This window comes from Prionailurus bengalensis, chromosome C1, assembly GCF_016509475.1.
Source record: "Prionailurus bengalensis isolate Pbe53 chromosome C1, Fcat_Pben_1.1_paternal_pri, whole genome shotgun sequence".
NCBI lineage: Eukaryota > Metazoa > Chordata > Mammalia > Carnivora > Felidae > Prionailurus > Prionailurus bengalensis.
Genome location: NC_057345.1, coordinates 14,937,570 through 15,061,134, shown reverse-complemented (window position 1 = coordinate 15,061,134; position 123,565 = coordinate 14,937,570). Strand labels below are relative to the sequence as shown.

At 49.6% G+C, this 123,565-nt stretch overlaps 4 protein-coding genes, 1 non-coding gene and 1 pseudogene across 6 annotated transcripts; 1 reads left to right on the top strand and 5 right to left on the bottom strand.

Annotated features, from left to right (window-relative positions):
* The first annotated feature begins 2,030 nt into the window (after positions 1–2,030).
* Positions 2,031–9,774, top strand: DDOST (dolichyl-diphosphooligosaccharide--protein glycosyltransferase non-catalytic subunit). The gene is made up of 11 exons (XM_043573947.1): positions 2,031–2,372; positions 2,582–2,692; positions 5,934–6,020; positions 6,813–6,916; positions 7,051–7,145; positions 7,428–7,521; positions 7,788–7,936; positions 8,303–8,450; positions 8,922–9,042; positions 9,150–9,256; positions 9,348–9,774. Exons 1-11 carry the CDS (start codon positions 2,216–2,218, stop codon positions 9,495–9,497), a joined length of 1,323 nt encoding a protein of 440 aa, XP_043429882.1. The 5' UTR covers positions 2,031–2,215; the 3' UTR covers positions 9,498–9,774.
* On the bottom strand, positions 3,500–30,421 carry PINK1 (PTEN induced kinase 1). 2 transcript variants are annotated; one of them, XM_043573946.1, is made up of 8 exons: positions 29,925–30,396; positions 19,296–19,574; positions 17,602–17,702; positions 14,531–14,713; positions 13,844–14,007; positions 12,776–12,903; positions 12,245–12,481; positions 3,500–3,961 (listed from the first exon to the last, which is right to left on the bottom strand). In XM_043573946.1, exons 1-8 carry the CDS (start codon positions 30,318–30,320, stop codon positions 3,914–3,916), a joined length of 1,536 nt encoding a protein of 511 aa, XP_043429881.1. In that variant the 5' UTR covers positions 30,321–30,396; the 3' UTR covers positions 3,500–3,913. The 2 variants fall into 2 exon arrangements, with proteins under 2 accessions (XP_043429881.1, XP_043429880.1); XM_043573945.1 differs by lacking the exon at positions 3,500–3,961 and adding an exon at positions 10,163–11,527 and having other exon boundaries at positions 29,925–30,421.
* A 3,359-nt stretch (positions 30,422–33,780) lies between these two features.
* TRNAE-CUC lies at positions 33,781–33,853 on the bottom strand. The gene has a single exon. It is a non-coding gene; the product is annotated as a tRNA-Glu (tRNA).
* Positions 33,854–42,615: 8,762 nt separating this feature from the next.
* On the bottom strand, positions 42,616–63,893 carry CDA (cytidine deaminase). Its single transcript, XM_043573944.1, has 4 exons — positions 63,682–63,893; positions 52,131–52,242; positions 46,797–46,854; positions 42,616–43,149 (listed from the first exon to the last, which is right to left on the bottom strand). Exons 1-4 carry the CDS (start codon positions 63,833–63,835, stop codon positions 43,033–43,035), a joined length of 441 nt encoding a protein of 146 aa, XP_043429879.1. The 5' UTR covers positions 63,836–63,893; the 3' UTR covers positions 42,616–43,032.
* A 3,849-nt stretch (positions 63,894–67,742) lies between these two features.
* LOC122479557 lies at positions 67,743–68,200 on the bottom strand (annotated as a pseudogene).
* Positions 68,201–96,021: 27,821 nt separating this feature from the next.
* Positions 96,022–98,940, bottom strand: FAM43B (family with sequence similarity 43 member B). Its single transcript, XM_043573943.1, has one exon. It carries the CDS (start codon positions 98,086–98,088, stop codon positions 97,111–97,113), a length of 978 nt encoding a protein of 325 aa, XP_043429878.1. The 5' UTR covers positions 98,089–98,940; the 3' UTR covers positions 96,022–97,110.
* Between the last annotated feature and the right edge of the window lie 24,625 nt (positions 98,941–123,565).

Sequence of the window (123,565 nt, the reverse complement as noted above, 5' to 3'; positions counted from 1 at the left end):
TTAACCAACTGAGCCACCCAGGTGCCCCTGGAGCAGGGTTTCTTAACTACCTGATGCCTTTAAAACAAACGGGCTCCAGGGCTTCTGCAACTCCCCGCACTCATGACTACAAGCACGTTTTTCTGGGGGAGAGCATCCGAACTGTCATTAGAGTCTCAGAGGATCCGTGACTCGGGAGAGCAGAGACCTTGTTTTGGAAACCAGAGGTGGTGTCTTGCCGAAACCCAGAAGAAGGCCACGTTTTGACAGTCCTCGGGGGCTGTGCTGGAACCAGATGCCCTGACATGGCCAGAAATGAACCCAGGCCGCCCCAGTGGCTGAGGATACACCCCTCCCTTTGCTCGCTGTATCCCAGGCCTGCCCTGCGGGAGGGCCCCACAATCTCAGGGAAGAGTCTTGGCTTTGGGTTGAAGATGGGCCTCACTGCACTCTGGGCCCCACCTGTGAGAGGGGGAACACCTGCCTCCCAGGGGTATCGTGAAGGTTAAATGAGATCACGTGTGATGTTCCCGGTACATAGCAGGTGCTCTGCGTTAGTCCCCCTCGTTCCTTCTCCTCCATATTTTGCATTAATTAGTGTGGTGGGTCCCACAAGCCACGTGCCTGGGCGAAGGAGCTCGTGCCCTGGAGAAGCTGGGGTGGAAGGTGCTCTGGTAACCGGAGATGAGTTTAACCAGAGGCAGGCTGCAGTACACCATCGAGAGGAAGAAAGGTCAGGGCTTTATGGGGGAAAAAGCGTCCTTGTGAAGGGTGGAGCTACCATAAAAGACGCAGAAGATCCTGGGAGGCTTAAGAAGGGAATGGCCGGGGTGGGAGTGGTTGCCGTGTGCGCAAAGGCGAGTGGGGAAGCTGAGTGTGTTAAAGGTTGGAGACTTACCGCATGGATAGTCCTGAGCAGAGCCGGAGAAGGAGGTTGCTGAGTTCAGTTTCAGTGGACACCTGAGCGTGAGGAGCCCTGGGTGACCCTGAGCAGTGGGACTCCTAAGCCACCTACAGGCATCATCAGGTCTGAGTTCAAGGTGAACGGATGTGGCATTGTATGCAGAAGGGTAGGAGGGCTGGGCTGGGACGCCCAGGGTGGGGGTGAGACTTAACTCTCAGTGGAACCAGCGGAGATGGAGAGGAGGTAGATTCAGTTAAGGAGATGGAGGGAGGGAGGTTCTGACTTTTGCCCCCACATTCTTTTGGGTGGGCAAGTGTGAAAGGTCAGAAAAGAACAGCTGCCTTCTGTCTCCACCATCGCTATTTGCCCCAGGATTGTGGTTGGGACCCAGCCTTGGAGCTGCTTTTACTTAGACCCGTGGTGGGGCTGAGGTGAGCCAGGTGCCCCCCATCAATTTAGAAGCTAGCATTACTGAGGGGAGGCTGAGCCACACTCGGCACGAAGTGCTTCAAAACCTGCCCCTGAGCTCCCACGAGCTCAGCTTTTCCAAAGGCACGCAGGTAAGTGGGAGGGCTGAGCCTCGCTATTATTTCTATTTCCAGCCTAGGAAAGTAGCCCGGAGAGAAGTGAAATGCCCCAGCAGCAGGGGTAGTGAGAGGCGGAGCTGAGAAATGAACCCAGCTACAGCGTTTTCATCGGGAAGCCAGTTCGCCAGCTGCCTCCAGCATGGGCCACCAGGCCTGGTAGGTCAGGCCCGTACCCAGGCCGCTGGGTCCATTAGTGACAGGAGATTCAAAGTATCCTAGCCCTGATCTTAGTTTTCCAACCCTTTCCTCCCTGGAGATAGAGATGGGGCCTGGTTTCTAGTCCCGAGTCTGTCCTGGGCCAGTGAGGACACGGCCAGGGAGCACCGAGGAGGTGGTTCCAAATGGCCACAACCTCTCCAGGTCCCGTAAGGGACAAGACCGCCTGATGAGGAGGCGGGATCTGGGCTCCCGGCGGGTGTCCGGCCTGGGCGGAGCCTAAGGGCGCTCGGCCTTGTTGATTGGCTGCGGTCGCAGAGCTGTCTTTCTAGGATTGAGCCTTTTCCTTTGGGGGGGCGGAACCTCACGCCCCTTCCACCAATAGGATTCAGAGAGTCCGCCTCCAACCGGGGCACTTCCGGTGGTGCTAACCCGCTCTTCTCCCGCGCAGCAGCGGCTCGGAACCCCCCGGCCACAGCCTACCCGGATCGTTTCCAGATGTTACTCTAAGTCCACGAACTGCGATTGGGCAGCGTAGACGGGGCACTTCCGGTGCCCGGGTGCCTGGGTTCTCGGCAGGAAGCGCAAAATGGAGCCCGGCGCCGCGGCCCGCGCTTGGTCTCTCCTGTGGCTGCTGCTGCTGCCCTTGCTTGGCCCGGTCTGCGCTAGCGGTCCCCGCACCTTAGTGCTGCTGGACAACCTCAACCTGCGGGAGACGCACTCGCTTTTCTTCCGAAGCCTGAAGGGTGAGACCGGGACCCGAGGGGGCGGTGGGGGGCAGTCGGGTTGGAAAGGCTCCCGAGCCCGAGGGCAGCGACCACCCTCCCTCCTACTGGTTTTCCACGAGGGAGCTGCGAGCTCTGGCCTCTCGCTTGCGGGGGCGGGCGTGACCCTTGCAGTGGTGGTTTCCCCTGGCGTGCCGTCTGCCTCAGCGCCCTGTTTTCTTCTCGTCCAGACAGGGCTTTTGAACTCACGTTCAAGACCGCAGATGACCCCAGCCTGTCCCTCATTAAGTACGGGGAGTTCCTCTATGACAATCTCATCATCTTCTCCCCTTCGGTGGAAGGTAAGTGCTGCGCGTCGCTCCCAGAACTGGACTTCAAGGCCCACGATCGATCGCTTTCTTCTGGGTCTTGTGCATTTTCTGGGTCATGGCATGGGTCATCAGCCCTGGCACTGCTGCTGCCAGGGAGGAGGAAAACGTTCACTTCTAACCTGGGCCCGGGAGGGAACATCCTTTCTTAAAGACACAGCTGAGGGTTGTGGGGTCAAGTGTTGCACAGACCATGGAACAGCAGGCCCTGCTACTCTGGGAAGGGGTTTCCCTATAAAAGGCCTGATAGAAAGATGGAGAGCCCCCCCCCCCCCCCCCAGCCTGGGTTGGCCTGTGTGGATAGGGGAAGTGGCATGCTATTAATATAGTTTGCCTACAGAAGCCTCCTGATGGTTGATTCTATGAATTCAGAAGGATTCAGTTTCAGAGTTGGAAAAGAACATGAGCCATAATCTAGCCCAACCCCCTATTTGAGGCTGGCTGGGTATGTGCAGGGCCTAGTGGAGGGCTGGTTGTGGAACAGAATGCATATCTTCACTGGATTATCCAACTGATATTTCGGTATTCCTGTGACAGCCTACAAGTTGTGCTCAGATGGATGGGGATGTCAGGAGAAGGAAGGAAGCTGTGGGTCAGACAGGTGGGGGAGAGGCTGAGCTAGGCTCTCGCTTTGGGAAGGTCAGAGAGCCTAAACAGTGTTTCTCAAATCTTAGTCATTTCCGTACCGCCTTCCTGATTTTTACTGTATTCCATATCACCTGTTAATAATTACCTAACGCTTTCGTTAGATTGACCCCTTAAAAAAAGAAAAAAACAACAGACTGTAACATCATTTAAAAAGGAAGCTAGTAGTGAACTCAATATCACTACTAAAAATGGAAAGCCAGGATCCTTACCTTTCAGTGGAAGGAACAATAAAGGCAATTAGCAAATGTTAAAGAAGTGTTAAGATCAGTATCAAACTAAGATATTCTCTTTGATGGAGCAAGCTTAGAAAATCGTTGGAAAGGCAAGAAGTCTCTCTGAGATTTAGTGTTGTTTAATGCCCTGCCCCACATCAGGGTAAGCCCCACAGGCTTACGCGTGCTGGTGGAGGCAGGGGGGTTCGGTGTAAGAGTTTGGCCCTGGCTCTGAGGGCCCTTCTGTGGTACTGTGATCTCCGTTAGCCCTCTCGGGTGTGAGAACTCTGGCGTCCTTCTCCGTGTATCCCTGGGTTCCTCACCAGCTCGGGGATTAGGAGGCTCTCAAGTCACATGCAGTGATGGTCACGGAAGAATGATCCTGAAAAAACAGGGTTCTATTTTATAGATGGGCACATGAGCTCAGGAAGGCAGAATTGCCTAGATTCAAGCCCAGGTATCTCTGTCTTACAGTCTGGGTTCTTTCCTCTTTAGAAGGATTTCTCAACGGTGGCACTTCTTGACATTTTGGACTGGATAATTCTTTGTAGTAGGGGGCTGTCTTGTGCACTGTCAGATGCTTAGCAGCATCTCCAGACATGGCCCTTCAGGGCAAAATTGCCCCTGGTTGGGAACCACTGTCTACCGTATTCCACCAGGAGCTGCTTTTGAAATTGTCTAAGACTCTGCCTGGCCTCTCTGTAGGCCTCTCTGTGGGTGGGTGGATAGATGGCTTTCTGGATGTAGGTAAAGTCCGCAGATACAAGATGTTCTGTCTGTGCCTGAAGGTGAGGGAAGTTGCTTTTTTGTCTTTCTCTCAAAATTACCTCTCAGAAAAGAGGGCCTTTCTCACAGTTGCATCTTCACAAAGTCCTATTACGGACTCATTTCCGACTGCCTAATGGGTGTGTAATGGACAGACTTCCGTATCCAGTCTCCGCACATGGCCCTTCCATCCTTCCAGTTGCTTGGGCCAGAGATCTTGGGGTTGTCCTTAGCACCCCTCTCTCTCTCACCCCATATCTGGCCTGTCACAGGCCCTGCTGACTGTGCCTTCAGGAGTGCCAGCCCACCCCGTCTCCCACCTCCCTCGCCCCTCCTTCCCCCCTCCCTTTCTTCTCTCCCCCCCCCCCCCCCCCCCCCCCCCCCCCCCCCCCCCCCCCCCCCCCCCCGTTCCTCACTGCCCCGATTATCACGGTGGCCTTCTGATCCACTGCTGTGCTTCCACCCTAGTCCCCTGTACCCGATTCTCCACCCAGCTGCCAGAATTGTTCTTTAAAACTGTAGATCCAGCGGCTCGTCTTTATGGCCAACCTCACGGGGCCTGTAAAGCCCCGTGAGCTGCCCCTCCTGCTTCAGCCTGGCCACGTGTGCTTTTGCTCCCCCCTCCCTACTCCGGCTCGGCCACACTGGGCTCCTTGCTGGGACAGGCTCACCTGCCTTGGGGAACTCGTACCTGTCATCCTTAATGCCCCCCGTGCTGCCTGGGTCACTCTCACACCTCAGATGCTACTTGCCCAGGTCTTCCCTGACCGACCTTTATATAATAGCTCCCCCCTCCCACCTTTGTCCCTTTTTTGCCTTCTCTGCATGCACTACATGAATTCCTGAGCATTCCCTCCATTACTTTATGTTGAACCTCAGGGTGTACTTTGGGGAAGACTCTTGGTCCAGTTCTGGATGCTTGTGATAGTCACCTGACCGGACTGACTGACAAAACAAAGATCATCTCATAAGTACAAATGTTGGAAGTTGAGCCTTTTTGGTGATCGCTTTAATTAAAAGCAGTCTACAAACTGGTTCTGTCTCTCATGGATCTAAATCTGTAGGGTTAACAGGAAAAAAACCGTGTGTGTTGGCGAATGAGTACTTGTGACCGTGTCATCCTCAGACCCAGGGGCGCTCTGTCTCAGACAGTTGAGACGGAAGTGAGATTGATAGGCTCTGGAAAATTGTGTTAGCCCAAAGTGACTCTGGCGAAGACAGAGATACTCACGTGAAAGGTGCAGGTGAGGAGTTTGAATGAAGTTGTATCATGAAATGTAGCTGAGAAAACGCAGCACTTCTAAACATATTTTGAACGTGACTCGAAATGTATGTAAGTAACTTGACATCTATAATTGGTAGGTGTTTATCTATATCGTCCATACTTCTGTAAGTTAAAAGTTTATGAATTCAAATTGTTACTGTTGGATCTTCACTTTGGGAAGACGGGCATCGGTGGTAAATGTCCCTCTCGTTCTGGGCCTCCAGAGGGCTGTTCTGGGATGGACTGTGGCTGGTCTGTGGGCCACTCTCCCCCGCCCAAATGTCAGAGGAGCCGCCTGGGTCACCGAGTCTGGTGCTTCTTTCAGATTTCGGAGGCAACATCAACGTGGAGACCATCAGTACCTTTATTGACGGTGGAGGCAGTGTCCTGGTAGCTGCCAGCTCAGACATTGGTAAGTCTGACCTGCGAAGGTCTGGTGCTTTCCAGCGTTTCTCCAGGAAGCTTGGCAAGCTTTACAAATGGAAGTTGCCAGATTGGTGTTCACTGGGTGGGCCTGGTCAGGGAGCGAGGGAAGTACAGAGCCATTCACCTCCTCCTGTCACCAGGACCAGGGACATGTGGGGCCTTTTATGGGCTGGGAACCCTGTTTTTTCCCAGTTTGGTTTTTTCCCTTTGTTTTTGTTTGTGTTGGTGGGCCTTCCCTTACAGAAAGAAAAGATGGGGCTGGCTACTTGGGCAGAACCCAGAGTAATTTGACAGATTGTTTTTTTGTTGTTGTTCCCTATTTTGGAAATTTTCAAACATACGTGGAAGTAGGGAGAGAGCAGTATTCTGGAGCCTGCGTGCGTATCCCGCAGCGTTGGTTGGTGTCAGCACCCGGCCAGTCTCGCTTTGTTTTTCCCAGTGTTGACAGACTGGGGTGATGAGGAGAAGTCCCGTGAAGCCAGGCTCATTCAGGTCAAGTCTGCCTGAGGTTATGATTTTGCCTCAGTGGGGGGTTTTGTGTATTTGTGGGCAGAGGACCAGGTGGTTCTCCGTGTTACTGATTCAGGTTCTGACCCCTGGAGGCAGAAAACCGTGCTATTGTCCAGCTGTCCAGTTGGGGCTGAGCACGGCCTAGGGAAGTGGCAGGGCCTAAGGGTGACTGGGAGAGGGTGAGTCACCAGGAGGCCAGGGAAGCGACACTGCTTGGCCCAGGGCCCACCTGTAAGGGTTAAACCAGGCATTTCTTGGGTCTTTGCAGGTGACCCTCTTCGAGAGCTGGGCAGTGAGTGTGGGATCGAGTTCGACGAGGAGAAAACAGCTGTCATTGACCATCACAACTACGACATCTCAGACCTTGGCCAGGTAATCGGGCCCGTTACCTTCCAGGTTTGGGGCCCTTCCACCAGGGCTCAGCCTGGAAACCGAGAGGGAGTAGGAAGGGAGTCCCTGGCGTGGAGGCGCCTTTTCCTGACCCCCATCTCCCTCTGTTGCCGCAGCACACGCTCATTGTGGCTGACCCCGAGAACCTGCTGAAGGCCCCAACCATTGTTGGGAGATCATCTCTGAACCCCGTCCTCTTTCGAGGTGTTGGGTGAGTGAGCAGGCCCAGGGCGCTAGAAACCTGGGGAGGATGGGAAACTAACCCACCCTTGATGGTTTAGGGGGTTCTATCCCTGGAGGAGAGGGGAGAGATTAATTTAGGACACTCAGAGTCAGACTTCGTTGTTGCAGCAAGAGGAAAGCTAGCGGCGTAGCAGGCGTGCGACTGCTGAGAAAGCAGGACTCGTCCCTGTGAAGAAGTGACCCTTCGGGACCCAGGTCCTTGAGCTCAGTTCTCAGGGTCCCTGTGGGGTGTTCTCCTTTCCTTCTGTAGGATGGTGGCCGATCCTGACAATCCTTTGGTGTTGGACATCCTGACGGGCTCCTCCACGTCTTACTCCTTCTTCCCGGATAAACCTATCACCCAGGTGAGGGGCCGTTGCAGCCTTGAGGCCTCCGGGCCCCGGGCCCAGCGGCGAGGCCCTTTATGTGAAGACGAGCAGGAGTAAGAGGAGAGCACACGGGGCGGAGGCTGGTGAAGGAGAGGTTGCTGGGAGCAGTAAGGGGCAGAGGCGCCGGGGCCTCCGGTGCCGCCCTCAGGTTGATGTCCGGCCTGCTGTCCTCTTGCCCCAGAGGCCCAGCTGCCTGTCCTTTCCCCGGGCTCTCCTGGATGACAGCCCTCTGTTGTTCCCAGTACCCCCACGCGGTGGGGAAGAACACCCTGCTCATTGCTGGGCTCCAGGCCAGGAACAACGCCCGGGTCGTCTTCAGCGGCTCCCTGGACTTCTTCAGCGATGCCTTCTTCAACTCGGCGGTGCAGAAGGCGGCGCCCGGCTCCCAGAGGTGGGTGCTGGCGGGCTCGGGGGCGTGTGGTCTGGTGCTGGGGAGGAAGGAGCCTTCCAGCTGGAAGCGTCGGAGGCCAGGTGTCTTTGGGTTGAAGACTTCGTTGCTGTGTTGGTACCCTGGACTTTTCAAGGTGGCAGCGGCTTACCCGGAGATGTTTCAGCGAGTGTGTTTGTTGTGAAGGTGACCCCACAGCAACACCACCTGACCTCTTTTCCCCGTTCCTTGAAGCAGGATACCTAGATACGTATGGTCTCCAGGCAGAAGCTAGTTTTAGGCAGTTTGTCTCCATGGATCGTGACGGTCAGGCATCGCTGCAAAGAAGTCGGTTCTGGGCCCCTAGCCTCCTGTTTGCCCCTTCTGCAGGTATTCCCAGACGGGCAACTACGAGCTAGCTGTGGCCCTCTCCCGCTGGGTGTTCAAGGAGGAGGGTGTCCTCCGTGTGGGGCCCGTGTCCCACCATCGGGTGGGTGAGACCGCCCCACCCAACGCCTACACCGTCACCGACCTAGTGGTAAGAGCATCTTGGAGCAGGAGGGACCCCTGTGGTTTGGGCCAGGTTGCTTTAGCTCAGAAGCGTTTATTGAATATTTAGCGGCCTAAATAAGGACAAATAATCTTTACTCCTAAGAAAGCGTAGGTGCAGAGGGCCCGGTGCACAAGCCAGTGTCTAAAGGGGCGTGAAGAGGTGTGGGTTTGTCGTGGAGGTGTAGAAGCGGGAGGGCTCTGCTGCTGCGTTCTGCTGGTTGGGGGGAGAGGGCTGGAGACTGCAGCGAAGGTGGCGGCAGGGCTCCCTGACGGTGCCCGGCCCGTCTGCGAGTGGGGCAGTCTGGGTGCAGACGTTGGTGGTCCAGGGCCGAGGTGGAGAGGGGCGTTAGCGGGCTGGGGAGCGGGGGCTCACCCGGGGGTTCCTGCCGGGTCCACGAGGGACTCGGTGCTGCTCCGAGGGTGGTGACTCCCCCGGCCGACCGGCCTGTCGTCTCAGGAGTACAGCATCGTGATTGAGCAGCTCTCAAATGGCAGATGGGTCCCCTTTGATGGTGATGACATCCAGCTAGAGTTTGTCCGCATCGATCCTTTCGTGAGGACCTTCTTGAAGAAGAAAGGCAAGTAATGCTCTCACGGGGGACACCGGCAGGATGACAGTCCCGCGGTGCTCGCTCTTGTGAGGCTGACGGAGACACCCCTCTGGTGGTCTCGGCTCCCCCCACAGGTGGCAAATACAGCGTCCAGTTCAAGTTGCCCGATGTGTATGGAGTGTTCCAGTTTAAAGTGGATTACAACCGGCTAGGCTACACCCACTTGCACTCTTCCACTCAGGTGAGCCAAAGTCACGGTCCCCTTTTCGGCCGGAGTGGGCCTCGCCTGGGCTGCTGAGTGGCCGGGGCCTGTCCCCTCTGTCGTGTTGCAGGTGTCGGTGAGGCCGCTCCAACACACGCAGTACGAGCGCTTCATCCCCTCGGCCTACCCGTATTACGCCAGCGCCTTCTCCATGATGCTGGGGCTCTTTATCTTCAGCACGGTCTTCTTGCACATGAAGGAGAAGGAGAAGTCCGACTGAGGCGGCCGAGCCCTGGGACTCCTCAAAACATGCCGATGGGGGTTACATAGGGTTGGGTTGTCTTTATGGTGGTGTGTGTGTTTCACTTGTTTGTTTGTTTTTTTAAGCTGTGGGACAGTGGCAGAGTCTCACCTCAGTGGGAGACGCAGCACTGAGTACCAAGGGGGTGGGGGTGGGGGGATGATTTTTATGTTGAGTTTTTCCACCTAATGCTAAGTGGTATTTTCCATGTGTGGTCACTCTCATTTCTAAGATAAAAAGAAACCTTGCCCTCCAACTTGATGTGGCTCCCGTGTGCTTTGCCGTGGTGGGGATGCTGTTCAGCCACGAGACACAAAATAGTAAGTGGCCTCTAAGTGTCGCCAACCGTATTTTCCTTAAGTGTGAAATCACGACACTTCCTCACTTCTTGGGGGAGAAGAGAAGGTTAATAACGCACTGAGGCCGGTGGGGAAATTGGGGTAACAGTGCTTGACTTAATAGAATTACAGAATTGCTTCTTTGAAAGGAACTAAAATATACGTTCACCCTGCTTTAGGCAGTAGCTGTAGTCCTGAAAAGCAGGTGTAAAATCACGTGAAATCCCTTCCTCATTGTTCTCTTTATTATGGTGTAAAGATCACTCTTAAAAGCCACGTATTCAATTCAAAGCAAATAACATCTTCTGCAGTTGAAAACGTGCATTTAATTCTTCACGATTTCTGTAAGAAATGCTGGTCAAAAGGCAGATTAGCAATAAAACACTACACGGTTAACTTCCATTTCTTCATTACTTCTAGCTCCACTAGACTCGATTTAAGTAGCTGGAGGAGCTCAGTGGAAATGCTTCCGCAGACACACCCCAGAGCTTTCCAGAATGCTTGACTGAAGTGCAGAGGCTTCCTACTTCTCAGGCCTCACTGGATGTTTTCATTCTGACACCCGCATATACCGACCGGGCAGATGTCTGCCTTAGCTCAGGAAGCACACAGGCTGATTCATGGCTGCCACTTTCAAACAAGCCGCAGTCCCTTCCTGGAGTCATGCTCTGCCACCAACAGGCAGGGCCTTGCTGGGCCCTCTGGAAGGTGAGGGGGGAGGCACACGTCTGGGCCTCACTCGGCCTCACCTCCAGACCTAACAGACCAGCTCAGCCACCGGCTTCACAGAGGTCCGTGAGGGCCTTTGGTCAGCAGGTAACACCTCACTCCCCCTCATTTGCTGCAGAGAATGCATGCCTCTGGCTGTGCGCTCCGGTCTTCTCACCTTCTGTTAGCATTTACACACGAGGGGCCTTGTGATTAATCAGGGTGTCTTTTTAGAATTAGGCCTTTTGAATTCATCTAGACCAGGGGTTGGCAAACTCTGACTTGTGGGCCAGTCTGGCCTGCTGCCTGTTTTTCGGGTTTTCAAATAGTTGGAAAAAATTAAAATATGAGTTACCCGTGAAATTCAAATTTCGGTGTATTTACATATTTAAGACTGCTTCTGCGCTACGAGACAGTCCGTTTGCCAGCTCCTGGACGCTGCCCGTGAGAACGTCAGACCACACAGGTTATGTGAGGCACCTAAGATGGCACGGCTAGGGTGAGTTAGTAGCTACGGACTGAACTTGGACGTGAGCTAGCTGTTCCTTCCATTTGCCAAACCAGAGGCCTTCTCCGGGGCTGACCAGCCCTCCCTACGCCATCTGTTCTGCTCCCGCCCTCACTCCTGGGAGCTCTGCCCATTCACAGACCATCACCACACGGATGCTGCTAAGTTCTTTTAGTAATTCAGCTACAGCAGGGCCCTTATGGGGCTGCTCTCCAGGAGCAGAGGAGCAGGGCTGCCTGGCACAGCGTTTCATACTCCAGGTTGGCCAGAAATAACATCTTCATCTTTGTCTCCACGCAGCTCTTCTCCGTGAGCCTGTTGGCCAGTAAAGTGGCAGCGGACTGTTGGAGGAGCCAGCCGACCATCTTATCTAGTTTCAGATTCTTCAGGGCCAGGGTGTGTTCCCCCCAGAGGCTTAAATGAAGCACATTAGCAGCCACTCGGGCAGACGGTCTCTGCAACAGGCAGGGAAGCGGAAGCTTAGAACATGTGGCTGGCAAAGCATGTGGCCCCAAACCCGATCCGTTAATGAATCCTCATTTCAGGGTCTTCCCTTCTCCGGCCCCAAATTCTTGTCCACCCCTATGTCTCTCCTTCCTACAACACCCTTCGCTCTCCTGACACACGCTGGCTGCTCGCCCTCCATGCTGCAGGCTTTTCCAGGTGCACAAAGGTGCCGCAGGCCACATGTGTTGTGGAAATAGTCTCCCTGTCAAGGAAGGGCCACGAGCCGCCTTAGACCTCTCCTCACTTAGTAACTGGTGGCACTGAGCACATGCTGTGCGGTGGCAGGGAGGCGGGAGGACAGGGGTTTGAACAGTGTCTGCCTTTGTGCTCTTCCCTAGGCATGCTGCCTGGCCTGGGCCTGGGCAGGTCCAGATCTGCTCTTGGGCGAGGCCTCACCTCTGTTTCATTAGATGTCGGCTGTTCCTAGAAGCTACAACTCTGTTAAACACTTCTTAAAAATGCATCTTCCCTCTAAGTAACTGAAGCCACTGAAGCCAAGACAAGTTGCGTTGCTGGAACTGTAAGCTGGTGGCTATCTCCCCTACTCCTATTTATACTAAGTTTGTTCTCCTGTACAAACTTGGTGACTCTAGTCTTGCCCAAACCTGGTCTTTACTCTGGAACATGAACTTTCACACAACTGCAAGACCTGGGGACAGCCTCACCTTGCTGGCCTCTCGCTGGAGCAGTGACCTCACCAATTGTCTTGCTTCTAGAGGCACTGACCTGGGCAGTGCGGGCAGCTGAGCCTCCTGGTAACTGCGGCTTTCAAGGTGGGCCCTGCCCTGGCCGTAAAAGGGATTAGAGAGCCCGAAGATTTCATAGGCGAGTGCACCCACTGCCCAGGCATCGGCTTTGCCGTAGTCAATCACTGCTCTGGGGCCCGGGCAGGCTGTGGACACCTGTTAGGAAAGCAATGAGTGAGCTTCACGCTGCTGGCACCTAGAACGCATTCATGTTCCGGCACAGCATCTGACTCCTGGGCTGATCGGAACTCTGTCCCAAGAACCCAGAATTTGAGCTGTGGCTAGGACCCACGAGAATCTACTCAGGTTGCAGGGGACTTGTGCCAAATTAAGGGTCAGAAAAGATGGAGGTGTTGAGTAAATAATGAGGAAGTCAGTCTTGTCCCCTCAGTGGAAGCACGGTGGAGAAGTATGTTTGCTGATGGCACAAGACCTGCTCAGCGGACTCACCTCAGGAGCCATCAGGCAGCCGTTTCCGCCCCGGTCCACATACCAGCTGGTGAAAGGCAGCTGCAGGCCAATGCGCTCATCAGCCAGGCAGCAACCAAAATCTGTGATCACCAACCAGGGGCAGCCATCTGGGGAAGGGACAGGCAGAGGTAAGTGGCCCCTCCGAGAGGCCTTCCTATGATCCCTACCATGGCCACCGTCAAGACATGGGTGAGAGAGGTTTACAAGGACTCCATGTTGGTCCAGGAGCGCAGGCTGGCCAGCCTGGATGGCTACCCTGTCCCCAGAGAGCTCAACGGGAGGGCCAGCTAAGTGAGCACGGAAATGCCTCCAGGAAATCAAAGCCCCCAAACAAAGAACTGGATAAAAGCTTGGCTCAATCTAAGCAAGTAATCGGAGCTAGCCCAGGACTGAAGGAGCTGCTCATGGTTTACTCAGCAGATGGTGCTGGGCTCAGATGATCTCTAAGAGCTCTTACCACCCCAAGAATCTGATCTGAACTTGAAACCCCAAATCCAAACCCAAGAAACCGGTCCATTAGGATTTAGTTGTCTGTAAAAGTATTCACGCAGACTTCCTTTAAAAACCTAGTTCCTCTAGCAATTTAATTGCCTCTTATTTTCAATCTAGTTCAAAACTTAGCAGACATACAGATCTCCTTTAAAACAGCCCAGGTAAGGGGCCATCTAGCCTCTACTTCAGTGCCTCCAGCGTGGGGAACTCGGGATCCCCAGGGGCAGCTGGGCTTATCTTTGGACAGCTCTCACTGTCTGAAAATGCTTTTTTCTACTGAGCTACAGTCTACCTCTCTTTTACTTTAAGAGAACTTCTGCCACCGAGTCTTGTGTTCTGTAAGTGGGCCACAGAAAGGAATCATTCCACAAGCCCTACAAAGAGAACAAAGGCCTCCATTTTGAAGGAGAGATTGCTCCCCTCTTGTGCATGGAGTGAAATTAAGACAACGTGTAACAGAACATACAAAGTCAAAAAGGACCTGAAGGGTCCTTAAATGTTTGCAGACATGAGTCTGGGTGCCCCGGATGGCTGTGAGGTAGGGCAGGGACCCACCTGCGTCCAGCTCCACGAGAATGTTGTCAGATTTCAAGTCTCTGTGTGCGACGCCCTGTTGAACCAGATGATCCACCCCCTCCAGGAGCTGCAGGATCATCACGGTGGCGAGGCGGGGGCTCGGGGTGTTCATACGAAGGTACTGGCGCAGGGTGCAGGGGTAGCTGGTGGAGAGGGTGACAGGGCCTCTGGCTATCACACATCATTGGTCCCCAGCATCTTACTTACGATTAGGATGACGATGCTTCCTCATTGTGGAGTTTCTTAATCTTTTCTCCCTCAAGTATCCTTTCTGTTCCCACCCATTACCCTGAATTAGGAAGTGAGAGCTCGGGCCCCATGTGATGAAAGTAATGGAGCAGACACTCTTTCCTTAAAATGCCCATTACAGCAATGCCAGTAGGTACAGAGAGCAAGGAGAGAGAACTTTCTGTGTTAAGACACACACAACTGGTAGGGCAAGCCGTAGAGAAGGAGCAAGAATCAAATGTACTAAAAACACAAGGTGAAAACTATGTTCTAAGTGAAGACGAAGTTCTATTTTCATGAAAAATCATCCTAAAGGGACGCTGCTCTCTAGGGCAGTCTGCCCTCACCGTGGCCTTGCCCTACAGAAGGACGAGGTGCCTCCTCCCTGCCACCCCGGGGGCTGCAGGTGCACAGGGCCAGGGGCCGCCTCCTACTTACTTCTTCATAACGAGGAAGAGCGTCCGCCCGTGGCCCAGGCCTTCGGGGTGAAGACGTGGCGGCAGCACATCAGGGTAGTCGACCAGGGCCCCTGGCAGCAGTGGTACAGAAGAGGTGAAGGCACGGAAGACCCGGATGATGTTGGGGTGAGGGGCCAGTTGCTTGGGACTTCCCTTGGACTTTCTAGTTCAGCCAAATGAGACCAACGGAAAGATAATTATACCACGATAAATACTGACATTTAATCACCCATTTTAATCAAACACTTAGTACAGATCTGCTTTGTGTCAGGTGCAGAGCCTGGTGTTAGAGTGAAAAAACAAACCCATAAAGATGACTAATCACATTTGAGGACTCCGCTGGCCCATCCATCTGTCCATCCATCCATCCCATGCTGCAGAATACAGTGGTCAAGAGACTCTGGAATCTGACTCTGGTTTGAGTTCCAGGTCGGCCACTGTAAGCCCTTGGTTAGGTTACTTCTCTGCGCTCAGTCTCAACTGCCAAAGGGAATAGGGTAGTAACACACCTTGTAAGGTTGTTAATACTTACAAAGGACCCAGAATCTCTATGATCGCAAGGTGTTTTTTTTTTTCAATGTTTATTTCAGAGAGAGAAGGAGACACAGAATCCAAAGCAGGCTCAAGACTCTGAGCTGTCAGCACACACCCCGATGCAGGCCTCCAACTCGTGAACTGCGAGATCATGACCTGAGCCAAAGTCAGATGCTCAACTGACTGAGCCACCCAGACGCCCCTATGATTGCCAAGTTCTAACCCTTAACATGGAGTATGAGCTCAATAAACCTTGGTTGAATAAATGAATCGGCACAGATGCAGGTTGTAGTACAGCCATCACTTGCCTGCCCAGACCTCCTCCTCAGGGATCCCCACACCCACAGGCCTGCTGGCGCACAGTGGCCATGTTCTGGATGGTGGGAGTCGGCCTGCTATGTATCAGCCCCACCCCTCAGGCACTACTGACTGGGTGGGCACCTGACCTAAGGGCAAGGAGCCTGCAGTCACATCGGAGACCCAAAACGGTTGGTGGGAAAAGGGAAGGGGGCTGGTTAGATTCTCTCTTGGAGGAACATTAATGAAAAAACATGGTGGTAATCTAGCAGTCAGCAATGGAACTGACGGTGGAAGGTGCCGGCCAAAAGTCACCCATGTGATCAAAGGCACACAGGAACAGAAGAGCTATGGGGGAAGAAAGAAGGACACCGGGTGAGAGAGTTCAGAGTGGAGGAGAAACCCAAAAACACGAAGACAACACTGAGGGAGCAAGATGGCCACCCCCGTCCGAAGATCCGCCTCAGTTCCCGAGCTTTGTAGAGCCAGTCCACAGGTGGCCTCCTACTGCTCTCGCTCTCCAGTCCATCTGAGTGCACCCCTGCGTGCAATCAAGGGAGTTAAAGTGTTCCTAGCCTTGGGGCACTGGAGCTAGTAATAGAATCAGGAGGATCACAGTTCAGGGTCGTCTGTGCCACAGTGGGAAAGCTCGGCTCGGTTGCCATGGGAGCCTGGGGATGAGCGTGTCCGTGTAAGGTATGTGTGTGTGGAGACCTGGAGTGGGACAGGAGGCTGTGGGGAGGGCAGCCCAAGTACAGCTAACTGCAACGTAGGAAGACAGGCAAGGAGGAGTGCGGTGCATTTGGAGGCGGGCCTTATGGATTCAATATGGTGGAGCACAGAGTGTAAGCATGGGGGGGGGGGGGGGGGAGAAGTGGGAGGAGCAGATCACAAAGGTCTGAGCCTGAGGTCCCTAGATGAGCAGAGGCTAGGTAGAAACAGAAATGCTCTCAGGGACTGAGACCGTTCCTCCTGAGTCACTGATGCCATATTCATGGAATCATCCAATGGACATTTACTGAGCTGCAAGGGTACACAGCAAACAAAACAGAAAAGCCCTGCCCTCAAGAGCTTCTAGGACAGCGGGAGAGAGAATAGACAGACATCTGTGATTTAAGGTCAAATGGGGATAAATGCCGTGAAGACAAATTAAAGCAGGGTAAGGGACTGGTGAGAGACAAGGACCACTTCAGATGGGAGGTCTGGGCGGCCCCTCCACCACAGAGGCATTGGTGCTCACACGAGCTACCCGACAGCATGTCAGCAGGCTGAGGTGAACACAGAAAGCCGCCTGAAGACAGCTGTACCCCTCAGAAAGCAGCAGACATGCAGATACCCACTTTTCCCTACGAAGGACTAAGCAGAGGAGGACGATACTAAGAACCCCCAGTCATGGGGAGCCTTCCAAACCACAGAAGGGGCTTTCCATGCGTCTTCTCAAGTCCCTGTGTCTACCTTCCCGTTTCTGACAGCACTGGGTCTAGAAACTAACCCTCCAGTAAGTTGCCAAATGCAGCCCCTGCTGGCGGTCCACAATCGTGAAGTGACCACACGTGTCTCCGTCACCCGCTCAGCGTCGGTCCTCCCCACCGCACATCTGGCGCTTACAAAGCACGAGGAGCATGGGCTGCCGTCCACCCCTTCTCTCTGTGGAGGAGGCCTCTCTGCCTTCCCTCCTGCCCAGGTGGTGCCTCCTCATCCTTCCAAAGGCAGCACTGATGGTCGCTTCAAGAGGCCCATCCGTTCGCGCTCCCCCAGCGCCTGAGCACACACGGCCGTAGGTAGCGCTTACCTCCCCGGCCTCTGCTCCCACCTTGTCCGGCTCCTCTGTCACACACAGAGGTGGAGAGGGGACCAAGCCCCCCACCTTTTAATCTCTTGGCATTGCCGCCGTTAGTGGAATGAGTGCTGCCTCTGCTGGGGATGGAGTTCAGCGACAGGGAGGCGGCATTCCACCCGGGCATTGCTTAAGAGCAATCAGATCAACGTTCCAACATTCTGAATTGGGCATTTTTGGATGGCCTTCTCTGGGAGATCTTCAGTTGGGGTCAGATGATCTGCAATCCTCTCCAAGGGAAATTATCCAGCAACTACAAATCCATCATTCGCCGCATCATTCAGTGAGCATTTAGGATCGACATGACGCCACACGGAGGACACAGGGGAGGATTCTGCTCTCGCGTGACTCACAACCAGTTCCGTGGGCAGAGGGGTGCGTACCTGTAAGTGACTGCTCCGTACTCCCCGGCCAAGGCCACTCGACTAGCTGGGACTAGCTCCTGGCTCATTGTGTTCAAGATGGCTTCACTGGAAGAGCCTGCCTGGAACACAATCATGAATTCAGGGTTACGTGGACTAGAGCAAGTCCGAGTCTTCCTTGTAATCTGGACCAGACAGCTACTGCCTAGAATTTTTTTAAAAAAATCTTAAAGTAATCTCTATACCCAACGTGGGGCTTGAACACACAACTCCAAGATCAAGAGTCACATGCTCCACAACCGAGCCAGCCAGGTGCCTCTAGAATTGGTTTTGACATTCAAGATAGGGGCAAGCCAAGCCTAGTCTCTCCTGAGAGGGAAGAGATACTGTCCCCCACCACCTCCCAGGGGGCTGCCACACCCCACCTCAATCTCTGGGCAGCTCAGGTGCCCAGGGCAGGAAGGGATGGCAAGATGGTCACGGTCAGGGATCTTTCTCACTGCCATCAATGCCTCCAGTCCCCACCAGGCTCAAAACTGGCCACTGGAACACGAAGACTCCCCCTGGCAGGCTGCCTTCAGCAGACAGGCAGAGCTGGACAAACTCGCCCTGGATAAAGTGGTGCTGAATCACAGGACAGCCCTCCCCACCCCTCCAGTAGAAAGAGCCAAACTCGAGGAAAAACACCCTATTTCCTCGTTTCATTATGAATGGCACTCACGCCCTGTGGAACCTGTTAGGAACCCTACAGGAATTAAGTCTTTTAGCTTTTGTGAGCACAGTAGGTGCCATGCCCATCAGTGGAGGTTTGATGCCAACACTGGATGTTTCCCAGGCCAAGCACTTGGCTACTTGTTAGCTATTAGCCAGCTGGGAAGGGCAATAGTCTAATAACCTTCATCCCCCAGATCAAAACAAGAAACTGCGTTCGTGGGGCACGTGGCTGGCTCAGTCAGTGGAGCGTGCAACTCTGGATCTCGGGGTTGTTGAATTCAAGCCCCACGTTGGATGTGAAGATTACTTGAAAATAAAATCTTTAAAAAAGAAAGAAAGAAACTGCATTCTTTAATGTCCAGCATGAGCTGTGTCCCATTCTTAGGCTTGGACGGATGCTCTGGGAAGGAGAAAGAACATTAGGTCTTAATTAATTTTCTAAACCCATCTATATAGTGAAAAGGGAAAGAAATTAGACAGAAATCTGTTTTTGTGGAGGGAAAAAACTCAATTTCCCAAAGCTTTGCGTCCTTCCAGAGTTGAGGGCAGGGAGGTGACAAGCAAGCCTGTGATCTGGAGATGAGGCTAAAGGGGGAGTCTGGAGGACAGGCGTGTGGCCTCTCCTCTCGAGTGAGGCAGGTCAGGGGAAAGAGGGAGGGTGGCGGTAAACTGCGCACCTGAATCCAGCTAATGGACCAGTACTGACAAATGAGAACCCAGGTGCTCAGGCCCTTGCCACCCGTGTGTGGTGCACAGACCAGAAGCACGGGCATCACCAGGGACCTTGTGAGAAAGGCAGCATCCCAGCCCCGACCCCAGACCAGCTGACCAGAATCTGCCTTTTAACCCGATCCCCAGGCGATTCGCCGACTGTCACAATTTGAGGCGCCTGTACTGTGGAGACTCCACCCGTCTACTTCCCGGTAAAGGGCACTATCGGGTCCACCAAGACTGGCGTTTTGAGAAACGCCCAACCCAAAGGCGAAAGGCCCCCTCCTCACCGAGATGTTCCACATCATCTTGATGGCTAAGGGAAAGCCAGGGGCCCGGGAAGCCGGCTCCTCTTCCTGGGGAGCGGTATCTGGGCCTCTGCCAGGAAGCCCGATGCTCCTTGCCACCTCCAGGCTCTGGGGCAGCACAGGCACGGTGGCTTCGTACACAGCTGCGCTGCAACCCTTGCCAATGGGCTGTCCTATCACATACTCCTCCAGCCGGAAGCCCTGCCAGCATCGGGTGTCCAGTGGGTCCGGGAGCAGCTTGTTTTTCTGGGTGAAAATTGCCTGTGAGGAACAAAACAGGCGCGATGAGCCAAGGTGCCTAATAAAGCTCAAGTAAAGGGAAGTCGGGGGAGTGGGGGAGAGGCAGAGCCAGGCAAGGTCTTCACCGACAGGATCGAGAGCTAATAAAAGCACAACCAAACTGTGTTTTACTGCTCATCCTGGGCTCAAGCCACCTACCTTTCTCTCCCGTTATTCGGAAGAACGTTTTCTCAAACTCTGTACCTTCGCTGCAAACAGAGACGGCCCAACACAGAACACTTACTAGTTAAGAGGCCAAAACTTCTAAATTCTGCAGCTGGCACACCTTGCCTGTTGAGCTCCCGGCACAATCTCAGAGGCTTCTGATCTCAGAGACCACTCTCTGTCGTGCAAGGACCCTGGCAGGCAGCTGCCACTGGGTGGTTGTCGGGAGCTGTGGACAGGCAGCTCTCCTTCGGTCTTCAGAGGAATCCGAGGGTGGTGTTTGGGCAAGTCTGTGTCTGCTACTAATGCCGTCCCAAAGGGTTTTGGAGGCTTTGTACGGGCTGCCAGCCCGGCGGCCGGATCTGCCCGATTGTTCCCCCTGGGCAATCAAACAGTCTGATTTCTGGTGTCCTGGGCCGTGGGCACCAGCTACCTCCTTGGGTTCCAACACGGCTCTAATAATCCTAAACTGCCTGAAGTCTACCTCAAGTGTGCAGTTTGCAGGGCTTCAGGAGAAAGGGCAGTGTTAGGGAATGGGAATAGGAGAAAATTGGAAACCTTAGTTTGGAGAATCATAACCAGACACTGGAGGAAATCGGAATTCACAATCCAGCCCAGTTTAAGAGGCAAACAACAAACATCCAAACACAGTTAATCTAACGTCCACAAAGGTGATTTTTTTTCCTAAAATCACCCCCACTTCCACCAAAGATAACCAAATTAAGACTCCAGCTTTAACAACGTTGACCTAATTATTTCCATGAGCGCTGAAAGAGTGACTAGCCATATAGAGTTTGCCTTTTTTTTTTTTTTTTTTAATCTGCTTTGCTGGAACTTCTCAAAGAATTTCAGACTGAACTTTTAATAGCCTCTCAGGGCTAAGAAGCCAAGCCAATTACTTGCCATCAGACTCTGTCTGCAATACCTATAGATTCGGGTAAGTTCCTCTCTTCTTGAGGTCCCTAAAATATCCTGAGGTTCCTGCACCTGCCAGAAAATGACCTGCTGGGAACCCTGTAAGCAAGTACAAAGCTGATTTTTCCAAGGCACTTCATTGGCTCCAAGATGTCAGCCTTAGTTCCTTAAAGCTGTCTGCTCATATCTGAGTCAATGCACGTCTCCCTCAAATATGATAGTCCAGTCAAAGCCCTGATAATATAACCAATGTTTCCAAATGTGTCCTGTCCTAAGAACAGATTCTTACTGAACGTATACAAATACATACATTGCCATGAAAATATAAGAATACTCACTGAGAGTTTCCGAATCTGGAGGGATCAGGTGGGGAGAAAAAGATAAATGTATCATGTTTGTTTACAAAGGGATTATTCTACCAAATTTCTGCAACTCATAATAGCTTAAGAGAAAAACACTTTCCTTAAATCTGGAAGAGCAAACATTAGAGAACCAGCAGCGTTTCAATCAAGAGTAATTATCTTCCTCAATTCATTCAGTCCCATGTTACTAATTCTTGCTCTGTTTGAATGGTTTTCCTGTTAGTTCCAGAAGTTCTTACTCAGTTTGGCTTTATCATCTTGCTGGTATGAGAGACCCGTATTTGTCAAAAGTCCTTCCCATGAATCTCCTTAAGCTGAAACCCATCTGTAATAGCATCAGAGTAAAACAATAACTATAAATGACAGAAAACTAAAAAAATGGCCATGGTTTTTCTGTGACCAATAATTCAATAATTGGTCAATAATTGGAATTACAAATGATGACATTACCCCAGGACATATCAAAACCTTAGGAATTTTATACAGTTTCTGGAAGAGTTATAGCATCTACTCATACAATCTAAGGTTTATCTTCACTTATTTGTCAGTGCTTCCCATGTAATTTGACATACCAAATAAGCCTAATTAGTAAAAAAAAAAAAAAAAAAAAGATTTCATTTAGAAGTTGAATCTTGGGAAGTTGGTCAGAAATATCAGAAGGCTTTACTTACTATTTTTTTTTAAGTTTATTTATTTGATAGAGCGTGAGCACGAGCGGGGGAAGGACAGAGAGAGGGGGGGACAGAGAATCCCAAACAGGCTCCCAGTGTGGGGCTTGAACTCTCCAACTGTGAGATCATGACTGAGCTAAAATCCAGAGTCAGACGTATAACTGTAACCACCTGAGCCACCCAGGCACCCCAGTATTTATGTTTGAGAGAGAGGGAGAGAGTGCATGAACTCTCGAGTGGGGGAGGGGCAGAGAGAGAGAGGGGGACCTGAGACTCTGAAGCAGGTGCTGATCTGTCAGTGCAAAGCCTGACGTGGGGCTCAAACCATGAGATCATGACCTGAGCCCACGTTGGATGCTCAACCAACTGAGCCACCCAGACGCCCCAGAAAACTGTCGTTTGTAACAGGAAAACCAAATTCTAATCTTATATTAATGTACTTCTGATAGCAAAACTCATTCATTCCAACAAGGCGAATTTTTGAAAAATGGTATGTAGTCCCTCCTTTGTCCCTCCCTGTCACTGCCCATGTTGACATACACTTACTGAGACGGGGCCATCCAGGGTGCTGCATGGAGCTGAGTCCTTGTGCTGGGATGTGCTGACCAGAACCCCCATCAGGAATGAAGGACCCTCAGCTGGTGGGCATGCTGCTAATGGTTCTTAGCTCTCAGGGCTCACGAGGGAGGGCGTTGACTGAAGACACCTGCCTTGTCCAGGCCATGCCCTCTTCCCAGGCGGTCTCATCTAATGGCCATTCAGTACAAGTGTATGAAAGTCCAGCCCTCTGCCCCAGTTTAGGCTGGTTCTAAAGAGGAACCCAACTTCTGGAAACTCCTCAGAGAGTCAGCTGAGGCTTCTGTTGAGGTTGTGTCACTGCTCAACCTCTGCCTGATCCTGTTCTCTCAACCAGCCTTCTCTTCCCCAGGTGTCGACCACTCCCTAAAAAACTTCTTTATGGACTCATCTCCATAATCTTAGTCCCGACCGTGCACAAAATTCCTTTCCAAAGATTTCCTTCTCACAAATCTTCTACAACTTCTTAAAATCAGGTTTTGTCCTAAGTTTTCCTTCTTTAAATAACCAGTCTCAATTCCCTTGCATACAGAGTTGTTTCCCTTAATAGAAGCCAAAAAGAAACCCATGTTAGTTCTCAGTGATTATGTTTAGATTACCAAAACACTTATAACATGAACCTATTGACTTGCAGTAAACACAGGCAGAACAAACAACAGTTGTACCTCCTACATCTACTATTGAAAACTTTAAAAACACGTCCATTTTAATTAAACCAACAACCCTGAATTAGCTTTAATATTGAATATTTTCCCAACTCACATGAACTTAAAAGTGTTTTTCTCAGTTTTGGAATGCCTAATTCTTACAAGCACTTGCCTTTAAACCAACTACATTGACCTCTTTGTCAAATTAATTTTAGTAGCACCATCCACAGGTAGAGAAAAAAATCTCACATTTACAACACACATGGACACACATACAGATACACAAGCAGGATGCAAACAAAATCTGGGCCACCTGGGTGGCTCAGTCAGTTGAGTGTCCAACTCTTGATTTTGGCTCAGGTCATGATCTCACAGTCGAGCTCTGAGCTGAGCATGGAGCCTGCTTGGGATATTCTCTCTGTCTGTCTGTCCGTCTGTCTGTCTGTCTCTTTCTCTCTCTCTCCTCCCACCCCCTTAAAATAAATAAGTAAACATTAAAAAAAAAAGATGCAAACAAAATCTTAAAGGCCCAGTTTCCAAATATATCATAATTTATGGATCCACTGATTGGTCATTTTTCTCCAGTCTAATGAATACTGTGGGAAAGCAGTGTTGCAAAGCAAGAACTGCCCAATTTTGGAGAATACAGACCAAAGGGCTGCATTCGGGGATCAAATTCACTTTCCATTTTCCGATCAGAATACGGCTGGTTTTGTCCAAATATACCAAAAGCTGCAGCAACAAACAAACCAAATGAAGCACTGAGTGCCTCTGGGAGCACTGGTTCCTGCCCCAAAGCCAAGGCTTCGTTGTCTGACCCAAACAGCTTCCTAGTCAACTTTCAGACCAGGGGGCGCAGAGATCCACACCAAAGCCCCCTGTTTGGAGGCACCCAGTGGGAAGAGGAAATGCGCTCACGTGCCCTTGCATGTCAAGTACTCATCAAGAGGCTTGTCCACCCGAAGCCGAAAACCATTTCCTCGCTGCAAAAGTTAAATTGGGTCCCCAAGGCTGGCAGTGCCCAGTTGGGGTTGGGCTCTGGGGACAGTCCCTAGGACAAAGAGCCTAGGCAGTCGCTTGGACTGGTCACCACACTCCCAGAACCGGCTGGGGGCTGAGGAACCACAGGCAGAGAGCTCCCGTTGGCTCACAGCAAAATCAGTCACTGAGACAGTGGATGCACAGCAAGTCAAGGGTTTTCTCAAGAGGCCACCTAAGTCTGAGACGAGAACCCAAGCCTCAAATCCAGCTATCCAGAGGAAGAGAGTCAGGGATATTTAAAGACCAGCGGAGGGGCGCCTGGGTGGCTCAGTCGGGTAAGCATCCAACTCTTGACTTTGGCTCAGGTCATGATCTCACAGTTCGTGGGATCGAGCCCCATGTCAGGCTCTGTGGTGACAGCACAGAGCCTGCTTGGGATTCTCTCTCTCCCTCTGTCCCTCCCCTGTAAGCGTGCTCTCACTCAAAGCAAATAAACATTTAAAAATAATAAAGGCAAGTGGAAAAGGTCTGGGTAAAAGGTTGCTGTTGTGTTTATTAGTCCCATTAACCCTCTGGTTACCAGTGTCACATTCACACATCACTCTTCTGTTCAAACACCTAACAGCTTACTCAGCACCTTGGCTGGGTGTTTCCTATTTGTGAAAACTTTCACAGGACTCATCTGCCCACAAGCGCCTTTCATAGGCCTCTCTCTGGACCTGATTCCATTGTGTTGTTCCACCTTGTTTATTTAGCCCGACTCATCCATCAAGTCCCAACTGGAGCTCCTCCGTCTTCGATAACCAGCCTGGACATCTAGCCTGCAGCAACCTGTCCTTCTGGAGGATTCCTACAACGCTTCGTATCTATAAACTAATTCATGATAACTTTTAACTTAAGGAAGAAAGGAAGGAAGGAAAGAAGGGAAGAAGAAACATAGAAAAGAAAGACGATCTCACTGTGCCAACTGGTTTCTAAACTCCATAGAGCAGAACCAATGTTCTGTAATCTTTTATCAACCAGGGCTTTAAGAATGAGACTCACAAGAAGTTACAACAAAAACCCAAAAAACTACAAAGTGTCCTCTGTCCCTTCAGTTGCCTCCCATGGTGACATCTTATAAAGCAGCGAAACAATATCAAAACTGGGAACGTGAATTGGTGCAGTGCTATCAACTAGACCACAGACCTTACTCAGTTTTTACCATCTTTTAAAACCTGCATTCATTCGTGAGTGTGCAGCTCTATGCAAGTTTTTGAGCAGGTGAAGTTTAATATAAAGAATTATTGACTTGGGGCACCTGGGTGGCTCAGTCAGTTAAGCGTCCAACTTCGGCTCAGGTCATGATCGCGTAGCTGTGGGTTCGAGCCCCACATTGGGCTCTGTGCTGACAGCTCGGAGCCTGGAGCCTGCTTCCAATTCTGTGTCTCCCTGTGTCTCTCTGCCCCTTCCCCACTCACACACTCTCTCTCTCAAAATAAATAAACATTAAAAAAATTATATAAAAAAAAGGATTACTGACTTTAACAGCAAATTGAAATAACAAGGGATTCACTGATAAGGTGCCTTGGTATTTACTGGAAATCCCCTTTCTGTGGTGGAGACTCATTCTCAGGGAGGTGGCTCGGTGGAGGCACTCCTCTCCGAAACTGCCTGGGGGCTGGGGGCGCCAGGCGAAGCAGCTGAGCGCCTGACACCTCGGGAGTCACCTGCTGGGGTGGCCCCGCGCAATGCAGGTAACGAGGAGCCGGCAAAGCAAGCACCCCCTCAGGGAACCAGCAAGCCGAAGCCTTTCCTCCTGTAATCCCTCTGGTGCCCTCTACTGACAAATCATGTCACACACCTAGCAAAGGAAAACAAGTTCAAAGGCCCAGGTCAATTCTCGCAGAGCAACAAGCCGAATTGGAGCTGAGTCAATAAATCGATAAGTGGGAACACCATGGAACTTGGGGCGTTACCGGCATTCAGTGAATCGGGCTGCTACAGCGTGCGGTGAGCTGAGCAGTCTCACACAGGAAAGAACCATCCCCGTAATGGTGCCAGTAGCACCCCTGTATCAGCCAGGGTCCCGGCAGGAGACAGTAGCACACTCAAACAAGGACGGATACTCTGAGAAGAGTCTCTTGACATGGTTGTGGACAGGTGCGGGGAAACCGGCGGGGAGCACAGATCCCTGGGGCTGCTTACCTCCCCCAGGTCTGGAGAGGCAGGAGGCTCGTGAGACCCAGGAGAGAAGCATGGTGGAAAGAGCTGCCTGCCAGGATGACCGGAGCTGTGATCTTTCAGCACAGGGTGCAGCCGGCCACAGGCCCTGAGATGGGGAATTAATACCCCAAACCCCCGCTCTCCCCTCTGGCCTGCTGGTGCCACAACCCACATCCCACTCCAGCCTCCATGTCGAGTGAGCCCAGATGGAAGCCAGGAGTTTGGAGAGCCATCGGACTCTCCACCGGGCCCCGCTGAGGTCTGGCTTGATGGGGAGGGGGTCGAGGGCTGGGCGGGGATGGGGCTGGCTGTGTCCGGACGCTGCTCCTCCAGCCCCAACCTGAGTCCTGTGCCCAGTCAGCCCCCAGAACCTCATATTTGGACAGCACTTCCTCCAACAAGTTCCAGTGAGGGCCGGGTTGGACACAGCAGGGAGGTCTGAGACGTCCAGGCCCTGGTAGCTGATGGCACAGCCACTGGCATGGCAGCCTCTACAGGCAACACCTGAAACTCCAAGACCTCAAGAGAGAAATGGCCACGTTTGTTTGACCATATCCACTCCTTGTCCTGAAACGTGGCAGCGCCCCCTGCATCAGGACGAAATGGGCACCTTCCAAGTATGCTCCTTGATGCAGGTGAAGGGTCCAGTTTTCTGAGGCACCTTCAACACCTGCTGTCGGGACAGGTGTTCTCGCAGAGCCTCCACGTCATACAAGCGGTCAGCCAGGAACTGGAGCAGCGGCCTTTCCTTCTTCTGATTGCCCTCCAGGGCCACCGCCCTGCTCAGGCCACAGATGCCCCCAGGACTCCCATGACAGACCGGGGCCGCCAGGTGCAGGGACTCTTAAAGCCCCCAAACTCTTCCTTCAGTCTCCCTCCAGTCTTCTCTTAGCCTGCTCCAATTCTGCCCTGGGCGCCGCCACCGCGCCGGGATGAGGTCAGCTCTACGCAGTTTTATTCCACGTACAGATTCGTGCAGTCACCACCACGATCAAGACTCAGAACTGTGCCATCACTGAAGAACCTCTTTGTGCTACCTTTTTGTATCTGCACCTCCCCTCACCACCCCTGTCCTCTGGCAACCACTGATCTGTTCCCCATCTCTATAGTTTTGTCACTTTAAGAACATTATGTAAATGGGAGCGCCTGGGTGGCTCAGTCGGTTGAGCGTCCGACTTCAGCTCAGGTCATGATCTCACGGTCCATGAGTTCAAGCCCCACGATGGACTCTGTGCTGACAGCTTGGAGCCTGGAGCCTGCTTCAGATTCCATGTCTCCCTCTCTCTCTGCCCCTCCCCTGCTCATGCTCTGTCTCTGTCTCAAAAATAAATAAAAACACTAAAAAAAAAAAAAAAAGGAATGTTATATAAATGGAGTCACACAGTATATACCCCTTTGGGACCTTTTTCACTAGGCATAATATCCTTGAGGTTGTTACCTGTATCAATAGTTGATGCCTGGTTATTGCTTAATGTTCACCGTATGGCTGTACCAGAGTTTAACAATTCACCTGCCGAAGGATGTGCGGGTTGTTTTTAATATTTTGCTACTGTGAATAATGCTGCTATGACTATTTACTATTTAAATCATTTTTAAATGTACAGTTCCATGGCACTAAGCACATTCACCTGGTTGTGCCACCATCACCATCATCCATCACCACGATTCTCTTCATCTGGCAAAACTGAAGCTCTATCTACACTTAACATTAACTTCCCATTCCCTCCTCCCTCCAGTCCCTGGTAGCCACCATTCCATTTTCTGTCTCTGTGAATTGACTAAGTATTTCATATGAGTGGAATCATACAATATCTGTCCTGTTGTGTGTGTGTTTTTAAAGTAGGCTTCATACCCAACCAGGGGCTTGAACTCACGACCCTGAGATCAAGACCTGACATCAAGAGTTGGATCTTGTTGGGGGGGGGGGAGGGGCGCCTGGGTGGAAGTTGGTTGAGCATGTGACTCTTGATTTCGGCTTACGTCATGATCCGAGGGTCGTGGGATGGAGCCCCACGTCGGGCTCTGTGCTGAGTGTGGAGACTGCTTAAGATTCTTTTTCTTTTCTTTCTTTCCCTTTCTTTCTCTTTTCTTTTGTTTTCTTTCTTTCCTTCCTTCCCCTCTCTCTCTCTGCTCCTCTCCCCCACAAGCACTCTCTCTCTCTGAGAGAAAAACAAAGGTCGGACTCTCGGGGTGTCTGGCTGGCTCCGTCGGTAGAGCATGTGACTCCTGATATCGGGGGTTGTAGGACTGAGCCCCACATTGGGTGTAGAGATTACTTAAAAAAAAATCTGAAAACGAAGAGTCCAACCCCTAAGCGACAGAGACTCCTAGGCATCCCAACACCTATCCTTTTGTAATTGGCTTATTTCACTTAGCATAATGTTCTCAAGTTCCATGCATGTTCTACCGCGCGTCAGAATTTCTTTTCAAGGCTGAATAATACTCCACTGTATTTAGATACCACACTTTGTTTATCCATTCATCCATCCATGGATATGTGGGCTGCTTCCGTCTTCTGACTATTGTGAACAACACTGCTGTGAACATGGGTGTACAAACATCTGCTCAAGTCTCTGCTGTCAGTTCTTTTGGGCACATACCCAGAAGAGGAACTGCTGAATCAAATGAGAAATCTATTTGTAATTGTTTGGGAACTGCCATACTGTTTTCCACATCTACATCTCCTGCTGACAAGGACAGCAGCTGGGGACTAGGCCAGACATCACCTGTCACCCAAACTGGCCAGAACTCAAACATGAGACACTCTGGTGATGGATGAGTCAGGAGAACTGGAACAAGGGCTGGAAACCAGAAAACACGGCAGACATTGCTCAGTCCTTGACCAGCTGTGTCCCTGGGCAGGTCACACGACCTTCCCTGACCTCCACCCTAAGCTGTACAATGCAGGCACTGTAGTAACGCAGTGAGTGGTTTCAAATCCCAGGAAGAAGACTGAACCCCCCTGGAAGAAATGGGAATTCGGCCAGTGGATGGCCTTCAGACTTGAACCACAACAATGGCTCTTCCTGGGTCTCCCGCCTACCTAACTGCCCCACAGATTCTGGATTTGCCAGCCTCCGGAATTGCAGAGACAACTCCTTAAAACAAATCTGTTTATAAACACATGCTATTGGTTCTGTCTCTCTGCAGATGCCTAATACAGATTTTGGTTGAACAGAAACACAGATCTCTGAGCTATTTTAAGCATTTGAAAAGCTCAACTCCCACCCCCACCCCCACCCCCTATTCAGTGGCTCCTGATAAATTTACACAGGTTAACTAAAAACTGTTAGGTCCTGTTTTCTACCGCTGTTCATAGTTTTTACTTTGGCTTCAGCTATGTCACTAACTTGGCTAAACTGTGGAGGCTTAGGTTAAAGGCACAGGCCTTGGAGAGTCAGACTTGGGGTACTGGCCTCTATTAGCTGTGTGCCTTTGAGCAAATTACTCCACCTCTCTGAGTACTTTTCCCCATCCATAAACTGAGGATGACAGCTACCTCAAGAACAGAAGTGCTATGATTTAACTGTCATTACATTTTAGAAAATTAAACACAGAGCCATTAGCCCTGGTGCAGCGGGAGCTATAATTAGCAGCATAACGACGAAAAGGTGCTGTTTGAGGAAGGGAAAATGTGAGGTGCTGGCTCCATATCAGGAGATCAGTATCACCGCAAATGAACCTTCACTGGTCATTTCCAACGAATTTCCAGCTCTGACAGAGGTAGAGCTTGACCTGCCAGCAGCAGGTGATCCCAGCCCCGCCCCTCACCCCGCCCCCACATTAGCCCCGCCCCCGGCCGGCGCCCACCTGGATCTCCTGACAGGCCGACGCCGCCCGCCGGCCCTCCGCCTGCTTCTCCTCGATGAGGCCCAGGCCCAGACCGAAGGCCAGAAACACGGCCCGGCCGCAAGGGCCCGCGCCACCCCGGGCCCGCACCGCGAACTGCCGCTGGAGCCGCGCCGCCAGCCCGACCACCGACTGGCGGAAGAAGCGGTAGCGGTCGGGCAGCCCGAGCCCGAGCCTGCGCGGCTCCGCGCCGGGTCCCGCGGTCTGACCCCGGCGTTCTCCGCGGCCCCATCCCGCCGCGGGGCCCGGCCGCTCGGGCCGTCCCCAGCCATAGGCCGGGCCAGGCTTGGCCGTGAAACGCAGCAGTAGCGCTCGACCCAGCTGTAGGCCCCGGCCCAGCGCCTGTCGCACCGCCATGGCGGCACCGCGACCCGGTCCCCCGGCCGCAGGCCTCCGGGACGCCGCGCACCACAACAAACTTCAGGGACGGCGCCTCTACGCAGGCGCAGGCGCCGAGGGGCGGGGCGGGGCGGGGCGGGGCCGCCCCTCTAGCGGTTCCCCGGCTGGGCGCGAGAGGGCGCCGTGTGCGCACCTGCGCGACGGGTAGTTTCTCTCTCTTGCGCACTTTGAACCCGGCGTGGAGGGATTAAGCGTTAGGGAAATTCTGAGTGTGAACATCGCTGGTCCTGGGCCAAATCGAGGAACCGATAAAGGAAACTAATATTTATTGACTATCACCCGCTGCGCCAGACTCTTTACATCTGTTAATTTATTTAATTTCCGCACAAAGATAGGAATGTCATTTTTACAGATAAGGAAACAGGCATTGAAAGGGCAGTGACTGGGACACCTGGGTGGCTCAGTCGTTGAGTGTCCGACATCAGCTTAGGTCATGATCTCACAGTTTGTGAGTTGGAGCTGGGGTCAGGCTCTGTGCTGGGCGCCTGGAGCCTGCTTCGGATACTGTGCCTCCCTCTCTCTCTCTTCCTCCTCCACTCGTGTTCTGCCTCTCTCTCTCTCTCAAAAGTAAATAAAACATTAAAAAAAAAATAAGAAAGGGCAGTGACTGAGGTCCCATTCGTTGTCAGAGCTGAGATTAAAGTTCATGTTGCCCTGATTTTTGGGTCCTTGCCCACCCCACCACTCATGCCCTTAGGCTCCTCTCTACAAGCCCACAGTCCTGGTAGCTTCCTAGGACTCTCCAAGAGAATTCCCACCCAAAGGCTACATTTTTCAGATGAGTAAACTGAGGCCCCAAGACATGGAACAACTTGCCCAAAGTCACAGTGGCAGAGTCCTGTTCCCCAAATCCACTGTTAGGAATGGCTGATAAAGGGATTTGTTCTGAGTGACTTTTTTTCTTCCCTTTTCTTGGCTTTTTTTAATGGGAAATTTCAAGCATACACAAAAAATAGAATAATATGGTGAACCCCATATCACCAATTACCAACAAATAGCCATTTTTAAAATCCATTACACCTTCCTACTAACCCTCCTGCCCATTACTTGAAAGTAAATCCCAAACGTTACATTATTTCACTTATAAATACTTTAGTATCTGTCTCTAAGAGATAAGAATTCTTTTTAGGGGCGCCTAGGTGGCTCAGTCGGTTGAGCGTCCGACTTTGGCTCAGGTCGTGATCTCACAGCTCGTGATTTTGAGCCCCGCGTCAGGCTCTGTGCTGACAGCTCAGAGCCTGGAGCCCGCTTTGGATTCTGTGTCTCTGTCTCTCTCTGCCCCTCCCCTGCTTATGCTCTGTCTCTCTCAAAAATAAATAAACATTAAAAAAAAAAAAAAAGAGGTCCTGGAAGGTATGTAAAATGTTTGGGGGAGTATGGCCATGTATCTCTGTGTGACGGGGTGAGCTTCCAGGCAGAGACATTTGTCTAGCTTGAGATTGCCTGAGTAAATAGGCACAGCCTAATCCATTTATTTCAGGGCTCCCTTGGGTCCTTCGGGACAGCCCTGGTTCCACGCTGTGGAGTAAGTAGGAATAGCAGGCTAGCGTGTAAAAATAAGGCAACTGCAAAATGCTTCATTTTGAAGCATTTTGAATTGGTGAATTTAAACATGTTGAAACTAATACATACATTGAATGGAGACCCAGTACTTTCACTCCTGGGTATAGACCTACAGGAATGCATATGTATTTCCCCAAGAATGTTTGTAGTGGCGCTATTCCATGACGATGGAAACAACTCAAATGGCCGTCTATAGTAAGTGGGCTGGATCAGTTGTATATTCACCCAATGGACTACTAAACAGCCATAAAAGTATGTACAGCTAAATGCAAACCGCAGGGATGTATTTTATAAATATACTGACCGGTAAGGAAAGCGAACATAAAAAGGAATAAATATTTTGTAATTCCATCTGCACAAAGTTCAAGGGCAGATGAAACTAATCTACAGTGTTAGAGGTCAGGATGGCAGTTGTCCTTGGGAGGTTGTTACCAGAAGCAGATTCAAGAAGGATTTGGGGGGCTAGTGACATTCTTCTTCTTGCTCTGGGTATGTTCATTTGATGAAAATTCATCAAGGGGCAGCTGGGTGGCTCAGCAGGTTAAGCATCCGACTTCAGCTCAGGTCATGATCTTGCAGTTTGTGAGTTCGAGCCCCGTGTCAGGCTCTGTGCTGATAGCTCAGAGCCTGGAGCCTGCTTCAGATTCTGTGTTTCCCTCTCTCTCTGCCCCTCGTCCACTCATACTCTCTCTCTCTCTCTCTCTCTCTCTCAAAAATAAATAAAACATTTAAAAAATAAAAAAAAAAGAAAATTCATCAAGATGTACACTTTGGTTTGTGCAATTTTCTGGGTGTAATATTTCAGTAAATATTTTACATAATCTTGACATAATGAAAACTTTTTTGAAAAGTTTGGTCTAACTCATTCATGGTCTCAAAGTTTTAAGAAAATGAACTTATTTTGAATAGTGCATTAAAGTTCACAAAGTTTACTCAACTGTCTTTGAACTTAGTGGTTTCAAACAACAATTCTATTTTAATAATGAACTTTGTTGTATCATAAACCTAGAGTTGAACTTTGCTCTGCCATAGTAGCTCATCTGAGTCAGCCTATTTCTGAAATAGAGGATAGGACTTACCATTGTTTAGGGCCAGCCAACATTAAAGAGCTGCTGTTTTTTTTTTTAATGAGATTTTATTTTATTTATTTATTTACTTACCTATCTATCTATTTATTTATAATCTGTTTAAAAAATTTTATTCGGGGGTGCCTGTTTAAAAAATTTTATTCGGTCAGTTGAACGTCTGACTTCAGCTCAGGTCATGATCTCACTGCTCATAGTTCTGTGCTGACAGCTCACAGCTCGGAGCCTGGAGCCTGCTTCAGATTCTTTCTCCATCTCTCTGCCCCTCCCCCACTCGCACTCTCTCTCTTGCAAATATAAACAAACATGAAAAAATTTTTTAAAAATAAAATGCTTAGGGGCGCCTGGGTGGCGCAGTCGGCTAAGCGTCCAACTTCAGCCAGGTCACGATCTCATGGTCGGTGAGTTCGAGCCCCGCGTCGGGCTCTGGGCTGATGGCTCAGAGCCTGGAGCCTGTTTCCGATTCTGTGTCTCCCTCTCTCTCTGCCCCTCCCCCGTTCATGCTCTGTCTCTCTCTGTCCCAAAAATAAATAAACGTTGAAAAAAAAATTAAAAAAAAAATAAAATGCTTATTCATTTTTGAGACAGAGAGAGAGAGAGAGACTGAGAGAGGGGAACAGAGGATCTAAAGCGGGCTCTGTGCTGACAGCAGAGAGCCCGATGCGGGGCTCAAACTCACAAACCATGAGATCATGACCTGAACTGAAGTCTGACACTTAATTGACTGAGCCACTCAGGTGCCCCAAAATTTTATTTTTAGGTACTCTCTGTACCCAACATGGGGCTTGAACTCACAACCATGAGATCGAGAGTCTCATGCTCTACCACCTGAGCTAGCCAGGCACCCCGGGAGCATCTTCACTTTGATTCTCCTGATGATGGTAGGGTGGGAAAGGCAGGATACCAAGAGAAAGCAAGCAAAAGATTTCACATCCCTTTATTCCACCTTAAATATGAAGTCAAGGGATGTGTAGGTTCTAGAGGGAGTCTTCAATCATCTGAAGAGTTCTGGCCACCAGGCTTGCTTGGCCATGGGGTGGACCCGTGGCTAGGAACAGGTAGTCACCTGTTTCAGCAGTGTGTGTGTGTGTGTGTGTGTATGTGTGTGTGTGCGTGTGTGCGTTCTGATCTCTTTTATTGGGAGAAATTGCAGGATGCTGGCGATATCTCATCATATTTATTTGGGAGACACATACATTGATAAATAGATGAGTTTCTTGCCAATTTATTTATAGGTGCACATAGAAATCAGATAGTGTCTTAAATTTTTTTGACGGATCTCAGATAATTTTAAAGTACAATTTTTTAATTTTTTAATTTTTTCAATGTTTATTTTTGAGAAAGAGATAGAATACGAGTGGGGGAGGGGCAGAGAGAGAGAAGGAGACACAGAATCTGAAGCAGGCTCCAGGCTCCGAGCTGTCAGCACAGAGCCTGTTGTGGGGCTTGAACCCACTAACCATGAGATCATGACTTGAGCCAAAGTCAGATGTTTAATTGACTAGCTACCCAGGCACCCATAAATTGTAATTTTAAATGCTCCATTGAAGTTGTCCTTTGGAGAAAGCTAAGGAAGAGAAGGTTGGAGAAATTTCACACACCAGTAATCTCAGGCTCATCCACGGAAGCTTAGGTGGGGCAAAGGTCTCATTTAAAGTTCAAATCTAGGAGCACCTGAGTGGGTCAGTCAGTTAAGCATCGGACTTCAGCTCAGGTCATGATCTCACAGTCTGAGAGTTCAAGCCCTGCATCAGACTCTCCACTGACAGTGCAGAGCATGCTTCGGATCCTCTCTCTCCCTCTCTCTCTGCCCCTCCCCTGCTTGCTTGCTCTCTCTCAAAAATAAATAAACATTAAAAAAAAAAAGTAGTTCAATTCTCAGTTGGTTAAGCATCTGACTCTTGATTTCGGCTCAGGTCATGATCTCATGGTTCAATAGTTTAAGCCCTGCACCAAGCCTGCTTGGGATTCGCTCTCTCCTGTCTCTCTCTGCCACTCCCAGCTTGTACTCTCTCTCTTTCAAAATGAATAAATAAACTTACAACAATAAAGATTAAATCTAGGAGTGCCTGGGTGGCTCAGTCAGTTAAGCCTCTGACTATTGATTTTGGCTGGGGTCATGATCTGTCAGTTCATGAGATCAAGCCCCCACATCGGGCTCTGCTTGGGATTCTCTCTTTCTCCCTCTCTCTACCTCTCCCTCCCCAACCCATTTCAAAAATAAATAAATAAACATTAACAAAATAAATTTCAAATCTAGCCATCCGCTGTGTGTCATTATCATGACAGCACTTCTCTGTAATGTTTACGGAGAAGGGATAAGAGGTTCTCTGAGAGATTTAACATTTTAACCACAAGGGTTTTCTTTACTCTCCTAAGAATGTAACCTTTTACCATAAGGCTTGTGATGATTACACAGCTTGTAAGATGTATTCACTACGAGCCATTGTATTGATGTTTTTGAGTTAAAGAGGGCATTTGTTATCAGCCTTCGGTTTTGTTCCCCTAAGCTGCAAATAACCTCACCAACCCTCATGCTTAACCCACCCACCTGCAGACACAAAATCTCCAGGATCATGTTAATTAACCCTCCACTGTAGGCTGTGCAGTTTCATGTTCAACAGAAAATGGTTCACGTCTCCTGTAAAAAACAAAACAAAACACTAAGTTTCTTCTGACAGGTCTGAACCAAGCACAGCACAAAGCTTGATTCTTCAGCAGACCTCTGTATGGCAAGGGCAAGCAAGTGGATTTTTTTGAGACGCTTCTAGCAGAAATCGTAGGGGTTCTGTGTTTTCCATTCTCAGGGCAGAGATACAGCCTCAGGCGGCAGGGACAGCTGCTGCCTTTCTTAGCGATCGTGGCCCTGATTCCACTTGTCCCGTCTGTCTTCCTGAGAAGGAAAAGTCTTCCTACAGTGGTACGGAGTCTCAGGTCTCAGGGCATCCTCTGGATGTTCTCCCTTAACATCTTCTGTCTCTCTCTCTCTCTTTTTTAAATGTTTATTTTTGAGAGAGTGTGAGCAGGGGAGGGGCAGAGAGCGGGACAGAGGATCCAAATCAGGCTCTGCGCTGCCAGCACAGAGCCTGACATGGGGCTCGATCCCATGAACCATGAGATCATGGCCTGAGCTGAAGTCGGATGCTCAACTGACTGAGCCACCCAGGCGCCCCAACATCTTCTGTCTCTTTAGTGCTACCCCAAGAAAGTGAAGTCGGGGGTATGGAATGTGGTTTTCTGCCAGGATATCTGTTTATACTGCAGACTTAATGTTCTACACAAGAGTTTCATTCATCCCTAGAACATTTCTTCTTTTATTTATTTTCTAAATTTTTAAACGTTTATTCATTTTTGAGAGATAGAGACAGAGCGTGAGTGGGGGAAGGTCAGAGAGAGAGAGGGAGACACAGAATCCGAAGCAGGCTCCAGGCTCTGAGCTATCAGCATAGAACCGGACGTGGGGCTTGAACTCACTGACCGGCGAGATCATGACCTGAGCCGAAGTCGGACGCTTAACTGACTGAGCCAACCAGGCATCCCGCTAGAACAGTTATTAAATATCAACTATGTACCAGGCAGGTTTTGCTATGCACAGCCATGGGAATTCAAGGAAAATGAAGGGAGTCCTTGGACAGGTCCCAGGACTCTTCTCTGTTATATGCTCTGCTCTGAGGGCATCCCTCTGTCTTCATTGTACCCTTTTCCTCCAGGCGACAAGACTGTGTAATTTTGGGAAAGTACGTACTATTTCCAAGAAGCATCATTTAACCTTCCCCAAAGGACTCGAGGGAAAAAGCTGATGCTGATGGAAAAAGACGGAAAAAGACAAGACTTAAAAACAAAAATAAAGAGAACTAACTGTTGAGGGATGTTTGACCTTCCCTGGTGGATGGCATCTTTTGGCAGTATTTCAGTGCTCTTTTTTCTCCTCCTGGCAGGAGACAAATTTTCCCAGAGCAGCAACATCCTTTATCCACAGACCGTGTCACAAATGCTATCTCTAAATTGCCAGCAGAGGTGGAGGAGTTTTGGCCGAAACTGTTGACAGAGCAAAGCTGCTATTAGATCAAAATCCGGCCATGCGAAATTCCTGGGCTGCAGTTTGGGGAGGTTCGAGCCAGGCAGCAGTGGGGAGAGAGAGAGAGAGAGGAAGAGAGAGAGAGTTTTCACTGGGAAGAAGGGTATCTGTTTCACCCAGCCAAGATGGAGGAAAGCATAGTGGTGGCCGATTGGGGAGATGTTGTGTTGCTGAGAAATTCAGATCATCTGCGGCTCAGGCCGTCCCATGAATTTGCTGCCCTGCAGTGATTACTCAAAGTAAAAACATGGCCATGTCACTTTCTGTTACTGTCCTTCACGGGCTCTTTGCCCTTGCCCTCTGCCCATCCACAACCCACCCCCCTGCCCCAAAGCCCAAGCTCCTTAGTCTGGCACAAGAGGTTATTCACTACTTGGCCCTGGCATTTTTCTTGCTGTCTCCCTGCCCTGCCCTTTATGGTTACTTGCTGTTGCCCCAAGCATCATGCCGGTTCCTCTGTCTTCATTTACCTCTTTGAAAGAATCCCTACTTATAGTTGAGGTCACCTTGTCCAGGAAGACTTCTTTGACCTCTCCTAGACTGGGCTAGATGCCTCCTCTCTGTCTCCTCTTCTAAATTGTTAGTTCTCTTAGGACAGGGATTGTGATTTTGAAACAGGTCCCTAGCACCCAGCATGGGGCCTGCTGGATCTCTAGCCCTTGCCTGAGAGCCATCGGGGAACACAAGCCCTCTGTGGGCAGCCTCATACCCAAGGGGGAGGAGAGGGGAAAGGGTTGCGCTATCCTTTTAAATTCCCAACCACTGGACTCACTCCTGGGAAGGAGGGAGGGGGTGGAGAGGAGCCAGAAGGAAGCCATGGGAGTGACAAATAGCTCCCCCTTCCCCCAACAGGATCGACTGCTGCATCTGCTGTAGCATTTACACTACATGATTGCTGACTGAATTTCTTTTCTGTGGCTTGTTTACATTCTTTCTGTTTTTTTTTTAATATTTATTTTTATTTATTTTTGAGAGAGAGAGAGAGAGAGAGAGAGAAGGAGAGTGAGATCATAAGTGGGGGAGGGTCAGAGAGAGAGGGAGATAAAGAATCCCAAGCAGGCTCTGCACTGTCAGCACAGAGCCCGATGTGGGGCTCGATCCCACAAACCGTGAGATCATGACCTGAGCCGAGATCAAGAGTCAGATGCGAAACTGACTGAGCCACCCAGGTGCCCCATCTTTCTATTTTTTTTTTTTTTTAATTTTAATTTTGGGACAGAGAGAGACAGAGCATGAGCGGGGGAGGGGCAGAGAGAGAGGGAGACACAGGCTCCAGGCTCCAAGCCATCAGCCCAGAGCCCGACGCGGGGCTCGAACTCACGGACCGCGAGATCGTGACCTGGCTGAAGTCGGACGCTTAACCGACTGCGCCACCCAGGCGCCCCTCTATTTTTTTTTAAAGTAAAGATTCTTTTAAATAAAAGTAATATGAATATATGGGTTAGAAAATACTAATGGTATATGTGGATAGGCTCGTCATGAAAAACAACAATCTTCTGTTCCAACTCCCTGTAAGCCCAGAGGCAATGACACTTTACTCTTTTAGTATTTCTCTTATAGTTTTCTTCAGGTCTCTAATGTCGCCTGCTTCAGAAGACTGAGCTATTTAAAGCACAAAGCTGACCATGTCATTGCCTGAAACTGACAGTTACTTTTCACAATAAGGTCAACCCCTTACCAGGGCCAGGCCTGCTCTCTCTGACCCTCAGCCATTCTTACCTGTGTCTTTCTTTTCTTTTCCTTCTCCTTGGGCAGCTTCAGTGTTTACACCTTTAGAGTGACCATGCCTTTGTGTTGTCCCCTCCTCTTGACTGTGGGCTAGACCTTAGCGGCTTGCTCTGAGGGAATAGAACTTGGCAAAAGTGATGAGATGTCCATCTCCATGGTTGGGTTACAAAAAGACTGGCTTCTGTCTTGCTTGCTCTCTGCTGCTCTCTTGCTTGCCTCTGTGGGAAGCCAGCTGCTGTGTCCTAATCTGCCCTGTGGGGAGGCCCATGTAGCAAGGAACCAAATAGCAACAGCAATGGCCCACAGGAACTGGATCCTGTCAACAACCTTGCAAGCGAGCTTTGAAGTGCACCATTTCCCAGTCAAGCCTTCGAGTGAGATCGCAGCCCCGGATGACATCTTAAGCACAGTCTGGTATGAGACCTTGTGAGCCAGATGACCCAGCTCTGCCCAGATTCGTGGCCTGAAGAAACTGTGAAATAATAAATTTTTGTTGTCCTAAGCTGAGAATATTTTTGGCATCATTTGTTACACAACAATAGGTTAAGTGATGTAATCGTTATGCCATATTATTTTCTGTTCAGTTATTAAGCTTTTAACCCCCTCCTCCTAATTTTCCCTTATCCTACCCCTCAAAAACAATGTTAACAGACTGGATGTTCCTTCCATGCTTGTTTCTGTGCTCCTGTAATCATGCACAAAATATTAAGCGTGTGTGAGAGACTTACTAGGCCATTCCATTATTTATTCTTGAATAGCACTTTGTAGCCTCACTTCTTTAAAAAAAATTTTTTTTTAACATTTATTTATTTTTGAGACAAAGAGAGACAGAGCATGAACGGGGGAGGGTCAGAGAGAGGGAGACACAGAATCTGAAACAGGATCCAGGTTCTGAGCTGTCAGCACAGAGCCCGACGCAGGGCTTGAACTCACAGACTGTGAGATCATGACCTGAGCCGAAGTCGGATGCTTAACCGACTGAGCCACCCAGGCACCCCCGTAGCCTCACTTCTAACATAGGCACCCAAAGTACCCCTGGTGCCCATCAATTATAGTCATGCTCTCCTCCCTACTAAAAGGAAATCCTAAAGAACCTTATATTTTACATAAGCAATTAGCAACAGCTGGCAAGAGAAGCAGAAATATACATGCTTCTGTTTCTATTTTTTTCCCTGGGAATCTGGGACTCCGCTTCAGAGTCCTAAAAAACACAGACAGCTCCGAATAACAGAGCACGTGCTGCTCTGAAATTGCAGGCGCTCAGAACAGGGGACATAAAATTAAAGCCCTTTTATTTTTTATTTTTTTTTAATTTTTTTTTTCAACGTTTATTTATTTTTGGGACAGAGAGAGACAGAGCATGAGCGGGGGAGGGGCAGAGAGAGAGGGAGACACAGGCTCCAGGCTCCAAGCCATCAGCCCAGAGCCCGACGCGGGGCTCGAACTCACGGACCGCGAGATCGTGACCTGGCTGAAGTCGGACGCTCAACCGACTGCGCCACCCAGGCGCCCCAAAAGCCCTTTGATTTTAAACAAACATCCCAGCTTCTCTCTAGCCAAATAAGTGCTGTTTTTCCAAGCGGACATCGTTCAAATAATTCTGGAATCTTTCTTTGAGGGTTGCCTTCCCCAGTCTGTTTGCACAAAGTGTAAGGGTACTGGGCTTGAGTGCCTCAGGTGGTCCTCAGTCTTTGCCCCTCCTCAAGCTCCGCTCCCTAACCGGATGACCCTTCTTGTGATCTGGCTGCAACATCCTTCCTCAGGGCTGCCTTCCCATTCTCAGGCAAGCTCCACTCAGAGCACCACTCTGAGTCTTTCCACCACTCCAGAGTCTTTCCCTCGGTGATATTCATCATAAAGTACTATAACCGAGAGCTCCGTGCGGGCAGGGATTTTTTTTTTTTCTTATTCATTGCTGCGTCCCCAGGATCTCACCCCAGCCCTAGAACACAGTAGGCATCTGATCAATAACTGTTAAAGGAATGGATTGGCTTGTTGGTACCAATCAAATCCATTTTCAAAGGACCAACATTTGTCACCCTTAATAAAAGTAATGGCTGATTTATTAAAAGAACTTCTTGAGGGTCCACCACTGGGCTCATGATTTCATTCCATCTGCACAGTGACTCCATTATCCCCATTTTATAGATGAGGAAATCGAGTCTCAGAGTAATGAAATAACTTGCCCAAGGCCACACAGTTTGGAGGCTAACTCCAAAGTTGAAACCCATTGTGCTCTCTCATTTTTTTCTTATTACATTTTTTTTAATGCTTTGGAAATTAAAAAAATTCAGATATGTACAAAGGAAAAAAAATCACAAATCTGGATTCCCATTGACCAGAATTTGAACTGACGTCAACATCTTGGTATATTTTCTTCCAATTTTCTTTTTTTCTTTCTCCATCCCCCTTTGTTGAGAACATTCAGAAGACCGTGCTTAGGACCCCAACAACCATTCCTCAAGAAAGGCAGGGTAGAGTTTTGTGCCATGCAGCAATGCTGGAATTACCTTCCTGCCTCTCAAGATGGCGGCAGGTAGGTCTGGGTGCGTTGTGAAAAAGCCAGACAGCAACACCTGCAGGTGCTCCAGAAATGAGTAGAAAGAACTCATGGGGAAGGGGTGACTTACCTGTCCACTTCCTGTGACCCTGGCAATTTGCTTGCCTAGGAAAGAGGAAATCAATGCTCTATTCTTACCAGCCAGTGAGGCTGGTCCCAAGGCCAACTTCCGGGAAGGTTACCCAGAGCCATCAGCCCCCTTTAGAGGGCCAGCCTGGCTCCTTCCCTTATTCAGTCCTCACCTTCCTAACTGTGTGTGTTCACAAGAGAAAGAGAGAGACGCAATTGATAACCAATAGATCAATAAGAGTCCCCTCCTGACCCTCCTCACACCCCAGAAGGCAGCATGGCACCTCCACCGTGCCCACCTTGCACTCGGTATCCGCCTGGATCACAGTTTATATTTCCGTGCCTTTGACCTGTTTACACCTCTCTTCCTGTCAGACCGGGAGTTAGCTCAAGGGCAGAGACTGCTTCTTATATATCTTTCTCTCTGCAGTATTTGCCATATAAAGGGTATAAATAGAGGCAGCCAAATACCAGCCATGGGAGAACGGAAAAAACACTTGGACTCAGACAGACCTGATTTCAAATTCCAGCTTTGCCACAAATTAGCTGTGTGACTTTGGGCGAGTGGCTTTACCTCTCTGAGCTCCGATTTGCTCATGGATAAAGTGAGGACATAGACTTTAAGTTCGACGAGTGAGGACTAAATGGGTTCATAGATGTTACAGGACCTGGATTCGGGCCTGAGCTTTGCTACAGCCCTGGGGTAAGTCAGTCAACCTCTCTCAAGTCCAGTGCCCTTGTCTATAAGAAGCGGGGGTGGGGGGTACCCACCTCACCGAGCTGCTGAGCACTTTAAATAAAAAAGAGAATCCATGTGATAGTACCACACAGTAGGTCTTCAGAGATACATTTTTACCCTGTCTAGACAAACTCATGCCTTTCTCTTTATACTTTGGAATCTCTCAGCTACAACCATGCAGGTGGATGGCATCCGATGCCCGGAGAGCCCAAAACAAATTCTAGAAATGGCCACTGGCATTTTGGCCCAGCCCAGCGGGGCCTCCCATCTGGGGGAGCAAGAGCCTACAAACTCAGCTCTCCACACCAAAGGGTGCACGGTTCCACGGTGCCCATTTCCTCTCCCAGCAGAAAACATCCAGGCGTTTCTATAAAGACAAATCGCACTGTCGTCCTAAGAGTTGTGAACAATGATAGAGACAGAGCAAAACATGCACTCCCGAATCGGGATGTTCCGTGATGTCTATAATTAGAAAAGTCACTCAGAACAGGATGGGACCTTGGGAAGGCTGACTGGGAAGAGGCCCAGACTTGGCTGGAATTTTAAAGAGGGACCAGAGGAAAGGAAGGAAGGGATGGGTGGTCCCGTCCCGGAGAGGACAAGGTGGGTTGCAAGGAGGGACGTTGGCCCAGGATGGAATGAAACACTTTATCGGTTCAGGTGAAGACCGTCATGCTTGAGTGTAATTTGGAAAAAGCCTTGTCTGCCCAGCCCCCGGAAGGGCTGGGGCCCATTTGGCCGATGTCCCCAGGCCTGTGCGAACATCTTCATCAAGTTCTCCGGGCGGCTGTCTCCTCAAGCACACGTGAAAACCCAGGCTCTTCCAGGTGGTGGGTGTTTTCCGACCTTCACTGGATCTTCTGCGGGCCCAAGGACCCGAAGGGGGCAGGTAGCAGCTCCAGGACTGTCCTGACAACATATGTGCCATCCGGCTTGGTCATGTAGACAGCCCAGTTGGTGCCAAACTGGAAAAGAGGCAAAGCCAGCGTGAGGGAGGCAGCGTGACCGAGGGGCTGGGACTGACCTGGATTGGAGTCTGGCTCCACCTCTGTCTAACGTTCCTCTCTGTGCCTCAGTTTTCCTGGCCCAGTGAGCCCGAGGAAGGAGCCACCAAGAGAATGTCTGTCGAGCAGTTAGTAGAAGTGCTCGGCACCTTGCTGAAGGGCAACGAGTGATCTGTTCTATGATGAGAGACCCACCCAGGGCTTCAGAGGAACAATATCTAACCCCCAGGGCCAGACCTGCACCTGCTGTGACAAACAACAGCTAAGATCTGCTTCCTTAAAGCACCTTCTCTTCACAAGCACGAGCAGATGCCTGCCTGCCTCACCACACACCAGATATTGCCCACGTGTGATTTCGCTCTCTGCCCTTGGAGGTAGGTGTTATTTTTTTTTTTCCTTAAAGTTTATTTATTTATTTTTGAGAGGGAGAGAAAGTGCAAGTGGGGGAGGGGCAGAGAGCGAGAGAGAGAGAGGGAAAGACGCGGGGCTCGAACCCACGAACTGTGAGATCATGACCTGAGCAGAAGTCAGAAGCTTAAACGACCGGGTTACCCAGGCGCCCCTGGGTAGCTGCTATTACGATTTCCATTTTAGGCTTAGCAGGGCAAAACCAGTAAAGCAAAAATTTTAACCCAAATCTGTCCCCCCACCCCTGGTCTCTCCCACTCCCAGGAGCTACCACCTGCTTGCTGTTTGATCTTGGGCAAATGATTAAACTCCCTGGGGCTCCGTGTCTTGATCTGTGAAATGACTTTGAGAACCGAGGATCGTTATCAGGCAGGAAGACGGCTGTGTGTGATGCAGAGCCCCGAAGTTGGTCTCAACAAACTGGGGCTCAGCCTGGCTGTCGTGTTACCATGGGTGGAAGGCACCTGTACACGGTGCCCAGCACACAGTAGGTGCTCAGTTAATGGAAGCCGTTCTTACTGGTTACTTGGCTGTTCGTGACCGCTCAGCTCTGCAGCTCTACTGTGCTTCTGTCCGAACCACTACATCATTTCCAGGCACATCAGTCTTCGGCGTTTTGTTTTTGTATGTTCGTTTATTCATTTTGACAGAGCGAGCGAGCAGGGGAGGGGTGGAGAGAGAGGGAGACAGAGAATCCCAAGCAGGCTCCGCACTGTCAGCACACAGCCTGACGCAGGGCCCAAACCCACAAAATTGCGGGATCACGGGCTGAGTCGAAACCCAGAGTTGGACACTTAACTGACTGAGCCATCCAGGTACCCCTGGATTTTCTTTTTTTTTTTTTTTTAAATTAATGCTTTAAAGAAGGCGATTTTTCTGCTTGGCAGGTTCTGCCTGAGGATACAGATGAAAGCCGAGCAGTGCGACTCTAAGCGCCAGGTCCCCGGCCCCCGAGCTTCCTCTCTTGTTACTTGCAATTTGGTTTCAGTTTTGCCTCTCCCTCCTTTTGGGTTTTTCATCCGCCTTCTCTGGTTTGCCAACATCTATTCTGTCTGGAGAAAACAGCAATGAGCTATTGGACCAAGCTGGGGCCTCGGGAGCCAGGGGGATGGCATCCTGATGTGGTTTCCTTCCATGGCCTTGGACATGACAAGGTGCTGGGCAGCCATTTCTGCCCCTCTATCCGCCCCCCTGCCCCCAATATGGCGATGACGTCCATATTGTGAACTCAGTGGCTTTATGGTGGCATTTTCAGCTGAATTTGGGAAGGGAGTTCTGCTAACCGTGTCTGGTTGGCAGGCCTGGCAAGAAGCAGAAAGAAAATGGAGATATTTGCATTGTTCGACACATGCTCTGAAAGCCCAAGGCACAAAGGCAAATGAAAGGGGTTGTTACCCCCTCTCTCCCCACCCCCACCTCCCCAGAATTAAACAACTCCAAAGCAGAAGCCCCTGTGAAACAAGCACCATGACATCTCCTCTGTGGCTGAAAAGAATTTGTCTCGTCATAGAACCATAAAGGCAGGGAGGCGGCTGTGAGGAGCATGGACCTTGCGGTCAGCCAGAACTGGCCATGAATGCCAGCTTACCACCATCTGGCTGTGTGTCCTTCAGCAGGTCATTTTACTCCTCTCAGAAGTGGGGGTAACCACCCACACTTCTCTCATAGGCTGGGGTGGAGATTAAGTGAGATGCTGTATTTAGAAGGACCGATGATGTCACATGGAGGCTCACAAGCCTGTGGGATTCTCCAAGACGGTGGCTTTAACCTTTTGGGACTCTGGGGGACACAGACCTCTTTGAGAGTGTGTGAAAGCTGACAACCCACCCCTCCCCAAAATGTACACACATAAAAAACTTCCACTGAGTCAAGAATAAGAACTCATTGAATCCGTTTTGTTTTGTTTTGTTTTGTTTTGAGAGGGAAGGAGGGCAGGCAGGGGAGGGTCAGAGGGAGAGAGAGACAGAGGATCTTAAAGCAGCCTCCATGCCCAGCTCGGGGCCAGACGTGGGGCTTGATCTCATGAACTGTGAGATCATGACCTGAGCCCAAATCAAGAGTCAGACGCTTAACCAACTGAGCCAGCCTGGCTCTCATTGAATCTACTTTTCACCATTTTTAAGGGTACAATTCAGTTCCCTTTGCTCTTGGAATACAATATCCCCTCTGTCCCGTGGCCTATAAGGCCCTGCCCCGTCACCCCTACCCTTTACTTGCCGCGTTCTAGCCTCTTTAGCCCTCTTCCAACTTAATCAAACTCACCAAATGTATGAGCATTAAACTTGCTGGTTCCTTTGCCTGGAAATCTCCTCCTGTGGACCTTTGTCTGCCTCGTTCTTTATTATTTATCTCTCTGCTCAAATGTCATGATCTCATGGTTTGTGAGTTCAAGCCCTGCAGTGGGCTCTCTTCTGTCATTGCAGAGCCTACTTTGGATCCTCTGCCTCCCTCTCTCTCTGCCCCTCCCCTGCTCACACACACACACACACACACACACACACACACACACACACACACCACACACACACACACACACACACACACACTCTCTCTCTCTCTCTCTCTCAAAAATTAATTAAAAACATTAAAAAAAAAATAAAGTAGTTGTTGGCAAACTATTTTTCCCTAAAGGGTCAGACAGGAAACATTTTAGGTTCGGCAGCCCACAGGGTTTTGTCAGAACTGTTGAGCTCTGCTGTTGCAGGGCCAAAGCAGCTACAGACAAAATATGAAGAAGTGGGCGTGGCTGTGTGCCAATAAAACTTTATTTACAAAAGTAAGGGGTGGGGGGCTGGATTTGTCCTGGGCCAATGTTTGTTGATCTCTGACTCCTTTTTCTGCATTCTCTTCTCCACAGCCCTCATCCTTCTCAGAAACTCTGTTTATGTTGCTCCTTATTTGTTGTCTGTCTGCCTCCTGCACTAGACTGGACTATGACGGCAAGGCCTGGCTTGTATTTTCACTGCTGTCTCCCCAGAGCTCGGTCAGGCCTAGCACACAGTAGATACTGACTCAAGTAGCTACTGGATGAAAGAATAATTTCCAGTGATTCACGCAGGCTTGGGACAGCTTAGATGTCGGCCAGCAGGGCAAACAGGACAGCAGCTGTGTGACCTGGCTGGCAGCCTGGCTTTGCTCCCACGGCCTAGAAAGGCAGGGAGGCACCTAGTTTATATTTCCCAGCAAAGAAAGGTGTTTACCTCTCTCATGACTTGCCTACAGGCTCCGCATGGTGAGATAAAATCATCCTGGAGGTCACTGTGGGAAAAAGAGAATCCAACATGGGTCAATCTCTCCTGAGGCATGAGGACAATTACTGAAATGCAGGCCCTGAGTTCTGACCTGAAGAAGTCAACCCCCGCCAAGCAGTTTCTGATTCACAGACGCATGGTGTCGCAGAGGCTCAGGAGAAACACCAGGTGGCTTTCCACACCTCCAAGGGGGCAAGGCCACGGGCAGGCCCGTTGTTTTCATTAGCGCGTTTGGAAAATGTTTAGTGGGCACTTGCTGTCGCCCACACTCCAGAAACACGAGGGTGAAGAAGAACTGGTCTCTGGGCTTCAGGAGATCGCTCAGCCCGGTGGACAAATAGATAACTAAATGAGTTACCGTTTTAAGCAAAATGCAATAAGAATGCACAGTGAGAGGAGACAATCCCTGCCTGAGGAACAACAGAGAATATTGTGGAGGAGATGGCGTTCGGTGCGGTCCTTGGAGGAAATGCAAAGTTCATAAATCACTGTTAGTGAGCACCTACTGTGTGCCAAGATCTGTGCCAGGCACTCGATATCCATTTCTTTGAATTCCCAGGACAACCTGAGTGTCAGAAGGACCATTTTACCTGCAAGAAAACAGGTTCAGTGAAACTAAGTAACTAACAGAGGTGGTACTCTGAAGGCCCGCGTTTTTCTGTGCTGCAGGCAAAGGAAATAGTATACGCAAAGGCCCTGTGGCATGAAAAAAACGGTGTGAGTCAAAAGAGAAAAACGGGTTCCTTCGCCTCTCAGAATCGAGGCACCTACAGGCAGTCCTCCAGCTCTGAGCAGGACGAAGGGTGAACTGAACAGTAGGAACCGCCAAGCCTGCCGGAGGACCAGAGGTTACGCCAGCAGCCACCATCGTCCCTGCTCTTCTAGACGCACAGCTCTGTGAGATCTCTGCAAGAACACTGGGCTTAAATTTTAGTTTTTGGTCAGCTCCTCCTTTCGCTAACCGTGTGTGACTTGAACCAAGTCGTTTTTACCCACCCAACGTGCATTTCTTGGCTTGTAAAACAAGAGAAATCATGTCACCTACTTCCCAGGAATGCTAGAAGATAAAATGAAATAAAGGGCAGAAAGCACTCTGTAAACTTTAGAGTGTTCTGCTTCCTTTACACATATAAGCTCTGTCTGAATTTCAGTGCCTTATGATATACAGATTTATTATATATAACTTATATACCATAACTTAAAATTACATATATTAACAATGATTATCCTTTTACTTGATATGTGCCTAGAATGTCCCAGGCATCCAGCGAAACACTGAAATGCAGGATCCCATTTTATTTTTTTTTAAGTTATTATTATTACTTTGTAACTTATTTTGGGAGAAACCAAGACAGCATGAGTGGGGGAGGGTCAGAGAGGGAGAAGAGAGAGAGGACAGAGAATCCCAAGCAGGCTCCGCATCACCAGGGCAGCACCCGATGTGGGGCTTGAACTCATGAAACCACGAGATCGTGACCTGAGCCCAAACCAAGAGTCGGGCGCTTAACGCCCTGACCCGCCCAGACGCCCCCATTACCTCGTTTTAATCGACAAATATTTATTGGCGCTTCGTACCAGGCACTATCAGGGCTGGGGATACAGCAATGAGCAAAATAGACAAAACTCGTTGCACTCAGGAGATTTTCACTAGTGAGAGGAGCCAGACCACAAACCAACCAACCATGTGTCAAGTGGATATGGCCATAGCTGGCATGAACTGCATAAAGCAGCTGAGGGAGGAGAGAGTGATGGGTTGTTATTTTATCCTCATGATGACTCGCTGTCGTATGTGGGATTCCAGTCAAAGAAAGGTTCTGCTCCATGGAAAGGTGGGTCCCCTCTGAGCATGCTCCCAGCTTCAGAACAAAAGCCCACGGGGACGTGAGAGGGTGGGGACCCCTGCCCAGGATGCACACATAGCCAAAGTAACCCTTGTGATTGCCAGGCTCCGGCTCGGGTTTCCATAGGATCTTTGGAGGCTAGACTCTGTGTTATTTTGTTTTACTTCTTTCCACACAGACTGACCATGCCAGACAGGCACGGGAAAGGAAACAAAGACCAATCGGAGAATCTCTGCCTTCAGGGGTCTAGTACTGTCTGGGAGGGGAGATAAAGTCTGCATGTTAGTACTATGACACAGGCAGGCTGCGTGGGAGAGGTGCTCTGAGTGAAATTCAACCTCCCTTCCGTGGCCGCTAAGGCCCTATATAATCTGGCCCCTGCCAAGCTCACCACTTCCTTTCTCAATCTTGTGACATGCGTGGCCAGCTTCCCAAAGAACATTTCCCTGGAAAAAGTGACCTGTATTAGGGTCTTCAAGGGGGTGGGGTGAACATGCATTCCAGTGGGAAGTTGAATTTGGCTTAGGCTTCAACCACCAAAAGTCACAAGATATGGCTTCCAGGCAGCGTAGCTCTGAGAGCTGAGAGAGAGCCTGACCACGACACTGGCTTACCCTTACCTCACACTGCACTTCTCTGTGCCGGGCACTGTGCTGAGGACCTTAGGTCCATCGACTCATTTAATCCCCTAACAACCCCATAAGGTAGGAACTGTGTAGATACTTTTATTGTCCTCACGTTATAGATGGTGAAAGATGACATGACCTGCCCAAGGTCACAGAGCTACTAAGTGGCAGAACCAGGATTTGAACCCAGGATCTGTGGACCCTGCCTTTGGTAGTCTTCAGCTTGCAAAAGTAGTTAAGGATAAGGTTAAAACAATAGTTTTCTTTTTATTTATTTATTTTTTGAGAGAGAGAGAGAGAGAGAGAGAGAGAGAAAGAGAGCGAGCCAGAGCATGAGCGGGGGAGGAGCAGAGAGAGGGAGGCACAGAATCGGAAGCAGGCTCCAGGCTCTGAGCTGTCAGCACAGAGCCGGATGCGGGGCTCGAACCCACAAATGGTGAGATCATGACCTGAGCCGAAGTCAGGCGCTTAACCACCTGAGCCGCCCAGGCGTCCCTAAAACAATAGTTTTAATCTGTTGCCTACTCTGGGCCAAGACCTTTACAGAAATCACTTCCCGCATCCTCACAATAGCCCAGTGGGTCAGCATTCCTCTCCTCCTTTCTACAGATGAAAAGCTGAGCTCAGATCCTCAGCGGAGGACAACTGCGGGCAACAGCGGAGCAGGATGTGAAACCAGGTCTTCCTAACCTTGGAGCCAGGGTTTTTAATCATTACTCAACATTCCCTCTTAGAGTAAGAATCAAAAGGCTGAAGGAAGACGCATCCCAGAACGTACTGGGTGCAGCAGGACGCCTACCACCTCTCCTGCCCTGTGCTGTGCTGGGCTTGACAGTTTCCCTGCTTTGTGCTGATTCTGGTCACGCGCTGAGGCCATCCTTATCAGACGCGATGGGCCGGAAACCTCTCGGCTTTGATGGCTATGCTGGGGCCCCCATGGGACAAGCTTAACTCCCCATTAGCAAAAGCCCAGCCTGGGCCCCACACTCTGCATTCTGGAGATCTCGAAGGGGCTCTCTGAAACCGTTCACACCCGTCAGTGTTAACGAGGGAGCTGGCACTCTCCACTCATCTTGTAAACCCCACGCTCTCAATTTAACAAGTCATTAGTGCAATAATGACTACATTTCTGGCTCCGGGATGCTGGTGCAGGCTGAATCCCTGGAGCAGAGCAGTTGGGTGGCTAGAAAAATGCAGGTTTTATGTAAATAAGGAGATTTGCTAATCATCGCTAGCGATGCCCAGTCCTTTTAAAAAGTAGATAATGACCAGGAGAAGGAGCGTTTCATTTAGAACATTCTACACAGAGCAAGGCCACCGTGCCATTATCCTTTTGTTGACTTTGGCCTCTTTTTCACCCAGAATATCATTATTTTCTTGGATCAGGTTTGGAATTGAGTTACTCTGCCCTCCCCCCTTTTAAATAAAGCGCAATCCACATCCTGAGCTCTGCTCATCTGCACAAAATGTTCCCAGCATGGCCTCATTTATTCCTCCCAAAGCCGAAGGGAAGCCAGGACAGACCTTGGTGACAGGGAGGGCTCTGGGAAGCCGGGACCGACCTTCTCCCTAAGTGCACCTTGCCTTCAGTTACTCAGGAAAATCACCTTCAATAACCTGGTCCGCCTCGGGACCAGACTGAGACAAAGCTATGAAGAAACGGGAGCTTGTTTCTGTCACACGGCCCCTGCTGGCCTTGCGCTGGGTCCCTGCATTTCTGGAGCCTTGCATTTCTGCCAGCAAGGCCCTCTAGCGCCACCCCAATGAAGAGGTGCTTCACTCCTAGTACGTAACCCGTGCACCTGGATGTCCTGAAAACCAATACTTGGTCAGTCATGCACCCACTTTCTGGGTGGATGAAACATTTCCCGTGGCATTTTCCTTGCACCGTTAGTTTGCTAAGAAAACTCTCTCACAGTGCAAAGGTACACGCAAGAGCAACTCACTACTAAATCGGGAGCGCAACAGGGTCAAATTAGTAAAAGAGCCCACTCGCATGCTCAAATCCTGAAGCCACTGAGTCTGGGTCCAGGGCCAACAAGAACTCAACGAGCATCCTGTGAGGGTCTGCACATGGGAACTTGGATATTTATGTTTGGGGCATGTAGAGAGAGTAGGTTAATGCTATTATTGTTCAGCCAGGACCTGGGCTGGACTCTGATTAGTGTGTGAACTGTAACCCGGGTTTACCTGGCTGTCACCCCACCAGCTTGCGTTGGTAGCCTGGTTCTTGGCACTTAGAGGTGGGCAATGCCAAGGGCAGTAGTCAGCTCTCACAGCGAAGGATCCAGGGGCAGCTCAAAGAGAGCAGGGAAGAGTGTTTGATTTCCTGGCACAGCATGGTGCCGTGGAATGAGCCCAGAGTGAGACTCCAGAGATGTAGTTTGGTCTCAGCTTTGCCACGAATTCCCAGGAAAGTTGCTCAACCTCTCTGGGCCTCAGTTTCTTCATCTGTAAAATGGGGGTAGTGGCCAGGGGGTCTATACCAAGTGATTTTCAGGTCCCTCTGGCTTTAGGCTTCTGTTGTATCTTGTCGGCGTTCTGTTGTCTGTACTGTCACTAGAGCAAAAACCCCACCTGCCCTTGAGTTAGAGGTGCCTCGGTTGTTTACCTGCTCTGTAGGCTCACTGAGGGCAGAGTCCATTTTTGACTTAACTCTTTATCCTCGGCACTCTGTCAAGCCCGACGGTGCCTGGCACGCAGGAAGTACAGAATACATGTGTTGGATGAATGAACGGATGAATGACACATGTGTGGTGAATGATGGTGGAATAGATGGATGAATACAGCAGCAGCCTGCCTTTCCCACCACTTACCTAGAGATAGCAATTGCCCTGAACTCTCTGTGCCCTTCTGAGATAGCCTTCTGGATGGCGGTTCGCTCCGCACAGACGCCCATTGGGTAGCAGACGTTTTCAATGTTGCACCCTGAGAAGAGAGGAGGGAACCAATGACACTTCCAGAAGAACTACTTCCCATGGCAGGTGTTGAGTAAGAGGCTTACCCCATTCCAACGCAGGGAGGGACCTGTTACTCAGAGTGGGCAGTTTGACAGGAAGTGCTGGGACACTGGTGCCATGGCCCTTCCCAGAACACCCACCCTTGTCACTCACCCAATGCCTCCGTCTTGAAGCACAGCCCGGGAGCAGGGGCAGCAGAGCCAAGCAGATGAACCTAGCCCCATCGCCCCAGCAAACGTCAAGGCCAAGGGAGATACTGAGCCTTAAGATGAGCAGAGCCCCCAGCCCCAGATCTAAGAGACAGAAGGTTCAACGATTGGGCCTGCGCAAAATTTGCAAAATTTTCGGTGCTGTTGACCAGCTATCAGAGTTCAACCTAGTTCCCCGTGAATTGTGTTGCAAAACGAACTGTCAAAACCAACAAACTAACAAATAAGGAACTCCCAAGCTTTGCAAAAGGTGTCTGTGATTGCACAAGCCTTAGGGCAATCCCAGCCCTCCAATGGGAGGCATGCTGCTAAGGTAGCAGAGTTCACAGCAAGGGATTTCTCCCCAGTGTCCCTTTCAGGAGCGTTCCTGGGGGACAAGGGGCAAAGCCTATTCCCAATGACATAAAACATTGGCATACTCAGATTGGCTGACTAACAAACTCCCCATTTTCAGGGAGGTAAGGCTGTGAACAAATGCCCACAGAAGCTGGGCTTCCTCCTGACTATTGAGATGTGCTCTTTATAGCTTGCCTTTCTCTCTGAGGCAGAGATATTGTTCCCCAGGATGTATTTTCTTCTTCCTTTAAGTAATACGAGTGACCCCCTATTCCAATATGGCTGCTCACATGGCCACTCAGCTACAGAACATATTTCCTAGACTCCTCTGCAGCATGGTATGGCTACGTGACTAAGTTGTGGTCAATGGCATGTGGCCCACAGTGAGGTGGGAAACTTCTGGATCACATTTTTTGTAAAGAGGTTGATTGATTGCCCTTTACTTCCTTTCTTTTACCCTCTACAGGCTGGGATGAGGTGGGACAGCTCTGACCATGTGGTTTATGATCATAGGGATGGAGAAGCCACAAGAGAGAAGGCACTAGGGACCCTGGTCCAACTCATGGATAGAGCAGAGTTGAGATGCCTATTTGTCCTGGCACAACTGCCTACTCTGAGTTGTTATGTGAGAGAAGAGAATTCCGCCATGTTGGACTCACTGTATTTGGGGATTTTTGTTATAGCAGCTTTACCTAGATCTAACTGATAGACAAATTTGGACTCAGAGTGAGATGTGGCTTTAATAAAAAACATCTAAAACACATGGACTTGGGCAATACAGATGTGGCAAGATGGAGAGCTGTTGGCTTTGTTACTCTGTGGCAGATGATTTGATAAAGCCCCACCCTGCAATAACCTGGAGGGCAGATTATGTTACTCATTGCCTACCAATGGGATCTTTCTACCTGACAAAGGGAACAGCCCTGTGGCAAAGAGCTGATGAAGGGTGTCACCTTCTCAGTCTATTGTTTCAAGGCTTAAGGCAGTCACCATCAAAAGGACCCAGGGATGGGCCAGGCAGGGAAGCCAGTCAGTAAAAAAAAAAAAGGGGAGTTGGCAGGTTTAAGAACTATGCCGAGAAAGGATCTTTGGGTGTGGTACTCCAGTTCAGAAATGACTGGAAGCAAACAGACCAGAAGGTTTCTAAGTTTTAGATAGAATTGGCTAGCCAGAGAAGCCAAAAGTCTGCCCTGTTAAACCCTGTGATCGTTCAGTCCCTAAAGAAACTCCTGGGTCCCCCAAACCCTACCATCAGAAGTGAGCTGACAGAGCTGTGTGCCCCCAAGGAGGTCACTCTCTCCAAAACCCACTTCAGATGTGTGGCCAATGACAGGATGATCAGGGAAGAAGCTCCCAGAGGGCAGAGCCTGGGTCCCCAGTGGCAGGGACAAGGGGTTGCCGCCAGGGCAGAAAGGGAAGGCAGAGTGCATGCCAGGGTGGGGAGTCTTCTCACAAGAACTGCCTGGCAAGTTTGATAACTACACAGACTGGTGGCCACCGTGTGTGCCCTGTTCTTCTCCTTTTCCTGCTGGGAAAGTTGGTGACTATTACTCTGTCCTACTCTTTCCTGTTCCCACTCCACACTGAATATTGTGGGAGTGTGAAGTGAGGTGTGGGTGATTACTTTTTAGTTTTGGGGCCAGTAGGCCAGCGGGGCCACATCTACACCTGAGGAAGGAGACCGCTCCGCCCCGAGATCCTGCTCTTAGAGCTGGATGCAGTGACTGAGTGGGACTTTGGGCTGCCTCCCTTAGGAAGGTGGTAAGTGGGTCCTACGTGTGAAAGGATGTACACAGATACTTACAGGCCACAGCCAGTTCTGTGGCAAAGACTGTTCCCAAGGTTCGCTCTCCCACTAGAAGCCACTGGAGTTGACTGGGGCACATGACTACCCAGCCGGCGACCACATTTCCCGGCCTCCCTGGCAACTTCGTGTAGCCTTGTAGTTTTAGCCAACAAGATATGAATGGCAGTAACGGGTACAACTTCCAGATGACATTTTTGTGGGGACAATGCTTGCTCCCCCGCTTCATCTTTCCCTTTCCCACGCTCTGGAACATGGATGTGCCAGTTTTGAACACGTGGATGTGGACACCATCTAAGGATGGCAGGACATCAAGACAGAAGGAATTTGATCGCCTGAACAACTGTGTGGAACACAGCAGAGCAGAACAGTCCGTATGCCCAGCACTGCAGCCCACCCCCTGGCCTGTTAGATGAAAGAAGTTAGGCAGCCATCCTGTTCCAGTCACTGTGTATATTTTGTTTCATCACCTGCGACTGTTCCTTACCTATGGCACTCCCTTTTTCTAAGTGATTATGCAGGATTTTGTTTCTCCTGAATTCACCAAATTTGGAAATTGTTTGGTCCTTATCTCCTCATATATTTTGCCCACAGAATTTTCTGTCCTTGCATTATTTACATGGATGTTCTTTGGAGGGGTTCGATTAATCATTTGCTCCATTAAACATCATCATGGTTCTCAGGATCGCAGGTATTCATGTCCAACTGATGGCGAGGAATGGATGTCACTAGAGGGCCTGCCCCACCCTGCCATCCCCTGGGCTGGGTACCTCTGCTGCAAGTGTCTTGCTAGGACAGGATAAATGTGTTCACTAACAGTGGCACATGGACTGGCTGTGGGGTGTTAGGTGGGAACAGGTTTGGAATTCCACTTTTGGGAAGAAGGACGGGTGTCCCTACTGGGCACCAGAGGGTAGATGACAGCGAGCATCTATTGTTTCCGCAATGTAGCACCTTTCTCCTTCCCCGCCCCAGGGGAACGACCCTCACCTATGTTCTCAACGCGTCTTACAGATGGGAGCGTCCATCTTTTTCTCGCGTGACTTTTTTTTATTGGTCTAAGGTTGCGTGCCTGACCCGCGCTGGGCCAATCAGAGTTGAGCACCAAACTCACTGGGCCAATCAGAGCCGGGCACCTTACCCACACTGAGCCAGTCAGAATTCTCTGTGCCGGAACTTCCGTTTCTCTCGCAGACCGAGTGGGCTTGAGACCTGCTCGTGGCCTGGTTTCCATTCATTATGGAGACCATTAGGAGACAATGAAATGGACACACTAAAGAATGGATGAAAGATGAGATGAGAGAGACTGGAAAAGGGTCTGGCTTGGCGCAGTTGCCCCCGAAGGCCCGGCTACGCGCCAGCTCTTCCCCAACTTTTAGGAGCCAATACTCCCTCCTTTGGTCTAAACTAGTTAGCGGGCGGGTCTGTTGTTTACAACCACACAGATGTCAGTTAATACAGTTGGGAGACGGGACCAAGAGCGATCAGGGAGTTGCAACCCTGAAAGTAATGATTGAGACATTTATTGAACGCCACATGTTTTTGACTTCCACCAAGCTCTGTTCACGTTCCTATATGAGTCACGATAGCCGGGATAACCGGCCCTCTCTCAGGGTCAACGGAAGTTAAATGAATAAATGAATACGCCTCTTTTGCTCCCCACCGAGTCTCCCCGGCCAGGTTCCTTGATGCCTGCCTGAAATGACTTCCTTTAAACATGCCCTTGCCTGCCCTGGCCCACTGTTGCTGACTTTGGCCTGGCTGCATTTGACTTCTGCCTCTCCCAGAGTAAGATCCTTGCTAACTTTGTCCCGCCACTTCATTCCCTGTCTTGGCAACCATCCCAGCCCTGCCTTGTCCCTCAGCGACACTTTCCCTGTTAAGCGAGATTCACATAAATCTTGGGTTTCACAGAAGGCTAGTCCCTCAGGACAACTGCCTGTGGCTGCATTTGAAATTCAGAGTGGCCTCATCGAGAGAAATTTCCCTTAACTGTGTGTAAAAATTTCAAAGGGCCAGAGCCCACTCACCCACCCCACTGCCCAAACAGAGCTTTGCAGAAAGAGCCCCTGTGTTCTCTTCGGCCCCTGGGACCCTTTGCCCCACTGGCCCTGAGAATTTGGGCAAGAGACTAAAACCGCCTCAAGACTCAGTATCCTCATTTGTAAAATGAAAGCGATGGCGCCTTCCTCGGAGAACTCGCGCGAGGAGGAGTTGAGACCACCCACGTAAGGCAATTAGCACAAAGCGTGGCGGCGCAGACTGAGCGCTCGGCAGTGGCCCAGCTGCTGCTATTAATGGCGCAAAAGTCCAGCTTTTTGGACTTTCTAGGCCTGTGTGGCTGAGCTTCTACTCCTGCTGGATAAGGTGTGACAGTGGCCCTGCCTCTGTCCTTCAGGCACTTTGAAATCCTTTCCACGACGACAAGGTCCTACCTAATCTGGTGCCAACCTGCCTACCTCCTAGACTTCATCTCCTTTTGCCCTTGAGGCCTGCCGGCCTTCCAGCTGTTCTCCAAGGATGCCAAGCGCCCTCCTGAAACATGGCATTTGCTCCGGCTGTTCCCACTGCCTGGAACTCTTTTCCCCTACATGCCTATGGGTCACCCTGCTCCTGTCTCTGCTCAAATGTCCCCTCTTCAGAGAGGCCTGCCATGGTCATCCTGTCTCAGAGTGCCTCCTCCCTTCATGGCCTCCTACCCTCTCGGTCCATTTCTCCTGCTTTAATTTCATCACAGCCCTTGACACTTTCCTGAAATAAACGTCTTTATTGTCTAATTCTGAGGTCACAGTGTAAACCTCCTGAGGGCGGGGGCTCCTGGGTGCAGAATGCCCAGGGCCTGGAACAATGAGGCTCGTGAGACTCTCTCCGCACTTCAATGACTGTGATTTCCCACTGGGGTGCTAGACCTCTAAGGTGCAAAGTTCTAATTTCATGTGGGGCCTCCAGCAAGCTCAAGTGGAGTTTCCTCCTCTTGTTCAAAAAGAGAAAAAGAAAAAATGGGAAGAAAGGCCTCGGCCGTGTACTCTGATCAAGAAAGGCCAGACAGGTTCGTTTTGCTTCCCTCGCGCAGAAAACAGGCTGTCGTCTAGCCAGGCAAAGCAACGCCACTGCCAGTGTGGCCTTCACTTACTCTGAAACACACGTGCGAGATGGGCTGGTATGATGCCAAGTTAGGAATCCACAATTGTAAGATTGGACCAAATAACACCAGGGTGATAGGGCTGTCATTACTGCTTTCTTTTCTTTTCTTTCATTGTTTTTCTTTTATCTGCCTGGCACTCTGTGGAACACTTCTATCTGTATCGTGTCGTTGACCCTTTTAACAACCCTGTAGGGCAGAGGCTGTTATAACCCCATTTTAGAGAAGGTAAAGGCTGAGGTTGCTGGCAGGGAGCCTGGACTCACATCCTGACCTGTCAGATACAAAGGGCTGTCCTTTTTCTCTATGGCAGTTCAGCGAGGACATGTTTTAGAGTGGGTCTGGCGCTTAAGGCAGGGCGAGGGTCAGATGCGATCAAGCCATTAGCAAGGAAAGAAGTTCCAAAGAGGGGATTTGGGCCTGGCCACCCAGAGAAAAGAGCAGTGCTTCTGAGCACCCTCTCTCTTGAGGGACCTAAATACAGTTAAAGCGGTCCTTGTCACACACAGCGGGCGTCAGCATCTTCTGGACAGCTTCTTAAAAGAGGTTTCTCAGAGGCACATGGGTGGCTCAATTGGCTAGGCATCTGACTCTTGGTTTCTGTTCATGGGATTGAGCCCTGCATCGGGCTCCAAGCTGACAGTGTGGATCCTGCTTGGGATTCTCTCTCTCTCTCTCTCTCTCTCTCTCTCTCAAAAGAAAAAAATTTTTTTTCAACCTTCCTCTTTCCTCCTGGAGTTTCTGCTTCAGTAGGTCTGGGTCAGATCCCAAGAATTCACATTTCCAGCAAGGTCCCAGGAGGTGCTGAGGCTACAGGTCTGGGACCGTATTTGAGAATCACCGAACCAGAAAAATGTCACGTCCACGGGCTTGAAGCAATACTACACTCTTTCCACATTCCCACCTCCCAGCCCACTGCACAGGCAACACACAGTATCATATATGAATTATATTCGAGCTCAACTACAGAGCCAGGGGTTTTAGTGAAGCTCCTCTTCGTAATGAGCTGTTTTTGAGTGACAGTGGAGAGGACCAATGGATGAGCTGGGAAGACAGGTGTGGTGGGTGTGAGGAGGGCTGTACGGACAGGAAGCCAGTTAGAGACACCTGCTTTGACTTACCAGGAAATGCTATGAGGGGTCAGGGGTGGGGAGGGTGCTTGGAGAGCAGTCCTGGAGGAGAAGGGGAGGCCAGGGGCTGGCCTAAGGGAAGGCGATGAAGGACCAGATTTAAAGGTTAAAGCCCAGACAAGCTGGATTCAGCGATTGACCAGGACATCTTTAAGAATCTTTTTAGAAATGCAGCTTGTTCCTCTCAGAATTCATGACAGCTGATCCAGTAAAGTGGCTTTTCCGCTAAATGGTGAAGGGGCGTATAGAGTGTGAAGCTCCTCCAGGGAGGAGTGAGGGAGATAGACCAGTGTCCCAAGGACAAACTCGCCCATCCCTTGGGGGGGTGCCAGGAAAGAGTGGTCTCCATGACTCTCCTCTGCCACCTCCTATCTGGCGTTGTGCAGACACTGGCTGCCCCTGCCAACCCCCTGCTGCCCTATCTCTTCTGTGTCCCCACCCCCCTCTCCCTCTGTAGCTCTGCCTCCCCCCGTGGGCTCCTCCTCTCCCCACAGCTCTCCCACAGCAACCACAGAAGGTAACTGTTGGGATCGATCACCCTCCCGGTGGCCCAACCCCAGGAGGGCACAAGGCCCTGGTCAGTCAGCATCGAGGGGAAAGGACCATTATTACAAGATCATGACAACAAGGCTGTCAGATTTGTTTTTGAATTGAATGAGACACCGGAAACTCCACATGGGCTGGGCTTTGGTGCAGCTGGAGAAAGTCACGAGCTGGGCAGACCCGTCCCACGATCAACTACAAACTCACAGCATCTAAATCCAGCTGTACCTTCTCTGCCTCCCAATTGTCTCTAATCCCCCCCCCCCCCATGTGCCCTGTCAGGTTTCCTCTGACTGTTCTAGGTCCCCCCCTCTCCAGGCCCTGCCTTACTACCATCTGCCCTCCCTTTCCATCTACAGAAGGAGATCCAGGGATTCTGGCTAAATGCCCTCCATTTGTCCCCCTCTCTCAGCACACTTTCTCTGTCCCTGTCTGCATGTGCACCCTGTGGCAATGGGGCGGCAGAAAGAGCACGACCTCAGTTGTCTCATTCGTAGAGGGTGCCTTGGGCTTTTGCTCCGGCAGTTCCACACTCCTTCTTGTGGTAACAGACCCACCCAGCCCCCACTGGGAAGGGATGTGCTGCTGGGCCAATCACACTACTCTATCATGACAACAGTGATTGGCCCAGGGATGTGCATGTGGTTGGAGATGGACCCATCAAAGCTCTTCCCTGGAGTTTTTCCATCTCCAGCTAGTGAAGGAGAGTTCTTTCTTTCTTTTTCTTTTTCTTTCCTTCTTTCTTTCCTTCTTTCTTTCCTCTTTCTTTCTTTCTTTCTTTCTTTCCTTTCTCTCTCTCTCTTTCTTTCTTTTTTTAAATAGGGAATTTGATTTTTAAAAAAAAATTTAATGTTTGGGGTGCCTGGGTGGCTTGGTAGGTTAAGCGTCCAACTTCAGCTCAGGTCATGATCTCACAGTCTGTGAGTTCGAGCCCCGCGTCGGGCTCTGTGCTGACAGCTCAGAGCCTGCAGCCTGTTTCAGATTCTGTGTCTTCCTCTGTCTCTGCCCCTCCCCTGTTCATGCTCTGTCCCTCTCTGTCTCAAAAATAAATAAATGTTTAAAAAAAATTTAAAAAATTTTAATTTTTATTTTTGAGAGAGAGAGAGAGAGAGAGAGAGAGAGACAAAGTGGGGGAGGGGCAGAGAGAGAGACACATGCACAGAATCCAAAGAAGGCTCCAGGCTCCGAGCTGTCAGCACAGAGCCCAATGCAGGGCTCGAACTCACGAACTGTGAGATCATGACCTGAGCCACAGTTGGATGCTTAACTGACTGAGCCACCCAGGCACCCTGAGGAGAGTTCTTTCCTCTCTGCTTTTGAGGCTGTAAAAGAATATGGACCAGAGGCTGCCTGCACTCATGTCCCCTGATGCCTGGAGAAAGCCCACCACAGGATAAGAGAAAGAAGCAAGCACCCAGGAAGATAAAGAAGGACATGGTGACATCGGAGTTCCTGGATCCAACTGTCCTGGAGATACCATCTACTCTTGCCCATAACGGTTCTGCTTGGTTTCTGTCACTTACAACACGTGACACGCATCGTCTCCCTTCATGTGGTGGCTGTGAGATTACAAGAGATCTTCCACACCAAGTGCTTAGTGAATGATCAGTGTGTTGTAGGTATTACTACTGCCGTCGGTCCCTGCCCGTGGTGTCCTCAGCACCACCCAGCTCTGCCTCCAGCTCCCACCTTGGTCAGTGCCTCCTCATGCCCCTGGTCTACCTGGCTGAAACTCTAGAACCATATTCCTCTCCTTCATTCTACACTGCTCATCCCGAGCCCGGTCCATTTGTCCCAGACGGTTTTCCTCAGGTCTTTCCTTCCTCCTTGTTCCAATGGCCACTGCCCCAGCCTGAGTCATTCGTTCGCACACTCAACAAACCTCAACGGAGGACGTGTTACAGGCTGGGCAATGCGCTGGTCCTGTGGACGATCAGCAAATAAGACAGACATCCTCCCCCTGACACTCTCTCCTCTGTCTTGGCCCTCCTTGAGTACCTGTCAGACCAACTGTCCTTGAACTCTCTACTTTCATGTTACTCTTCTTCTTCTTAACATCCCTGGTTCCCTACTTCCTACCTCATCAAATCTCAGTGGCAATGCTTGGCCTTCACAAGTCATCCAGAAGCTGCCTCCAAATAGTAATGATAGAACAATACCTTTAACAGAAGGAGAAGCAGCCACTGAGGCAGAAACTGGGCTAGTCACTTTACAGGCATCGACTTGCTTAAAGCCTCACAACCTGAGGTTCCAGGGCTGATGATAACAGGCACCAGCCATCGGGGAGGACCCTGGTGCCGTGCTGGGCTAGGCAAAGCAGCTCTGTTCAGAGCCATCCAGAAAGGTGGGCACACCGTCTTCAGCTCGACAAATGCGTAAGGCACATTTGGGTGAAGGGTGTTGCCCGGCATCCCTCAGCTGATAAAGAGCAGCACCAGGATTCAAACCCAGCAGCCCCTAATCCAGGGCCTTCGCCCCACCCCAGGGGGCATCCCTAAATCCCCACTGCACAACCAGGTTCCTTCACGCAACTTAAATAGGCCACACTCCTGCTCACCTCATTCAACCACTCCTGCAGTCATCGGTCGAGGCCTCCCTTTTGAACCATGACCTGTGTAAGAGGAGGGACCTCCATAGGGGGAGAGACGATGTCATTTCTGCTCATGGCGCTATCCCCGGGGCCTGGCCCACACATTACCTAGCACGTCACGGTACACAGCAAATATTTGCTGAATGAATGAATCCATGCAAAGAGGCACTGGAAAGAACCAACGGCTGATTCGATGTTTAAGACCCTGGAGCCACGGGGCAGTGTGGGCTGCAGTGTTGTTTGTGGTGGTGGTTAATGTTTAATACTCATCTGAGCCACCGGGCCAGGCCTGAATTCGCACTAGACACATGGAGAGTCTGGATTCCCTACAGAGTAGCCACCTTGGCATCAGGGGAACTCCGGATTAGAATCCCAGCTCTGTGATCTCGGGCGTTTAGCTCCTGCGAGCCTCAGTTCCGTTCTCTGGGCTTGCCGGGTTGTGTCAATGGAGAGCATTCCTCACCACCCTTTCACGTAGGGACTCAAGGTTACTTCTCCTGCTCAAAGATGTTTGAGATTCAGGTAACTCGTGAAACCGGGAAGAACCTCAAAGGTGAGAGATAACTGGAACAGCAAGGAGAGCCCAGAGGGGGGGACTGTACAAGGGGAGGCGGGGGCTCGCAGCTAGGCTCACAGCTGAGTGGCGGTGGGGGTGAGTGGCCCACAAGTGGCCTCAGGCTGCTGGAGGTTACCCATTAGAGGCACACATGTGAGCTTCTTTTCCTTTAAATAGCTGCTGCTGCCAGGCAGAGGCAGATTCTGGGCAGCAGGGCTGGGTGTCCCCGTCTGCCCACTGTGCCAATTCTCATCTGCCCCCAGAGTGGCGGGGAGGGGCATGGCTTCCCTGCCACTTCCTCACCACGGTGCCCTGCTCTTTTGAATGAAAATGCCTCCCAGCTTAGCGAAAACAAGTCTGAACTTTTGTTCGAGCGAGCTTTCTCTATAAAACCAACAAACCAAAGAAAAGGAGCTTAGGAACAGATTAGTGCTGACTCCAATTCCCACCCTCCCCAGGCCAGCACTCATCGCTGGTCACCCAAACTTCGCCTGGCCTCCTTGCTTCCTCCAAGGCCCTCTGCAAGCCCTGAAGTCCACTAACAAGTCACCGGCTGTTGGCCTCGGTTCATTTTCTTTCCTAGCGCAGCAGGTGACACGAAGAAAGCAGGGTCTGGGGGATCTCAGCCCTGGGTTCCACGCCCAGTGCCCCGTGCGACCTTGACCAAGTCGTGTCACCTCTCTGGTCCTCAGTTTCTTCATTGAAAAGTGGGCATAACACGGAGGTCAGTGGGTGCGCGGGGAAGCCTTAGGAGGGCGACACAAAGACGGCGGGTGTGTGTGTGTGTGTGTGTGTGTGTGTGTGTGTCTCAGAAAGTATCAACTCTCTCCCCCCTCCCCCCAGCACTGAGTTATGGCCTCCCCTTCCAACTTCCCTCCCCGTCCCACCTCTGGCTTCCCAGTCCTCTAAGAATTGGACGTCGCTGCATCCGAGCAGCACCTGCGTTCCCCACGGTCCGGGACAGCAGGCAGGGCAGGGGCGAGTGGCAGCGTCACTGGGAGCGGCCAGTGCTGCCCTTGCTCTGCGGGCTCCCGCCCGTCCTCTTGCGACCACCTGCCCGGGCTGCGGCCGAGGGGGGATCGGGGCGCCGTCCTTACCGGAGAAGATCCTCCCGTCCCGAGTGAGGAGCGCGGCGCCCACGGGGAAGTGACTGTAGGGACAGTAAGCGGACTTCTTGGCCTCCCGGCAGGAGAGCAGCAGCCGCTGGACGAGCTCGGGCTCCAGGGCGCAGGCGGGACGCTCCTGGGCCATGTCTGTGCCCCAGGGCGGCGGAGGCACAGAAGTCAGGCCCCTGCCAGCCGGCCAGGCCCGCGCGACGCTGGCTCCTCCCCCCGCGGCGCGCGTCCCTGCGGGGCGCTGGGCGGGGCCTGGAGAGGGACCTCCCGCCCCACCCCCAGCTCCCACCCCCCTTCCCGCCCCGCAGGTCCGGGTCCCAGAGTGTGGTGGGCCGCCCAGCGTGAAGAATGCGACCGTGCCCCCGCGGGCTCCCCCTCTCCCCTGGGGACCACTCTCACTGCTGACACACTGAGGGGCCAGTGGGACGGGACATGGGTGCCCCTGTGGAGGGGGCGACTGTGGACACGCGCTCCTCAGGAAAGAGGCTGCTGGGGGTCAAGGGCAGGGTGAGTCCTGGGGAGTCCAAGCTCCAAAGGTTGAAATGCCCCTGTTTGTTGAATGACCCTCTCCTTCACTGGGGGATGTGATGAGGTTGAAAGGGCAGAACTGGAGCAGCCACTCTGGCTTCCTGAGGCAGAGCGTGAGCTAAAGCAGTAAGACCAAGTTGCTTCTCCATTTTCACCCATTTTCCTTCCAACTCCGGTCTTAACCCAGAAGTTAAAAGTATCCCCGCCGGAGGGAACCTCTGAGGTCATAGACTCACGCCTCCTCATTTGTTTTGCTGGCAAGATGAACATTGGGTTGGTGGCCAAAGCAACGGGTTTTGCATGCTGACACCACCACTTTCCACGTGCGCAACCACCGGCCGGTTCTTTGACCTCTCTGAGCCAGTTTCCTCATTGCTACAGCGAGGATAGTGATCATCTGTTCTACCTCCTCGGATTATAGAAGAGCTTGAGCTTTGGAGTTTAGTGGACCTAAATTTGAAGTCCAGTTCTTCCATTTATTAACCATACAATCTTAGGAAATTAATAACCATCTTCATCTGTGCGGTGGGTGCACTCACAGTGTCTTGCAGAGTTGTCGTGAGGATCAAATGAGATAATGTGCGTACGGTGAGCGTGGTTAAAGGGTCCTGGGACATCATGACAATAGCACGCTTTGTGACTCCATGCAGATCGGGTGATTGACATTAAGTGACTTGGCCAAGATCACATAGGAAAGGCAGAGAACACCAGATAGAGTGTCCAGAGGCGTCCAAATGTCCACAGACCCCCAGCAAGCAGGAGTGAGTCAGCAGCTTCTCTGAGGGCTTGGATAGAGGGTGGGGGAGAGGAAGGGGGGAAGGTCGAAGGTGGGGAGAAAATGAGGCCGGGTGTCCTTGTCCTGCATGCTGACATCTCTGGGCTGTGCAGCCCAGCATCTCCGTGTCCTGTAGCCTGGAGCTCTCACCATGTAGAGATACAGGCAAACTGGGCAAAGTTGGCCTCATTTTCCTCTCCCCTCGTCTCTCCTCTTCCCTCCAGGTTTCTCCCACCCCCTTTCTACACATCCAGCCTTTAGAGAAGCAGCTGGTTCCTTCCTGCCTGCTGTTGGAATTTTCTTCTGGTTCTACACGTTTGGCATCTAGTGCAGTTTCTTGGATCTGAAGCAGGGCTGGCAGAGAAACCAACCGTGTCCCCCTGGCTTCTCTGTCCCTGCACTACCCAGCTACCCCAAGGGGCCCTCTCCTAGGGTTCCGGGAAAGAAAGCAAAGGGTGTCTGGGGACCATGTGTACCCATTCCACATGGAAATAATTCTAAGGCTTTTGGGGGCCAAGTATAATTGCAACAGGACAAGGGATAGAGGCCCTGCCGGCCTGCCAGGCCTGTCGGAAACCCCCGTGGGTGGTGCTGTTCCTGTCCCCTGCCCTGTCTTGACTCACACCAGCTAAGCCCAGACCTACCCAGGACTGGGGCTGGACTCCTTGGTTCCATAGCATCAAGAGAACTTGGATGGCCTCCAGGCAAGTTATGGCCTTGGCCTCTGCAAAGCTCTTTACCTGCACTTGGTCACAAGTAGGGACAGCACCCGTTCCAAACCCAGCTGTATGGGTTTGGGGAGCCAGTAGTAGTTCTAGAATTCCTTACAGAAGGGGCTTGGAGTGGCCATCTGAAAGGGGAGAGTGGGCCTGGAAACAGGTATAGAGCTAAGTTTTAGGTCCATCATATTAACATTTTCTAACCATGCTTTAATTTCCACTCCACATAAAATTAGGAGAAGTTAATTGCCCAGCACAAAGAATAGGAGTATCTAAGAAGGGTGTTTTTTTTTTTTTTTTAACATTTTATTTATTATTGAGAGACAGACAAAGCAGGAGAGGGCAGAAGGAGAGGGAGACACAGAATCTGAAGCAGGCTCCAGGCTCTGAGCTGTCAGCACAGAGCCCAACGCAGGGCTCGAACTCACAAACCGTGAGATCATGACCTGAGCCGAGGTCGGAGGCTTAACCAACTGAGCCACCCAGGCGCCCCTCTGAGAAAGGTGTTTTGAGTGGTGGAGGAGACTGTCAAGGGCCAAAGCCCTCCCCCCACCCCAAGCCTTTCCTCTGCGAGGGGAGCCACCCAGTCCCTCCGTTAGAGCTCAGATGCCATCAACTCACTTCTTCACTCAACGAATAGTGACTCGTAGTAACAGCTAACTCTTATTAAGCTCTTTGCACGTGCCAGGCCCTGTGCTAAATGCATGGTTTGAATTATTTCATGCAATCCTCACCACAAGGTAGGTTTTTGCTGCCCATATTTTACTGATGAGGGCACCTGAGCTCATGGAGATCAGAAGGGGATCTCAAACCCGAGTCTGTTTGCCTCCATCTGAATGAATCGTGCGCTCTGGTCTGTGCCAGAACTCACGGAGAACCGGCATAACGGACCAGTGTTGGGGTGGGGGGGCAGTTCTTGGCATCAGACCAGACAGTTTGAATCCTTCTTCTGCCTCTTATTACCAGTTGTGCATCTAGGCAGGATGGCTCATCACTCGGGGCCCCTCTAGCCTCCTTATACAAGGGGCGGGAGTGGTACCCATTATGGTGGATCATGGTGCCTGGAATCCCATTCCGCTCAAGAAGGTTTCCCGTTTCTTTCACTGTGGCTCCTGTGGGGGAGACCATCTGGTGGGGTGTTAGTCACTGTGTTCCACTGCCTGGTAGGTGTAGGCAGTTGGCACAGGGTAGCCAGTCAGACCTCGCTTTCCAGCTGAGCAGTGGGAGCCGATGGTTTCTCCCGCCATGGTTCCTCAACTAGGAGGATCTGATTCTTGCTGACAGCTAGACTGCCCCCTGGGTAGAGAAAGCTTACTTGTAAAGTGAAGCCATGTGGAAAAAAAGCAGAGCTGAGAGATGGGGGGGGGGGACACCCTGATTTTTCTCTGGGTGTCTGGATTTGGCCATGAACACACTTCCAGACTTCCTTTTAACTGAACCAATAAATTCGCTTCTTGCGTAAGCTTGGTTGAGTTCTGTTTCTGGCAATCCCATGGCCTCTAGACTAACATACTACTTCCTAGGGTTGTTGTAAAAAGTCAATGTAAATCAATGGTAATCAATGTAAAGCAAGGTAATCAATGTAAAACTCCTAGTACATTGACTGGCACATAGTAAGTGCTCAACTAGTGTTAGTTCATATTATCACGAGGACTGTGTGCCGGGCCCTGTGCAGGGCGCTAGGGAATGGGAGGTGAGTGAGACTTGGAAACTGCCTTGGAGGACTTCGCGGTCCAGGGAGGGAGACAGACAAGTCAGTGGACAGGTGTAAAGCACCCTAACACATGAGTAGATACTGGGGCCCGTGGCCACACTGAATACCTGTTGTCTGGAGGGAGTGGTGGGTAGGTGGGTTGGAGAAAGCTTCCCAAATGACAGGAGACGAAGAGGAATACTTTTTTTTTTTTTTACACACAGGTGGATCAGTCTATTAAGTAGGAAGTGGAGAAAGTGAACAGAAGTATGCACAAACAGAAGTATGCAACACCCAAACCGAACCGAATCTGAGATTCCTGAAAAAACATGTGTCAGTTACACAATTGGCCACCTCTTCCCGGACTGACGCAGGGACTTACTTGTCAGGGAAGATGAGGGAATAAGTCAGGTGGCAGGACTGGTGGTTGCTCCTGGGGCTGGGAATGATCTCTGGGGAACTTTCAAGGAGGCCAGGTCTTGGGCTCAGGATCCAGACCTCATAGCAGATGCAGCCAGACCCAGCAAAATGGTTGCGACCGTGAAGCCCTGGGCCGTGATCTGGGTGTGTGTCATGAGCTGAGAGCCGGGACTCTGGCCCCATAGGTTAGGGCAGCCACCGCGCCCAGGCAGCCTATGGGTACCACTGGGTTCTCGTGTCTTGTGAAGGAACTTTTCCTCGAAGCTCTCTGGAGTGCTGCAGACAGTGGGGTTTAAGCCCTCAATGACTGGGGGCTGTGATGGTTCAAAGGGCACCTTGGGAGTCACAGGGCCGGGAGCCGTCATGTCCCTGGCAACAGCTTTAGGAGAAAAAAAAAAAAAATCGAGACTCAGAGGAGTATTAAGTGATGGGTGATGTTCACAGTGGACAAAGTAGCTGTGATGGGTTGAATTGTGTTGCCTCAAATGGAGGTGTTAAAATCCTAACCTCCAGTATCTCAGAATGTGACTGTCCTTGGAAATAACGTCACTGGAGAGGTAGGTAGTTAAAATAAGGCCACAGGGAAGTAGAATGGGCCCCTAATCCCAGGTTACTGGTTTCCTTATAAGAAGATGATCATGTGAACACACAGAGGCTTGGGAGAACACCCTGTACAGATGGAGGGAGAGTTGGAATGGTGCAGTGACAGGCCAAGGACTGCCAAGGACCGCTGGTCATCACCAGAAAGCAGGGGAACAGAGTCTCTCTCACAGGCCTGCAAAGGAACCAAACCTCTCAACCCCTTGATTTTGTACCCTTAGCCTCTAGAGCTGTGAGAGAATAAAGTTTTGTTGTTCAAGCAGCCCCATTTGAGGTCCTTTGTTGGGGCGGCCCTAGGAAACCTAATATAGTGAGCATAGCAGGTGCTGTCAGTGCTAAACCCCCTTTGCCACCTCAGCTGTTGCCTCCAGCTTTAGTGGGCGGTTCCTGGACATGCCCATGGCTTCCTGCCTTAAGCGTACCCTGGGCACAGGAGTGGGCTCAGTCCATGCATAGGGTAGACCAGAAATGTGGGGCAACTAACACCCTCCCCCAGAGGCATTAGGTATCCATAATACATCACGATTTCCTAAAATCAGTAGAAAAATGGCAAGCATCCTGTAATATTTTCATTTATAATAAGAAATATGGGGGCACCTGGGTGACTCAGTCGTTTCAGTGTCCGACTTCGGCTCAGGTCATGATCTCGCAGTTCATGAGTTCGAGCCCCACATCGGGCTCTGTGCTGAAAGCTCGGAGCCTGGACCCTGCCTCAGATTCTGTGTGCGTGTCTCTCTCTGCCTCTCCCCTACTAGTACTCTGTCTCTCTCTCTCTCTTAAAAAAAGTAAGAAATATTAATTTGGTGTTTTGGGCACAAGGCACAGAGCTCCAGAAACCCTTGGAATTTCCTAAGTGATGAGAGGTGTCTTTGGTCACATTAATGAGGTGACTTTTGGACCCTACCCAAGGATGAGGGCTGCATGCCAGGGGACCAACTTCACAACTGGAGAGTTGAAACTTTCAGTCCGACCCCTTGACTTCCAGGGAAAGGAGAGGGGCTGGGGGCTGAATCAGTCACTAATGTCCAATTATTTAATCAAGCTATATAATGAAGTGTCCATAAACACCCAAAAGGAAGGAGTTTGGAGAGCTTCCGAGATGGTGAAAACGTGGAGACTCACCTGGAGAGGACATGGAAGTCCCACGTCCCTTCCTCATACCTTGTCCTGGGTATCTCTTCCATCTGGCTGTATCCTTTCATAATAAATTGGTGATCTAGTAAGTTAAATATTTCTCTGAGTTCTGTGAGCTGCTCTAGCAAATCAATGGAACCTACAGAGGGGTCATTGGAACCTTCCATCTGTAGCTGGTTGGTCAGAAGTACAGGTGACAATCTGGACTTGCAATTGTTGCCTGAAATTGGGAGGGCAGGGTGCTGTCCTGTAGCACTGGACCCTTAACCTGTAATCTGTAACCTGTAACCTGGAATCTGATGCGATCTCCAGGCAGAGAGTGCAAGAATCGAGCTGAATTGCAGGACGCCCAACTGGAGTCTGAGAATTGCTTGTTGTTGGATGTGTGGGGAACACCCCATCCTCAATGTTGGAACTGGGTGCACACATCCACATATATCCTAATAGTATAGTAGGCAAAAGACTTGATCAGGTATTTTACAGAAGAAATAGGGATAGAAAGAACTTCTGTCCAAATCTTCACGTCTTCAAAGTTAGCCGCACACAAAAAAATTAAAGAGTTTTGTTCAGTTAAAGACTTCACAGACGAAGCTGGCAGAAGGTTGAAAAATGGGGGGGGGGGGAAATCTTTTCAAAGGCTAGAACGACAGCAAACAAACATTATAGTGATTATGTAAGGATCTCATGGCAAATCAACAAGAAAAGGACAGGAAAGTCTATAGAGAGATGGGCAAAGGATATCAATAGGCAATTTGCAGAAAGGAAAATGCAAATGACCAAGGAGGTATTTGCTCAACCTCTTTAGAGTCACAGAAATGAAATTAAGACAACGAGATGTTACTTTATACCTATCAGAATGGCAAAGAGAGAGAAAAAAAAAGCAGGATGGTGATAGGCATTGGTAAAGATAAGGGGAGACTGGAACTCTTATGTGCCGCTGCTGGGATTGCAAATTAGTACAGACTTTCAGAGAGAAATGTAGCAGGACTTAGTGAAATCAGATACATGGATCCTTAAAAGGATTTGTATGAGAATGTTTTCTAAAAAGGGTCAGGGTTTCACTTTTCACTTTTAAGTCTTTCATTCATCTGGAATTAGTTTTTATTAATTCTTGTGTAAGGTAGGGGTCCAATTTAATTTTTTGCACAGGGATATCCAATGATCCCAGCACCACTAATTGAATGTTCCTTCCTCTTCCAAAGGATCCACAATGCCAGCTATGCCAAATTGCAAATTTATATGAGTGGAAATCGTTTTGTCTCTAATACTTTCTATTGGTGAACATTTCATTCTTACACCCATATCATACCTGTCTTTATTATTATAATATTATAATAGGTATTGATTTTTAGAGGCCAAATATTCCTACCTTTTCCTTTTCCTGCATGCCTTTGTATTTCTGTATAACTTTTAGAATCAGTTTTTCAATCATTGTCTGAAAACTCTCTTCTCTAGCCTCTGCATGAATTTGTATAAGGTTGGAATGGTCTATTCATTGATGTTTTGGAAGAATTTTCCTGTCAGACCATCCTGAGTCTCGTGTTTTCTTTTAAAAAATTAAACTATTAATTGAATTTATTAAAAAAAATTTTTTAATGTTTATTTATTTTTAGAGAGAGAGAGACTGAGCACGAACGGGGGAGAGGCAGAGAAAGAGCGGGAGACACAGAATCCGAAGCAGGCTCCAGACTCTGAGCTGTCAGCACAGAGTCTGACGTGGGGCTCAAACTCATGAACTGTGAGATCATGACCTGAGCTGCAGTTGGACACTTAACCAACTGAGCCACCCAGGCGCCCCAAATTTCTTTAAATGTTGTACAGCTATTTGCGTTTTCTATTGCTTCTTGCTCTATTGTGTCAGTTTTAGTAAACCAGTTGTGTGTGTGTGTGTGTGTGTGTGTGTTTAGAAATTTTTATTTATTTATTTTTTAAGTTTATTTATTTACTTGGAGAGAGAGAGCATGCAGGAGGGGCAGAAAGAGAGGGAGAGAGAATCCCAAGCAGGGTCTGCACTGTCAGTGTGCTTGAACGCACGAACTGTGAGGTCATGACCTGAGCTGAAACCAAGAGTCAGATCCTCGGCTGACTGAGCCACTCAGGTGCCCTGCGCGTGTGTGTTTTATTAAAGAATTTCATCTAAATTTTCAAAATCGTTGGCCTAAAGTTATATATAGTATTCTATTATTTTTAAAAAATGTCTATTTATTATTTCTGAGAGAGAAAGAGAAAGAGAGAGAGAATGTGAGCAGGGGAGGGGCAGAGAGAAAGGGAGAGAGAGAATCCCAAGCAGACTCCGTGCTGTCAGCACAGAGCCTGACATGGGGCACCAACTCATGAACTGTGAGATCATGACCTGAGCTGAAATCAAGAGTCAGATGCTTAATCAACTGAGCCACCCAGGCGTCCCTATGGTAGTCTATTATTTTCTTTGAAATTTCTGATATGTTATCAATCTTTGTGACTTAGCAAATGGTTGATCTTTGTGTATGTTTCATAGGTACAGAAAAATTTGTGCATTTTCGACATATGTTGGACATAAAGTTCTGTATGATATTTTGAACTTATTAATCAGGGTATTCAAAACACTTCACCTTTTTGTTTGTATCTAATTGATTTGTTAAAATCTCTATTTATTGTATATACATTATACATACATGTATATACATGTTATTTTATATATGCATATTTTCTCATGTATTCCTATTAGTTTTTGCTTTATATTTTTATTACTTTTTAAATTTTAATTCCAGTATAGTTAACATACAGTGTTGTATTAGTTTCAGGTGCACAATACAGTGATTCAACAATTCTATACATTTCTCAGTGCTCATCATGATAAATGTACTCTTTTTTTTAATTCTTTTTTTTTAAGTTTATTTATTTATTTTGACAGACAGAGAGACCACGAGTGAGGGAGCAGAAGAGAGAGAGGGAGAGAGAGAGAATCCCAAGCAGGCTCCATACTGTGAGTGCAGAGCCCGATGCGGGGCTCGATATCATGAATTGTGAGATCAGGACCTGAGCTGAAATCAAGAATCAGATGCCTAACTGACTGAGCCACCAAGAGCCTAAAAAGATCTTATTTTTTTAAAGTGATCTCTACACCCACTGTGGGGCTTGAACTCACAACCCCAAGAACTGAGCCAGCCAGGTGCCTCTCTTTAATGTATTTTGAGTTTATTTTTGTGTGTGATGAAAGAAAGTGGTCCAGTTTCATTCTTTTGCATGTAGCAGTCCAGTTTTCCCAACACCATTTGTTGAAGAGACTAGTTTTCAGTTTCTATTTTTTGAATACATATTGTTAGGTGCATGTATGTTTGTGATCATTATATCATTTTGATTTATCAATTAGTTTATTTATATAGAATGTTCCTTTTGTTTCTCACAATTAAAAAATATTTCTTTTTTCTGAAATTAATGCTAATAACCTGGGAATCCCTTTATTTTAGGAGTTCTTAACCTTTGTTTGCCATAGATCTCTTTGGCAGCCTAGTGAGACCTATGAACCTTTTTCAAAATAATGTTTTTTTTTTTAATGCGTGGAATTATAATGCAAACCAATTGTATTGAAATAGTTATCAGAATAGTTAAAATATTTGTGACAAGGTATGTATTTTTTTTAATTTATTTGTTTTTTTATAAATTTACATCCAAATTAGTTAGCATATACTGCAACAATGATTTCAGGAGTAGATTCCTTAATGCCCCTTACCCATTTAGCCCATCCCCCCTCCCACAACCCCTCCAGCAACCGTCTGTTTGTTCTCCATATTCAAGAGTCTCTTATGTTTTCTTTCCCTCCCTGTTTTTATATTCTTTTTTGCTTCCCTTCCCTTGTGTTCATCTGTTTTTGTATCTTAAAGTCCTCATATGAGTGAAGTCATATGATATTTGTCTTTCTCTGACTAATTTCACTTAGCATAATACCCTCTAGTTCCATCCACGTAGTTGTAAATGGCAAGATTTCATTCTTTTTGATTGCTGAGTAATACTCCATTGTATATATATTCCACATCTTCTTTATCCATTCATCCATCGATGGACACTTGGGCTCTTTCCACACTTTGGCTATTGTTGATAGTGTTGCTAGAAACATGGAGGTGCACGTGTCCCTTCGAAAAATCACACCCGTATCCCTTGGATAAATACCTAGTAGTGCAATTGCTGGGTTGTAGGGTAGTTCTATTTTTAGTTTTTTGAGGAACCTCCATACTGTTTTCCAAAGTGGCTGCACCAGCTTGAATTCTCAGACAAGGTATGTATTTTTAAAAATTATTTTAGAGACAGAGCGCACATGAGTGGGGGAGAGGGACAGAAGGAGAAAGAATCCCAGACAGGCTCCACACTCAATGCAGGACTGATACGGGGATCCCACGACCCTGAGATCACGACCTGAGCCAAAATCAAGAGTCAGACACTCAACTGACTGAGCTACCCAAGGGCCCCTATCTAGTTTTTTATCAATGTATTAAATAGCAAGATCTAACAGTTGGCTATCAACAATAGCCGAAGTATGGAAAGAGCCCAAACGTCCATCAATGGATGAATGGATAAAGAAGATGTGGAATATATGTTAAGTTGGCTTAACAAATACTGTGATTTTGAAGTAGTGATAGGAGTAAAAGATATTTTAGGATACTATGATAAAGTGATATGAAAATATTTATGATTTACATTGGTGACAAAGTCACAGATGCACTAATATTTCTGTGATTTGTTGCCTGCATTTATAAATAACAGGAATGCTAAGTTTTAGTTAGAGGTTAGTGAAAATAAAGGCATATTTTTTCCTTCCAAGTTCATAGTCTCCTTGGATTTTATTCAGTGACTCACTGAGAGTTCAATGGCCCTATGACAAGAACCCCTGCCTTATTCTTAATCTTTTGGTCCTTTGTTGTAAGTGAATCCATTATGAATGACATATTAATGGTCACTTAAAAAACTCTTCTGAAAGTCTCTGTCTTTTGATCAGATACTTCAGTCCATTTATACTTATTGTAATTATTGCTATGTTTTAGATTTTCCTCTGACATCTTATTCATTATCTATATTTATTCATATATATTCATTATATATATAATGAATAAGATGTCTATATATATATACATATATATATATATTAGAACTAGGTTTAACTTATATTTTAAAAAAAACACCAAATAATGGTTTAAATAACATACAATTTTATCATTCTTTTAGTCTAGAACCCCACAGTCATCAGGGACCCAGTTTCCACCTTCTTAGCTTGTAGTTTCCATCTTCAAGTTCATCTTATGACCCAAGATGGCTAATTGGAGCATTAGCATTTATAAACTCATTCTGAGCAGCAGGAAGAACGGCAGAAGAGTAAAAAGGGTGCATCTCTACTTATATTTCATTAGCCAGAGCTTAGTGATGTGGTCTCACCTAATAGAAAGGGAAGCTGGAAAACGCTCTCTTTCAGATGCATACGTGGATGGCATGAACAAAACCAGGGTTATTTTACTAAGGAAGAAGAGGACAGTGGATATTGAGTGAATAATAGCAGTCTCTGCCTAAGTCTCACCACAGTTGAGGGTCCAACTGTCAGTAGCAGCTCTAAGCCCTCAATATGGTACCTGATCTGGAGAAGACCAGCCTGCCATCTGGTGGCAGGTTGGTTACATTGGAATCCTTTCATTATGGAGGCGGGATTAATTTGCCCTTCCTAAAAAGGGCGTTTATTCTGGCTATGGGTTTGCATTCTCTGCCAGCAACATCATTTGTAGATTTACTGAATGTCTTACACAATCATGCTAGTCCAGATAACATTGGTTCTGACCAGAGACCTCATTTTCCAGCAAAAGTAGTAAAGAAAGTGATATGTAAACATGAGATTCACTGGTCTTATTCACTGGTCTTATGCTCTTATTACCAGAATCATTTTGCTTTATGGGTTGGTGAATTGACTAGTATCTGCCAGAAGGCAACCTTGTATGACTCTGAAGTGCTGGCCTAAAGTTGGCATATGTTGTGAGTCAGTAACCAATGCAAGATGATATTTCTCTCTCTTCCAGAATTCATGGATCAGGGAATCTTGAGCTGGATAACTTCGAAAATCTTTGCTCTCCAAGACCTTGGGCTCTGCTAATTTAGAGGTCTTCATATGCTCAGGAAGAATGTTTCCACCAGAGCAAATCGCAGAGATCCCACTTATTTGGAAACTGAGACCAATTTCAGACTGGCCATTTCAGACTCCACATGCCCTGGATGAACAGGGGAAAAAAAGCAAGGGGTCAGGGGGTTGTTCTGTGTTGGCTGGAGTGATTGATTCTGGTTGTCAAGGGGGAAATATAGTTGCTGCTGCATAGTGGGGACAGGGAGACGTGTGTCTCTGGATCCCCTGAAATCCTCTGGGGTGCTTTCTAATTCCAAGGCTGGTGGTAAAAGTCAATGGAAGAGGACAGCAAACCAGAATGAGCAGGACAACTGTGGGCTCAGATTCCTCCTGAATGAAGCTCAGATCATCCTATGAGGTAAAAACCCTGACTACACGAGGTGTTGCTGAAGGCAAAGGGAACGTGGAATAAATAGTACAGGAAAGATGTTATAAATGCCTCATCACCTGTGACAGAAATGAGAATTATAGCATTTATTTATACGTTCTTTCCTTAGTCATGTATATGTTTACTGATGGTGCCATTTGTCCCTCCTTCCTCTGCCATTTTGGATAGTGTGTTTGTTTGGGGGTTCACTTTACAATTACGTGCATAGATTACAGGATATCAAGATGGGGTTAAGACTAGAGAAGAGAGGGGAGAGGGGCCTGAGTGTCTCAGTTGGTTGAGCGTCTGACTTTGGCTCGGGTCATGATCACATCGGGCTCAGTGCTGTCAGTGCAGAGCCAGCTTCAGATCCTCTGTCCCCCCACCCCCACCGCCCTTCCCCACTTGTGCTCTTTCTCTCTCAAGAAAAAATAAATATAACACTAAATATAAAAATAAATATGTAACAAATACAGGATTTGCTTTTCTGAGGGAAGGATAAAGATGCTCTTGTTTGATTGAGATATATTTGTTTTAGGTTGGGTGGTAACATTTTATGGAAGGTTAAGAATGGAAGTAGGGTGGGGGCACCTAGATGGCTCAGTCAGTTAAGCTTCCAGCTTTGCCTCAAGCCATGATCTCACGTTTCTGGAGCTGGAGCACCGCATCGGGCTCTCTGCTGTCAGCGTAGATCCCGTTTTGGATCCTCTGTCTCCTTCTCTCTCTGCTCCTCCCCCTCTTTCCCCCTTTCTCAAAAATAAGTAAATACTAAAAAAAAAGAGAGAGAGAGAATGGAAAGTAGGGTGGTGTTGGATGTTGAGGAACTAAGGAGGGGACTGTGTACTGAAGACCAACCCTACTCAGCACCCCTCCAAAGCTCCTTCCATCATGACTTCTGCCACGAAGCCTGGAATGCTAGACAGGACATTTCCAGGCTCTCTTGCAGCTAGGATTTCCATACATCACTTGGCTTCTTCCAGGGAGAGGCAAATGGAAGTGTAAGGTAGAGTCCTGGCAGGAGGTGGCCATGTGGCTTTTCCGGATGCACTGTTGGAGGTGTCTCAGTTCCTTTGAGGCAGCTGGGGTGGAAGCCTTAGTGCCAGGACGGTGCTTGCCTTCTTGGTGCAGAGCAGCCGCTGCCCGCTTGGAAGCTTTCCTGGTTGTAACTGGGGCCCTAAGGTTCTTAACATCAGCCATGGTGATAGTGGTGGCAGAAACTCCCCTACCAGGCTGGTTTTGCAGTGAGATTCGGGGTGGGGGGTGGTTATTCTTGAAAGACTCTGCTTCTCAGCCCTTCAAACAAGTCTGAAGCCAACCTAATCACCTTAGTCACCCCCTTTTATCTTTTATTATTAAAAAAATTTTAATGTTTATTTATTTATTTTTTTATTAAAAAAATTTTTTTTAACGTTTATTTATTCTTGAGACAGAGAGAGAGTGAGCATGAATGGGGGAGGGTCAGAGAGAGAGGGAGACACAGAATCCGAAACAGGCTCCAGGCTCTGAGCAGTCAGCACAGAGCCTGACGCGGGGCTTGAACTCACGGGCCGCGAGATCATGACCTGACCCGAAGTCGGCCGCTTAACCGACTGAGCCACCCAGGCGCCCCTAATGTTTATTTATTTTTGAGAGAGAGGAGGAGGAGGAGGAGGAGGAGGAGGAGGAGGAGGAAGAGGAGGAGGAGGAGGAGAGAGAGAGCGAGCGAGTATGAGCAGGGGAGGGTCAGAGAGAGAGAGGGAGACACATAATCTGAACCAGGCTCCAGGCTCTGAGCTGTCAGCGCAGAGCTCAAACTCACCAACCATGAGATCATGACCTGAGCCAAAGTCGAATGCTGAACTGACTGAGCCACCCAGGTGCCCCAACCCCTTCTTTCTTTTAATTGAGATGGAATTGACATACAAATGATTTTAGTTTCAAGTGTACTACATAATGACTTGATATTTGTATATATTGTGAAATGATCACAAGTCTACTTAACATCTATCACCGTATATAGTTACAATTTTTTTTCTTGTGAGAACTTTTTGTTTTAAGTGTTCATTTATTTTTGAGAGAGAGAGAGAGAGAGAGAGTGAGCGGGGGAGGGGTAGAGAGAGGGGGAGACACAGAATCTGAAGCAGGCTTCAGGCTCTGAGCTGTCAGCACAGAGCCCGATGCGGGGCTCTAACTCATGGAGTGTGAGATCATGACCTGAGCCGAAGTCAGATGTTTAACCAACTGAGCCACCCAGGTGCCCCTCTTGCGAGGAGAACTTTTAAATCTACTCTATTAACAACTTTCAAATGTGCAATAGAGTATTAACAATAGCCACTGTGCTATGCATTGTATCCCCAGGACTCATTTATTTTATAACTGGAAGTTTGTACCTTAAAAAATATTTTTTTAATGTTTATTTATTTTTGAGAGAGACAGAGAGAGATTGAATGTGAGTGGGGAGGGTCAGAGAGAGGGGGAGACACAAAATTTGAAGCAGGCTCCAGGCTCCAAGCTGTCAGCATAGAGCCTGACCCAGGGCTCGAACTTGGAAATGCAAGATCGTGACCTGAGCTGAAGTCGACACTTAACCAACTGAGCCACCCAGGTGCCCCAAGAAGTTTAGACCTTTGATCCCCTTCACCCATCTTATCCACCCCCACCCCTCACCTCTGGTAACCACCAGTCTGTTCTCCATCCTTAAGCTTGTTTCTTTTCTTTTTTCTTTTTTCTTTTTTTTTCCTCCAATTTTTAGATTCCACATGTAAGTGAGATCAGACAGTATTTTTTTTTGTTTGCTTGTTTGACTTATTTCACTTAGCATAATGTCCTTAACGTACATCTACACTGTTGCAAATGGCAAGATGATTCCTTTTTACAGCATGTATATAGTACATTTTCTTTATCCATTCATCCATCGACGGACACTTAGGTTTCTCCATTTGTTGCCTGTTATAAATAACGCTGCAACGAACATGGGGCTCATGTATCTTTTTGATTTAGTGTTTTTGTTTTCTCCCCTCACCACCTTCTGACTTTTATTAAATCCATACTTTTTTTTCCTACTGGTTTGATAATTATTCATTTTCTTTTTCTTTTTAGCAGCTATCCATAATTATTATGAATCACGCTTATCCTAATTTCCTCTGTCAATTTCTTTTTTTAATGTTTATTTATTTATATTTGAGAAAGAAAGAGAGAGAGAGAGACGCAGAGAAAGAGAGGGAGAGCAAAAATCCCAAGCAGACTCCACACTCAGTGCAGAACCCAATGCAGAACTCGATTCCATGACTGTGAGATCAGAGCAAGCCAAAATCACGAGTTGGACACTCAACTGACTGAGCCACCCAGGCATCCCTCCTCTGTCAATTTCTAAAGTTTATCAATATTTATATTTTCCTTCCCAACAAGACAACATCTTAGCATATTCTCACCTCCTTCTGTCCACCACTACCCCGCTGCCAGGTTGTTTTTCTGTGGTACTCCCAGGGCAAGGTTTGAGGGAGGCAGACAGTGGACTTTGCTAGTTTCTGATACTCATCATAAATCAGAAGTCTATCATTTCTAACATGTATTTTTAACTCTTTAAAAAATCATATTGAAGAACAATGCATCCCCCAATTTTTCATGTAAGAATGTTAATACATAGAAGAGTGCCAATGATTTTTTAAATGCTTACTTATTTATTTTTGAGAGAGAGGGCACAAGCAGGGGAGGGATGGGGGGGGGGACAGAAAGAGAGAGAGAGAGAGACAGACAGACACACACACACACACACACACACACACACACAAACACAGAATTGAAAGCAGGCTCCAGGCTCTGAGCTGTCAGCTTAAAGCCTGTCTCGGGTCTCAAATTCACAAACTGTGAGATCATGACCCGAAGTCTGACACTCAACCAACTGAGCTACCCAGGTGCCCTGCCAATGCTTTTTCAATGGGCACAGTTAACTTGTTTTTCTATAGGCCTGGGAATCAGATTTCTACTGCCCCCTCTGTGTATACATTTGATAATTCAAAACATATTTCTTGAGTAAATACTATGTGCCAAGCACTGTCCATGCTCTTGGGATGCACCAGTAAATGAAGCAGACAAAGATCCTTACTCTTGTGGAGCTTACCTTCTAGCAGGGGAGAGGGTCATAGAAATGATCATAATAAATGTGTACATTATCTAGTATGTGAGAAGGAGATAAGTCTTATAGACAAGTAGAACAGGGTCAGGAGAAGGAGGGAATGGCAGGTCGTGGTATGGAACCTGGTGGTCAGGCCTCATTAAGAAGCAAAGACTTGAAGCAGGTGAGGATGTGAACACATATCTCACAGATGTTATCCAGGGAAGGGAGTTCCCAGCGGAGGGCACGGCTGTAGCAAGGGCCCCAGAGCCTGGAGAGAGTCTGCTGTATCTTAACTTCTCTTAAATGTGTCATTGATAAGCACCCTTTACCCCCTTGAATTTCTCAAATCTCTGCCTATGTACAATTATATAAGCAAATATGTATTATAGCACCATCATTTATCATGCTTGCTTAAATACTAGGCAAGTCTTGGTCTTTATTGCATATTAAAGTGTGTGCTTAGCCGCATGGTGGGCCGGATATTGTCCATTGGTACTTGATATCCACTCCGACTCCTCCTCTGTTCTGTCCTCTATTATAGGGGTGAAATGACCAAAAACTACTTTTTCAGGAACCCCCCCCCCCCTTGAAGCTAGGGTCTGGATGAGGTGTAGTTTCTGCCAATGAGACTCACTCATGTGAGATATGGAAGCCCCACATGGGACTGAGCTATCTCCTTGTGATACCAGCAGCTGGTAGGCAAGTTTTGACCAGACTCTTATGTTGCAGAGTCTAATTACCAGCGTCATAGGTATGAGACAGCTGGGCAGCAGCAGAGGCAGCAGTGACCTTGGCAGCTATTGTAGTATGACCTTGAACCCCCTGCCTTCCACTACTCAGGCCCCTGCAATGATTTTGTAAGCACCAGTTCCCTGTATTAAATTCCTTTCTGTTTGAAATACCTAGATAGGTTGCTATTTACTAACCCCTGAGTTAGACGATTGTACAACTGATGACTTTGTGTAAGGTGTATTTTACTGCTAGTGATACATTTTGAAGACTCCTGACCCTCTTCTCTGCTAGGAAGGTAAACATCTTTTAGACAATTGATTCATATTTATTTAAAGTTTATTTATTTTGAGAGAGAGAGAGAGAGAGAGAGAAAGGCAGAGAGAGAGAGAGAATCCCAAGCAGGCTCCATGCTGTCAGCACAGAGCCCGATGGGGGGCTCAAACCCACCAACTATGAGATCATGACCTGAACTGAAGTCAGACGCTTAACAGACCCGGGCGCCTCTAACCGATTCATTTTTAAAATAAAATGTGACTATTATGCCTCTTTTAAGTTTCTGAATCAGGACAATTAGAGAATATTGGGATACTGTGGGTGAACTGCTCACAAGTGGTTACCTTTGAGAGAATGAGGATTTTCTCACTATTGCCCGTTCATACAAACCATAGGAGTCCAGTGGATACTGAGGCTGCCGTAAGGTTGCAAGATCAGCCAAGACCTCCAGCTCGAGATCCTCAAAAAATTACAACAGCCTCCTGGTTCTCAGTGATTGGCTTAAGGTTAAATGAATGTATACGTTTGAACCAAGACGACACATGCATTAATAAAGCACTGACCTCTTCTGTTTCATATGAGTTACTTACAAGTTTATTTGAAAAAAGAGGCAACGGCTAAGTCACATGGGGACCAGTAGGCTAGCTGCATGACCTCGATCGTTACTTAGCTTCTTTCTGAACCTCATTTTCCTCATCTGTAAAGTGGGGGTAACAGCAGTGCCTCCCGACTGCGCCTGTTCTGAGGATAACGTGAAATAACGCACGTGGGGCCTGACACAGGGTGAATGTTCACTAACTCTTAGCTGCTATTATTATTATGGCTGTTGTTGTTGTTGAGGCGAAAGCTATAATTATAAACCTTGGGACTTGGGACCTTGTTGGCTGAGCTACTCCTCCCTACCCGAGTACCTGAAGACGAAAGCCTCTATGCTCCAGACATCCCGGGGGAGCCCCCCAGGCCAGTCCTTCCCCTTCTCACAGCTCTGGGGACAGAGGAATCAGGCAGAGCTGGTGGGGGAGGGACAACTTCTTCTGGAACTCTAGGCTGAGTGGCCTACTCCGGGTAGCGAGAAGTACTTGTAGATTAATTTTTAACACCGTCCGGGGTCCAGAGGGCTGAGTTCCCATCTCTGAGACCCTGAATCCCATTCCCTTCCAGGGATCCTTAGGTAGGGTAGAGGTTGGCTTGGGGGGAGGGCAGCAGGGGGGCTAACAGAGATGCTCCCTCTGCGCTCACCCTCCATGCAGCTCTGACCAAGGCAAGCCAGGATGCATCTCTGCAATACTTCCTCCCCTCATGGGTCAAGGCTGCAAGGAGGGGTTGTAGGATTCTGTCTGCCTGGGAAGGGGGCAGCAGGAAATGACTCCCCCTCCTCCCAGAGGAGGTGCGATTACAACTGGATCTTGAAGGATGAGCAGCTCACCAGTGAGTTAAGCAGGGAAGGGCATTCCAAGAAGAGGGAACAGCTTGCACAATGGCTCAGAGATGCTGTCCACTCTCCTGCTGCACTTCTGTCTCCCTATAGAGATTAGTGGTAAAATCTTTAAAGTGTCAAAGGTACGTGGGCTTATTCTGGGGCCCGCAAAGGAGGATGCTGGGGAGAATTTTCGAGGCCATGGCTAGTCCCAGAGAAAAGACATCTCAAGTGATTGACTGGATCAGGCATCCATGAAAGGGGGGACATCAGAGTTTGATGAATGCCCGCCGAGTGCCAGGCCTTGAACTGGATGCTGTGATACACCTGTCATTCTCACAGCCACCCTGCAAGGGAGAGGTGCTGCCCACTGTATAGATGAGGCGACTGAGGCTCTGTGAGGTGACATCTCTCGCGCAGAATCCTGCAGCAAGCGAGAGAGTGGCAGAACCAAGATGAGGCCCGCGATTTTTATGACCCTAAATGCCATCAAGGAAGAGAATACGTGACAAAAATAGGCAGCGGTATTACCCTCCTGTGCATGGGCAGCCCAACTGTCCCATTCCAGGAACAAACCCTGGTTCTTTAAAGACAAGAGCCCTCTGCCTTCCCTGGGGTGGGGCTCTGGTGGGTGGGCGGGGGAGGCGGAAGCCCCTTCCAATATACCGGCTATGGCGTGAGGTGTGCGGGCCAGGCCTTTGTAGGGCCCAGGACTCATTGCACTCACCTCCCCACCAGCCCTGATGCTCTGGGGGACCCCAGGGGAAGCCAGTGAATGGGAGAGGGCAATGAGAGGATCCTTGAGTCGAGGCTCATGGTGGGGTGGGGCTGGGGGCTATGATGGCCCCATCCTGCCAGCAAAGATTCAAATGGGGGGGGGTTACATGGTCCAAGTTTCACCCAGAATGAGGCCCACCCACAGGGGAAAATCTCCCCTGGAATAGGGCTGGGGGACCGAAGAGGGAGAAGAAGGGGACTGAGACCCATACAGTGTAGGGCCTGATCAGCCCCCTCCAGCCCTCCCCTAGAGAGAAAGGCTTCTTCCCTTTTCTTTTCTCCTACTCGCAGCCAGCCACCTCAGCTACCCCCTGTCACTTCTCTCCCTGTTGGTCTTTTTAAACCACATTCTGCCTGTAGAGGATGGGTGTGCTGCCTACTGGACCCCAGAACTGCACAGGAGGGAGGAAGGAAGCTGCTCCTTTTCCCAGGTTTAGCTTTGAGGGTGGGCCAGACTAGCAGGGACAGAGATCTTACCTCCTGACCCCTGCCCCCCTCCCAGTCTTCTTCCCTCCTGGCTCTACATCCAGCTTCTTTCAGATGTCCCTTCTCAAGCTGTAGCTCCCAAACCATCACTGTCCTGGTCATCCTTCTCCAAAGCTTACTTTCTAGCCTGTGGGTGCTGAACTCCTTGCTGCCTCAGGGCCTTTGCACCTGCTGTTCCCTGAGTCTGAGATGCTCTTCCCTGAGATGCACTGTCCTTTGGGGCTTGACTCAAATGTCAGCTCCTCAATAGGCCTCTGACCCCTCACTGAGGCCAGGTCGGGGCCCCTTGTGAGATGCTCTCCAAGCACCCGAGTATTTCTGCACCCGAGTATTTCTCCTTTAACTCCAAATCACTACTGCAGTCAGCAGCGAAGGGGGATCAAGTCACCATTGTCAGCCTCCCTGAAAGCGCCTCTCGAATTTCATAAACATGAGTTGGATCTGGCACAGTGGGGGATTGAGAAGTCCTCTTGAGGAGGTGGTTTGTCAGCCGAGGCTGAAGGAGGGGACGGTCCCATTCCCCACCGTCCCCCAGAGCTCGGTGCCTGCCCCTTCTGGTGCTTCATAAGCCATGAGCTGGGGGAGTGAGGGGCTGACGCCTCAGTTCCTACCAGCCACTGCCGGTTTTAGGTGCTCTCAACAAAACTCCCTCCCGGTCTGTTTCTCACTTCTCTCTCTCTCTCTCTCTCTCTCTCTCTCTCTTTTTAATTCTTTCAATGTTTACTTATTTTTGAGAGAGAGAGGAGAGACAGAAACAGAGACAGAGCGCGAGCAGAGAAGGGGCAGAGAGAGAGGGAGACACAGAATCTGAAGCCGGCTCCTGGCTCTGAGCCGTCAGCACAGAGCCCAGCGCGGGGCTCAAACTCATGATTCGTGAGATCATGACCTGAGCAGAAGTCAGACGCTTAACTGACTGAGCCATGCAGGCGCCTCTTCTCCTGTCTTTAATGCCAGAGTCACCCTGGCTGAGGTCACCAGTGACCTCCATCTTGCCAAAGCCATTAGTCAGGTTTCTGAGGTCATCGTCCTCGACCTCGAAGTGTTGTTCGATGTGTGGATTCCCTTTTTCTTGTTCACTTTCTTCCCTTGGCTTCCAGGAAGTCCTGTCCTCCCGGTTTCCTCCTGCCGCTCTGTGTCTGCAGCCTGGGCTCTTTCCTTCTCTGCTCAGCCACCAAGCACGATGGGGCCTCTCTGCCTCTGTCTATATCCTCTCCTCTCCCAGGTGACTCCATCCAGAAGTATGGCTTTAGAATAATGGCGTCCAGATTTCATGTGTCTCCATCCTGGAGGCCATCTTGCCTATCCAGCTCCCCCACTGGCTTCTCGGCTGAGATGTCTGTTAGCATCTGAATTCAAGGTGGTCTGAACCAGAACTGCTTTTCCCCTCACCCAGCCCCCAACTTGCCCTGCCCCCACCCCCTCTGTGCCTCCATTAAAGGCCTGGCCGGTCACCCAGTTACTTAGGTCACAAACCTGGCAGTGACTCCCCATGCCTCACTCCCCCTCATCCCCAGCCTCACTCCAGCACGAACCCCCGGCTCGTCCTTCAAATTCGGTCTTGAGTCCGGCTGCTTCTCCCCATGGTCACGGCTCCAGCCCTACTCCAAGACCTCACTGGTCCCCGGCTGCATCTCTAACTGGTTCTCCTGCTTCCTCTCTCCCTCTCCCAAGCCCATCCTGTAAAATGTGGCCTGAGTGAGCTTTCAAAAACGCAAGCATGCCAGATGTTTCCACCGCTTAGAAGAGAACCCAGAGTCTTTGCCGTGGCCTGAGTGGCCCTACCCATCCCTCTGGCCTCGGGCCCAGCCAGTCTCCCCTCGGCTGCCAGCCTCATCAAACACCCCAAGGTTCTTCTCATCATAGAATCTTGGCACGGGTTCCTCTATCTCCCTGGACATCCCTAGGGGTCTTCACATGGCTTCTGCCTCATGAACCTTTCCTGACCGCATTTCCCCGTCACCCTCTACGGTTACCCTACCCACATTCCTTCAGCGCGTGATTGCTGTCTGATAGCATATCGGTGATGGGTTTACTGGCCTTCTGCCTATAGACGGATGCTTGTCTCCCTTACATCCTGCTGTGTCCTGGGCACCTAGACCAGTGCCTGGCACACAGGAGAGGTTCATAAAACAGACGTGGAAGGGAGGGAAGAAGCCCCCAAGGTACAGTTCAGGGCAAACTCCGGGGCCGCAGAAAACACCCAAGAGTCCATAAGAGAGTTACCAGTTGGTTACTTAACCTTAAATAACTCCCTGTTGGGGCCACCCACCGGTCTCTGCCTGTAATTCCTTTCTTTCTTCATTCAAGAGTAGTCAGGCTAAAGTCCACCCAAGGTAGCTCTTAACCCCCCAGTCTGTAGCCACCGCAGGCAGATTTCAGTGAACTCACAGAATTCTCCAGAATCTGGGCACACTTGGGTAACTAACGAGGCCAATGTGCAGGGTTCCCGGAACTAAGAAACCTGGCTCCAAATGATACGGTTTTAATGATAACTACATTCCATCGAGCCATTATTTCGTGCCAAACAAGATTTTAAATGTTTTCCATGCATTTTCTCACTGAATCCTCAGAAACGCGCCTTGAGGCTGTGGAATCTGCTATCTACCGCTGTAAAACAGTCCACCTTAAGACTCAGGGGTTTAAAAGAATACCCATGGCATTTGCTCACAATTCTATAGGCCAGCAAACGTAGACTGGTCTCAGCTGTCAGCTCTTCTGATGGTCTTGCCTGGGGTCCCTCGTGTGCAATCATCTAGGGGTACAACTGGGGCTAAATGGTCTAAGATGGGCTCACTCGCCTGTCTGGAGGTTGGCACTGACTGAGGACTGGGCCACGTGTCTCCCGCAGGCCAGCCTGGGCGTCTTCCGTATGACGGCAGAGTTCCAAGGCAGCAAGCCCCGTTGTGCGGTTTTGGGGCCTTTGCGCGAGTCACGTTTGCTGAAGTCACGTGGCCGAGCTCCGACTCCGTGTGAGAGGGGACCACACAAGGAGAGGGTCCAGGGAGAGAGAATTCCTTAGAGACCGTTATAGAACAATCAGCCACGGAGGTTAATATGTGATTACCCATGCTTTACAGGTGGGGAAATTGAGGATCAGAGAGGTTAAGAAACAAGCTCTAGGCGTCTCAGCTGCTGAGAGGCAGAGTGGTACCTCTGTCCTTGGCTCACTGGCCTCGGGAGCCCCACTGCCTTGTAAAGGCAATTAGGTTCCCACCTCGTGAGATGATGAGATGTCATTTGTCTTTCCCAGGCTCCCAGGTCCACTTTGATTACAGCCAGCCACACTTATATCCACTTAAGTCACTTACCCTCTGCTCCTCAGGCTGCTCATCTGTAAAATGGGTCTAGTAATAGCGTTCTCTTTTCTTAGTTTTTTTTTTTTTTCTTTTTTTTTCTTGTCTGATGACTGGTAGACTGGAGAGAATGGAAACCCCTTGGGGGCTGGTATTTTCATCTGCTTTGTTCACTGCTGTGTCCCCAGTGCCTCGAACGGTGCCTGGAATAGAGTAGGCGCTCGATAAACATTGGTTGAGTGAATATGCACATAGATGGCTGAACGGGGGCTGAGGAGTAGGGCAGGTTGCAGACAGTGAGAAGAGAAGAGAAGCGTGGCTTCGAGAAGTCTTTCAAAAAGTGTCTAAAAGCCCCTGGCTTCTCTTCTCTGCCTGAAATGGTTTGCAAACTACCTCCCTGGTCTTCAAGCCCCGTGGTGATCCCCCTTATTTCTCATGCAAAGTCTAATCTGGTGGTGGAGTCTCTTCGGGGACTCCCCCTTCCCCCAGTTTTCGGGGAGCCAGACCCCTTCCATCTTGTGGCTCTGCTGTCCGCTGGTTCCTCAGTGTCCTCTCCACACAGCTGGCGGGTGTGTGGCGAGCAAAACAGGAGAGCAAAGCGGGAGAGCAAAACAAGGCTGTGTTCAGGGCAGGTTTTCTGGGCCTGGCCTGAAAGAGCTCGCATTCTATTGGCTAACACTTGGTCACATGGCCACACCCGCCAGCACGAGAGGCTGGGCCAAGCACAGCTGCGGTCCTGGAGGAAGGGGTTGGGTGACTTTCTAAACAAGTTTCTGCCAGCATGGCCATTGCTAGCCCAGAAATTTGATAGCCTTGGAATCTTCCCGTTCAAGGCACCAGGGGAGGGAGGAAGTACCCACTTTCCTTACACCACTCTACTTTTTCTTTTTTCCCCCATATATGTGTCACCTTTTTTTTATTTTTTATTTTTTTTTTAACGTTTATTTATTTTTGAGACAGAGAGAGACAGAGCATGAACGGGGGAGGGGCAGAGAGAGAGGGAGACACAGAATCGGAAACAGGCTCCAGGCTCCGAGCCATCAGCCCAGAGCCTGACGCGGGGCTCGAACTCACGGACCGCGAGATCGTGACCTGAGCCGAAGTCGGACGCTTAACCGACTGAGCCACCCAGGCGCCCCTATGTGTCACCTTTTAACAGAATTTATTCATTCACTGATTCTTGCTTCTTGTTGGCCCCTCCCCCACGAGGATGTGGGCACGAAGATCTTTGTGTATTTTGCTCACCACTGTCTCCTCAGCACCTAGGACAGTGCTTACCATGCAGTAGGCACGCAGCATTTATCAAAAGCAAGTTGAAGGGATGCGGGCTATGGATCCCTGGTCTGCACCCCAATCCCTAGAGCACAGCAAGCCCTAGACAGATGGTCAGTATCTCCTCTACCTGCTGGGAAACCCACAGGGAGGCCAGGATTCCAACTGGGGAGCAGGGGGAGGGGGGGCGGGGGGGGGGGGCAGGGGGAGTGACCTTGGACAAATCCCTCTTCTCCTCTGTAAATCAGGGGATTGGACCACAAGTTTTAGGGGCCCTTCCGGCTGAGACATCCCGGCACCAGGAATTTTTTTTTCATTGTTTTTAATGTTTATTTATTTTTGAAGGAGAGAGAGACAGAGTGTGAGTGGGGGAGGGGCAGAGAGAGGGAGACAGAATCGGAAGCAGGCTCCAGGCTCTGAGTTGTCAGCACAGGGCCGGACGCGGGGCTCAAACTCACGAACTGCGAGATCATGACCCGAGCAGAAGTGGTCGCTTACTGGCACCAGGAATTCTTGCCAGCTTTTCTTGATTCTATTTATTTTCAGCCCACATGTGGATATGCTCAGCATACCTCTCTTCCTTCTTCCTAGACCTCACCCCGGGGAAGGGGCCCCTCCAGCTCCATAATGCTGGGGTGTCTCAGATGGAAGGGCCCATACGAACTTGTGGTCCAGTTCCCAGAGGCGTGGTCTGGAGATGTGCACACAGCCGGTGTTTATATGGCGCTTTTAAAAACACCAGACAAAGGGGCGCCTGGGTGACTCGGTCCATTAAGCCACTGACTCCTGGTTTCAGCTCAGGTCATGACCTCACAGTTTGTGAGTTCGAGCCCGGAGTCAGGTTCTGTGCTGACAGTGCGGAGCCTACTTGGGATTTTTTTTCTCTGTCTCTCTCTCCTCTCTCTCTGTCCCTCCCCTGCTCACATGCTCTGTCTGTCTCTCTCAAAATAAATAAGTGTTCAAAAAATAAAATAAAATAAAATAAAATAAAATAAAATAAAATAAAATAAAATAAAATAAAATAAAATAAAATCTAGAATCAAATCTAGGGGACTGGCGGGAAGTGCTTGATTGAAGTGAGAAGACTAAAGCTAGTTGCAGAATGTGTTTGAGAACGACTCCATTTTTTCGTGAAGGCAAATGGCAAAATCTCTCTATGTGTGCGTGTGGGTTTATTTGTGTTCACAAGTAAGGAGAACGGTGGGAGGGAGGAACCCCCAGGCTGTACCAGCAGTTGTCTAGCAGTGTGTGTGCTGAGGGCCCGGGGATCAGAGAATGGAGAGGGCTTGGGAGAGGGTATTAATTTTTTCTTACATCTTTGCTGTTCCACTAGTTGCAAATGAAGACGTGTTACTTTTATAACCTTAGACAAAGAATTTAATTCACCTCTAAGGAGTCAGGCCGCTGGGGGACACATCCTTGCGGACATCTCCTGCCACTGACCGCGTGCACTGCTCCGTGGGCGATGCTTAACCCTCGGAAGTCATCCCCCTGTGTGCTTCCCCTAAGGATAGCGGGAGACTTCCCAGGGCCCATCCTGCCACCTGTGCCTGCACATTAATGGAATTTGGCGGAGGGGTTGACCTGCTGTAAGTCTCCTGTCCTTTGGAGACTGAGTGAGTGGGAAGTGTCCACTTTGATGTTATTGGAATGTCCCTCTCCCCTCCCTGCATCCACACCCGGATGTCAAAGGCTGCTGACTGATGAGATCTGAGATGGCTTTGGCGGCTGGCGATGCACCGGGGCTGTCTGTCCAGGGCCTGTGGGTGGGAGATCCCAGGTGTGATTAAGTTCTTCCCTGTTCCTGCTTCAGAGCTAGCTCCAGGTGCCAGGGCCTTTGGGGGCCCCTCTGACTGCAGACAGGGGTGCACGATGCGTCCCCCAAGTCCACCCTGGGGGGAGGTATGTGTGCACGCGCAAAGGTGTGGGCTTATCCGCAGCTCCCCAAGCTGTTTCCTGGCCATGTGGCTCTCCCCTTCAGGAAATCCCTGCAGATGTCTATTTTCAACCTCCCTTGCTATGTGCTCTGGGCTCATTTCCTTTGCAGTGGGCTCCTTCCTCCAAATGGGAACCCTTCGGCCTGGATGTTGTGGAGCTGCCTCACTCCAGCTTTCTTGTCCTGGAGCCAATGAGGAAACTCCCTGCCCCAGGCTCTTGTGTGTGTGTGGTACCTGCTGCTTTTCAGAGCCCCCTGGCATTCTGTCCCACTTGAATGGCCCCTGAGGACACCCCTGGGAGGCAGGAGTGGCTGGGAGTGTTACCTCCATATTACAGAGGAAATGGGAGATTTGGAGCGGTTAAGTGACTTGCCCGCATCCAGGGTTGAATAAAAGGCGGTTTCAGGCCTATGCCTTCCAGATCAGCCTGCTCAGCCTGGGCTCCATTGTCAGAAGGGACCCTTCCCGTTGAAGGTCCCCTAAGAGACTGGCTTCTTGGCCAAATTTACATCCGGTAAGCCTACTCCTCCATTGCAGCTGAGCGGACGAGCTCAGGGTGGATTCGTGATCGGGGGCGACCACCGGGGGATGAGGTCTCGCGGATCCGCTTCATTCTCTAGCACTGGAACCGAGGCCAGAGGCTTTGGTGATACTGAAGAGGCATGTGGAGTTGGGGTCAGAGCCACATGCCGGCCAAAGGCATGGAGGGACGGGTGCTGTGAACAGAGAAGGAAGTCACTCCACAGAGTGGAGACCGGGAAGGTGTGTGAGGGGCAGGCAGGACAGAAGACCGGGTGGCCTCACAGAGGGGAAGGGCCTGGGAGCTTTTGGATCCTGTGAGCTGTCCCGATGTCCCATAACCACACCTGACCCGTGACAGACCCTGAAGCCTTTCGATGATCTCCCTTTCCCAGAGCGGGGGACCCCATGAAAACAGTGATGGCGGGACCAGGTTTCTCTTTGACTCGAGGGACAGGAAGCCCAACTCACACTGGCCTAAGCAAAAAGGACAACTTATGGGGCGCCTGGGTGGCTCAGTCGGTTGAGCATCCGACTTCGGCTCAGGTCATGATCTCTTGTTTCGTGATTTCGAGCCTCGCGTTGGGCTCTGTGCTGACAGCTCAGAGCCTGGAGCCTGCTTCAGATTCTGAGCCTCCCTCTCTCTTTCTGCCCTTCCCGCACTCACACTCTGACTCTCTCTCTCAAAAATAAATAAACATTAAAAAAAATTTTTTTTAAGTACAACTTATTGGTTCAAGGAACCGAAAACACCAAGAGCAGAGCTGGGCATGTCCGGTGGGATCCAGGGGCTCGAGCAATGTCATGGGACTTGGTCTTGCTCTCTTTGTGTCCTGTTCTGCTTTTCACCTTGCTGGGCTCTCAGGCCCTCTTTCCTCCTGGTGACAAGATGGCTGCCAGCAACACCAGATATATTCCCCACCTCTCAGCAACTCCGGCAGAAAGTGAGTGTCTTTTTTCGTCAAGTTTCAACTGTAGCCCCAGAACTAAGTTTCACTAGCTCTGATCGAGCCAATGCCCATCCCAGAACCAATCTCTGGAGCTGAGGAGACGGGATATCCGGATTGGTCAGGCTTGGATCACATGTCCTTCCTTGGAACCCATGTGTGTGAAGTCAGCTCCATTAGTATCCAGGCTCTGAGAGAGGTGGATTGTGGTTTCAGCGGGAGCGTCAGGGCAGTGGGCCACAAGAATAGCGTAAACTATGTGCTGCCCGAAACAACCCTGATGTGTTTGTGGCTAACAAGAAAATTGTATTTCTTGCTCCCGTTGGTGGCAGAGGTGGGGCTCCACTTCATGTGGTCGTTCAGGGACCCAGGCTGGTGGAGGCTCTGTCCTCTTGAATCCACAGCTTCCAAGGACACCCTGGGTGATGGCATCCAGCAAGAAGGCAGGAAAATACGGCAAAGGTGATGTTTTGCGGTCCAGGCCCCAAGGTGACATTCATCAACTGTATACTGGCTAGAACCCAGTCACGTGGCCACACCTCTGAGTTGGGGGTGGGGTGGGATGGGGAGGTGGAGGGGGAGAGGGGTAGGTCGTAGAGGGTGGGTGGGGGCGGGGATAGAATGGGAGAGTTTAGTTGTGTGCCCAGGAGGAAGAGGAAGGCGACTCCACCAAAACGGGGCAATGGCGGGATGCTGGGCAGGCAAAACCAAGATCTGCCCGAATTTTCCAGGACAATCCTTTAGCCTCTTTGCCAGGGTGTTCCAGCACACAGCAGTACTGGTCCACTCTTTCCGGCCGAGGGCTCCCTCATGATGGCTTGACCTCCAGCTTCCCCTTCAATCTCTTGCCTGCCCAACTGGCTGGGAAGGCTATGTGTCAACGTCCCTGTCCGCAACAACCATTCACTTTTTCTTTCTTCCTTCCTCCCTTCCTTCCTTTCTTCCTTTCCCATGCTTCCTTTCTCTTTCTTTCTTTCTTTCTTTCTTTCTTTCTTTCTTTCTTTCTTTCTTTCACCTCATAGTGCTTTGCTGTGTGCCTGGCATTGTGCTGGGAGCTAAGGCAAAAAGAAAGGGATAAACAAAAAGCATAAGATACTAATGTAGTGTGAAGGTGATCAGGCTTATGTTAGTTGAATAACTGGAGATAAAAATGAGACAAGCTGTAGTTGAATGACGGGACTTTAGGTGGAGAGCCAACCTGGGGTGTGAACAAGCAACATGTTTAGTGTCTCAGAGACCAGGCACCTGCTCTCAGCCCAGCGCTGTCGGTTAGCAGTGTCAGCTAAAATGCTAATAATAACCGGAATAGCATCAGCTACCACTTCCTGGGTACATCAGGCACCCTGTGCTAAGTAAATTACCCCAACGCAGTGCTTTACATCATTCTAACAACCGTAGAAGACCCAGACTCATCTATCCCTGTTTTTACAGATGGGAAACCAAGGCTCCAGCAACTTTCAGAAACCTGCCCAAAGTTTTACGGACATCAAAAGGCAGCCCTGGGACTGGTATTCGGGTGTGTCTGACGCCCAAGGCCAGGTTTAACTGCCTGTGTGTTAAATCAGAGTCTGCAGCTATCGGGATGGTCTTCCTGCTGCCCAGCCAGCATGCCTGGAGGGTGGCTGGTCACCACCAGGAGCTGGTATGGTGAGTGCCAGTCCTGTGCCGGGTGCTGGTCTAGTCCACAGAGCAGATCTAGTCCTGAGGCTTTGGAGCTTGGAGCACACTCCATGGATGGAGGCTTCAGTTTCCTCCACTGGTCCCATCTCAGACTGCTGATTTCCCCCCCCAAGAATAGCCATCCATCTGAACAGGGCATCTGAGGATATAGTTCTCCTTCAGCATCTCCAGGCAGAAGCTTGGCAGAAGGAATGCTTCTCCACCCACTTGGTTCCCTATCCCGTGATGGGCCTTCCATCTGGCTCACTCATTCAGGCACTCATTCAACAAATTAGTATTGGGCACCACTCTCTGCCCCACCACGGTCCAGGTACTGAAGGGGGCGGGGAAGGGAAGAGGGGTCTAGCTGAGATACACTTCCCACACAGCCCTCGGCTGTGTGTTCTTGGAAAGCCTCCCCACTGTCGCACTGACACGCGCCAGAATTACTCCTCAGGCCTCCCCAGCCCCAGGGGCCTTAGACACTTGCAGCGTCAGGCCTGGAAGGGGAGCTTATGGAGCGTGTCACCCAGCGATTTAAACTTAAGCAAGACAAATCGGGAGGACGCCCTTATTCAAATGGGATCCCAGAAACCCCCAAAGAGAAAACAGATAAGCTGCTTCAGTTAAAGCAGGTTGTGGGGGGGGGGGCTCCCCATTCTGTCTCCCCATCACTCCCCACAGCAGCTCCCTGGGTACCCCCGGGGAATCAGGGGAACACGGTTTGAACACCACTGGCCCAACCCGCTCAACTTGCATTTCACGGGTGGGGGATCTGAAACCAGCAGGAGAGGTAATGCAGGGGCACCAGACAGCTTGACTAGTGGTTCAAGGTTCTTCTCCATCTTGTGCCTGAGACCAGGGAGAAAGCCAAGGTCAGTGCGGGGATGGAGGTGGAAGTGGTCTCCCTCTCTTGGTGGTGAGGCTGCCTGGGGTCTGGTGGCTGGAGCAGCCCCAGAGAGATCCCTCTCTGTGGCCTGGGGGCAGCCCGTGCCGTGCTGTGGCTCAGACACAATCCGCTGATGGACAGAAGCTGCCCTGGGTCCTTCCTCCACCACACACATCGAAAGCGGAGACGAGGCCGGGAAGACAGCTTATGATCCCTGCTGCGTGGGACTGTGGGGACACACACTGAAGTCTTAATCTGAAGAGAAGGGCCCCCCGGGTAAAATGGTTGTTCTCCACACATCTTATTGTTTACCAACGCGTTTTCAGATGGGATCCTATTTCCTTCTTACAATTAGCCTGGGAGGTGGATAGTGTCCCTACTTTACTGTTGATAAAGGTGAGGCTCAGAGAGGCTGAGTGAGTCGCCCAACGCCACACAGCTGGTAAGGAGGCAGAGTCCCCTCACCCTGGTCTCCTCAACCCAGGTATACTGTGGAGGAGGGAAGGAAGGGTGTGTGGGTGTGTGTTTGGGGAGGCCGCCAGAGAAAAGTGGAGTAGGAGCTCAGGCTGAGAACATACCCGTGAATTATTATACAGCAACGGTTCCTTTAATCACGTGCATCTCACCTGAGACCGTAAAGGGCCACAGGGGAGGGACTCCTGGACCCCCAGTGCCCAGCTCAGTGCCTGTCCCAACACAAGCGCCGAGTAAGCATCTGCCGCTTGAGTCTGACTAAAGAGGGCACGCGTGTGACCTTGTTTCTGGGTGAGGTTGCCTCAAACGCCAGCGGCTGCCTCACCCGCAGCCCATCCTGGTCTCCCAGGTCTGACATTCTTCCCGCTTCCTCGGCTCTTCCTGCAAATGGGGAGAAACACCAACGAAACCCCTGCCCGTGCGTGAGAGGGAGGCAATGAACGTGCAGGGTACCCTCTTCCCCAACATGTGGCGTCAACCCCCGCTTCCCCTTCAAAGTCCCCCGACCCGGCCTGGGTTCTGCCGGGTGAAGTGGCTGTGGACCCTCTGTTCCAGTAGCTCAAGGAAACAGGACCGTCCTGACTGCTGGCCGCTGCAGAGGCCACTTGTCTGGGCTCTGGAGAAGTCTGGGATCAGTGCCCGGCTCAGCACAGGAATAAAGAAGATATCCAAGCTCAAGACTCGCACTGTCATAGACGTCTGGACAGACGTCTCGAGCTCCCCTGAAGGAAAAATGGGCTCCCCGCCCCTCTCCTTTACGACCTAGCCCCACTTTCGTCCCCGGGGAGATGCAGTATATATATATCACATGCTTTGACATACATAGGAATCTTCTCAGAGACGTGTGGCCGATGGCAAGTCCCCAGCCCAGTGCCCCCTCCCTGCCAAATGTCTCAGGGACACTTGCATGTGAGTGCCCAGGCAGACACGTCCTGGGCGGCCCAGACAGACAGCTGACGCTCCTCCAAGGCTTGGCAGGTACGACCTCACACCTGCTAGTGTCTCCTTCCCTGACATTAAGGGAACAGCTTCCTGGAAGCAGCCCCTCCTCCCCAATCCTGCGGGGTTGGCTCTAGCTGCTTAAGAGGGCCACTTCTCCTGTCCCTTGGGGTTCTGATGACAGTCTTTTTGTCCCCAGCGGGTCTGGCATCAAACACAACACAGGAGTGGTGACAAGGATGAAAAAGCAGGTCCACTTTATTTACAATGATCAGTTGGTGACACATAGATCTTTGGGCTCTTTGTGGCCTTGTTGAGGGACACCTGGGCGGGGCGCACTCCCACTGTGGGGTTAACACACTCTCCTTCCTCAGCTTGCTATGAGAACACAAGGCTGTCAGGACCCTTCCCTTGTGACGAGCGCCGAATTGTGGGGGGGGCATCCCTCCTGTGTCCACTTCCTGGGTAGTCAGTGTCCTCAAGCACCTGCCAAAGGTTCTCCTTACCTCCTTTGGAGGCCCCATCTTGGTCCCGGTTGGGGGAACCTAGTGGGGAACCACACACATCTGTCTGCAGAGAGATGGGGTGGGTGAGGAGTCTTGTGGGGGTGCCAGGTGCCCGGGCACAGTCTTGGGCAGCTGCCTGGTGCAGGGGGCCGTTACCTGGTCTAGCCTGTTGTTTGCGTTGGTAGGACCGGCCCAGTCTTCTCCGGACGCAGAGCAGTGAAGTCCAGAAATCCTCCAAGGGGTAGAGAGGCCAGGCATAGGGCCTGAGAAACCTTGTGTATATGAAAGCCGCCGACCCAGTTCCCGCCTTGGGCCCGGCCTCAGTTCTCCGGGGCCACTATTCTTCCCCTGCAAGAATGCCCCCCCAGAGTTGGTCCCATCCCAGGGAGGAAGGCTTGACTGGCCAAGGGCAGGACCACGGCTTCCACCCGGCCAAGATCCAAGGCCACCCTCCTGGATTTCTGGAAACTTCTTCCCTCTTCTTTTGAGAGGTTGTTTTGGGAGGGAGGGGGTGGTCTATGGGCAAAGACCTGTTGTAAAGCTTATGGGCAATTCCACGATGGAGGGCGCTCTCGGAAACTCCGGACGTGGGGAGAGGTGGACAATCGATTACCGCTGCTCTCCCTGTCCCTTTAGTCCCCCAGTAATCAAGGGCGTATCAGGCGTCACCCTGAGCCAGGATGAGGCGCGGGGCAGACAACAGAGACCACGAGGGAGGCAAGGGCCGGGGGACCGGAGGGGAGCCGAAGCGGGCAGGGCCGGGGTTGGAGGCTGGAAGTCAGGCAGGCGGGGGCTGGGGCCGCAAGTCCTGCCCCCCGCGCTCTCAGCGCGCCTGGCCCGCCCGCTCCCTGGGGCCCGCCTTCCAGCGGCGGGGCTGCGCCGGCGGCGGCGGCGCCGGGGCGCCCCGCAGGCTGCACGTCCTCAGCTCCCGGGCCAGGCTGAGCACCTCGGGCCGCTCGCGCTCCTCCGCGTCTCCGTCCTCCTCCTCCTCGTCCTCTTCCTGGATGCTGCTGAGGCGCGGGGCGCCACGGCCGCGCTCGCCGGGCGGCGGCCGGTAGGCGCACTTGGCGTTGAGCAGCCGGCGCAGCGGGGCGCGGGGCACCGAGGCGGCGGCGCCCCCTGCACGGAGGTGCTGCTGGCGCACGTGGCGCGCGTCGCTCTGGCGCTGCAGCCGCTTGAAGTCGCTGAAGGCCGCCAGCGCGGTCTGGCGGAGCAGGCGGGCCAGGGCGCGCGCCTTGTGCGCCCGCGCCAGCAGCACGGCGTGGCAGCGCAGCACCACGGCCTTGTGGCGCGCCTGGTGGCGGTAGACCCAGGCGAAGACGCGCGGGTGGCGCCCGTCCGCGGTGCAGTAGGTGATGCGCGGCAGCAGGTAGGCGTGCGCCGGCCGGCGGCCCCCGGAGCCCCCCGAGCCCCCCGCGGCGCTGCGCTCGCACGGCTGCATGCGGATGCCGTGCGGCCCCAGCGTCAGCTTCATCTTGGTGCCCCCGCCCGGCCCGCAGCGCGCCCAGATTTTGCCCACGGCGTCGTCGGTGCAGCCGTCGCCCTTGGCGTGCAGGGTGACGGCGTTGCCCAGGTACCACACGGTGTAGGTCGGGTCCTCCTTGTTGAGCTCCACTTTCTGGCGCCGGCTGCGGAACACGCGGCCCAGGCGCTCCAGCGGCCAGTCGGGTAGCAGGTCCGGGCAGGAGCGCAGGAAGCTGGAGAGCAGCGACGTGTAGGCGAGTCCCGGACTCAGGCTCTTCGCCTTGCACTTGGCCTCGTCCTCCACTAGCACGAATTTGTTGCGTCTCCAGGGCAGCATCGCGGCAGCGGCGGCCAAAGGGGCTGGGGGCACCGGGAGATCACGGGCGTCCTGCCCGGCGGCCGGGGGGAGGGGAGGGGGCGCGGAGAAGCCCGCGGCCCCGGGGGTCGCGAGCAGCTGGGCGGCGCCGGAGCCAGTCGGTGCCCGGAGATGCCCAGTGCCAGGCAGGGCTGGCTTCGCAGATGCCCGGTGCCCAGCCGGGCTGGCAGCCGAGATGCCCGGGCGGCGGCCGAGCGTCCGGGAACAGCTTCCCCCGGGAGTAGCTCCAGCCGTCCGGGAAGCCAGGAGGGGAGGGGGCTGGGCGTGGTGGAGGCGCCCCCCCCCCACCCAGGCCCGAGCAGGGAGGATCCCGCAGTCCCCGCCGCCCAAACTGCGGCGGCAGGGAGGTCGCCGGAGCTGGGGCTGGCGGCTGGACGCTCGGAGGGGTAGACCGAAAGCGCGATTGCGGTGGGGACTCCTTCAGGCGTCGCGGCTCCACCTCCCCGGGCTGTCTACATCACCGGGCGGGACCGCTAGATCTCTTGTCCCCTCCCCTCGCCCTCCTCTCTCTCCTCCCCCGCGCCGGCTAGCGCTGCTCTTCGCCCGGGACCCGGCACAGGCGCGGTGGAACGGGTTTAATCATTATTATTGGAGGGGTGAGGGTGGAGGGGCGGTTAAGAAGTAGGGATCTTTTGAAATGTACCGGAGGGCTTTGCGATTGCAAATTTCTCTGCCCTCACCCGTGGTCTCCACGCTCCCCTTGGCACTTTCGGGACCCCCCTCCTCTCTCTAGGATTCCAGCTGCTTCTCAGCCACTGCTTGTCCCTACCCCCATCTCGGAGAGTGATTTTGGGTGGGTTCCTGATGGGGCTGGCCTGGCGCACTTTGCCTCCTGTCTGCACAGCAGAAAGCCTGCTGAGGTGGCCGAGCAGTGCAGTGGAAAAGTACTGTCGCTTGGTGAAGCTTTCTCCTAGGTTCTTCCAAGGTCGTGGGCCAGGCGGCTGCGCCTGAGCTGGGAGAGCAGTCACTGAGCCCCTCGCCTGGCCTGAAGCAGGGAGGGTACTTTTTGAGGGTGGGGGAACGTTCCAGAGCAGTTCTGGGTCTGTGGGAATTGCAGATGAACAGCTCATTCTGGCCAAAGGGCTGCCTCTGGGCCCTCTGAGGATTAAATAGATAAAACTCCGGTTTGTGAACTCCAATCAGGTTCCCCAAAGCCCTGGAGTTTTGCATTCATTATCTCATTTAATCCTTGGAATAACCCAGGCTCAGTTATATGACTTGCCCAAGGTCACAGGGCTGGTAAGGGGTAGGACTAGGGCTCCATGACAGGTTTGGGTGATCCATAAGCAAGTCCTCACCCTTCTATATATGCTGCATGTAGATGGGACATTTCCACCCTCCCCGGGACCCATCAGTGGCGGCTTTTATTAGGCAGGGGTTCTAGTGTACTAGGAAAGAGACAGTTGTCCTCGGGTATGGGGACACATCTCCTGTGGACACACATCCTGTCAGGATTATTGTTAAGCCACAAGTTCTGTAGAATCCCTGGTCTGCTCTGATGGGGGCCCAGGAGACTCATGGCCTTGGGCTGTCACACAGCCAACAGCTGGGCTCTTTCCTTGGCTCAGAATAGGTCATCTGGGGAGTCTCGCAGTTCAGGATTGAGCCCAGAGGCTTGGGCCCTGCCAGGCCAAACCAGGTGACCTCGGAGAGTGGGGCAGTGGGAAGATTGTATGTCCCACAGCCCAGCAGCATTCAGGGCTGGCAGGCACCAATAGTGAGTGGCTGGATTCAGAGTCCTTTGTGTGGGGAGGAGGGGCGATTGAAAGCTAAAAAAAAAAAAAAAAAAAAAAAAAAAAAAAAATCCCCCCAAGACCTCCTCCCCTAAAAAAACCCCCACCACAACTAAACTGCATCACTGAATGTTCCTAAATGACATGCAAATAAAGAACAGGAAATTACTTAGAATTACAGAATCTTAGCTTTGGAGGGGGCCTCACAGATGATCTGGTTTACTACGGCCTCATTTTATTTTCCATATGGAAATGTCTTTACTGCTTTTTGCGGATTATAAAAGTAATACGTGCTTGTGGTAAACAATCGCACAAGAAGGACTCAGAAGCCTCCCGCTGTTCCCACCCTGTAGAGGCAGCCTCATTTCCCCACAAGACAACAGGCTCTGTGGATCACAATGAGAGCTTCATGTGAGTGCTTTTCACGGTGCTAGATTTGTGTCTTGGGCCAACGGAGACATTAACTCAACCAACTCCCTGTTTAGAAAGGGCTTTGGGTGGTTTTGACTTGAAGGGTAGCTCATAGAAAAATCCTGCTGTCTCCTGCCTTGGGTCTCCTGGGTACCCCCCGCTCTGGACCGCGCCACCTTGCGTGAGGATGGCCTGTGTCCACGTGGGGTCGGGAGGGTGCTGGTGGAGGTGGCCAGTGACAAGGTATCAGTGTGCAAAACAGATACCTCCAAGCCTCTTGAGGTTGCTGGCAGTTCACATATACAGATGCAAGAGTCACAGAGTTAAACTTGAATTTCAGATAAACAGCCATATTTTAGTATGAGTATGTCCCCAGGATTGCAAGCCTTTGATCTGCTCACTGAACCTCCTGCCTCCCAGAGAACAAGAGGTCAAGGAGCTACAGGCAGAGAGCCTCCACTGCCTCCCTAGGCTTGCTCACCTGGTCCTGGTGGCACCGCCTTTGGGAAATCCTCTCTGGAGGATCCCGCGGGGCTGTGTGATATCCCAGTGTGCCATAGTTGGTTTTTACGTTAAGACCCCTGGACCTCAGAGCAGCATTTGATACTGTGAGCCCTTTTCTTACCTTGTTCCCAAGTCGCTTAGCCTCATTGGCAGGGATTCCCACCTCCCCACCCCAGAGACCACACCTCACTTCAAGGACTCCTCCTTAAGCACCCCCCCACCCCCCCCCCACCCCCCCCCAGGCTTGGTCTCAGACTTTCTGTGCTTCTTCCTCCAAGTTTGTTCCTTAAGAGGGGTCAGCTGCACTCAGAGCTCCACTGTCCTGTCTATTCAGATTCCCCTCCCTCCAGTCCTTAGTTAAGAGCTCCCTGGCGCCTGGGTGGCTCAGTGGGTTAAGCGTCCCACTCTTGGTTTCAGCTCAGGTCAGGATATTGAGGTTTGTGAGTTCGAGCCCCACATCGGGCTCTGCACTGATGGTTGGAGCCTGCTAGGGATTCTCTGTCTCCCTCTCTCTCTCTCTGCCCTTCCCCAAAATAAATAAATAAAAATTAAAAAAAGATAAAAAGAGCTCCCAACTTTGCATCAGTCATCACTGCTTTAGGCACTGGTGTGCAGTTGGATTTTGTTTTTCTTTTTTCAGTCATTTTTATTTCTACCATAGTGATACTTGTATTATTTTGGAAAGTCCAGGAGCTGCCTTATAGTAGGTTTATAAAGAAAGAGATATCAGTCTCCTGCCCCACCCTTCCCCAGTCTCAATTCTTACTTCTAAAGACAACCACTCTTACACATTTGTTTTTATTTTTAATGTTTATTTATTTGGGGGGGGGCAGAGAGAGAGGGAGACAGAGAATTCGAAGCAGGCTCAGTGCAGAGCCTGATGTGGGGCTGGAACCCAGGAACTGGGAGATCATGACCTGAGCCCAAGTCAGAGCTCAACCCATTGAGCCACTCAGGCGACCCTCTTTTGCACATTTTATTATTATTATTATTTTTTAATTTATTAAAATTTTTTTAAATGTTTATTTATTTTTGATAGAGAGAGAGAGAGAGGCAGAGCGTGAGTGGGGGAGGGGCAGAGAGAGAGGGAGACACAGAATCCCAAGCAGGCTCCAGGCTCCGAGCTGTCAGCGCAGAGCCTGACGCGGGGCTCAAACTCACAGAGTTGTGAGATCATGACCTGAGCTGAAGTGGGACGCCCGGCCGGCATTTCTGTCATATGCTTCCGTGTATTTATTTGTTTGTTTGTTTATTTATTGTTTTTTGAGAGGATGAGAGCGCGCGTGCGAGGCAGGGAGGGCCAGAGGGAGAAAGAGAATCTTAAGCAGGCCCCATGCTCAGCTTGGAGCTCCATGCAGGGTTCGATGCTGTGATCCTGGGAACATGACCTGAGCCGAAATCAAGAGTCAGATGCTCAACCGACTGAGCCACCCAAGCGCCCCTGCCTCTGTTTTTAAATAACACAGCTACTTCAGATTTTCTAGTTTTTAAAACTTTGTTGCCTATCTGCTGTGGAAGATGATTTCATGCCCTTCGATGCACCCCATCACACATATTTCTCTTCCCCCCTTCCTTCTGTTAAGCCAGAACATTTTGTTGTCATATTGTACCATCAGCATTCAGTATTTAATTATTATGATCTTGCAAATATTCAAAGCTGAGCCTTGAAGTGTGTTAGGATTCCATTTACCTTGTTGGACAACTGTTTGGCTTTTCCAGAAATATGTAAGTGCCTTATTAAAAAAAAAAAAAACAACTTCCTTATAATTCATCTCCCAGTGGTCCAGCCTGGTTGAACATACCAGGTGGTCTTTCAGTTCTAGGTGTTTCTTAGAGACATCCCTCCTGGAAGCATCCTCCCCAGGCTCCAGTCTGTTCTGGTGACTCTTTGGACCTGCAGAGTTCTTGTCTTGGGACTTTTCTCTACTACCATCCTGGGGAGTTTCCTTTGCCTCTTTGCCGTGTTGGATCCTGTTTTCTGGATCCCTTGGCTTTCCATCCCCACCCCCCCCACCCCCCCGCACCCCCGCCCCTCATATTGGTTTATTTCCTTGTTTTGGCATAGCTCTTTTCTGGTGGCTTTGAGTGATAGGTTGGCTAGGTGTAGAATTCCAGGCTGGAAATAAATCTCCCTCCAAATTTTGAAGACACGATCCACATTGCTGTTGAAATGTGAAATGACGTTCTGATACCTGATCCTGTTCGTGTGACCTAATTTTTCTCTCGGGAGCTTTGAGGATCTTCCAGAGGCCTGAAGTTTCCTAATGATGTGCATTTACTCTGGGCACTTGGTGAATCTTTTAATCTGGAAATCAATCTGGTTTACTCTGGGAATCAATTCGAGGGACACTTCTTTGTGCTAATACCCTCCATTGTGTTTTCTGTTTTCATTTTGTCTTTCTAGACCTATTTTAGTCAGATGTTGGACCTCTTGGGCTGGTCTTCTAATTTTTCAAAATGTTCTTTCCAGTTTTCCATTTTTAAAAATGTTTGTTCTATGTTCTGGGACATTACCTCAAATTTATCTTCCAACCTTTCCATTAGATTTTTTAATATATCTCTTCTCATAACTTTTCACTTCTAAAAGAGCAAGGTTTTGTTCCTTTTTATAGCATCTCCTTCTTGTTCTTGTCTCAAATAATGTTAATTATACTTGCTTTAAACATTTTTTTAATCGTGGTAAAATACAGATAACATAAAATGTACCATCTTAACCATTCTTCACTGTCCAGTCCAGCATTGTTGTTGCAATATATTCACATTGTTGTGCAACCAACCTCCGCTAATTTTTCATCTTGTAAAACAGAAACACTATATCCATGAAGCAACTCCCCATTTCTCCCTGTCCCAGCCCCTGGCAACCTCTATTTTACTTCTGTCTCTGTGAATTTGGCTAGCCTCACATAAGTGGAATTGTACAGTATTTGTCTTTTTGTGACTGGCTATTTCACTTTGGATAAGGTCCTCAACGTTCATCTGTGTCGTACTGGGTGTCAGAATTTCCTTCCTTTTATAGGCTGAATAATATTCCGTTGTATGGATATACCACATTCTGTTTTTCCACTCAGTCGTTGATGGACCTTTGGGTTCCTTCCACCTTTTGGCTACTGTGAATAATTACTGCTGTGAACAGGGGTGTACAAATATCTCTTTGAGGCCCTGCTTTCAACTCTTGGATCTATGAACAGAAGTGGAATTGCTAGAGCATATGGTAATTCTATTTTTTAATATTTTGAAGAACTACCATACTGGCTTCCATAGCTGCTGTACCATTTTATACCAGAGATGGGTTTCAGTTTCTCCATCTTATGATTAAGAACTATAATAACACCATTTGTTATTTTCTGTCATTATTATTATTATTTAAAAAATATATAGTAGCCATCTTGATGGGTGTGAGATGGTATCACATTGTCATTTTTTTCATATGCCTGTTGGCCATGTGTGTATCTTCTTTGGAGAAATGTCTGTTCAAGTCCTTAGCCCATTTTAAAATTGTTTAATTGTAGGAGTCAAATCAGATATTTGACTTGCAAAAGTATTTTTTTTCCTGTTCCTTAGGTTGCCTTTTTATTCTGTTAATTGTGTCCTTTAATGCACAGAAGTTTTCAATTTTGCTGTAGTTCATTTTATCTATTTTTACTCTTGTTGCCTATAATGTTGGTGTTCTATCCAAGAACTCACTGCCAAATTCAATGTCATGAAGCTTTCCCCTGGTGTTTTCTTCTAAGAGTTTTGTAGTTTTCGGTCTTAGTTTTAGGTCTTTGATCCATTTTGAGTTAGTTTTGGCATGTGGTCTAAGGTAAGGGTCCAACATTTTTTTGCATATGGATATCCAATTTTTCCAATACCATTTGTTAAAAAGACTGTCCTTTCCTCAGTGAGTGTGGTCTTGGCCGGCTTGTCAAAAATCACTTGACCATGTATTCAAACATTTATTTCTGGGTTTTCCATTCTCTAACATTGATTTATATATCACTCTTTCTGCCAGTATTGCACTCTTTTGATTACTATAGTTTTGCAATAAGTTTTGAAATCAGAAAGTATAAGACCTCCAACTTTGTTCTTCCTTTTCAAGATGGTTGTGGTTAATCAGGATCCCTTGAGATTCCATGTGAATTTTAGGATGGATATTTTTATTTCTGCAAAAAATGCCATTGGGATCTTACTAGGGATCGTATGGAATCTGTAGATTGCTTTGGGTAGGATGGGCATTTTAACAATATGAAGTCTTCCAGTCCATGCACGTTGCCATTTATTTGTGTCTTCTTTAATTTCTTTCAGCAACACTTTATTGTTTTTAGCGTATGAATCTTTTACCTTCTTGGTGAAGTTTATTCCTAAGTACTTTATTTTATTTTTTTGATGCTATTTGAAATGAATTTTTTTTTAAAATTTCCTTTTCAGATCATTCATTGTTAGTGTATAGAAACACAACAGATTTTTGTGTGTTGATTTTGTATCTTGTAACTGCTGAATTTGTGTATTCTAAAAATTTTGTGTGTGTGGAATCTTTAGGGTTTTCCAAGTACAGTTGTTTTTATTTTTAAATTTTTATTTATTATTATCATTATTTCTCGAGACTGTTGAGATTTTTATTCCATTTGGTATCCTGATTAGAATGAGAGCTGTAAGAATTATGTTTTATAAACTTTGTGTTATTACTACAACATTGTGATGCGGCTTTATGTGTTGATCATATATAGAGAAAACAGTAACATTGGAATTGTAATTATAGTTGTTTTAAGAAAAGCCTTCTTCAGTTTCATGCATTGCTCTGCTCCCTGAATTCCTTTTTCCTGTTTTCCATTTTTTAATAATTAATTTTAAGAAATATGAATCTCTGACTCTCCTCAGAGAATCTCTGATGAATCTCTGACTCTCATGAGCTCAGTATGAATCTCTGAGCTCATTAGACAGCTTTCCTCTAATCCTCGCTTCTTGTATCTGAGAGGCACAAATGCTGATTGAAAACTCATGTCTGGAGGGTGGAGGGGGATGAGCGGGTCTTTGTCATATGTGGGTCTCAGTATCTGATGACATACTTAGCCATTTTGTAAGGAAACCCCAACAAAGACTCTCCTTGACAAAACTTGAGTCAGGGGGTGCCAGGGTGGCTCAGTGGGTTAAGTGTCCAACTTTGGCTCAGGTCATGATCTCATGGTTGGTGAGTTCGAGCCGCACGTCCGGGTCCTCTGTCTCTCTCTCTCTCTCTCTCTCTCTGGCCTCTCCACCTGCCCCGCCCCTCTCAAAAATAAATAAACATTAAAAAAATTGAGTCAGACTCTTCTGAACCCTTTTCTCTATGGCCCCATCCTTGCCAGTCCTACATTGCTTAGGTTTAGCAAGAATCTTGTTAAGTCAGTTTATTGATAAAGTAGGGCCCCACCCTCCACATCTGCCACCCTCAATATCTGATCCAATTCCTCACCCCCCACCATCCTCCAGGTGATATCTGATCACCTTCAGCAAGAATCTTGTGGAGTTAGTTTAGCAAGAATAAGCCTTTACCCCTGATGTATCCTCTTAATAATTTTCCACGCACTGATTGATTCCCCTGCTTCTTGGCCATAAATCCTCACTTGTTCTTGCTGTATCGGGAAAGGAGCCCGGTTTTGTACTGAGGTCTCTCTTCCCCTATTGCAATAGTTTCTGAATAAAATCTGCTTTTACCGCTCTAGCAGTCCCGCTCTGGTTTTTCTTAACAACCCTCACCATATCGAGGTCTGTAGGTCTTCTTTTGGGCCGGACACTGTCTCCGGAGAGAACTCCCAGAGCAGCCTGCCCATGGGGGAGGGGAGGTAGAAGCAGAGTTGCCAGGATTCTGGGGGAGGAGTGGAGACAGGGCCTCCTGTCTCCCGATCAGCATGCAGGCTGCCCGTGCTTCTGTGTTCAGCGTGGTGCTCCCTCACCCTCAGCTGTGCCCGGGGGTGCTCAGTCCAGATATTCTGGAGGCAGTCCGCCTGGAGAGGAAAGCTCTAGTCTTCTGGCCGAGGGCGTGGGGTGAGAATGTGTGCACTTCTCAGGAGAAGGCTTGGATCTGGGCCTCTCACTGCAGGCTTTCACCTGGCCCTCGGTTTTTCCTTACCCCCTGCACCTGATCACCTGAGATGTCTGGTGCGTGGAATACCTAGGCTCCGGGCTCCCCAGCATGACTCTTGGGAGGTTTCCGGTTTCCCACCCTACTGAGCTTGCGACCCCTTGCTCATGTGCCATCCGTCTTCCAGAATGTTAAGAATGTCAGCTGCTGTCATCACTTCTCTGTGTTTCCTTGTCAGTTTATGTCACTTTTTGTTCTTTTATTGTTCTTTTTGTCTTTTATTGAGGCTTGGGGAAGGAGTGGGGAGTTTCCCTCAACTTTCCGGGTCTACCAGAAGTCTCTCCTCAGTAGTTTCAGATGGACCATTATTGTGTTCCAGATTCACGTGTCATATTCTCATGATCGTTTGTTCCTAGGGACATAAAAGTGCCTCGATCTAGATCAGTTGATTAATTATTCCATATTTATTTATGTATTCATTCAGCAATGTTTTTCTGCAAAATGAGGAAGTTGGACTCATTGCCATAGTCCCTTCTGGTTTAGATATTCTGTCCTCACAGGAATTGTTTTATTAAGCGCGTGCTGAGTTCAAAACTAGACACGACAGGGGGCACTGAAGAAATGCGCGAGACATCCCTGCTCTCGCCAGCCACCACGAGGCTCCCACTGATCCCCACCTCCCAGTAGTCATGCCTGTGTGTAGTCCCCGCCCCAACAACGAGTAGGGCTGTCCTAGGTCATGAATCAGGCATTGGGGAAGGGACATGATGTGGTTTCTGAGGCCAGGATATGAAGGGTATCGTGGCTCCTGCCATGCTTTCTACTGGGTCACTATCTCTGGTGGAAACCAGCTGCTGTATCACGAGGACACTCAAGCATGGAGTGCTTGGCACATGGCAAGGAACTGAGGCCTCGTGCCAACAGCCAGCATCAATTCACCATGTGTGTGAGGGCGCCATTTTGGAAGTGACCCTGCAGCCCCAGTCAGATGTCAGATGACTCTAGCCCCAGCTTACATCTAGACTGCGACCTCGTGAGAACCCCCAGCCAGAACCATGCAGCTAACCCAGTCCCAAATTCCCACCCCACACAAACTGGGACATAACAAATGTTCACTGGTGTCTTAAGTCAACTAAGCTTTGGGAGGATTTGTTTTTAGCAAAAGATAACTAATACAATTCCTAATCTGTCACGCTGGCCCCCAAAGCTCGTGACTGCACTCCATCCCCTCCCCCAGCTTCCCTGGGAGACCCTCTCTCTGCTTCAGGCATGCTATGCGAGCCTCCTTCCAGTTCCTCTACCTCCCTAGCACCATTATGTGCTTTCTATAGGTTGTTTTCTGCTCATCCCCATCCTTCCTATTCATCTTCTGAGCCAATGCTTGAATGTCCCCACTGTTGGTGCCTGGGCAGCTCACTTGGTTAAGCATCCGCCTTTGGCTTAGGTGGGGATCTTGCGGTTGATAGGTTCGAGCCCCGTGTGCCCTCTGTGCTAACAACTCAGAGCCTGGAGCTTGCTTCAGATTCTGTGTCTCCTTCTCTCTCTGTCCCTTCCCCACTTCTGCTCTGTCTCTCTTTCTCTCAAAAATAAACATTACCAAAAAAAAATTTTTTTTAAATGTCCCCACTCCTAGGGAAACAGTCCCCTAAGCTCTCCTGACTTGCTGTGGTTCTGCCTTTCCTGGCTCCCTTAAAGCATTTATCAGAATTGTCGTCATGTCATTATTTATGTCATCATTTATTGGATGCCTGTCTCCCTCTACCCCTAAGTCACTGAGCACTCTGAGAGCAGGCAATGCATCTGTCTTTGAGGCTGCTAACTCCACAGTGCCCTGGACAGCATCTGGTACATAGTAGGTTCTGAAAAGACATTTGCTGGACAGCTGAGTAAGGTGGGTTCCTGACAGCTGACTCTGTTGTCATCCTCCTAACTATGAGAGAAGCAGCTTACAGCAAATCTCTAACTGACAGTACGTCAGTACGTTATCCTTAAAGGATGGCACATACACTTTTATTTAAAAAAAAAAATCTCACTTCCGACAGTGACTCATTTTGTGACCTTGGACTACTTGCCTTCCTTCCCCGAAAAAGGTGGGTAGTGCAATGTTTCTCTTAAAGGCTGGGAACGGTTTCATTTAGAGAGATTTTGGCAAGGTTTTCAAAGCTCTTGAAGTACAATTTTCCTAATATCCAGGTGGTTGTAAGTGATTACGTAAGGGATGAATAGAAATGAGCTATGATTTACCATGTGGATGCTTTGCAGTTATAGGTGTGTGTGTGTGTGTGTGTGTGTGTGTGCCTTTTAGTGCTACATTGGTATATACTTGTGTGTGCATTTTTTAGAAAGAAGAATCTGTGTTTGTTCTAGAATGCTCATGAACATCCACAGTATTCCTGCCAATTTGTTTGAAGCTGGATTTGAAGCCGTATTCATTTCAAAGTCACATGTCTCTGTTCATTTCTGATAATAATAAACCAGTATTTACTGAACGCTTGCTGTGTGCCAGGCCTTATGTGAAACCTTTTCCTTTATCGTAACTGATCCTCGCAATTACTTTTGCAAGGCAGGAACTATTATAATTCCCATTTTACAGATGAGGGAACTGAGGTTCAGAGAGGACACACAGCTTCCCTAAGGCCACACCGCTGGCAGAAAAATGGCCAAAATCTGTTTGGCATGCTCTTAACCCTTTGGGAAAATTGTGCCTGTGGATTTGTGATTCCACAAATAAGAAATAGAGGAAGAAATAAAGAAAAAGAGGAATGTGACAAAAATTTCTATTCATTCTGGAGGATTTTGAGCGTACAGGAGCCTTCGGAATAGCATTAGTCTACAATCAGGTGCCTGAGTACCGCGTGGTCTAAATACAGCAGATAAACCAAAGTGATGGATGAAATGTTATTTTCAGTGCACCTGTATTCACGAGATAAGCTCCTGGTGCATCCATCAAATTGCAGTCCAGTTCAAAGCAAAGTCATGTTTGCATAACAAACACAACAGTCTAAACAAAGGCCAGTATTTGGATACAGCTGGATCTCAGGAATGCAGACAAGAGGAGACACCTGCAGCCCACTGGGCCCTGAGCCAGTGCGGGGGTGAGCAACGACAAGGCCAGAGGAGGGGAATTGGGCTCCATTTTGTGATGATACTGGTCTCAGCATGACACCGTCCACCTGACCTCCTAATCTAACCAAATATGGCCCATCTTCATTCACTCAATCAGCCATTCAACAGATGGTTTCCGAACACTTACTTGTTCTGTGGCCGGTCCTGGGTACAGAGGACGGGAAGGCATGTGTGGTCCTTCTCTGGAGCTTACGGTCTTGTTTGGGAGAGGGATATATGCCATAGGAATATACATGAGATGAACGATTACACAAATCATTATTTAATTATGTGGTGAGAAGAATGGAGTGCTCTGAGAGGGGGTCTGGGGCAACCTGCCTGAGGAAGTCATTTCATTTGAAACTTAGAGGCATTGACAGAGGAGAGACTATTAAGAGAGCACTAGTGTATTAGTATCTGTGTAATGAATCACCCCAAAACTCAGTGGCTTACAACAACAACAATTATTTAGTCCCCTCTCGTGGTGTCTGTGGGTCAGAAATTTGAGAGCAGCTCAGCCAGCCCATTCCCAGGGTCTCTTGTGAATCTCAGTCAGATAGTGGCTGGGGCTGCCGTCATCTGAAGGGCCGAATGGGGCTGGGAGGGCCGCTCCAACATGGCTCACCCTTGTACCTGGCAAGATGGTACCAGCAGTTGGCCGAAGCCTCAGTTTCTCTTCATGGGACTGCTTGAGTATCCTCATGGCGTGGGGGCTGATGTTTCCCCAGAGAGAATGAGCCAAGAGGCCAAAATGGCAGCCGCAAAGCCTTTTATGATTAGTCTCAGAAGTCACAGAGTGTTTCTGTGGCAGATTTTATTGGTCACACAGGGCCAGTCCCACATCATGTTGTGTGTGCTGGGAAATTGGACCACTGGGAGGCATTTTAGAGGCTGGTTACAAATGACAGGTCAACAGAGGTTAAGCTGTGGCATTCCCATACAATGTTTTCCTGTAGCCCTCACAATGGATGGGTGGGTCCTGTCCCTCACCTCTCAAGCCACTGGACCTTCAGTGGGGCACACGCCTTTGCTGCTCACAAGTCAAAATCCCTTCCCCCTGCCGCTAAAGTCTCCCATGTCACTGGACCATGCCACCCACATGCTGTGGTCATTCATTAGCCCAGGGGCCTTCTTCCCTAAAGATTTTAACTCCTGGCTTTAGTTCTCTGCTGTACCACTCCTGCTTTCTTTTTGGTGATTTCGATATCCACAAAAGTGATTCCTCACTATTCTGGCTCCCTACCACCTCCTCTGAGGATCCTGTCTTCCGCCCCGTCTCAGCACTCATTCCCATGGTCATACCCTTGACCTTGCCATTATCAACAGCCGCAACTCCATTCTCGTGTCAATTCAGAGCATGCCATCGTATTCGAATTTATCTTCTAGTGCCTCATCTCCAACAATTCTTTGACTCCACCTGGCCCTCTAATTCATCGATCTTACTACCTTTTTATCCTGCTCACAGCTCGTTTCCCTCCTCACTCTGCTCAAAGGCCGTGACTTCCTCACACACGCCTGTACCAGTCTCCTACTGCTGCTGTCACAAATGACCACAGACATAATGGTATTTGTGTACAACACAAACTTATTCTCTTACAGTTCTAGAGGTATGAAATCTGAAGTGGGTCTCATGGGGCTAACGCCAAGCTGTTGGTAGGCCCTAGGGAGGACTCTGTTTCCTTGCCTTTTCTAGCTTCTGGGGGCTTCTAGCCCATATTCTTGGGCTCATTGTCCCTTCTGTCATCTTCAAGTCAGCAATGCCGGGGTGAGTCTTTATACGGCCATTTTTTTAGTTCTTTCTTTTCTGTCTTCCTCTTCCACTTATAAGGACCCCCTGGGATCACATTTGGCCAGTGTGGACTGTACAGGATGATGTCTCCACTTCATGGTCAGCTGATTGCCAATCTTAATTCTATCTGCCACCGCAATATGGGTTTCTTTTTGCCAGGTAATCTAACATATTCAGAGGTTCCAAGGATTAGGATGTGGATATCTTTGGAGGGGGGGGCCTTATTCTGCCTCCCACCAGCCCCTCAAGTGCTTTGCCCTTCCCCCAGGTTATGTTACTAACCTGAGCAGAATCCCAAATCTCACTTCATCCGACCGGCCACCTCCTCCGTGTCTGCACCCGTGCCGCTCAGTGTGGCCGGACAAACACAGAAACCGGAGCTCACTCTCCATTCATGACCACTCCCCTCGAGCAAACCTTAGACTGCCAGCCGGTTCTACTATATGTCCCTCGTCCATTCACTCTCCCTCTCTCCGTGATGACTTCACACCTCCTCCTCTCTCTAGACCCCCACGCCTCCTTCCTTGTCCTCACTCTCCGCTGAGGCTCCTTGCTTCCTACTTCCCAAAGAAAATTGGGGCAGTCGGAAGAGAACTTCCTCAGACTCAGCAGCACAGCCACCCACCCACCTGCTCTGTGCTCGCACGCACGCTGGCTTCCCTCTCTCTCTGCTGTGGCGGCAGCGCTGCCTAAATTCAGCCCCCCTGCTGGAGGGAGTGAGCCCACCCCACTCACTTCTTCAGGGTCTTTACTCCCGGAAAGCCCCTGCACTTTCTTCCCGGTGCTCCATTTCCCCCTCTCCTCTCTTTTGGATATTTTTCCATTGGCATGCAAGCACGCTGTCATTTTTCATCTCCTGCAAAACAAGACTAAAATAAAGGCCTCTCTTGATCAGACATCGTCTCTCCATCTTCCCCGCTGTTCTGTGCATCAAAACTTGAAAACTTGTTTCTTGGGTCCACTTCCTTCCCTCCCACTCTCCTGGATCCGCTCTTATCCGGCCTTGGCTTCCACCACGCTTCTCAAGGTCACCGCTGACTGCCAAGCTGCTAAATCAGTGTCGATTTCCAGTGTTCACCTTACTGAACTCCCGGCTGCATTTGATACATCTGGCCACCGCTTCCTCCGGAACACGTCTCTATGCCCTCCTTGGTGTCCTGGTCTCTCGACGGCCACTCTCAAGTTGCTTTGCTGAGTCCTCCCCATCTCCTTGATCTCCGGTGGGGGGGTGGTGGTGGTGGAGTGCCTGAATTCCCTGGGTGATCTCATCTGGGCTCTTAGCCCAAAATACCATTTTATAAGCCAGCGACCTCCAAATTCTGTCTGTAGCCTGGACCGCTCTCTGAACTCCAAACTCTTTTCCTATCTTGCATTTGCAGGTCAGATAGATTTCTCAAAATGAAAATGGCCCAAACCAGTGATGGCCAGCCTGCCAGTTGCTCTGGCCAAGAATTTAGCATCAATCTCGACCCCTCTCTTTTCTTCCCGCCTTCAACCAGTCCATCCGCCTCACATCAGCTCTCCCTCCAAGAACATCTGGGGTCTGACCCCCTCCTCCCTTCCCACCACGCCCATGGCCCCCAATGTGGCCCCGTGTTGTCCCCCCAACACCCCGTTCTTTACTACCCTCTTAACTCTGTCCAGGGTCCTGATCAGTTATTCTCAACACAGGAACCCCTTTAGAAGGTAAATCCAGTCATGTCCCACCCCTACTCAAAGCCCTTTGGAAGTTCCTGTCTCACTTTCTTTGGGTTGCTATAACAAAATGCCATGGACTGGGTGGCTTAGAAACCACAGAAATTTATTTCTCACAGTTCCAGAGGCTGCGAAGTTCAAGATCAAGGCTCGGGAAGATTTAGTGTCTAGTGAGGCCCTGCTTCCTGGTTCACAGAGGACCACATTCTCATGGTGTCTTCAGTGGTGGAAGAGGAAAGGGAGCTCCCTGGGGTCTCTTTCATGAGGGCACTAATTCCATTCATGAGGGCTCTGGTTTTATGACCTAATCATCTCCCGAAGGCCCCACCTCCTAACAACATCACACTGGGGATTGAGTTTGAACACGACTTTGGTGGGTAGGGACACAAACATCTAGTCTATAGACTTCCCGTGTTCTACTGAGCCCATGAGCTGCCCCCTCAGCCTGCCTGACCTTACTTCCTATTATTCACTTCTCGATTATTCCCACACTTGCCTCCCTGCTGATCCTCCAGCGGGTCAGGCACACTCCCACCTAGAGGTCTTCCCCCTGGCCATCCCCCTGGCCAGGAATGTTCTTCAGACACCCACTCCCCTCATGCTTTCCTCCATGCCTTTGCTCACATGCCACCTTCTCAGAGTGGCTTGCGGACCACCTCATTTGGAGCTTTCACCTCCTCCCTTGTACCGGCACTCTCTGCCCTTATTCTCTGCTGTATTGTTCTCCATTGACATGTGTTTCCATCTGTATCAATTTCCTATTGTCACTGTAGCAAGTGGCTACAAACAGGGGTTTAAAACAACACAAACTTATTATCTTATAACTGTGGAGGTCAGACGGCCATGGGGCTGCATTCCTTTTGGAGGCTCTAAGGGATAATCTGTTTCCTTCTCTTTTCCACCTTCTGGAGGCTGCCTAAATCCTAGGCTTGTGACCCCTTCCTCCATCTTCAAAGCCAGCACCACAGCATCTTGTTTACCTTGGGCCCACCTGGATAATCCAGGATAATACCTTCACCTCAAGATTCCTGAATTAAGCATATCTGCAAAATCCCTTTTGCCACACAGGGCAAAATATTCACAAATTCACAGGGACGTAGAACATCTTTGGGGCGAGGCGCCTTCGTCAACCTACCCCACCTTCTGATAAACCGTATTTTACTTCTGTATTTATCATCTGTCTTCCTGAGGGCAGGATTTAGACCCTTCGAGGAGGGTTTTTGTCTGTATCCTCAGTGCCTAGGACTATCCATGGCTAATCGTAGATGCTCAATAAATATTTCTGTGGCATGAACACTTGCTGTTTTGCCTGTGGCCGTGTTTGCCTGTTCTTGGGATATGTGTCACCAGCAGCAGTGACTGCTGTTTGAAAGCACATGCCACCTGTGGCAGGCAGTGTCCACAGTGCCTCGGGTGGCTTCAAGGAGGGTATTGGGTAGCCCCCCAACCCAGCCAGGTTGATGATGGGAGCTGCATTCCCCTTCCATCAGCCATGTCTTGGCAGGCTGCTTCAGTGCAATTCGATTGAATTCTTTGATGTGTTTTGAGTCCTGAGGTGGAAGGCTCGGTCCCGCCCTGCCACACCAGGAGATGTCTAGAAAGAGCCTCTGTCTCCCTCAGATTCAAGCTAGAGAGATTCATCTTCAGTCTTGCACATGGTATTTTGTTACCATGGCAACTGAACTTCTAAAAAAACGGATGTCAAGCAACATGCGGATCTCAGTGCTCATGGCAACCACCGTTCTGCATATTTCAGGGAGAAAATGTGTCCTGCCTTCTTCCTGCCTGTGAGTTGAGGAGGGGGAAGGTGAGCTCAGCAGCACCAGATTTCCTTCCAGAATTGATGAGACACTGAGGTTTTTGGGTTAGAGGCTGGAGCCCTCCCCCAGTGTAAAAGCAGCTCTTTTCTACAAGGTCATATAACCAATGTCTTCCCCTCATCCTTGGAAGGAGCTCTGGCTTCTGTCCCTCCCTTCTTTGATGCTGTTCAAATCCCTGGAGCTTTGCTTGGGTTCTACCAGGGACATACATGGGAACCACTCCCACCCCTATGGGCTGAGGATCTGACAGGTGTAGGCATAACCATTCACCCATTGTTCTATTCATTTGCTCGTTGATTCATTCATGCATTTCCTCAGTAAACATTCCCTAAGACCCTACTATGTGCCAGACTGGGCTGGGGCTGCAGGGGCAAACAGGACACGGTTCAGTGATCTTCATTTTCCAGCCCAGACTCTTACAGAGGAGATAAGTAAACACATAAATTACACAGCAGCTTGAAAGAAAGAGGCGTGCATAAGGCACCGGGAGGAAGGGAGGGCTTAACTCTGGCGTAGATGTAGGTGGGGGGTGGAAAGCAAAGAACCCAGCCTTGTGTTAGCTTCTTTTATGGAAAAAATTGGCCAAACCATATTCATTCGAGGAACACTTAAGGAAATACCTCTAACAGCTTTCTCAAAGGCATTTTGGCCACTCCATTATAATGTTTCTGACATCAAAATGTCTTATGATCGATGTATCTATTTAATGAAGTGTTTCTTTCCCTCATCCCAATAAAATTGATAGTGTGTCTTATAACCAGTAGTGTCTTAGAATCAAGGAAGCACGAGATTTTCACCCCCCCCCTTTTTTTTTGTTTCCAATATTCATTAGTAACCAAGCCTGAGGCCTCAGAGAATCTTTCTGGCCTCAGATTCCTGCTCATATTTCCTCCCTGAAGAAATGTAGCCTTTCCCATTAGAAGTAAGGTATGGTTCCGGTTAGAAGGATTTTGAGGGGCTTCCCTGAGTTGGGTGGCAGCTTAGTTAGTGTTTGAGAGCATGGGTTCTGGAGTCAGACTGTGTAAGTTCACGTCACGTCCGGGCTCCATTGCTACCCATCTGGGTGACCCTCTCGAAGCCTCTGCACCCTCATCCGTAAGATCGTTCTATGACATAACTTTATCCTTCTGTTTGCCCAGGCAACACATTTTCATTGAGCATCCACTATATGTCAGGCACTGCTGAAGAGCTGGGGGTGCAGAAGTGGACAAAACATAAAATCTCTGCCCCTTGTGAGCTTACATTTTGCTGGGACAGACCAATGATAAACATATGCATTATTAAAATATAATTTAGTAGGTGGTGGCAATTATATTTTCCCTGAAGAAAAATTAAGCAGGGAAGTGGGTAGGGACAGCTAATGCCAGGGAGTTAGGATTAGCAGTTGAGATTAGGTTTTGTTGGGAGTAACAAAAAAGCCAAAGCAAAAGTGTCTTAAAAAAGAGAAAAGTTCCCTTCTCTGTGATGCATTTAAGAAGTCCAGGGTGGCTTTATAGCCACTGGGGGACCTAGGTCCCACTTGTGTTATTGCTGTGCTGTCCTCAACACCTGGCTTCTCCCTCATGATCCAGGATGGCTGCTGGAGCTCTGGCTATCTTGACTATATTCCAGCCAGCAGGAGCAAAGGAGGGAGTACAGGAGGATGTGCCTCTTTCTAGAATCAGGCTGTGTCTTGTGATCAATGTATATATTTCATGAAGTGTTTCTTTCCCTACTCTTTAAAAAATTTTTTTAATGTTTATTAATTTTTTGAGAGAGAGAGAGTGAACAGGGGAGGAGCAGAGAGATAGGGGGACAGAATCAGAAGTAGGCTCCAGGCTCTGAGCTATCAGCACAGCACAGAGCCTGACGTGGGGCTTGAACTCACAAGCTGTGAGATCTTGACCTGAGCTGAAGTCGGACGCTCAACTGACTGAGCCACCCAGGCGCCCCTCCCTACTGTTGATTAAATTGATGCTGTGTTGTTGAGAACATTTCCTAGAAGTTTGATGTGACACTTCCCTTTCCTCTCCTTTGTCCAGAACTTAGTTGCTTAGATGGTTATACTGTTGCAAGGAGGGCTGGGAACTGTAGTTTTTATATGCCCAGCTAAAACTGAGGGCTTTTATGACAAGGAAAGAAAGGATGGGACGAATATTGGGGTGCAGTTAGCTGTCTCTGCCACACGTTGTCACACAGATTTGATTAGATAATGAATACAAAGGATTTGGCATAGATTAAGCACTCTGTAAATACTAGCTGTATTTCAACACAAAGTTTTCTCAATATATGTGTACCTGGGAGCTATTTGTACATGGTAAACATTGAGTAGAGGGAGAAATGAGTAGAGGTAAAGGGTCAGGTCTCAAGTGACTGACCCATGGCCACAGGACTGAAAAGTGGGCATTGAGTGGGTCTGCCTGGGAAAGAGCAGGGAGTCATATGGGGTGAAGGTGTGTCAGGCATGACTCTCAGGAAGTCCTCTGAGTTCCTGGGGACCGTGTGTCCCACAAGATGCCATAGTAGGTGGGCACAGAAGATGTGGCCAGTGAGTGCTGGCCACTGGCTTCTGCGGTCCTCTCCAGCACATGGGCCTTGTTACCTCTTGTCCCGGCCTGAAAGGTGTTGCCCACACAGTTTGGTGGCTTTTCAGAGTGGTTTCTCTCACTCTGACATGCCTCTGCTCTGTCAAAAAGTCCTTGCTATTGACTGATTATAGAGTCCAGACTCCACCAAGCAGTAGGCTTTGATAAAAATGTATTAAAGTAATTAATTAAAGGACCTCGCTGATCTGCTCTGATTTATTTTTTCTAGCCTTTTTCCCCACCACCTCTTCCTCCCTGCCCCCTCGCCCCTCCCCCCCCCCCCCCCACCTGGAATCTCTTCTTCTGTAACTCAATTGTTGCATTTTTTTGAGGAACCTTGGGTTATCAAACTGTTATTTAAAAATAATTGTTTCAATGGAAAAAACAAACAAACAAGAGCTAGAATGTTTCAGACTTTAAATACTAGGAGTTTGTGGGCTCATCTGATCCTTTTCTGGTCTCAACCTGCAGCCCCTGGACCATAGGAATGAATACATGTCCTAGATTAGGCAATCATATTATCCCACCCCTTGGCCACAGTGTTAGGTCCAGGCATGGACATGTGACCCAAGGTAACCAATGTGAGGTCTTCCCTGAGATTTTTCCTGAGTGAAACTATTGGGAAACTCTCCCAGTGCCCCCTCCCATTTTGCTTGCAAGATAAGGGGCTTAACTTGGTGCTGCTTGCGACTATGATGTAATTATAAGGAGAAGGACTAATGGTAGTAGGACAGATGAAGCAAAAAGGCAGAGAAAGGCAGAGGAGAGGAGGAAGAGGGAGGTGGAAGAGGGGAAGGGGAGAAGAGAAGAGAATGAATAAATATGGGTGCATTTGAGTCCTAGATCCATGTGCCCTATAGGTGGCCTTCACCACTGTACCTTCCCTAGTTAGAATATTGTTTTGTAAATAATTTTTCCTTTTTGGCTCAAGCTAGTTTGAGTTGAGCCAGAGCTGGGACCAGAGCAAGGCGAGCTTGCTTGTATGAACCTGAGAATGAGTGCCTCCTTAAATTTGTATCCTAGAGTGCTCACTGGCTGCACCTCTGTCTTGGCCCTCAGCTGAGTTTCACTGACTTGTAACTAAGTGAATTTTTGCCCCATATAAACTCTACTTGTACGTTGTAATTGCAGGTTAAAAACGTTATATTAGTTGATCACATTGGCCAAATACGTCTACATATTAATGAGCACATCCTGAAGAACCTCGACGACTGGATCAAAGCCAGCAGGCTTCTAGGCTAAGAAAGCAAACTATAGCCCATTCCACAACTGCCAAGGACTGGCTGGGCTGTAACACAAGCTATTATGCCAAGAATGCGGTTGTGTTGGTTATAACTTGGTCAGCTATCATTTGTAAATTTCTCAGAGCTCTTGTCGCTCTGACTTGTCTTATGGTTGGGAGAGTGGACACTAATTCGTCTCCCCTTCTTTGGGTAACAGTGCCTGGTGCGGTGTTTGTTGCATAGAAGGCACTCAGTAGATATTTCTTGGATGGAACTGAACAGCACTCTGATCTCTGGCCAGTCCTCACGCCACAACACATCTAAGAGTGGCTACGGCATTCCTTCTTCCCTGACCTCAGTGATTAGCTCAGGGATGGATGTGTGACCCAGGGAAGTCCACGGGACTTGAACCCCAGGACCTTTGTTGAAACCACTAGGAAAGAGAAGTTCTCTTCCACTGGGACTGCAAAGCTGTGAGGATGTGGGTCTGGGGCAACGAGTGACCATTTTACCACCTGGGGAATGACTGTCTAAGAATGGAACAGAAGAGGGGTGCCTGGGTGGCTCAGTCGGTTAAGCGGCCGGCTTCAGCTCAAGTCATGATCTCGCGGTCCGTGAGTTCGAGCCCTGCGTCGGGCTCTGTGCTGACAGCTCGGAGCCTGGAACCTGCTTCGGATTCTGTGTCTCCCTCTCTCTCTAGCCCTCCGCCGTTTGCGCTCTGTCTCTCTCTGTCTTCCAAAAATGAATAAATGTTTAAAAAAACTAAAAAAAAAAAAAAAAAAAGAATGGAACAGGGCAAAGAGAGAAAGGTGAGTCCTGATGACATGACTTGAGTCCTGGATCCAACCAGCCCTGAACATTTCAGTTATTTGACCCAATGCATTCTATTTTTTGTGAAAACATGTTAGAGTTGAGCTTCCGCATTTGTCCCTGAAAAAGCCCTCATTCCTGTAGTTTTTTTTTTTTTTTTTTTTTTTTAAATCTGTGTATCTGTTAGGATGCTCTCGGTGGTAGTACTTACCAATGGCCAATTCACTGGGATTACACAATAAGCTTTATTATCCCATTGACAAGAAATTCAGGGATGGAACACCTTCAGGCACAGTTTGATCAAAGTTCCGGCTCTGCTTCTCTATGATTTTCTTGGATTTTTCCCTGCTCCACGTATTGGTCTTTGTGGCAGCAAGGGCTTCAAAGGGTGCATCACACCCACATCACACCCACGTCAGAGGCAGAAAAGGGACCGGCTCTTTCAGCTTGTGCTTCTTAAGAGCAACTTTCCTGAGGCCCCTCAACAGACCTTCTCTCCCAGCTCATTGGCTAGGACTGGGTCCTGTGCTCCTTCCTAAGCTAATCCCTGGCGAGGGGACCAGGGCCACCGTGATTGGCTGGGGCCGAAGCCAAGGTCCACCTCTTGCAACACGTGATCGCTTCCTCTCCGGTGCTTATGATCTGTTTCCTCTTCAGGGTCTGTCCCATCTGCTTCACACATAGGCAACTTCCTCCCATCTTGCACTCTTTTTAGCCACCGTAATGTTACTCTGCTTCCCTCCGTTAGAGTTAGGTGTGCTCAGGGGTGGCAGAACTCAAAGGACGTTTCCGAGGTGTGCAGAGGAGCTCAATGTTCAGCCTTTTCCTCAGGATGGTCAGAGCTTCGAAGTGCCAGAGACACAGGTGGCTGCCAATAGACTCCCGTGAGGTAGTGAGTTCTCCACCAAAGGAATTATTCAAGTAAAGGCTGGATGACCCTCTCTGAGTCAGTATAGAAGGACTTTTTCTACTGGGAGTGAGCTTGGAATGGGTTTGCTCATTCATTTATTTATTCAACAAGCATTTATTGAGCACCTACTAAATACCAGTTACTGGGCTAGATGCTGAGAATGCAGCAGGTAACAAGACAGCTACAGCTTCTGGGCTCATTCAGCTTAAAATTTAGCAGGAGAGACGGACCTTAAATGAGTCATTATACATGTATGTATACAATAAACAAAATTTAAACGTTTATTCAGTTTTTGAGAGAAAAAGAGAGACAGAGCATGAGCAGGGGAGGGGCAGAGAGAGGGAGACACAGAATCTGAAGCAGGCTCTGGGCTCTGAGCTGTCAGCACAGAGCCCAACACGGGGCTCGGACTCACAAACCATGAGATTATGACCTGAGCTGAAGTTGGATGCTTAACTGACTGAGCCACCCAGGGGCCCCCTATACATGCACATACATAACTGCAGGTATGGTAGGCGGCCCCCAAAGTCCCCCTTTGAATCCAAGGTGGATGACTCTGTGTGCACACTGCTTAGCTGAGTGCCTGGCACATAGTAGGTATTCAGTGAATGTCACTCTTACTGTTATTGCCTAACCGTAGAAACCCTACGGCAATGTTTTCCTCCTCTGGGCCTCTGTATCATCTGTATCTGTGTGTTACTCATTTGCCATTTGTCCACATTTGATTTTCTTATTAAACTTTTAATGTAAACCGTTTATCTTGTGACCACAGCAAATCTTCCCCCCAGAAACTGCTTGGGCACTTGGGTGGCTCAGTTGGTTGAGCGTCCGACTCTTGATTTCCACTCGGGTCATGATCCCGTGGTTCCTGAGACTGAGCCCCACATGGGGCTTTGCGCTGTCAGCGAGGAGCCTGCTTGGGATTCTCCCTCTCTCCTTCTCTCTCTGCCCCTCCCTCACTTGTGCACACATTCTCTCTCTCCCTCAAAATCAATATTAAAAAAAAAAAAACTACAACAGTAACCAGCAAACGATGACAAACAGATTCAACTAGTTAAAAAAAACTAGAATTGTTCAAATTTATGAACTCCTTGACTGCATTTGGCAAGCCAAGAACACAAACAGTAATTAAAAGGAGAATGATTCCTAACTTGTCCGTAGCAGTTTCCCACACATCTGCTTATGTGGGCTGACAGCAGTTACCTGCCTTTCTGGCTAAGAAAACACAGGCTCAGAATGGGGAAATGGTTTGTCCTGGGAAGGAGAATGTTTCTTTCTCGAATTTTTAAGTAGCTCGAATAGAATCCCAGCTGGAAGATAATCTGGGGGATCATCTACTTCTGGTTTCCCATTTTACAGATGAGAAACAGGCTCAGGAAGGGGCTGGGACTTGCCCTGCTGGTAAATGGCAGAGCCTAGGGCTCAAGCTTGCCTAATCCTCCTTTTCCAATACCCAGGTGCTGGTCCTTCCAACTGGGCAAGGGGTGCCATTAACAAGCAAGGCGGCTCCTGAACTTCCCAGGTGAGGCTGGGGGTGAAAGTAACAACAGGTGAGGGTCACGGGACCTGCTGGGAAATAACAAGACTGAGGCATAGTCGAGCGCCTGGAAACAGCCCAGCGTGGGGCCACAGTTAGCCTGAGTGCTCCCTCCCTTTTCCTTTTCTCCCCTCCCTACATCCCAGTTCCTTTCATTCTCGTGCTTTTCACCTGCTGCTTCTTGTGCTCCTCGCGCCTCCTTGTGGCTAAAAGTATCCACTGCAGCATTGACTGCACCTGTTCCTGGGAAAATGCTGGAAAATCATGGAATGTGGAGGTGGAAGGACGTTTGGATATCGTTTTACAAATAATTTCCATCTTTTTCCGGAGTAATAAAACCAACCTGAGTCAGGATTAGAGCTCAGGAGTCCTGGTTCCTAGACGATTTCCCCAAATGGGCTGTCATTGACTAAATCTTTGAGTGAGATTCAGGGTAGGAAATGACCGACCAATCACTAAGTTGTTTTCAGGGCCAACGATATGAATGAAGTGAAAGCCGGTATAGTTTAGTGCTTAAGCACGTAGATCTGGAGAACGATGAAGTTGGATAAACCCTGCCACATCACCTCCCTGAGCCTCAGTGTCCTCATCTGAAAATGGGGAGGAAGATGGTATATAACCACTTTACTAGCATGAGACGGCACACAGAAAGCCCAGCACCTGGAGCATCATATATACAGAATAAATTGTAGACCTACATGTAAATCTGAAAACTATAAAACTCTGGGGAGAAGCCAGGAGAAAATCTTTGTGATCTTAGGTTAGGTAAAGATTTCTTAGATGCGACACAGAAAACATGGTCCGTAGAAGAAAAAAAATTGATATATTGGACTTCATAAAAGCCAGCTGCTTCTGCTCCCCAAAAGACAATTTAAGAGAATAAGTCAAGACATGATATTGAAGAAAATATTTATGGGGCACCTGGTTGGCTCAGTCCATGTGACTCTTGATCTCAGGGTTGTGAGTTTGAGCCCCACGATGGGTGTAGAGATTACTTAAAATCATTTTTTTTAAAGAAAATATTTACAAATCACATATTTGATAAAGGACTTGTATCCAAAATATATAAAGAACTCTCAATAATTAGAAAGTAATACAGCCCAACAGGGGTGCCTGGGTGGCTCAGTTGGTTGGGCGTCTGACTTCAGCTCAGGTCACGATCTCACAGATCATGGGTTCGAGCCCCACGTCGGGCTCTGTGCTGTCAGTGCAGAGCCCGCTTCAGATCCTGTGTGTGTCTCTCTCTCTGCCTCTCTAGCCCTACCCTGCTCGCTCCTGTGCACGCTCCCTCTCTCTC

Excerpts from the sequence above, each read along its gene's own strand:
- DDOST (XM_043573947.1), top strand. The coding sequence starts at position 2,216 with ATGGAGCCCGGCGCCGCGGCCCGCGCTTGGTCTCTCCTGTGGCTGCTG. Across the intron at positions 2,373-2,581 it reads TTTCTTCCGAAGCCTGAAGG|ACAGGGCTTTTGAACTCACG; the intron begins GTGAGACCGGGA and ends CTTCTCGTCCAG. Across the intron at positions 7,146-7,427 it reads GTCCTCTTTCGAGGTGTTGG|GATGGTGGCCGATCCTGACA; the intron begins GTGAGTGAGCAG and ends TTCCTTCTGTAG.
- PINK1 (XM_043573945.1), bottom strand. The coding sequence starts at position 30,320 with ATGGCGGTGCGACAGGCGCTGGGCCGGGGCCTACAGCTGGGTCGAGCG. Across the intron at positions 14,714-17,601 it reads TACGGAGCAGTCACTTACAG|AAAGTCCAAGGGAAGTCCCA; the intron begins GTACGCACCCCT and ends TGGCTGAACTAG. Across the intron at positions 12,904-13,843 it reads TCTCGTGGAGCTGGACGCAG|ATGGCTGCCCCTGGTTGGTG; the intron begins GTGGGTCCCTGC and ends TCCCTTCCCCAG.
- CDA (XM_043573944.1), bottom strand. The coding sequence starts at position 63,835 with ATGGCCCAGGAGCGTCCCGCCTGCGCCCTGGAGCCCGAGCTCGTCCAG. Across the intron at positions 52,243-63,681 it reads GGACGGGAGGATCTTCTCCG|GGTGCAACATTGAAAACGTC; the intron begins GTAAGGACGGCG and ends CTCTCTTCTCAG. Across the intron at positions 46,855-52,130 it reads AGGGCAATTGCTATCTCTAG|TGACCTCCAGGATGATTTTA; the intron begins GTAAGTGGTGGG and ends TTTTTCCCACAG.
- FAM43B (XM_043573943.1), bottom strand. The coding sequence starts at position 98,088 with ATGCTGCCCTGGAGACGCAACAAATTCGTGCTAGTGGAGGACGAGGCC.